At 38.9% G+C, this 144,179-nt stretch overlaps 1 protein-coding gene across 2 annotated transcripts; it reads left to right on the forward strand.

Moving 5' to 3' along the window:
• The first annotated feature begins 40,310 nt into the window (after positions 1–40,310).
• KLHL26 (kelch like family member 26) lies at positions 40,311–118,049 on the forward strand. 2 transcript variants are annotated; one of them, XM_053702971.1, is made up of 3 exons: positions 40,311–40,357; positions 78,519–78,701; positions 109,746–118,049. In XM_053702971.1, exons 1-3 carry the CDS (start codon positions 40,311–40,313, stop codon positions 111,319–111,321), a joined length of 1,806 nt encoding a protein of 601 aa, XP_053558946.1. In that variant the 3' UTR covers positions 111,322–118,049. The 2 variants fall into 2 exon arrangements, with proteins under 2 accessions (XP_053558946.1, XP_053558947.1); XM_053702972.1 differs by lacking the exon at positions 40,311–40,357 and adding an exon at positions 40,466–40,576.
• Positions 118,050–144,179: the final 26,130 nt, after the last annotated feature.

Here is a 144,179-nt window from a genome sequence, read left to right on the forward strand (position 1 = left end):
CTTATTTTGGTTTATTTTTGTATATGAAATAGCTGTTCTGCTAATTGAAACCACAGCCCAATCAAAAGGACTAAGCTTCGAGGGAGCGCAGACCTCATTATCTTATATCTATATACACAAACCTTTATCTCTCACTGGGAGTGCAATTTCTTCTAAACCTTTTGGTTTATTTAGCTTTTCTATAACCGGTACTTAAGTACAGTACTGACATTTTCAGTTTAGATAGGGATACAACAGCCAAAAGAAGCTATTTCAAATGATAAAATAAAGGCAAACAAGCTACAAGTATTTGTATACAATATAACACACTCCAGCAGGTGAAATAGATCACTGGGAACACATTATGGGGGAGAAAAAAATCACAGCACAATGTCCCTTGGGACTCCCAAGTAATAAAATTAACGCATAAGCATTTAAGGAATATTAGCCGATTTAGTATGGTGAATGATGCACAAGAAAGATTATTGAGAAAATGAAATCACCTTCAAACCTCATAGATAGATTTTATGTCCCACAGTATTGTTCAGAAATTTCTTATCCATCTCCAATGTGCGCTAACCCAGAAGTGTCCAGCCTCAGTTCTTTATTAAAGTTACTGACGTTCATTGAATGTGTACACAGTGCAGCCCTTCATACCGAGTGCATCTCCAGATTCCAACAACTTAATCTGATGTGCTCTCCAACTGCGCTCTATTTAACCCTTGTGTTCAGTAGTCGCCAGCATGCCACATATTTTACTGATACATTTTAGTACTAAACTACACTGTGTTTGATACACAATAAAAAGAAAAAAATACTTGCAATTAACTCCATATGAATATGATATTGTGGTTTTCTATCATGTCACCATATGTCACCCTTATCCTATTTAGATTATAACACAAATTAGTATATTAGAGCTACATTTTAGCCTATCACTTATTAAACCACCAGTCTATGATGGGAAACAATGAAATCAGATAAAAAAAAAGATACTCATAGCTTAATTGTTTAACCTGAATAATTTTGTTACACGGCAACCACTCTGCAAATTATTTTTACCTGTGACTCATGAAAACACTTTAATATCAATAACGTGGGGTTTTTTTTGTTTTGGGTTTGTTTTTTTAAATGCTGTTACGTATGAAATGCATTTATCTACAAAGATATGCAAACATAATAAATATTACTAATGTGATGTAAATACAGGTACAAATCCCCAAATACGAATATCTAAAATTTAAACTATGGAGTTGACTTCTTAAATGTTGAGAGGACATGATTCACTATAGCAAATCATGTCCGCTCGACAACGCTAAATGCTGTCCGCATTTATCATTGCACAAGCATTTCTAGTGAAATGCTTGTGCAATGCCGCCCCCTGCTCACTGGCGGCCAATCGGCTGCTAGCAGGGGCTGTCAATCATCCTGATCGTATCGGGGTGATTTAAATCCACCACCTAAAAGGTGACGGACAGGTTAAGGAGCAACAGTCTTATGGGCATCCGAAGCAGCATCCGCTGTTTAATAAATGGAGCCCTTTGTCATTCATTTTTTTTTTTATTAAAAAATAAATTAAATAATAATATAATATAAAAAATTTCCATGTTATTATTATTATCATTTATTTGTATAGCGCCACAAAATTGTCTTCTAGCAATTCTTAAAGCCAGTTATAAAAATAAATATATGGGATCATAAAGAAATAATCCTCTGCATTCAGTTAACTGACGTTCATCTTTTCTGCAAATCAGCTTAAAGGGACATGAAACCCAATTTTTTTCTTTCATGATTTAGAAAGAGCGTGCAATTTTAATCAACTTTCTATTTTACTACCATTATCTAATTTGATTCACTCTCTTTATATCTTTTGCTGAAAAGCATATCTAGATAGGCTCAGCAGCTGCTAATTTGATTTCTGCACATAGATGCCTCATGTGATTGGCTCACCCATGTGCATTGCTATTTCTTCAACAAAGGATATCCAAAGAATGAGGCAAATTAGATAATAGGAGTAAATTGGAATGTTGTTTAAGATTGTATTCTCTACCTGAATCATGAAAGAAAAAGGTTGCGTTTAGTATCCCTTTAATCAGGCAGTTCTAATGGAACCAATCACATTTAATTTAACAGTACTGACTTTTCAATCACCCCTTAGTGACCAACCCGGTCCCCCAAGCACAGTTAACATTAATCGTAGCCTCCTTCACAATGTAAATAAGCCTGAATGCTGACCTAACTCTCCTACAGCTATACTACTTACCGAGATCCCATCATAAACATCCTCCCATGCTACAAGATCTGTATACCTCTCACTACAAAGAAAAACATTACACAAGCTCCACGCACAAACAACCTTACTTACTAGTGACTACACACATATGCCCTTTATCATTCGCTTATCAGATTTGTTCAGCGGGTTCCAATAGTGCATTGTTATTTTGAAGCTGACTTAAAAACATAGTTATATGCAAGCAAACATGCAGCAAGAAAATGCTCTAAAGCATTTGAACGTTTTATTTTAACACTTATGTCCCTTTAAGCTCTTGTCTATCTCGAAAGCAGTCTAACACATCAACCAGGTCCAGTGAGTAATCTCTGTTCAATATCCATAATCTCTTTTACATTACCACGTGTGTACATACTTGCATTCTAATTATGGCTCTTTCTTGTATCTCTGGTGAAAATGGCTGGGTTATTGGCTGCCACCGATAACCCTATTCTGTCTTAAGTCCCATAAGAATCAGAAAAATGTAGAGCACCTGGCAGCCAGAGAAATTATAGCTTTTTTTCTTATGCCTTAAACAATGTGTTTTAATCCTTTATAGGGATGATGAAACTATTTAATAACCCACTGGGATCATGCTAGAAGTGTTTACGGCTATGTAGTATGCAGAACAATAAGACTTGAAAGAACACAAAGGCTAGAGACATCACAGTGCAAGAAAATAAAGTGTGCCAGAGAATAAAATGAAATACAAAACACACTTTCTAATAAAAGGTTATTAAATTGTGTTCCTTTCTCACAATCCAGTCTTGTTGGAATCCACTTGGACATCAGAATACATAAGGTGGAGGTAGAACAAAGATTATTTCACCAGTTTTACATAACAGTGCAAAAGCAACTATCCACTTGTCAAAGAGCCTAATGCATTGTTATTACTTTGTTTACTAGAACAATGAACAGTGTTTTCCACAGAAAATGTTGCCATCTGGGTGGAATAATGAAGTTAGTTGGGTGGGGGGAGTGTAATACTTTGTAATATCACAACATTTTCTGATTATAAATGTTACTTAAAGGGGCACTAAACCCACATTTTTTCTTTCATGATTCAGATAGAGAATACAATTTTAAACAACTTTCCAATTTACTTCTATTATCTAATTTGCTTAATTTGTTAGATATCCTTTGCTGAAGAAAGAGCAATGCACATGGGAGAGCCAATCACATGAGGCATCTATGTGCAGCAACCAATCAGCAGCTATTGAGCATATCTAGATATGCTTTTCAGCAAAGAATATCAAGGGAATAAAACAAATTAGATAATAGAAGTAAATTAGAAAGATGTTTAAAATTGCATTCTCTTTCTAAATCATGAAAGAAATTTTTTGGGTGTAATGTCCCTTTAAGGTATCCAAAGCACACATTAATGGCATAATTTAACATAAGTGTAATGATAATTTGTGCAACAAACATTGAAAATAAAATTATATGAGCTAATTTTAATATTGGTTTAAAAATTGTAGCTGGGTGGTGAGTAAAATCAACAGGTTGGTGTGCCCATTAAGGGCCAGATTACGAGTGGCGTGCTAACAGTTACGCGTGAGCAAAAATGGTATTATTGCGTGTGTTTGTGTGCGTTGGGTTTATCGCTTGTATTACAAATTGAAAGTAAACGCAATCGCTTGAGCGCAATTGAAGTTAATGCGTGTGGGGATATTGCAACCTCAGAGCTCTGGTCAACTGTTTCGTGAAACAAAAAAGTGTTACAAAAATACATTATAAAGTAAATATTATTAAAATAAAATATTACACAAACAAAAAGGGCTCAAAAATATGAGGTCTCAGGTGTTAGGAAAAATAAGGCAGGCAAAGGTCTTTAACATAGAGATACGTACATATACATGTCTAAAGATGGATATGTTTGTGTGTGTATATATATATATATATATATATATATATAACATCAGAACATGAAGCACTCCAAAGGTCTTTTATCCAGATCACCTTTATTAGTGAACGTTTTCGGGCATAAAATAGCCCGTCCTCAAACTTACAAGGTAACCTTGTAAGTTTGAATAAAGGTGATCTGGATAAAAGACCTTTGGAGTGCTTCATGTTCTGATGTTATTGCAATTTTGATATAGCACCCAAGGCTGTTATGGAATAAAATCTGGAGTGCACTTTGCTACATATTACTAAATATCTAGATAGTATTTATATGTGTATATATGTATTTACAGACATACACATATGTATACATATATAGTAATAAATATAATTGAATTAAAGCCCTTTGCAGTCAAGTAGATGAAAACATGAAAAATATTCATATTTAATGTGTTATACTGTGTATTTACTGTATATATCTATAACTATATATAATCATGAATATATATAGGTATAGATATCTATTATAGCAAAAACACATCAGATATATGTAAAAATATATATTTATGAATACATAGAATATATTCTGCTATGTGAATAACATTGGAATATGAAATATTCCTATTTTTATGTCTGGTTAGCGCACTTGAGAATATGCAATCGGGTTTGGGCTCAAGTAGGGTTTTTTCCCACTTTTTTTGCTCCCTTGTCTTCTATTTGAATATGTTAATGCGCGCACAATATCCTAAATTCGTCTTTTTTGCGCGCATCAGGTTAGCGGTCATGTGAAAACATTTTACTTTCAACCTGTAACACGAGCACTACCTGACGAGCACAAAAACCTTACTTCTAGCGGAGTTAGCGCACGAGTGGGAGCATTAAATACCACTCCACTTGTAATCTGGCACTAAATAGGTCGTGGGCAGAACAGTAAATAATCATTATTATACCAACTGCTACACTATATACAGTGCTATAATAAAGACTAAAGTTCCATGATTGCTGAGGCCCTTTTAGAAAGCGATATTAAAATGATAGATTCCTTGATCCAATTTTGAGAAAGAACAATTTTAATGATATATACCTGGCTGTTTCTTTATTTAAAAGTATCAATTCACTAGATCAAGTTCTCTGCAAACTGTTACCATTCAGGTAAAACAAAAGCCAATATGGATAATCAGTGCTGAGTCAATATTTGCTTTGATCTTGTGTGATTCACCCTAATTTGCAGGGTTTGTCTTTCATCTTGCAAGATCTTAGAGCTAATTTCCTTGAACTAAGGAGGATAATACAGTGGACTGCTTGCTTGCTAGTCCACATCCAGATTTGATGCTTAGAATTCTTTTACACAGGATGTGGCTCCTGAGGAAATTTTGAGGTAAGATACCTTTCTTTTTACATAAAAATGTTTCATGTGATATTTTTTATTGAAATATTCTTTACTGTAGTTTTAAAGAAGGAAATATAGCACAATATAACTTCTGACAAGCAAAACACTTCAATATATCCTAGATAGGAGATGGTAGAGAAATAGAAAGTACACAGGGCAGATACCACAGGCGTATTGCCAGAATGTCACACTTGAACACTATGGCTACAGTGTATAAGTGAAAGCAGGAAAATAAAAGATCAACTTCCCACATTGGCAAATTCAGTTTACATTGTCTAGATACATCACAGATATTAAAATGCAAATCTTAAAGTGATGGTAAATCCTAGCAACGTTATTCCTAAACTAAACGCCTGCAGCTGCCCACAGCAAAACTTTTTTTTTTTTTTTTTTAATGAGGTGTTTCGACCTCTTAGCCAATAGCTGTGCTTCAGTGCCGTATGGTTAGCACGGCTATTGGCTAAGAGGTGGAAACATTACCTCACTGAAAAAATGAGTTTTGACATGGGAGGCCGGAGATGCTTAGTTTAGGAATACATCACAACAAAATAAAGCTACTTGTTTCATACATTTATTTCAACTTTATGACTTAACGTCACTTTTATTCATAGCACTGATAAATCTTAAAGTTTTTTTGAAACACTAGGATTTAACATCACTTGATCAATAAGAAGAGCAGATAAAAGAAAATACAAACTAATAAATATATTACATTATTTTTTGCTCCCGAAAAAAAAAAAAACCACACACACACATTCATTCATGTGATATTTTATTGTCAGGGTTTTTTTTTTACATATATTCTGCATAACTTTCAAGTGACAAATGAGTAACATGTTTTTTTAATTATTAAGCTTCTGGGACCAACAGTAGCATGTAGTAAATTGCAGATGTGGCTGCATCTATGTTTACCCTCTTCCTCAGCTTAGCGGGGGTAGAAAATAGAAGATTTTGAGTACAAAGGAATGATAGATACACATCTGCCTTTAAGCATTAGCAGGAGGTACCCATCAGGAAGAACACTGCTGCAGTTTCATAGAGATTGTAACTTTTTTGTGTGTGTACCATGTCCCACTAAGGTATATGAAGAGCATAAAGTGCAACTACTAGACAGCACTGGTTTGAATTAATTAAAGGCACACAAAACACATGATTCAGATAGAGCAGCAATTTTAAACACGTTTCTAATTTACAAAAGATAAAAATTAATGAGCGCAGGATGAAAACACCAAACTCCTGAAACACCTAGGAGTCCCTATCATAGGTATACAAAATGTCAATAGGAATATCAGTAGACAGGAGCGCTATAGCTAAAGGTGCTTGGAACTGTGAACTTATAGTGCTATTACTGAAGTGAACAACCTTATAGGTGGATGTAAATTATAAATGATATAGAAAAGTGTAAACACATAAAAAAATGGTGTGAAGGGGAATATACAATAATGATAATAATGTGGCGTGACAATGAAATATTCATACTTGCGAATAGTGTGTGCAAAATCAAAATTACAAAATGAACATCAAAAACTAAGTGATAAATGATAAAAAAAAAAAAAATTAAGTGCTAATCAAGGCTCTGCCTAAAATTTAATGGACAAACAACAAGACAAATTAGCAATGAAAATACACTATGGAACTAAAAACGGACATCTCCGTGACTAAAAAAGGTTGCCACCACATATATATAAATGAAAACAGTCAAAAAGTGTCTCTCCTTTTGACCAATGTACCTTGAGCAATCCAGATAAGGAGTTATTTTGTGGTAGGAGATACAGGCTTACCCCCCAAAAGTGCGGCTCTCAATTCTGTTAGGAGAAATTACCGCTGTGGCGGATTGACGTCACCTATATGGGCGCCGGCTTGGGTAAGCGATCTGATTGGTCCTTGTGCAATCGCCTTCAAACTATAGCTGCCTCGTTCCACAAGCCAGAGTACCCGCTCTTTAAGTGCCGAAAAACACGCAGGATACTCTTTGAAAGTGCCGAGTAGTAGGTGTAGATGGTAAAGTTGATTCGAACTTCAGTCTCCTCACTTTAGATCAGGCTGGTGTTATTAGTGCATAAGCACAAAAAAAGATGAAGTATTCCATGTTCACAGATAGCAAACAGCATCAGTCTGTAGCAGCAACTGTAAGCTGTGGAACAATATTTAGCAACCAACATCAACGCGTTTCTCCCTTTACAGGGCTTTTTCAAGATCTTGAAAAAGCCCTGTAAAGGGAGAAACGCGTTGATGTTGGTTGCTATCTCTGAACATTAAAATATTATTCCACAGCTTACAGTTGCTGCTACAGACTGATGCTGTTTGCTATCTGTGAACATTGAATACTTCATCTTTTTTGTGCTTACTTATGCACTAATAACACCAGCCTGATCTAAAGTGAGGACACTGAATTTCGAATCAACTTTATCATCTACACCTACCACTCAGCACTTTCAAAGAGTATCCTGCGTGTTTTTCGGCACTTAAAGAGCGGATACTCTGGCTTGTGGAACCATATAGGTGACATCACTCCGCTACGGCGGTAATTTCTCCTAACAGAATTGAGAGCCGCACTGTTTGGGGGTAAGCCTGTATCTCCTACCACAAAATAACTCCTTATCTGGATTGCTCAAGGTACATTGGTCAAAAGGAGAGACACTTTTTGATGGTTTTCATTTATATATATGTGGTGGCAACCTTTTTTAGTAACGGAGACGTCCGTTTTTAGTTCCATAGTGTATTTTCATTGCTAATTTGTCTTGTTGTTTGTCCATTAAATTTTAGGCAGAGCCTTGATTAGCACTTAAAATTTTTTTTCATCATTTATCACTTAGTTTTTGATGTTCATTTTGTAATTTTGATTTTGCACACACTATTCGCAAGTATGAATATTTCATTGTCACGCCACATTATTATCATTATTGTATATTCCCCTTCACACCATTTTTTATATGTTTACACTTTTCTATATCATTTATAATTTACACCCACCTATAAGGTTTTTCACTTCAGTAATAGCACTATAAGTTCACAGTTCCAAGCACCTTTAACTATAGCACTCCTGTCTACTGATATTCCTATTGACGTTTCTAATTTACTCCTATTATTAATTTGTCTTCTTTCTTGTGCTATATTTATTTTAAAAATAAGGAATGGAAACTTAGGAGCCGGCCCATTTTTGGTTCAGCATAAAGATAGCAAGAGAACGAAGAAAACTTGATAATAGGAGTAAATTAGAAACTTGCTTAAAATTGCATGCTCTATCTGAATCATGAAAGAAAAAATGTGGGGTTTGAGTATAAAGGGACAGTATACACCAATTTTCATATAACTGCATGTAATATACACTACTATATAGAAGAATATGCACAGATACTGATCTAAAAATCCAGTATAAAACCTTTTAAAAACTTACTTAGAAGCTCTCAGTTTAGCACTGTTGAGGAGGTAGTCTGAGACACCCACTGAAAGGGAATGGGTAATCAAAAAGAGCAGACACCCCCACCTCCCCCATTTACTGAATATGAAAAGACCAATAACAAACAGGAGCCTGCAGGAGTCTGTAAACGTGGGTATACATCGGACATTGTGGGGCTTGGTTAGGAGTCTGAAAATCAGCACAATGTTCTTAAAATAAGCAAAACACACCCAGATGGGCTATATAAATGTATAATCCAGAAAACATTTATGCAAAGAAAAATCTAGTGTACAATGTCCCTTTAAGCTTATCATAGCCTATACTTATTAGAAAGTATAACTAAACCAAGGTGACTACAAGATCGTGTTATTAAAGAAAAGCTAAATATAGGGCTCTTTTCCTTCGAATCAGTAAAAATGCAGCCGTAAGCTACCAAAGTGGCCGACAACTAAAAGTAGTTTACAGCTCCATTTTAGTAGCAGATTTCCGTTGAAAAAATATTATGCAATGCATGAGGTAGCACTTTCATGTAGGTGTAAGTTAACGTTGTGTTAACGCTTCCATCCAACGTCGGATTTCTTGAAAATTGCATCATAACAAGTTAGTTGCTATGGTAATCCGATCTTACAATTTACGTTTAACGTCTAACTTCTTTTCTGCGATCACCTCTAGAGAGACACAAAAACAAATACACATTAAATTTATTAAAATATAAAATGAAATGAAAAATGTTTTAATTAAAAAACATGTTTTATTAGATTTTAGTTATTGATATATGTAATATTTAGTGCTGCCCTAGGCATAGGCCTAGTTGGAATTATGGAGATATGGCTTGATTATATTTTTATATGTAAATACATATTGATATTTAAAGGGACAGGAAACCCCAAAACATTTCTTTCATGATTTGGATAGAACATACAACTTTCCAATTTACTTCTATTCTCAAATTTGCTTCATTGTCTTGTTATCCTTTGCTAAAAGAACAGCATTGCACCACTGACAGCTAGCTGAACACATCTAGTTAGCCAATCACAAGAGACAAATCTGGGAAGGCACCAATCAGAAGCTAGCTCCCACTAGTGTAGGATATGTGCGTATTCTTTGTCAACAAGGGATACCAAAAGAACAAAGCACATTTGAAAATAGAAGTAAATTTAAAAGTATCTTTACATTCTCTATATGAATCCTGCAAGTTTAATTTTGATTTTCCTATCCCTTTAAATAGGAACATAACTCCATAACTAATCCTATACAAGGGTGAGCAATAAATATTACAAATAAAAAATGTATAAAGTGAAACACTGGTATTGAAAAACTTTAATATCTCTATGGAAAAAGAGGCCTGAATAAGTTTATTTTTTCTCTTTTACACTTAGCTGAGCGTACCGTAAAGTTTGAGACCTTATCAACCGCTTTGACAATGTTTTCGGCTTCTAATATTTTCTATGAGCCGCATAATGATGGAAAACACGCCACCGTAAACTGTCAATAAGTGTAATGGCTTCTGACAGCAATTTTTCCGCTTTACGACCTCGCAAAAATCCAGTTGCGGCTCTATGAAAACGAGCCCATACTAAGGTGCAGTTATAACGGGAAATCCACCTCTACCACAAAACTAAACAAAATAAAGATTGTGTTAATAATTTTAGTAAATTGTTAGAAAAACTTAAAAGGGACAGAAAACTAAATGTGCAGCCATCTATCGTCAAATAGCCCCCAGGTGCTGAGCCTATCTAGCTATGCTTTTCAACAAAGGATACCTTAACAATAAAGCTAAATAGATAATAGAATAAAATTGGAAAGTTGTTTAAAATTGTTTACTCCATCTGAATCATGAAAGAAAAGAATTAGCTATAGTTTGCTCTACAACATTTTCAGCCACATGTTGCAAACGTCATAGATGTACTAAGAATAATCCCATTCATAGGTTAATTGGGATTTATGCTTGGTTGTGGGTCTTTGAGGGATTAAACATCCTAATACTGATTTAGGGGTACCTGACATACTTTAGTGGTAAACTAAGCTACATTCAACATTCTACACTATTCAACCAGATGTCCTTAAAGAAGAAACACAAACTTCAGATACTGGGTATGTATGAGCAGGCCTTAAAGGGCCATGATACCCAAATGTTTAAACACTTGAAAGTGATGCAGCATAGCTGTAAAAAGCTGACTAGAAAATATCTCCTGAACATCTCTATGTAAAAAAGAAAGATATTTTACCTCAAAAGTTCCTCAGTAGCCACCTCCCATTGTAAAGGATTTCTAAGCAGCATTTTAGTGTGTATGTCCTAGGACAGCTTAGGGGATGAGCCTTGTGAACTCTCATATTATTTCACCAATCAGGTAAAGGAAGCTTACTATGAAATCTCATGAGAGTTAAGTCAAATCTCATGAGATCACAGTAAGAGTTCATGACCTCAGCACTGCTGATGCTGATTGGCTGCTGTTCTATTTTTCATTTTTTTTTTACCTGCAGCTGGGAGCAGCTGAAGTATAACTTTTTACGCAGAACTTACTCTACTGAGCTGAGGAGATTGTGAGGTAAAATATCTTCCTTTTTTACATAGAGAGGCGCAGGTGATATTTTCCTGTCAGCTTTTTACAGTTATATGTCCCTTTAATTATCCTCCCATTCCTATATTTGCTATTGCTCTGCACCCATGTTTGCTATCTAAATGCTTTTGTATGACCTTGTCTGATAACTGACTGTGCTTATGTTGTATTTCTACAAATAAAACATCTTGCTGTGTGAATACAAGAGTATTACCTTATGTATCCTGATAATAGTGTAAACTCTTGCTGGCTGAATAAATTGCATATGGCCCTACCTATTTACAGGACTGTACTTACTTGCTGCCTGATTTCCTGTATCTGAACCTGCCTGTTTAATGAATTATGCTCTTAAAATAAATGGAACTAGCTTTGGTTCTGGACTGTGTCCAAGTACATTACTTTGCATGACCTCATGGTGCCAGAACCCATTTAAGGGGCTGAACTTCTAATTTGTTTCTTCTACATAATTATTTAGCCTGCTAGTATCCAGTCTCTAACTAAAGTGCCTTCCTTAGCTTGCTGCATCTATTCTTACAGGTAATGTACACTTTATATTTGGTTCTAGCCTCTTTCACCAGTGTGTCCAATAACAAGATTTTATTGCAAGACCAGAGACTCATATTCTGCATTACTTTTAAATTTACTGCTCTGACAGCTTTTAAAAGTATACAGTGTTAACATTAGAAAACATAAAACATGTGAAACAGAGGAAACAAAAAGCACCAATAAGGACAAAGTCTTGTATGTAGAGGATGATATCAGCCAATCGGCATACTCAGGAGTTTTCATAAACAGTCCAAAGAGCACCAATACCTCCCCTTTCTTTTTGCTGCTCTGAAAGATAAGTACCTTGTGCATTCTCCCAGATTAAAGTGTCATATTTATGTTGTTTTTATTTAATAAATTTATTTTTTCTTTGTTTTCTTTGTTAAATTTTCCCAATAGTCTCTTATTTTAATTATTTATATACAGGTAGATTACAAGTTATGCGTTATTTCACCCTCCATAGCACTGCCATTACAAGTTTTCAAACAGCCGGCTTGTGCATGCTATTTGGTTGCGTTGAGCTCCATACCACACAAAATACAAGCACTGTTTTGACGTGCTCGTGCATGCTTTCCCCATAGACATCAATGGGGAGAGAGTGTTAGAATAAAACCTAACACCTGCGATTTGAATAGCCAATAGAATTTCACTAGCTCTCATTCTATTGGCTGATTTGATTTTCCAAAATCAAATCAGCCAATAGGAATGCAAGGGACGCCATTTTGAAAAGGCTCCATTGCATTGAGGAATCAGTATACGGTGGCGACCGTATGAAGAGGATGCTCCGCGCCGGATGTCTTCAGGATGGTTAATAACTTTAATATAGTATTTGCGATGCGGGAGGGCCTCGGTTTAGGGGGTTAATAGGTAGTTTATGGGTGTTTAGTGTACTTTGTAACACTTTAGCTATGAGTTTTATTGCGTAAAACTCATAACTACTGCTCTCAGATGGCGGTACGGAACTTGTCGTTATAGGGTGTAACGCAAGCTTTTTAATATATGGCTATAGCCATTTATTGATTCTTATTTGAGATCTGGTTGAGAGAACTTGCAACTAGGAGCTTGTGTGGCAGCATTTTTGGCGCTGGTGATATCCTTCTCCATGTGTAACGCAAGCTTTTTAGCCTCACCGCAAAACTCTTAATGGTAGCGCTATGGAAGTCCTATGAAAAAACGTATTTTTACAAGTGCAGGACTGACGTTGCGTTACAGGCTAAAAGGCTTGCGGTACAGCTTCTTTTTTGTTTATTTCTACAGGTGGCCCTCGTTTTACAACGGTTCAATTTACACCATTTTAGAATAACAACCTTTCATGTGACTGCTATTGAAAAGCATTGAGAAGCAGTGCATTTATTAAAATAGCCAGTAGGTGGAGCTGTCCGCTTGTGTTGCAGCAAAGCCAAGCAAGCTGAAATTAATCAGTTTAACCAGACCTGCGCTATCGAGCAGATTTCAAAGTTACAAGATCTTCCTGTCTATAAATCAGTCCAGAGTGGAATGCATAGAAAGAACTGTTTGCAGAAAAATGCAAGTGAAGTCTGTGTTGTGTGATTATTTTATTAGGTTTATAATGCTGTTTAGCAAATGTTTTTGTTCATTTAACTTAGTTTAATTATATATTCTGTGTTGTGTGATTATTTTATTAGGTTTATAATGCTGTTTAGTATTTAAAGTCTTCATTTCAAAGCTTTAAAAATAATGTATTAGGTGTCATTTATGACAATTTTGAGAGGGGCCTGGAATATATCTCCCTCACTTCCCATTGACTTACATTATAAACTGGGTTTTAATTTACAACGGTTTCGATTTACAACCGTTCCTTCTGGAACCTAACCCCGGCGTAAACTGATGGCTACCTGTATTTTCTTACTGCTTCTATTTCTTACCTGCCCTTTATCATTAAAGTGAAGGTAAACTTACCTTCATGTCAATCTAGTATTACCTTCTTTGTGCCAAATCAATAGGAGTTTAATTCATCAATTTTTATCAGTCTTATTGTAAACAAAGTTATCGGCTTTATAAATTGATTTCTGACGCTTTAATAATTCAACCTGTTTTTTTTTTTGCATTGATCACGTTTTTATCTTGTCCAATTGAAAATCTCACCGTTAGGCGGCAGTCACCAAACGTCATCCGCCTCCTTGATGATATGCGCATGCGCTATCCTTTTTTTTTTTTGTATTTCTTTTTAACAGCCAAATTTTCAATTGGACAAGGAAAAACGTCATCGAGCCTGTCAAATTTGTAAAGCATTAGCAATCAATTTATGAAGCCGATAACTTTGTTTACAATAAGAGTGATAAAAATTGATGAATTAAACTCCTATTGATTTGAAACAAAGAAGGGAATACTAGATCGACATGACGGTAAATTTACCTTCACTAACCGCTTCTATTGTCTTTGGCTATTCTGTGTCTAAAGCCGTTTTCCCTTCTCTTCTCCTCAGTTGTGCAGTGCATCATTCAACGCCATTTGGGTCCGCCCCTTTCTTCCCACCTCCTCCCTTTCTGCCTTATGTAGTTCTGCTGTGAGGCTGACTTTATTTCGACAGGCGGAGTCATTTCTTAGTCAAAAGTATTGCAACATATCTTAGGGCTTAAAAACACGCCCTTTGTCCTCTTTATATTTCGGATTTGGCAACATTGTAAGTTATTTTGCCATATTCTTCTGAATATCGTTTATGGTAATTCTTGAAGTAATTCTGAAGTCATTTCTAATTTCTACCTCTGTGCGTCACTGTTCTTCTATCTTTACAGATTAGAACAATTTTTTCTGCTGTACTGCTTTTGTTATTTTAAAGTACTTTAAGTACTTTAAAGTACTGCATTTTTGTTAGAGATCTAAGATGTCTCATGAGGAAAATAACCCTGTTAATTCTGTCCCCTCTCTTCAGAACATTATGGCCTCTATGCATTACTTTATGAGGAAAATGGACAATAAAATTAATAACTTTATTGCTAATTTTCAGTCAGAATCTCACCAAGTTTATAAAAAAAACATACTTCTAAAACTAAGCATCTTTCCCCATCTCATATTGAAAAAGATGCAGATAGTCTGATTCAAACAGACAACCCTCATAGCGTATTGCCACTAAGCACCTGTACTGTTAGCCTGGCAGTCATCCGGCCCCTGAACTTCTGGGTGTGTTGAGAGACACATCTCAGAGGCTACTTTTACTGATGTAAATTCTAAAAGAACTTTTCTAAAAAGTCAAGCATCAACATTTTTGCAAACTCTCTCTGAGAATGCTAACCCCTCTTCATGGCGAGAAGGATTTTTCAGATGAATATAAATATGAGAAATTTCAATCCTCTGATGATGATTCAGATTATTCTGATTTAAATAATTTATTAAATTCAAAAGACGTAAAAAAAAAAAATCTTTGTCTACTAATGATTCTTAAATTGTTTTTCTCGATCCCCTTGGTAAACCCAGATTTAAACCTGTGGAGGTGAAGCATCCCAGATCCTCGGAGTGGTTTCCTACCTCAGGTGTTGCAGAATATATTGATTTTTATTTAATGCACCCTTTTTTGCAAGAAGTTCGTAGTAAACTTCGTGCCAAATGTCCTCGTCCTTCTCTACCAACTAACTCCACCATCACTCCTGATATTTACCCCCAAATTTTAAAATTCCTGGGTACTCTGAGATCCAGTATTAAATGAGGATCTGAAAAGTTGGTTAAGTCTTGTCAAGACAAGTTTTTAGATATCTCTGGCCCCTTGTCGAAGATTTTTGAATTGGCTGAGGATTCTCTTACAAACAATTCTTCCATTGATCCTCAAATTATTATTGAGTATACAAAGAGCCTTCATCTTATTAGGCAATGCCAACTCTGCTATAGCTTTCAAACTCAGAAGGTCCATTCTTCGTAGGCTTGACCCAAAATTGTCAGATTTCGCCAACAATGAAACATCTACAGACCCTAATGGTCTTCTCTTTGGAGAAGTTTACCTTAAAAAAAACTCAGTGACTATACCAAGACTTTTTCCAGTTTGTCCAAAACCAAAGCCACTGTAAAAAAGACACTTTACCAAAATCCTCATCCTCTTTTTGATAGGGCTGGAAAAAGAAGGGGTCATTTTCCCGTCCGCCAACCCTTCATATCTAGACCCCAATTTTACCAGCAACAACAATTTCTTTTCCCCTTCTTCCCTACAAGTGCCTGCTTCTGGCCCAGTGGTGCAAGATCAAGAGGTTGCTTTAGAACCCCTTCAGGTAATTTCTCTTCTTCCTCCCTTTTCTCCTTTTTCCCTAAAAAATATGTGTTTGACTGGCTCATTTTCTTCCAAATTGACGTCTAATAACATCACACCCCTGGATTCTTCAGACTGTCTCTGGAGTCCTTATAAATTTCTTTTCTATTCCCATCCAAATTGTTCATCCTCGTCCAATTTTATTTTCAAATTCGGATCTTCAAGCAATAGATTCAGATATTTCCTCTCTAATTTCAAAACAAGCTGTAGAACCCATTCTTGTAGAAGAGGACAGTTACATAAGCAATATTTTCTTGGTAAAAAAGAAAAATGGCCAATTTCGAGCAGTCATCAATCTAAAAACTCTAAATCATTATGTAATGTATCAAAATTTCAAGATGGAAGGTATTCATCTTCTGAGGGACTCTCTTCTGGACAAGGATTGGCTTGTCCGATTAGACCTCAAGGATGCATACCTTACAGTTCCTATTTATTCTTCACACAGGAAATTTATTTGTTTCTTTTGGAAGCAATCTCTTTGGAAATTCACTTGCCGCCCATTCAGCCTTTCATCCGCCCTGTGGATCTTCACGAAAATTCTGAAAATGGTCATAGCCTGGTTAAGTTTCAGAGGAATTTGTTTATCTGGATGACATTCTCATCATGAATCAGGTTCCCTCCACTCTTCTTCTCCACTTGAACATCACTTGTTCCCTTCTGGAGAACTTGGGGTTCATAATCAACAAAGAAAAATCTTCTCTTTTCCCGTCCCAGTCCATTGTCTTCTTTGGATTTCAGATCAACACACTAGATTCCAGTTTAAGTCTTCCATTAGAGAAATTAAAGAACATCAAGAAGGAGATTTCCTCTCTTTTGAAGAAGACCTGCTTTTCTCTCCACTTGTTAGCTCGGATCATCAGCCTCCTCTCCTCTTCCATTCAAGCCATCTTTCCTGCCCCTCTTCATTACCGGGCCCTTTAACACCTGGAAATATCTCACCTTCAAAAAAGTTTTTCTTACCATCATCAGATTTCCTTATCCCCAGAAGCCAAAGAAGAACTCATCTGGTGGATTCAAAACATAGAGGCATGGAAGGGCAAAGCAATCTTCAGTTCTATTCCAGATTTCGTCATAGAATCGGACGCCAGCAATTCTGGTTGGGGAGCTTGTTGCGGTTCCACAATCACAGGTGGCAAATGGACCCTTTTAGAATCCAACCTTCATATCAACTGCAAGGAACATCTGGCGGGATCCTTCGCAATTCAAAGTTTTCTCAAGTCCAATCTTCCTACTTCAGTACTCCTTCGCATAGACAACCTTTCAGCTGTTCGTTATCTAAATAGTTTAGGAGGCACAAAATCAAAGCTTCTCTCAGACCTTACAAAGAATTTCATTTACTTTTTCGTTAACAAGAATATTTCCATTTTAGCGGAATTTATTCCAGGTTTATCCAATCAAACTGCAGATTGGGGTTCTCTCCATTTGAAGGACTCCAGCGGCTGGAAGTTGGACAGGAATATTTGCCTAAAGATTTCCTCTCTCAGGGGTTGTTTCGTTTTAGACCTTTTTGCCTCTCGATTTGAGTTGGAGATCGGACCCAGTCACCTCTTTCGTGGATGCTTTCCTTCAAGTGTGGCCCCCCTCAGGAGCTTATGCCCCCCCTCCTTTTCAATGATTGTTTGGACTTTGGCTTATCTCCGCAGGAACCCGATATCTCTTCTCCTGATCACTCCCCTATGGCCGTCTCAACCTTGGTACCCCCTTCTCTTCTGGAACTCTCTTTCCTTCCTCTCCTGCTTCTTCCTTCCCTACCTCATCTCCTCCTGGATCCCCTCATCCTCTGCTGCTTTTGGGCTCTCTAAATCTTGTAGCCTGGATGCTTTCAGGGGATCTTGGTCTCTTGATGGACTTTCGGAACAAGCTCGATCTTTATTACAAGACTTTTGGGCTCCTGGAACCAAAAGGTGTTATCTCTCAGCTTGGTCCAAGAGGTCTAGCTGGTGTGCCCAGAGGGACTTGCATCCCTTTTCAGCTCCTTTGAATTCTATTTTAGATTATTTCTCTTTGACTCAGGTCTTGCCTATAGATCTATTAATGTAGCTCGGTCTGCCATCTCTGCTAGTCATGTCCTTATTAATAATACCTCTGTTGGGAAAATTCATCAGGTCTGCAGACTTCTCAAAGCAATTCATATCTAAAAACCTCCTTCTAAATACTCTTTCTTTTGGGATGTAGATTTGGGTTCGTCTTTCCTTAGAAATTGGCCTTCTAATGATCTTCTGTCTCTCAAACAGCTGTCAGCTAAACTTGCCACTCTTCTCTGACTTCTCTCTTTTTCCAGAGTTTCTGATGTACGTGCCATTGATATTAATTCTCAAATGTTTTCTCCTTTTGGTGTCACCTTTATCCTTTTTAAAAATAACTAAATGTCTTTCTCAATCTATATATATATTTTTTTTTTATAATTTTTTATTGAGGCTGTGCGAACAGTACAACATAAATGGGTTACCCAAGAAAAACAAAATAAGAACAACATGAGTTTCCTGTTAACAACAGTCAAAGAGATACATTGAGATGATATATAGAAATAAATAGGTATACATCTGAAACCTCTGTTTTATAATTTTTTTCTTCAAGAATTTCCTCATTTGGCTCATATGGTCACTCTTGGACATATAAAGAAATATAATCTGGAAGAAAATTAGCTTTTAAGACAGTCACTTTTGGACTTGTATAATTGATACAAATAAGCAAATGATATTCTAATGATATTTCTAACGGGTGGATATAAAATCGAATGATATACTCAAATACTGTGTTCGCATGGAGAATGGTCACTCTTAGGCCTTCAATATTGTCAGTGTGCCAGGAATCAGACTGAGACGAGAAGTGCAAAAATAATCACACCTTTATTAATAACAAAAAAATAATAAAAAAGTCCACAAGTCAAATAACAAGCCAGGAGTCAAAACCAGAGCTGGTAGTCAGACGAGCTGACAAAAAAACAAATAGTATCCAGCACTTTAACCCAGGAACCAGGGGACCAAAGCAAGTAGCTGCCAACTTGCAAAAGACAGTATAAAATACAGACAAGGTGGTCTCCTTATGGTATTCCTTCTTTATTGGTGAACATGAGGAACAGGAACAAAAAGTCACGACGTTTCGGGGCTATGCCCCATAATCATGTGATAACATCACTCATTACACACCTGTGATTTATAGGCAGTACCTGGGAATTTTAACCCTTACATTCTTAAAGTATCAAAAAAATTTTTGTATATAGCGCCATCTTGTGTCACAATCAGTGTGAAATGAAAAAATTAAAAACAACAGATAAGAGGCCTCAATGGACTATTGTATACATGTTATCAAGATTGATGGTAAATTTTGCAACAATTTAACAATTCACAGCTACAGTGGATCAACTTAGCTAAAAAAATAAAATAAAAAAATGAATAATAAACAAAATGTAACAATGTATTTGTATTGCTACAGGGTCAGCAACAGCAACTCGAGGGGATCAGGACTGGCAATGGTCATAAAGATCTAAGATGCAAAAAAATTACAAATTATATTATGTAAATAATAAATGGACATAAATCCCAATAGCAAAAAACTTTTTTTAAATAAATGTAGTAACTTATCAGTAGTAATTTTAAAAAAATGAAAATTAATAGAAATTAATAAAAAGGAGTCCAATCTATTTCTCGGTTCATACCTTTAGGTTCCAGGGTATCGAGCTTAAATATCCAAAATGTTTCACGCTGTTTGAGCAATTGCTCCCTATTACCACCACGTCTGGGGGTACGGATATGCTCGATAACCTGGAACCTAAGTTGATTAACCTGATGGCCTGCAGACAACAAATGGTGGGCTACGGGTGCAGATAGTACCTTGCATCTAATATTACTTTTATGTTCCGTGATGCGGTCCCCTATCCGTCTTGTCGACTCCCCCACATAGACACGCCCACATGGGCATTTGATCAAATAAACCACAAATTTTGTATTACAGGTGAAAAAATCTTTATAAATAAATTTATAACCAGTGTGTGGATGCAAAAAATGGGGACTTTTAATGATAGACCCACAATTGCTACAGCCTAGACACGGGAAACAACCTAGGTTTTTCTTTGTAATGTAAGTCTGCCTACAAGTTTTACTGGGACCCAAATCGGCCTTAACAAGAATGTCACGCAATTTTTTTGACCTTTTAAAGGCAGGCATAGGCAATTGTTGGAATTCTTTTATCTCTGCATTGCAGCTCTTCAAAATGCCCCAATGTCGGCGAATGATATTTGTTATTTGTTTGCTCTGTCTGCAATATTCAGAGACAAAAGTCATTCTACTTTGATCAGTTCTAGAGGGTTTAGGTTTCAAAAGTTCTTTTCTCTGCAAGGGTAAAACATCCTGAATGGTTTTATTGATCAAATCTAGAGGGTACCCGCGTTTCAAAAACTTATCACCCATTTCTGTCAATCTTATTTTTGAAATGTCATCATTGGCAACTATTCTCTTTACGCGTAGCATTTGGCTGCGTGGTAAAGATTTGACAAGAGATGGGTGGTGAGCACTGTTGAAACATAAAAGGCTATTGCGGTCAGTTTTCTAAGTATATATGTCAGTAAGAAAACCATAACCATTCTTAATCACAGATACATCCAGGAAATCAATCTTAATTTCACTGCTGACCAAAGTGAGCTTAATGTTAGAAGTGGATAAATTAAGATCAGCGACAAAAGACTCCAGGGCCCCGACATTGGGGCATTTTGAAGAGCTGCAATGCAGAGATAAAAGAATTCCAACAATTGCCTATGCCTGCCTTTAAAAGGTCAAAAAATTTGCGTGACATTCTTGTTAAGGCCGATTTGGGTCCCAGTAAAACTTGTAGGCAGACTTACATTACAAAGAAAAACCTAGGTTGTTTCCCGTGTCTAGGCTGTAGCAATTGTGGGTCTATCATTAAAAGTCCCCATTTTTTGCATCCACACACTGGTTATAAATTTATTTATAAAGATTTTTTCACCTGTAATACAAAATTTGTGGTTTATTTGATCAAATGCCCATGTGGGCGTGTCTATGTGGGGGAGTCGACAAGACGGATAGGGGACCGCATCACGGAACATAAAAGTAATATTAGATGCAAGGTACTATCTGCACCCGTAGCCCACCATTTTTTGTCTGCAGGCCATCAGGTTAATCAACTTAGGTTCCAGGTTATCGAGCATATCCGTACCCCCAGACGTGGTGGTAATAGGGAGCAATTGCTCAAACAGCGTGAAACATTTTGGATATTTAAGCTCGATACCCTGGAACCTAAAGGTATGAACCGAGAAATAGATTGGACTCCTTTTTATTAATTTCTATTAATTTTCATTTTTTTAAAATTACTACTGATAAGTTACTACATTTATTTAAAAAAAGTTTTTTGCTATTGGGATTTATGTCCATTTATTATTTACATAATATAATTTGTAATTTTTTTGCATCTTAGATCTTTATGACCATTGCCAGTCCTGATCCCCTCGAGTTGCTGTTGCTGACCCTGTAGCAATACAAATACATTGTTACATTTTGTTTATTATTCATTTTTTTATTTTATTTTTTTAGCTAAGTTGATCCACTGTAGCTGTGAATTGTTAAATTGTTGCAAAATTTACCATCAATATTGATAACATGTATACAATAGTCCATTGAGGCCTCTTATCTGTTGTTTTTAATTTTTTCATTTCACACTGATTGTGACACAAGATGGCGCTATATACAAAAATTTTTTTGATACTTTAAGAATGTAAGGGTTAAAATTCCCAGGTACTGCCTATAAATCACAGGTGTGTAATGAGTGATGTTATCACATGATTAAGGGGCATAGCCCCGAAACGTCGTGACTTTTTGTTCCTGTTCCTCATGTTCACCAATAAAGAAGGAATACCATAAGGAGACCACCTTGTCTGTATTTTATACAGTCAGACGAGCTGAGTCAGGAGCCAAAGCGAATAGTCAGACGAGCCGGAATCAGGAACAAGGAAAACAGCAGAGTCAGGAACAAGCCAGGGATCAGGAAGGACGTCAGACAGCCAGGTAATACACAGGAATACATGATTAAGAGCCTGTTTAGGCTTGAAACGTTGTAATTTCTACTCAGGACCCTATATGAAATAAAGGTCTTTTAAAGAAATTGGAGGATGGAATATTCTTTATACTTGAATACACAGGAACTCTCACAAACAGGTCTGAGACAACGCAAAGGCAAAGCATACTGAACAGAGGCCCTTTAAATATTAAGTGATGACATCACAATTCTGAGACTGCATCCTGTCTCACACAGATGATGCACATCAGTCTGGCCATAAAAGGAAGTGCAGGAAATGAGCAGCATCCCCCACAATGCACCATAGTCAGCAAGAGAGGTGAGTAAAATGGCTGCCAGCAGCACATGGCAAACAAAACAGGCAAAAGCCCTGACAAATATATGAAAGGTATAACACTTAGTGACCCATGCTAATATATATAAAAAGTATATGCAAACGTATGTTAGTAAATTTCAAAAGAGGAAGAGCTATTTTTATGCGGTGCGTAGAGAACAGAGCTTCAAGCTACAATAAAAGGATGAAATATGAGATAGTTTGGGTTATATAGATAGCTAGGAAACCTATATAAGCAAGAAGCATTTAGTATGCCAAAATATGTCTGAATGATAATAAAATATGTGCAATTAAGAGGAATGATGCATTCATCCAAACTAACCCAAGGAGAACCATTACATCTATTGAAAGGAGCTACTAGTTCTCATAACTAAAAGGGAACAGACTATAGTATTTAGTAACTTCCTAATGTATGTAGCTGGGAGGAAACAGAGTTCTGATAGCACTATAAGTTTATGCTCCAGGGGGAAGTGATAAGTATTAGTTAGGGTTCCACATATCCCTGGAGTACAGGACATCCTGTTTGGCTAAAGCAGCAGTAATAGGAGGATCATTAACTATTTTACCCTCTCTACAGTACAGAATTTTGCAATGACTTTAGGCTAAACATAAATGTTTCTCTTCCCCTCATTATGAGGGCACCAGCAGTCCAGGTATCTGGGATAAATATTAGCTGGGGGTATTTGGAGATATAAACCATTGATACAACCATAAAAAATTCAGGGCAATCTTTCCAACAGCCTATCACAAGTATAGAAATAAAACAAAGGATAGAAATACACATAGAAATGTGAGGCAATATGTGATATAGAATAAACTGTGTAACTATTTTAACACAATGCTATAAAATTTGTCTCATAACCAAAAAAAAAAAAAAAAAACAGACCAGACATCCTATGGACTGGGGTTAATGTAAACAGAAAAGTCATATTGGCAAATCAAAATCTATTATAACAACGGTTGTTAAACAAAAGCAATAAAGTAATGTCCGAATTGAGAATATGGACCCAGGTATTGGGTGTCTCCATTTACCCTACTCCTGCTCTCAAGCGTGACTTTTGGAAACCATAAGAGCCATCAGCAATAGAGAAAGTACTCATAAGTTGGTCTAGTGAGATTACTTGAGTGGCTTTACGGTCCATGTAAGAAGGTGTAAGTTGAAAGAGACTTTGCACTAATGATCCTAGAAGTCCCCTGAGTGCGTCTCCCACCCCCCCCCCCCCGGATATGTTGTGCAGTGTCGGAGCCCTAGAATTATGCTTAAAGTGAAGGTAAAGTTACATGCTTCGCTATCCTTAGTTAAATAGTTCATGTAAAATCAATAGTAGTTTCATTCATGATTTTTTACAAAGTTCGTTCTAAATACATTTTTATCCGCAATGAAATATAATTATTGACAACTTACAATTCAACCCGTTTTTTATTTTTTATTTTATGTCCTGATCACGTTGTGTGATCTTCCAATTGACTTTCTGGCCGTTAGGCGGCCGGGCAGCTACGTCATTAGCCTATTGATCGATTTGCGCATGCGTGACATTTTTTATGCCTTAATTTTTGTTTGGTTGCGCGTTCCCGATTCGCGCATGCGCATACCTGGTTTCCCCCACAGAGCCGAGAACGTCATCTGTTTAGACGGCGTCTCTGCAACATTGAAGGCAGATTGCATTACCGATAACTTCAAATTAGCATCTAATTACTTTAGCAAGAAATGCTAAATTATATTTTTGAAGTAATCGCAATGCCTTACACTTAGAATGATATTCATTACAGTTTCATCATATTGAAAATTCTCAATCAGACAAAGTTATTTTTGTTCATGGATAAAACAATTGATAACACAATAATGTTATCAATCGTTTTATCCATGAACAAAAATAACTTTGTATGATTGAGAATTTTCAGTATGATGAAACTGTAATGAATAGCTGAATTGCCATTGGAGGGGCAATGCGCTCGATGCTTGTGAACGCGCATTGCAGCTACGTATAGAGTGGTTGGGACCGCTCTATACATAAACTCACTGAAAGATAGGAAGTGGAAGGTAGGCGGAGCGTGCTAGATAACGGTAGGAAATATAAGACAAAGGGGCCCATTTATCAAAAGGGCTTGCGGACCTGATCCGACACTGCGGATCAGGTCCGCAAGACCTCGCTAAATGCGGAGAGCAATACGCTCTCCGCATTTAACATTGCACCAGCAGCTCACAAGAGCTGCTGGTGCAACGCCGCCCCCTGCTGACTCGCGGCCAATCGGCCACCAGCAGGGGGGTGTCAATCAACCCGATCGTATTCGAGCGGGTTGATTTCCGGCGATTCCTGTCCGCCTGCTCAGAGCAGGCGGACAGGGTTATGGAGCAGCGGTCTTTAGACTGAAGACTCACCAGAAACACGGCCCTTCAAGCTCCATACGGAGCTTGATAAATGGGCCTGTAAGAATAAAACTGATAATATTTTTTTTAATAAAATAGTATAGCAATATAGATATGTTAATGACATACAATGCCTGGATGTGTTGTAAAGCCTGAGAATTTACTTTCACTTTAAGACTCAGTTCAAGAGTAATACTAGTGTTGAGTGCCGCTCCTTCAGATTCAAACAGCGCAAATGACCACTTCTGGTAGCTGGGGTCTGTTGCAGCTGTGGCTTCCAATATCACGCAATCATTTAAATGGCAGGATTCATGCAGCATCAATCCCTGAAACAGCCCGGTATCTTCGTCATGGAAAGCAGTGGCCGCTATGCGAGCCATATATATTAAGCTTGTGTTCACACGGGTCTCATCTGATGCATTAGTTGAAACGATCCAGGAGCTATCCACACATACCTGGTTTGCAGCTAAGCAGGTCTCCTCATGGGATTTTTTTAATTTTTTCTGAAGTGCGAGTTCCAGGCTTGATACAGGAGATGTCGGACTTCCCAGGTTGCAGAGCAGTTCTCTGTTCCTGCATTGTCCAATCGGTCTCTAAACTGCGATCAGCATTGTGACGAAGGTAGTTCTCGCTGGCTATTTGCAGTTGTGTAGTAATCTTTGTAGTTTCAGCCGTTTTGAGGTCATCATTATTTCCCCCAGTCCAAAAATCATGCACTGTGTAAATAAAGTCTCCAAAATTATAGTGCATCCGTTGCTCAAGGTCTTTAAGAAGAGCTTGTATCCTTATATGTTGGTCCTCCCTTATGTGTAGATAAGTATGTCAGCGATGACAGCAGACAAGAAACTGCTTTACCCGGCTAATTAATTAACCGGGGGGGGGGGGGTATTGAGATAGTAAAGTAAGGCCGCCGCCTTCCTACTCAAACGGTCTAGTTTGGGATTCCCCCATATAATTATGGAAAGAATTATATCATCTTACTCCTGATTTTGCCTTAGTTAGTATTCAAATTTCCAGTGAGAGATGACAAGCTAGGAAGGAGATAATCGGCAGATTAATCGTATTGAGCATAGAGGTTCCCAATTTTGCAGCTTATCATGGCCGTGGCCCAGACACGCCCCCTCAATCTATAGTTTATCCTTATTTTTCTGATCATCCCGAATTGTGTGTTGTCCTTTGTCTAAAAGAGTATTTGTCTCGTAGTGAACCCTTTCGTCACTCTTCTTCTTCTTCTTCTCCTCAGCTTCTCATCTCCTTTGTTTCTCCTTTCAAACCTGTCTCCTCTACTTCTATTGCCAGGTAGATAAAGTGAATTATTGAGGTATCTTAATTTATATTATGAATGATACATTTTGTTTAATTTTAAAGTGTTTTTGTTGCTCTTGGTTAATACAATCCATGTAACAAATATACTATGATATACAGAGAGTTAACAGGGAGTCAGTTGCTTATAATGGTGAAAACACATAGTGCAAAATATATATAATTTATATCCAACAAATGTGTTTAAATAAAGATAAGCCAATTTGTTATTATGTTCCTGTAGAATCACAGATAATTATATTCCTTTAGTTGTGATTATGGAAGGATATCCAATGTTATGAAATCTTCACACACTCACACATACACGCTAAAAGATATATGTACAAAGTTCAGACATTCAACATTTGCCTCCCTGTAAATATATGACATTCAGGTATATTAGCAAAATGGTGCAGAGTACACAAACAGGAATTAAGAAACAATTCCCTTAGAAGAGATCGTAAATCCTAACGATCCGGATAAGAGCCCTTAGTTGTATAATAAAGAGATTAAGTGGCTTGCAATAGAAAACACAGTGGTTTGGTACTTTACGTGTTCCAGGAGTCCTTGAAGCGTCCGTTTATATCTGCTGGTTTAGTCCGGTATGAGTGTGGCTGACATCCGGGAACAGGATGGAAGTAGATCCGGTGAGAGTAGCGATAAGATAATCCTCCAATTTGAAGAAAAGAGCAGGTAACCACTCTAAGTTTAAACAACTTGTAAAAAGGTGAGAAATAAACAATGAACTAAATCTCCAGATATACAAGTAGCGACCAGAAGGCTAAGAGTAATGACACTTAGCAAATCGAAGTTTAGACTAAACTTCAATTTTCAGGCAAAGCTTAGGTACCTAAATGCCTGTTATATAGGGTAAGCGTAGAATGGGTGGGGATATACCTTAAAGGTATATCACAATTATGCTTCTTGCTGGTGTGGAAGGGTCCTTCTCGGCTCACTCCGTTGGTGGAGCTTCTGCCTCTAAAGCTTTTTTTAAAATCCTCTTCCCTCCAAGATATTTTAAATGCAACAGACTGGTCTTCGGAGTATACTTTTAGACAATTTTATTTTAAACCAATTAATAATGCTGCTTTTTCCTTAATTTCATGATCTATTTTGCTTTAAACTAGCAAAATATGAGTCTCTGGTCTTGTAATAAAATTCTGATTACCCTAGCTTTAGTGTAGCTATAATCTAGATTTTATTAAAGACACAGAGACAAATATTTTCCCACCCTGGCAATCATTTTGTTCCCACCCAGTATTTTATATTTAATCTGATTTGTTTATTAGTATATTTTTTATTTCTAGCACTCACCTCTCAAAACGTCTCCTTCAACTGAATTGGATTTAGCAGAGTTTTAATAACCATCCACATTTAATTTTTCAGTCTCTTTATTGCAATACAAACAGAAAATACAGGAAATATGTACACAAAATATTTAAAAAAATATATATATATTTTCAGAACAAAATGGCTTCTTCAGGCAAAAGTCGGTATTTAGTGAGACCTCCTCTGGCACTAAGCACATCTTAAACTCTTTTAGGGAGATTATCCTTAAGTAATCTTCTGGTAATTTATACCAGGCTTCTTTCAGCACTTCCCAGAGTTCTTCTTAGATTTAAGTTGTTTTTTATTTCTTTCTGTGTCCAGGTGATCCTATACTGCTTCTATTATATTACATTCTGGACTCTGTGGAGGCCAGTCCATTACTGTCAGTGTTTTATCATCCATTTTCCTCTGCAAATAGGATGTGCTTGGGATCGCTATAATGCTAAAAAAATAAAACCATTCCCAATCAGGAGCTTTGCAGAAGGATTGGCATGATAAATTAAAACCCGTCTTTACTTTTCAGCATTCATGATCGTATCAATTCAGAAAAATATTGCCAACACCACTGGCAGAAATACAGCCCCAAACCAAGACAGACCCTCCACCATGTTTCACTAAAGGCCACAAGCACTCATACTTCCATCTCTCTCCAACACTTCTTCTCACATATTGTCGACGATTGGACCCAAAAATGTCAAATTTGGAGTTGTGATGATTTGAGTGAAAGTTGGTCTCGTTAGCAAGCTTCCAATGAATTAAACTCATACCACGTGTATGTAATGCTCAAGTCTTGCACAAACCTGGTGTAACAGACTTTTTTCACAGCAGACATGAAATAGTAGGACAAATACAGGTGTTAGCAATGACATTAATTAGGGAACCATTCCATTTAGGTTTACAAGAGCCAGGTTCCTGCAAGTGTAAGGGGAGGTCACACTAAATATTTGCCACTTTAGCCTAGATAAGCTTTTTTTCTGATTTGTTTCTGTTTTTTAATACTGCATTAAAAATGTCCTGTATTTTCTAGTTGTATTCTAATAAAGACTGAGAAATAAATTATATATGGTCATTATACCATTACTAAAACAACAAATCTAATGGTGGCCTAAGACTTTTGCACACTAATATGTATATATATATATATATATATATATATATATATATATATATATATATATATATATATATACACACACACACACACATATACATACACACATATACATACACACACACACATAGTACTCTGAAAAATTATTAGGCCACTACTAGCTTTGTTATTTTAGCAAAGTTTTAATGACCATGCATATTTATTTTTTGGTCTGTTTATTAAGATACAAACAGAAAATACAGGAAATATGTACACAAATTTAAAAAAAAACCAAAAAAAACCAACACAATTTTCAGAACAAAATGGCTTCTTCAGGCAAAAGTCAGCATTTAGTGTGGCCTCCCTTCACACTAAGCACATCTTGAACTCTTTTGGGGAGACTGTCCTGAAGTAATCTTAGGGTATATTTTACCAGGCTTCTTTCAGCACTTACCAGAGTTCTTCTTTAGATTTAGGTTGTTTTTTTATTTCTTTCTCTGTCGAGGTGATCCCATACTGCCTCTATAATATTCCGATCTGGACTCTGTGAAGGCCAGTCCATGACTTATCAGCTGTTTTTCTCTCAAATATAATTTCAAAGCATTAGCAGTGTGCTTGGCATCGTTATCATGATGAAAAATAAAACCATTCCCAATCAGGCGCTTTGCAGGAATAGCATGATAAATTAAAACCTGTCTTTACTTTTCAGCATTCATGATCCAATCAATTCGGACAATATTGCCAACACCACTGGCAGAAATGCAGCCCCAAACCAGGACAGACCCTCCACCATGTTTTACTGAAGGCCACAAGCACTCATACTGTCATCTCTCTCCAACACTTCTTCTCACATATTGTCGACCATTGGACCCAAAAATGTCAAACTTGGATTTGTGATGATGTGAGTGAAAGTTGGTCTCGTTAGCAAGCTTCCGATTAATTAAACTCATACCACGTGTATATAATGCTCAAGCATGTCTTGCACAAACCTGGGGTAACAGACTTTTTTCATAGCAGACATGAAATAGTAGAACAAATACAGGTGTTAGCAATGACATTTAGATTGGCATGATGAATTAAAACCTGTCTTTACTTTTCAGCATTCATGATCCCATCAATTCGGACAATATTGCCAACACCACTGGCAGAAATGCAGGCCCAAACCAGGACAGACCCTCCACCATGTTTCACTGAAAGCACAAATTCTTCAATTTACAACTCTCCTTCTCACATATTGTCTACGATTGGACACAAAAAATTCAAACTTGGATTTGTCACTCCATATTATTCTTTTCCTTTGATCTTCATTACAATCTTTTTAAACTTTAACATATATTAACCTTTTCACCTTGTTCCCCCTTTGAACGTTTTCTTGGCTTTCCTGTCCTTTTTTTGTCCTTGACCTTTCCTGATTCTTCAAATTTCTTTATAACAGCTTGAATACCACATCTTGAGTATCCAGTTTGCTTGCTGATTTGCCTTTGAGAAAGGCCTTGCTGATGCAAAAGTATGATTTTATGTCTGTCAAATTCTATGATCTTTGGCATTTTGAATGGATTGATGTGATTGAAAGTTGGTCTTATTAGCAAGCTTCCAATGAATTAAAATCATATCACATGTGTATGTAATGCTCTTGCATGTCTTGCACAAACCAGGTGTAATAGACCTTTTTCACAGCAGTTATTTTGACATGAAATAGTAGGACAAATACAGGTGTTAGCAATGACATTAATAAGGGTTCCATTCCATTTAGGTTTAGGAGAGCCAGGTTCCTACTATTGCTCAAGTGTAATGGGAGGTCACACTAAATACTTTAGTAAAGAGAGGAGGGCAAATAGTTACATATATACCTACAATATAGGCTGCACAAATTGTGGAGGGGTGTAGTTATACTTGAAATGATATTGTCAGGGTTTCTCACTGTCTCTTTACGAATTAATCATCTCCCTGCTGCTGATTGGTTACACCTCCTTTAAAACAGGTGCTCTCCCAACACACCTTGCTCAGTATTCTGGAAACCTAGCCTAAGTTAGGTGTGATACAAGCCTGATAAATATAAAGTTATAATTTATTCACTGACTCGTATTTTCCTCTTTCAGCATTTCTACAATCTCCCAAAACGGATTACAGTGGTGTCTCTCCCTTCCTGTATTTCAAGCTGCCGTGAAGCACTAACTACTAACCTGCTGATTTTGCTGTATGCCACAGTTAACTATTGCGACAATCAGATTGCAGGTAAATTCTGGATTTTCACTAACAGCTTGCCTTCTTATTTTACTTACCCGGTAAGTCTCAAGAACTGTTGCACCGGACTTTCATGACATCACTTCCTGTTCTTCCGGACACATTGCTGTGATCACCGAGCAGGGAAGCTCACAGAGGAACGGATCAGAATTCAAATCATTTGACATTCAGGTACAATTTTGATCTGTTACTTACATTCAGCCTCTTGATAAGAATCATTTGCCGGAAGCCTGCTTTACACTTTTGTCGCTGTATGAGTGTTTGTTTATTACACGGAACTGACTGCTTGTGTTGTAATTACACTGGATTAATTTATCTCTCCAATACCCCTCCAATATACTACTAGTAACTTTGGATCAACAGCACAGGAACTGTGTTATATGTTATACGAGACTTACCTTTGGTTCTTGCTGGAAAATTACCCTGTGTGTAATACCTATAACGTATTTGTCATATGATCTCTCATTGCAATACAGTACTATGAGAGCTAGAAAAATCTCTTACTCTCAACCAATTACTGTGTAACAACTATACAGTATTAACAAAATATTAATATCACTGATAAATAAAGGATCTCCTCTTCCCATAGGGGATCCACTACATTAGTGAAAACAATCTATACTTTTAACCTGCAGTTGTGTTCCACATCTATAGTTGTATCGTTATATAATACTGAGCCCAAAAAAGGAAATGGAACCAGCAGAGTTACCCCAGATTGTTTTCAACTTATCCCAAAAAGTAGATCAGCTAGCCCATGGCTTACATGACCTACGTATAGAAAATGCTGCTTTAAAAGGAGTCATAAGAGATTCAATTGCTGTTAAATCTAATCAGTTGGAAATATTAGCGGAACCCCAAGTTTCATTGCCAGAAACATTTTCTGGGAACAGAAAAAATTATAGACAATTTAAGAATGCATGTCACCTATTATTTCTGATGAAACCACGTACTTACCCCTCTGAGAGAGTGAAGGTTTTAACAACCATTTCCTTTCTCAGAGGGGAACCCAGGAATTGGGCAGACCGGTTCTTTGAAACCGATGACTCCATACTGGGGTCCCTGAATGAATTCTTCTCAGCTATGGATGAATTGTTTCAGGACATTGATATACAATTGACTGCAGAAACCTCCATGAGGAGCCTCAAACAAGGCAAAAGGCCTGTGGAGGAGTATATTACGGATTTTAAACAATTCGCTGCTGATGCGCTCTGGAGTCCCGTTGCCTTGCGGAATCAGTTCCGTTTAGGCCTATCAGAGGCGCTAAAAGATGAATTCGCAAGGATTGAGCTGCCAAAAACTTTGGATGACTTTATGCGAGTAGCCACCCAGATCGATAGACGCATACGTGAAAGAAAAGCAGAACGTTATACTGTTGAAACAAAGCCTAAAAGTTATTCAACTTCAACAGGTATTAGCTCCTACAGTCATTCCAAACCTCAGACCGAGGCTATGGAGATTGGATTCCTAAGGGGTCCCCTCACTCCAGAGGAAAAACTACGACGTAAGGTAAAAAACCTATGTATGTACTGCGCAAGTCCCTCCCATTCTGTCCAGGATTGCGCAGTTCTGACAAAGACCAATAAAGGTATGTCACACATAGCATACACCTCTATACTATCTTTGCCTAAAGCTCCAAATTCTTACTGTACTTTATCTCTCTTCCTGCAGCTGGATCAAAAACGTCTGACAATTAACGACGCCATAATAGATTTTGGTGCTACAGGGAACTACATTGATGAAGAGTTCTGCCTAACCAACAACATTCCACTGATTACAAAGAAAGTCCCTATTCCAATCAAGGTCATAGACGGTTCCCCTATGACCTCCGGACCTATTACTCAAGAGACTGTACCATTATATGCTAACATTTCAGGACATGTTGAAATGATTTCTTTTGATGTTTTACCTTCTCCTCATTTTACTTTGGTTATAGGCTTGGAGTGGCTTAAACTCCATAACCCTTCAATTGTATGGTCTCCATTCACAATAAATTTTGTTTCAGATTATTGCAAAGAAACCTGTTTTCATGATCAATTCTTATTTCACACTAACCCCCAATCTGAAGATTTACCCTCAGAATACAAAGACTTTCTAGATGTCTTTAGCAAAACTGAGGCTGAGAATTTACCACCCCATAGGGCATACGATTGCCCCATAGACCTCCAACCTGGTGCAAGGATACCATGCGGACACCTTTATCCTTAAAGTCCTCCAGAACTAGAACACCTGAAAACGTATTTGGAGGAGAATTTACGGAAAGGCTTCATCAGGAGTTCCACCTCCCCTGCTGGTGCAGGTATATTTTTTGTCCGCAATAAAGATTCCAGTCTTAGACCCATAATAGATTATCGTGAACTTAATAAGTGCACAATAAAAAAATCGATATCCTTTACCCCTAATTCCGGAGATGATCGAAAGACTCTCTGAAGCTACCATCTTTTCTAAATTAGACCTAAGAGGGGCCTACAACCTCATCCGCATAAAGGAAGGTCATGAGTGGCTGACGGCATTTAGGACCAGGTACGGGCTTTTTGAGTACCTGGTAATGCCGTTCGGCCTATGCAATGCCCCCGCCACGTTCCAACACTTCATCAACGATGTGTTTCGTGATTTGTTGGACGTGTGCGTAGTCATCTATCTCGACGACATCCTCATTTATTCCAGAACTATAGAAGAACACAAAAAACACGTGCGTTGGGTCCTCTCCAGACTTAGAGTCCATAAGTTATATGCCAAACCCGAAAAATTTAAATTCCATACTAATCATGTCTCCTTCCTCGGGTATAACATCTCACCGAAGGGAATACAAATGCAGACTGAAAAGGTTACCGCCGTACTAGAATGGCCAGAACCTAAAACAAAAAAAAGATCTACAGAGATTCTTAGGGTTTTCTAACTATTATAGAAAATTCATAAAGAATTTTTCCACACTGGTAAAACCTTTGACAAGATTAACTGGCTCTAACACGGTTTTCAGATGGGATTCTGATGCCAAAAACACATTCAATCTGTTAAAAGCCAGGTTTACATCTGCTCCTATTCTTCAATTCCCAAACCCACAATATCAATACACATTGGAAGTTGATTCCTCTGATTATGCAATTGGAGCTGTCTTGTCCCAACAGAAAACCTTACAAGAACCGTTACATCCCATATCTTTCTATTCAAAAACAATGACTCCAGCTGAAAGAAATTATGCTATCGGGGATAAGGAGCTGTTGGCAATCCGCCGATCTCTAGAGCATTGGAGGCATCTCCTGGAAGGAACTAAACTACAAAGCAATATCTTCACAGATCATAAGAACCTCCAGTACCTCCAAAGGAATAAAACACTCTCGGCTCGTCAGGTACGATGGAGCCTTTACTTTGATCGATTCAATTTTAACATCATCTATAGGCCTGCAGAAAAAAAAATGGCAAGGCAGATGCCTTATCTCGCATCCCTAATAAACCTACACCCTTGCACACTAGGACTTCTATTGTTCCTCCAGAGTGTTTTATCGGGTTGTCCATCCCATTACTTGATGAACTCAAGGATTACTGTAGGAACGTACCTCTTTCCCCAGAACCCAACCTCTTAAAAACCTCTGGAATATACTATCACGGGGATAAAATTTATTTGCCCTCTCATATGAGATTACAACTATTACAGTCAGCACATGATTCACCCCTTGCTGGACACCCTGGTGTCCGACGGACCATGGAGCGAATAAAACGCAGTTTCTGGTGGCCTGAGATGAAAACAACTGTTCAAAACTACATCAAGACTTGCAAGGTTTGTGCCACTTCCAAACCTGAGAGGAAACCACCGTATGGACTCTTGATGTCCATTCCTGTTCCACAGAAACCTTGGGAACATGTGTCAATGGACTTTATCGTTGACTTGCCCCCATCCATCCAACAAACAAACAACTATTTTTGTAGTCTTAGATCTATTCACTAAAATTGCTCATTTTGTTCCCTACCACAAGGTCCCTTCCTCCTCTGAAACAGCTTATCTTTTTCTTGACCACATAGTTAAGTTACATGGCATACCCCCCATCTTGACAACTGATAGGGGATGTCAATTCACTTCGAAATTCTGGACCAAGCTATGTGAGTTGACTAAAATGTACCACCGTTATACCACAGCATTTCACCCGCAGACAAACGGTCAAGCTGAGAGACTCAATCAATGGCTCGACCATTACCTCAGATGTTACTGTTCATACCATCAAACAGACTGGATAAAATTCCTCTCTATGGCTGAGTTCGCATATAATAACTCAATTAACTCCTCTACAAAGATGACACCGTTTTATGCAAACTACTACGCTTACCATCCGGATTTCCCACTGTCAAAACATGGGTCACCTGATTCGCCATTAGTTGACGATTTATGCAACACCCTACAAGAAAATTTCAAGCATATAAAAGAAAATATCTTAAGCGCTCAACATACTCAGAAACATTACTACGATCTTCGTCGAAGGAAACCACCAGCTTATTCTATTGGAGACTTAGTGTGGCTTTCCACAAAAAATCTGAAGCTTCAGATCCCTTCAAAAAAGTTAGCCACTCTTTTTATTGGACCTTTTCCCGTTCAGAAAATTGTAAACGAAAATGCTATTCGATTGCAGTTGCCTGCAACAATGAAGATACATCCTACTGTCCACGTATCTTTGGTAAAACCTTACATAAGGACAAGAGATGAGCAGGTATTACTCCCACCAACTGATCCCGGACTAGCTTTGGATGAATATGAGGTTGAGTCAGTTTTAGATTCCAGATATAACAAAGGAGTCTTGCAGTATTTGGTGAGATGGAAAAACTACTCTGTGGATGAGGACTCTTGGGAACCTGTTTCCAATTTAAATGCTCCTCGTTTGATCTCTGTTTTTCATCGCAGACACCCTGAACGTCCTTGTCCTCTCGCTGTGGAACAGCGACCCTGAGAGGGGGGTCATGTCAGGGTTTCTCACTGTCTCTTTACGAATTAATCATCTCCCTGCTGCTGATTGGTTACACCTCCTTTAAAACAGGTGCTCTCCCAACACACCTTGCTCAGTATTCTGGAAACCTAGCCTAAGTTAGGTGTGATACAAGCCTGATAAATATAAAGTTATAATTTATTCACTGACTCGTATTTTCCTCTTTCAGCATTTCTACAATCTCCCAAAACGGATTACAGTGGTGTCTCTCCCTTCCTGTATTTCAAGCTGCCGTGAAGCACTAACTACTAACCTGCTGATTTTGCTGTATGCCACAGTTAACTATTGCGACAATCAGATTGCAGGTAAATTCTGGATTTTCACTAACAGCTTGCCTTCTTATTTTACTTACCCGGTAAGTCTCAAGAACTGTTGCACCGGACATTCATGACATCACTTCCTGTTCTTCCGGACACATTGCTGTGATCACCGAGCAGGGAAGCTCACAGAGGAACGGATCAGAATTCAAATCATTTGACATTCAGGTACAATTTTGATCTGTTACTTACATTCAGCCTCTTGATAAGAATCATTTGCCGGAAGCCTGCTTTACACTTTTGTCGCTGTATGAGTGTTTGTTTATTACACGGAACTGACTGCTTGTGTTGTAATTACACTGGATTAATTTATCTCTCCAATACCCCTCCAATATACTACTAGTAACTTTGGATCAACAGCACAGGAACTGTGTTATATGTTATACGAGACTTACCTTTGGTTCTTGCTGGAAAATTACCCTGTGTGTAATACCTATAACGTATTTGTCATATGATCTCTCATTGCAATACAGTACTATGAGAGCTAGAAAAATCTCTTACTCTCAACCAATTACTGTGTAACAACTATACAGTATTAACAAAATATTAATATCACTGATAAATAAAGGATCTCCTCTTCCCATAGGGGATCCACTACATTAGTGAAAACAATCTATCCTTTTAACCTGCAGTTGTGTTCCACATCTATAGTTGTATCGTTATAGATATTTAGTTAAAGGGACACTGAACCTAATTTTTTTCTATCGTGATTCAGATAGAGCATGCAATTTTAAGCAACTTTCTAATTTACTCCTATTATCAAAATCTTTTCATTCTCTTGGTATCTTTATTTGAAATGCAAGAATGTAAGTTTAGATGCCGGCACATTTTTGGCGAACACAATGTGTTGTTCTTGCTGATTGGTGGGTTAAATTCACCTACAAATAAACAAGTGCTCTCCATGGTACTGAACCAAAAAAAAATAGCTTAGATGCCTTCTTTTTCAAATAAAGAAAGCAAGAGAACAAAGAAAAATTGATAATAGGAGTAAATTAGAAAGATGTTTAAAATTGCATGCTCTATCTGAATCACAAAAGAAAAAAAATTGGGTTTATTGTCCCTTTAAACTAAGTCAAAAAAAGAGTTTTGATAAAGAAAGTATTTACACCTTTAAATCTTAAGTGAAATGTAGCTATGTGAGCGTAAGATAAAATATAACTTTTATTGGTTACAATAAAACGGGTATATAACTAATAACCTTGCAACACACTCATTCAATATAACATTCAAACCTTAATTTAACATTTAAAGGGCCAGTCAACACAGTAGATTTGCATAATCAATAAATGCAAGATAACAAGACAATGCAATAGCACATTGAGGCCCATCTATCAAGCTCCGAATTTCTGGCGAGTCTTCAGACTCGCCAGAAACAGCAGTTATAAAGCAGTGGTCTAAAGACCGCTGCTCCATAATCCTGCCCGCCTGCTCTGAGCAGGCAGACAGGAATCGCCACAATTCAACCCGATCGAGTACGATCGTGTTGATTGACACCTCCCTGCTGGCCGCGAGTCTGCAGGGGGCGGCGTTGCACCAGCAGCTCTTGTGATCTGCTGGTGCAATGCTGAATACTGAGAGCGTATTGTTCTCCGCATTCAGCGAGGTCTTGGAGACCTGATCCTCACTGTCGGATCAGGTCCGCAAGACCTTTTGATACATAGGCCTCTTAGTCTGAACTTCAAATGAGTAGCAGATTTTTTTCTATCAATTTTATGTCTATTTCCACTCCCCCTGTACAATATGACAGCCACATTTTCTTTTTGTATGTCCTTTTCATTTTCCATTCTATCAAACTATTTGTTCCAGGATTCCCCTAAACCATATTCATTTAAAATATCTCAGTCATACCTATTGTACCTTATTTTACAGAGCAAGGTGAGATTGCTATACTTACATGATAACACAGGCATGTGTTTTCTACAAATATCCTTACATAACAAATAATACAGCAGAAGTGTTGCTGAGCTCATCCATATTAGCTGAACTTTTTTACAACTTAACTGTTTTATAACTTGGCTGATGGGGACATTGTTAAAACTTACATGAGCTGCATTCCTCATCTTATACTTTTTATTCCACATAGAATAAAACTACATATTTAATTCATGAAGGTCTACTGCAGTTTATTGGAAACCTTTTTCTTCCCATACTAGCGATCAACCTTATCACAGTCAATTTAACGACAAGCAAAATAACATGTCTTGGGGGATTACTGTTATTTTTGCTTTTTTGTTACTTATTTTGTATTCATGGAGAAATATCTATTTGTTCCATGCTGTATCAATATTCCATCATAAGATCGCATTTCAATCCATTAGAGACTGTGGCCTAAATTATAAAACAGAGCACAAAAATATTATGGTCTGACTAATCCTGGCCTTGCCTATTATTATTATTTTTTATTTATAAAGAACCAGCAAGTTCTGCAGCCCTGACCATGGGTACAAAGATAAAAGTACAACAATGATACAATATGTTTAAGACACAGACAAATACAAAGGGAATTGAGGGCCCTATTCCAGTGGGAACTTACAATCTATCTCCCCAGTGGGTCATCAGCTATCAGTCCACACGTTTTAAAAGAGGAAAGATTGTAACTATATGCCCAGGTAAAAGTTCAAGGGACAGTCTACACCAGAATTGTTATTGTTTTAAAAGATAGATAATCCCTTGTTTACCCATTCCCTAGTTTTGTATAACCAACACAGTTATATTTATATATTTTTTACCTCTGTGATTATCTTGTATCTAACCCTCTGCAGACTGCCCCTTTATTTGTTCTTTTGACAGACTTGAAGTTTAGCCAATCAGTGATGGCTCCCAGGTAACTTCACGTGCACGAGCACAGTGTTATCTATATGAAAAACATGAACACCCTCTAGTGGTGAAAAACCTGTTAAAATGCATTCTTAAGAGGCGGCCTTTAATGGTCTAAGAAATTAGCATATGAACCTCCTAAGTTAAGCTTTCAACTAAGAATACCAAGAGAACAAAGAAAAATTGGTGATAAAAGTAAATTGGAAAATTGTTTAAAATTACATGCCCTATCTGAATCATGAACGTTTTTTTTGGACTAGACTGTCCCTTTCAGCTAATTTTAAAAAGTTCCCAGGTATGCCTGTAATGTTTTGTACACTAATGCAAAACAGAATGAAATAAATACTGTTTAGTCTAAAATTAATAATAATTATGAACTTCAGTAATCTGTATTACGGTATTTATCTGCATAGCAACGCAATTTTTTTTTCTTTCTTTTATATACAAATTTTAAAGTGAAGGTAAACTTTCACAAATGAGTGCCCGGTATTTAAAAAATAATATTAAAAACAGGTACACTTTCTTCTTATGTCAGCAATGACGAATCCGAGCACTCATTCGTGAAATTTTACATTCACTTTAAAAGGGATACTAAACTAAACCCAATTTTTTTTTCCTTTCATGATTTAGATAAAGCATGCAATTTTAACCAACTTTCTTATTTAAACCTATTATCAATTGTTCTTCGTTCTCTTGCTATTTTTATTTGAAAAAGCAGGAATGTAAGTTTAGGAGCCAGATCATCCCCCCCCCCCAGCATCCTGGGTAGTGCTTGCTGATTGGTGGATACATTTAGCCACCAATTAGCAAGCGCTACCCGGGTTCTGAACCAAAAATGGGCCGGCTCCTAAGCTTACATTCCTGTTTTCAAATAAAGAAAGCAAGAGAAGGAAATTGATAATAGGTTTAATTAGAAAATTGCATGCTTTATTTGAATCGTTAAAGAACACATTTGGGTTTACTATCCCTTTAACTTCTAGGGCTTACGGATAGTGTTTGAGCTTTATATGATAATGCTACTCTAAAGTTTAAAAATATTTTATTAGCATCAATGTTAGAGGTCTTTGTCACTTTATTTACAGATATTCAACTATAAAAAAAAACATAACCCTTAAATATAAAGGGCATTGCTCCGTGCCAATAAACCTGGATTTTATTATGGCTAATAAATTAATTGTGTTAGCTATGGGAATGAAAAAAAAAATATTATCAATCATATACTGCTGCTGTCTCTTTAAAGCTAGTTACCTGAGGCTGCTCCCGGAATATGGCGGAGTCCGGCGGAGGGGAGTTTGTTTCGAGCCGGCAGATGAGGTGAGAAATTACCTAGCGATACTGTGGTATCTTCGCTCTATAGATGAAGCTTTATGTTCCATATAAATCGCCGGTCCTTTTCTTTACTAATCTCGTTAGTTTCCGCGTCTCAGCTGCCTACAGACCTGTCTGGTAGCTGCGGATATTGGAATAGGAAACACCGGGGATCTAACTGGATAGGAGGCCCAGAAAGGGGTGTGTTACTTTCTAGAGCTTATGGTAAATATCACGTTATATGCAAACCTTGTGTTTTTGTTTTAAGTGTTTTAAATGAACATTTAAGTACTATCTAAAGTAGAATAAAAAAAAGTTGCCTGGTCTCATAAAGCAAATGGGCATGGCTGCTATGCCTCAATTCTGCATTTCTGGTACATCTGCAACTATATTATACAATTCGTGATGTTTATTCTTAAAGAAATATAGTATTTATATAAACTGCTGGCTTGTGTTACAAGTCACATTACATATAAATCTAGCTAGTATTACTGTGGCATTTATTATTTTGTAGACTGTTGTGGCAGCTGGAACTGGAATCTGAATACTATTACTATTACTAAACTACCATGATGACAGAACGAATTTCCAACAATATGAACTCTATGATTGGTTAATTGCCAGGAAAGGGTCTGCCCATCACAGTGCAGGTTTTAGGATATATACTAGTAATAAATATGGTATTGGTGCTTGTCGTCTGGGCAGCAGTACTGGAACTGGTAGGTTTGCATATTAGCCAACAAATTCTGAGGACACTGCAAGGACCATTAAATACAGTAGAATTGCACATTAAACATGCATAATAAAAATACAATGCAAAAGTACTTAGTCTGCATTTCAAATGAGTTGTAGATATTTTTTGACAAATGTCAATGTTAGTTTCATTTCCCCCTGCATCATGTGACAGCCATCAGCCAATCCCAAAATGCATATACTTATATTCTGTGAATCTTGCACATTCTCAATAGAAGTTGGTGCCTCAGAAAGTGTGCATATAAAAATATTGTGCACATTTTGATAATGGAATTGAATTGGAAAGTTGTTTACAATTGTGCGCTCTATCTGAATCATTAAAGTGATTGTAAACTTTAGTGAATTAAAAGGCCAGTACTAAATAATACTCTTAAAAACAGGGGCACTTTAATTCATTAAAGTTTACAATGATGCTTATTTTTTAAAATACCTTTGCGTTATGGTAAACATAATGCAGATCCTCCACCCGTATCTGCTGATTTCTTTAGCAGATTCATGATGAATCTGGCTTCCTCCAATTGTTGTGTGCCCCCTTTGGTGTCCAGCTCGTGGGGCAACGCAGCAATTGGAGGAAGCCGGTTTCATCATCAATACGCTAATGAAGCAGCAGATGTGGACGCCGGACGGAGGATCGGCATTAAAGGGACATGAAACCCCAATTTTTTTCTTTCATTTTTCAGATTTAGAATACAATTTTAAACTACTTTCTAATTTACTTCTATTATCTAATTGTTTCATTCTCTTGGTATAATTTTTTGAAGGATCAGCAAAGCACTACTGGTTTCTAACTAAACACATGGGCAAATGACAATCAGCATATATATATGCAGCCACCAATCGGAAACGAGAACCTAGGTTCTCTGCTGCTCCTGAACTTGCCTAGATAAACCTTTCAGCAAAGGAAGAGAATTAAGCAAATTAAATAATAGAAGTAAATTGGAAAGTTGTTTAAAATTGTATTCTCTATCTGAATCATGAAAGAAACATTTTGGGTTTCTTGGCCCTTTAAGTTTACCATAACGCAAAGGTAAGTATTTTGAAAAATAAGCATCATTGTAAACTTTAATGAATTAAAGTGTCCCTGTTTTTATGAGTAGTATTTAATACTGGCCTTTAATTCACTAAAGTTTACAATCACTTTAAAGTCTAATCTTGACTTTAGCAAGTAACAAGTTATTAACCACATGGTTCCATAGCCCTACATCTCTGCCCAAAACACTCAATGTAAATTGTACACAATATACACTCAATATAATATATTGTATTATTCAGTCTATTCTATAAACTCCAGGGGATTCATAAGTGCCAGCTCACTAAATTGCTGTTTTAATGTAACGTGCAGAAGACGCAAAAGCTACAATATGCAAACACATATATTGCTGTCTGATTCCCACAAGAACTAGACATTCATGCCAAGCCCACAACAAATGGCCGATCTCTACAGTGTTGGACAGACAATTATATAACAGGACAGGAGCCCAAAAAACATCACTGTCTTGGGAAAGTCAGGACAGTTTATAAGTATGGGTTTATTCTGGGCCATTCTCCCATTGGGCCTGATGATGATCTAAAGTTCTCCCCTCTGGTGAGATGGTCTAAGAAGTGTCGTCAGTACAGTGAGGTTCCTCAGATAATCTTGGAAAGGAACATTTTAGCTTGAGAGCTGTTGCACTTGCTATGCAGCGTTTTGGATGTGGAGAGACACTTACATTACAATATATTGCCCAAAAAAGTCCTCAAAGATTTTGCCAGATTTCTTTCCATGCCAATGTTTTGGTCATCAGTCCCATTGTCCTGTGAGAGAAGGGGAAAAAGGGACAGACATAGTTGATTTGGGTGTCTGCAATGCCGGAGAGGGAGATCATCAAGTGCATGTTCAGAGAGTCTACAATAATGGGATGAAAGAGAAACAAATCAATTATATGAGTGAACAATTAAAAAGATAGAAAGGGCAAAATATGTATAGTTTACCTGATGATCAGTCACAGCCTCTGTATCAAATGTGTTGAAAAAGAGCGAGCTACAGGTGCAGCCACACAAAATGTGTGTAATAAAGGGCATTGGGGAGAGGGAGCATAAGGAACAGCTACAGTGATTGCAGTACTGGGGGGAATAGAGAGCGGAAAGGATGTAGTTATTCAGGAAATATCCACAACCATACCACATCCCCTAAATTGTATCCTGGAAATGGGTGGGGAAAAAGTGGCTTCCCTAGTCTTAGACCCTATTTTATGAATATTGAACCTGCTGTTTCACATTTTTTTTGCATCCTTCGAGGGACTTCGGCCAATTGTTTTATTACTTGAACTAATTTTGCCTTCTAAAGGTATGGATCATACCCAAATACTATGCCTTTATTAAGGACAACAAAATGTTTCCTTTAAAGGGACAGTTCATCCAAAAAATGTCTCCCCTTTAAATTATTCCCATTGATCCTTTTTACCTGCTAGAGTGTATTAAATTGGTTACAAGTAGCTCCTTTACTCCTTTTTCAGCATTTGAAATATATGATTTAGCCTGTGTTATAGCCACCTATACTGAAAGTTTTGATACTGGAGTCTCAGCTATTGACAAGCCTAAGTAAACACAGCCAGCAGAAGAAGATACACTCTCAGTGGGGTGCATGATAGTTAAGTAATAAAATGATAATTTTCCATTGTTCTCTCTATGTATTGAGTTTTGATGTTCCAGACAATTATAAGATAAGGAAGCAAGTCTGTGTACACAAAGTGACAACATAATGAGATCTGATATTACCTTAAGTTCAAACCCATTGTAATAGGCTGTAGTTTCAAAGCACAAAACCAGCTACTTCATCTAAACAAATAAACCTGAAAATGCAATTTCTCAAATATTTTATACTCTGCAGCTGGTATAATAAGTCATTGAAAATACATTAATGGAAAAACAATTTTACAGTGCACTGTCCCTTTTAAGTTTGAAAACATCCCATAAGTTCTTTTAACAATCATCACCACACTGGGGCGGGCCACATTTCCTAAATACTTCATGCTACTTTTAAGGGTGGACCCAGTAACACAGAGATACCACAATACATAATTTATGTAGAAATATTTTTTGCTATATCTTAACGAGCCTTTTTCCAAGGGATTGTATAACTGGCTATATACATATAATTAGTATAAGCAATTTTAAAACAAAAACCCTACATACTTAGTGCTGATTGACCACATAATGTAATCACGATGACAGGATTTGTCATGTAACTTGTCACTGTCAGGTTAAAGGGGTGCTCATTCAAAATGAAGGGGGCATTAAACACTTTGAGATGGTAATATAAAATGATAAAGTGTGTGTATATATATATATATATATATATATATATATATATATATATATATATATATATATATATATATATATATATATATATATATATATACAGAACACAGTTATATTCCACACAGCCGTTGGCTGCACACACTAGTGACCTATTTATAACTGTCCCTAATTGGCCACAGCTGAGAAGGTAACCTAAGTTACAACATGGCAGTTCCCATTGTTTTATAGATACTAAAAATGTATACTTATTTTGTCAATATTTAAACAGTTAAAGAATGTTAAAAAAAATACATCTCTCAGACTGATCATTTCTTTAAAGGACCACTTAATGCCGTAGAATTGCATAATTAACAAGTGCATAATAAAAAGGCAAGGCAATAACACCTACTCTGAATTTCAAATAAACAGTTGACAAATTTATTTTTTTCTCCCATTTTGCCGTCCCCTGCATCATGTGACAGACATCAGTCAATCACAGATTAGTATACGTATACCCTGTGAGCATGTAACCATGCTCAGTAGGATCTTGTTCCACAGAAAGTGTATATAAAAAGATTGTGCATAATTTGATAATGGAAGTAAATTGGAAAGTGTCTTAAAACTGCTTGCTCTCTCTGAAGTGTTTTTTGACTTATGTCCCTTTTAAATGCTTCATTCCATCTAGCATTTATTTAGTGTTTAATGTCCCGTTAAGCGTTAATGATTCAGATAGAGCATGTTGTTTTATAAAACTCTGACATTTTACTTCCATGATCAAATTGTGCACAATCTTTTAATACGCACACTTTCAGCAGAACCAGCTACTAAACTGAGCATGTGCAAGAGTTTACAGTGTATATGATTCTGTGATTGGCTGATGGCTGTAACAAGATACAGGGGACTGACAAATATTAATATATTTTTTTTTAATTTGTCAGAAAAAAATCTATTGCTCATTTAAAATTCAGAGTAAGTACTGTTGCATTGTCTTTTTCTACACTTGATGCTTATGCAATTGTACTGTATTTTAATGGTCATTGACCAAGTAAGTTAAAGGGATTGGTGATTGGTGGCATTTAGCCACCAATCAGCAAGCGCTACCCAGGTGCTGAATCAAAGATGAGCTGGCTCGTAAGCTTAGATTCCTGATTTTTCAAATAAAGATTCAAAGACAATGAAGAAAAAATGATAATAGGAGTAAATTTGAAAGTTGCTTAAAATTGCATGCTCTATCTGAATCTTAAAAGAAAAAAATTTGGGTTCAGTATCCCTTTAAGAACCCAAGTACCAGATAAATTACGTGGTTACTAGAAAGTGCTACATTGCTTTGTCTTGCCTTGTAGTGCACAAAAGCTTAGAGATGATGTTGTCATGTTAGGGAGCTGTCAGCTCAGTAAAGGGGAAATTCACTAAAAGGGCAAGAAACCCAATATTTTTCTTTCATGGTTCAGATAAAGCATACAGTTTTATTCAACTTTCCAGTTTACTCCTGTTATCTAATTTACTTCCTTCTCTTGGTATCCTTTGTTTAAAATCATGCCTAGGTAGTGTCAGAAGCAGCAATGCACTACTGGGAGCTCATTACTGATAGATGGCTGCATATATATGACTGTTGTAATAGGTTTACACAATGTGTTCAGCTAGCTTCCAGTAGGTCCATTGCTGCTCTTTCAACAAAGGATACCAAGGTTATGAAGCAAATTTGATTATAGAAGTAAATTGGAAAGCTGTTTAAAAGTGTATGTTCTGTCTGAATCATAAAATGAAAATATAGGGTTTCATGTCCCTTTAAGGTTACTAATGAGAACAGTAGTTGAGGTTACATAAGATGCATAATAATTTGTGAAAGAATGACGTGACATTTAGGGCAATATTTATCATGAGGCGAATACCTCGATCGGTTGCAGACTCGTTCATTTGAGCCTGCAACTGATATTTATGAAGCAGCGGTTTAAACCAATGCTTCATAAACCCTCTTGCCAACTTGTATTTGGCGGATGAAAATCACTCCCATATTACCCTGACCAGGGTGATTGATAAGCTCTACTCTCATGCAATTGCTTTACGAGGGTAGGGGGGCAGCATTGCATAAGCGTTTGCTCGTGCAATGGTACATATGGGGAACATTTGCACTCCACAATCTGTGATGGAGTGTAGACAGGTTCACAACATTGCAGAATGACACATGTTGACCTTAGTGTAACCGGGTAGTAAATAGGTGTGGCAGCTAGCCAATGGTACAAGACAATGAGATCTGATAGAGTGGGGGTAAGTTGTGAGTTGCTAGAATTATCATTGCTATTATGGTCGCCTTGATGATTGTGTTCGTTTGACTCCTGCAGTTCTATTTTGTGTCAAAAGTGTTGTCAAAAAGTATATTGCGGTATATCCCGACCCTATCATTTTAGAAAAACACAACATTTCGGGCTCACCCCTTAATCATGATTAAGGGGTGAGCCCTGAAACGTCGTGTTTTTCTTTTATCTTGTCCTAAATAAAGACTTTATTACTGGTGCTGGGGCCTTCTTGCACTTTTTGGAATCTTGGAAACCGTCTCAATCCCTGCAGCAGGCACAGTGTGTTGTGCTGGACTCCTGCCCTTTTCTATACCTATCCTTTTAGAAATGCATGTCATATTATTTATCTATAATAATTTGCATAGGCTTTAAACAATTTGTGGAAAAGAAAAGTTATTGGATGGGATTGTTTTAACATATTAAAATCTATTATAATGTTCTAAAAGGTCTCTGTCATAGTCCATGGCTAAAAAGCAGTATTTATTAGTGACTCATCAATCATAGCTTGTCTTAGGTTGCAATTTGACCGACGGGCTGTATAGCCATATGACTGATCTGATGTTTGATCTAAGAAAATTGATTAGGAACTGCAGAGCCATGGGCCTGATGTGGGCATGTAACTAACTGGGGATTTATGGCAGTGCCTTCTAATATGAACTACAATGTTGGCATGCATCTTACAGGGGTTTAATGGGCAAAGGGTTTTTGTATTTTTGGCAGGGTCTGATCACAGTCCCACCAAGTGTTTACTGGAAACCCCACTTTTAGAGAAGGAAATACATTTTTACGTAATTCTCTCACTCTCTCTCACTCTCTCACTCTCTCTCTCTCACTCTCTCTCTCTCACTCTCTCTCTCACTCTCTCTCTCACTCTCTCTCTCACTCTCTCTCTCACTCTCTCTCTCACTCTCTCTCTCACTCTCTCTCTCACTCTCTCTCTCACTCTCTCTCTCACACTCTCTCTCACACTCTCTCTCACTCTCTCTCGATATACAGTGTGTGTATAGATAGATATATGCTACATTGAAGCAGATGGTCTGGGGGTAGGCAGCTAGTGGATGCTGTGTACTCTAATTAATATGGAGTGTGGAGAAATCTTGTTTGATAAATAGTAAAAAAATAAATAAAAGCTGTAGTCTGAAACTTGCTGAAATAAATATGTATTTGCGAATGTGCTATTAACTAGAAACATAGGTATGAGCCATGTAAAGCATAAAAGCTTCTATTATCAAATTTGCTTTGTTCCCATGATATTCTTTTTTGAAGAGATACCTAGGTAGGCATCTAGAGTACGAAATAGTGCTGCTATCTAGTGCTCTTGCAGATGTATATAGTGCTCCAGACATATGCACGCTCCTGAGATTACAGCTCTGGTTTTCAACAAAAGATATCAAGAAAACAAAGAAAATGTGATAATAGCAGTACATCAGAAAGTTGTTTTTTTAATTACATGTTCTAACTCATGAAAGAAACAAATGAGGTTTTAATGTCCCTTTATTAGCAAGCCTGCCTTGTCTCGGGAGTAAGGCAGTGCAGAAATAGCCTAATGGAGGACACCCCAGGCTACACGTTGTCCCAGTGAGCCCATGTCTGTCAGAGGGGAGCCTCCGTTTATGGGATGCACACTATGATCAGCGTGTATGTCATGCTGCTGGGAGCCTGCATGTGAGATTAGCCAAATGACAGTTAATGTTATTGTATACATAAATGTATACAAATGTAAATGTAACAAAATGCGCGCAGGCTTTTTAAGTTTACACTTTTTTAGTCACCAGCTTCTACTGAGCATGTGCAAGAATTCATAGAATATACTTTTATGCATTTGTGATTGGCTGATGTCTGTCACATGATACAGGAGGAGTGGAAATAGACATAACTTTGAAATTTTAGAAAAAGAAAATCTACTCATTTGAAATTCAGACTAGGTGCTATTGCATTGTCTTGTTATCATGCATTTTTTGTTTATGCAAATATATTGTATTTTCTGGTCCTTTTAATAACAATTACATTATTTAAAAACTTACAGTGGAGAGCTGGAATTTCTGAGTTCCAGGCATCTGCCTGCATATGGAACCGGAGCACAATTAATGCTCCAGTTCAATATGAAGGCAGATGCCTAATCGTTACAGACGGTGACACTGTGGGTATCCCTGTCTGTAACAATCATCTGCTGGTGCCGGTGGGAGCTGTGGGAGGGAAAGCAGGAGGCTGGTGGGCGGTCCAGCAGCTGAGGGAGACAGAAGGGCCCTACACTGCAAAAAAAAAATGGTGGGAGGGATGGGGAGATACATTACAGAAAAAAGCTAAAGTTCGCTAGACGGGGGGAAGTGGGGGGGAGCACTACAATATAGATTTTTTTTAAAACAAATTATTTATATATATATATATATATATATATATATATATATATATATATATACACATATACATACAGGGAGTGCAGAATTATTAGGCAAATGAGTATTTTGACCACATCATCCTCTTTATGCATGTTGTCTTACTCCAAGCTGTATAGGCTCGAAAGCCTACTACCAATTAAGCATATTAGGTGATGTGCATCTCTGTAATGAGAAGGGGTGTGGTCTAATGACATCAACACCCTATATCAGGTGTGCATAATTATTAGGCAACTTCCTTTCCTTTGGCAAAATGGGTCAAAAGAAGGACTTGACAGGCTCAGAAAAGTCAAAAATAGTGAGATATCTTGCAGAGGGATGCAGCACTCTTAAAATTGCAAAGCTTCTGAAGCGTGAGCATCGAACAATCAAGCGTTTCATTCAAAATAGTCAACAGGGTCGCAAGAAGCGTGTGGAAAAACCAAGGCGCAAAATAACTGCCCATGAACTGAGAAAAGTCAAGCGTGCAGCTGCCAAGATGCCACTTGCCACCAGTTTGGCCATATTTCAGAGCTGCAACATCACTGGAGTGCCCAAAAGCACAAGGTGTGCAATACTCAGAGACATGGCCAAGGTAAGAAAGGCTGAAAGACGACCACCACTGAACAAGACACACAAGCTGAAATGTCAAGACTGGGCCAAGAAATATCTCAAGACTGATTTTTCTAAGGTTTTATGGACTGATGAAATGAGAGTGAGTCTTGATGGGCCAGATGGATGGGCCCGTGGCTGGATTGGTAAAGGGCAGAGAGCTCCAGTCCGACTCAGACGCCAGCAAGGTGGAGGTGGAGTACTGGTTTGGGCTGGTATCATCAAAGATGAGCTTGTGGGGCCTTTTCGGGTTGAGGATGGAGTCAAGCTCAACTCCCAGTCCTACTGCCAGTTTCTGGAAGACACCTTCTTCAAGCAGTGTGTCAGGGTTACTGCTTGCTAATGATCTGTCCCTTTAAGAGCCTCCTATATCAAGCACTTCCCCCCAGCATTCATTGCTGGTTAATTGAGAAAGGATTCACAGCACAAGCGTTACACTGAGAGTTTTCCTCACTCTCCAACAGCCTCATAAATTCTTATTTGAAGAGTTACTGATAACATCTTTTATTTTTCATTCCTACATCTAGCAGCTCTTCTACTCAATTCAACACTGGAAGATATTTCATTCTATAAGGAAATCAAACTAACTCGACATCAAACCCTGAAGCATTTACAAGGTAACAGGATTCAAGCAGCTTCATACACAGCACAGCAAGTAGCGGTGACGTCATCATCTGCAGCCGCAACCGCTCTCCCTCTGAGTACCACGCTGCTGTTCATAACAAACGGACAAGTAACAATTCCTGTGTTCTCAGGTCAGACCTAATTATTTTATTATTAATCGTTATCCTTACTTATTTTGATGAACTTTACCTGCCTAATTAAGGAATACTATATTTTACGTTACTGCTTAATTTGAACTGTTTGCATTATCAAATGCCCTGAAAGTAATACAGTTTATGAAGTTAATAAACTGTCACTTATTGGGCAAATAGTAATACATTATATGAAGCACTGACAACGAATTCATCAAGCTTCTTTTATGTTACAAACCTACTTTTGAGGAAATTGTTGGTTCTTATTTATAAAACAAAATTAAATGCTTGTTCAAATTGCAACAAATACAGACTATTACAAAATTAACCAGCCATAAGGAAGAAAGGATTTAGTGTTTGTGTACACAGAATTATCCTATACTAAACATATACTTTCAACAGCAATTATGGAACAAGATCTTTTAAGTGATAAAGTTCAAGTCTTGTCAGACAGATTAGAAGCTTTATCAGGTTCTTTCCATGAATTACAAGTGGAAAATCAGGCTTTGAAGGCCTGCTTAAGAGAGACTCTGGCACCTAAACCTGCAAGTGCAGATTCTATCCCTGAACCTATGGTCTCCCCCCCAGAAAAATTCTCTGGTGACCGTTCAAGATTCAGAGAGTTTAAAAACTCCTGTTTGTTGCTTTTTCAATTAAAGCCACGTACTTATCCCACAGAAAGATCAAGAGTGCTCACTGTGATATCATATTTGAGGGGGGAACCTAGGGCTTGGGCTGACTCTTTTTTTGAAAATGATGATGCAATACTGGGATCTCTAGATGAATTCTTTGATCAAATGTCAGCATTATATGATGACCCTTTCAAACAGGTCACAGCTGAAAACTTACTTAGATCTTTAAAACAAAGAAAGAACCCAGTGGAGTCTTACATCACACAATTTAAAATTTCTGCCCGTGATTCGGGATGGAATGAGGTCTCCCTTAAAACTCAATATCGTTTAGGATTATCTGAGGATATAAAGGATGAGCTTTCACGCACAGGTATTCCAGATTCATTGGAAGATTTCTTTTCTCTCACTATTAACATAGATAGACGGCTTAGGGAACGCCGCTCTGAAAAGGCTAGCGGTACAAAAAGCTTTCTCTCCACACCTGTTTATCAAACTAAGGAATCACCACAACCTATGGACATAGGCTTCATAAAGGGTCCCCTCTCCTCTCAGGAAAAGACTAGGAGGAAGTTGCATAGTTTGTGCATGTATTGTGCCTGCCCTACACATGAAGTAAAGGACTGCCCAGTTCTGGCTAGGAATAAGAAGGGTAGGTTGCCTAACATCTCTGAATCCCTGTTAATGAAAACCATTAAACCATCATATTTAACTATCCCTATTATTTTACAGTGGGATCAAATCAGGATAACAACTGAAGCTATCCTGGACACCGGCTCATGTAGAAATTTTGTTGATTTTTCTTTTGTGAAACAGAATAAAATACCTCTGGTCTCTAAGAAAACTCCAGTCTCTGTGAAGGTCATTGATGGCTCTTTTTTAAAATCAGGTCCTGTCACACACCAAACTACACCATTACAGGTAAAATCTTGCACACACATCACAGAAACACTCACTTTTGATGTCATATCTTCACCAATGTTTAATGTAATTCTTGGTATAAATTGGTTTTGTAAACACAAACCAACTATAAACTGGAATGACCTCAGTTTATCTTTTCCTCATCTCACTCAAAATAGTGAGACATCATCAGATTTAATTATGCTACAGGTTGAGGATAATATTTTACCCAAACAATATGCAGACTTCTCAGATGTTTTTAATAAAAAAGAAGCTGAATGTCTGCCCCCTCATAGGGATTACGATTGTCCTATTGATTTACTCCCAGGAGTTTCAATTCCCTATGGACATATCTACCCCCTTTCCAAACCAGAACTAGAACACCTTAAAAATTATATCGATGAGAACCTCCGAAAAGGTTTTATAAGACCTAGTACCTCTCCTGCAGGTGCAGGCATATTTTTTGTTACCAATAAAGATGGCACGTTAAGACCAATCATTGATTACAGGGAATTGAACAGGCGTACCAGAAAAAACAGGTACCCCCTACCTTTAATCCCTGAATTAATTGAAAGATTAAGGGGGGCCTCAATTTTCACTAAATTGGATCTTCGAGGTGCCTATAATCTTATACGAATGAGAGCTGGCGACGAATGGCTCACTGCTTTTCGGACTAGATATGGGCTATTCGAATATACAGTGATGCCATTCGGTCTGTGCAATGCCCCAGCAACATTCCAATGCTTAATCAATGATCTTTTCAGAGATATTTTGGATGTATATGTTGTTGTCTATTTGGACGATATTCTAGTTTACTCACAAAATTTAGATCAACATAGAATGCATGTTAGAGAGGTTCTCACTAGGTTACGAAAAAATAACCTATACGCTAAACTAGAAAAATGTATATTTGAATCAAATAATATCTCTTTTCTGGGGTATAACATCTCTCCTGAAGGAATCAAGATGCAAGATGACAAGGTTCAGGCCATTCATAATTGGCCGACTCCTCAATGTAAGAAAGATGTTCAACGTTTCCTTGGCTTCTCAAATTATTATAGGAAATTCATTCCTGGATTTGCTGCTATTACCAAACCTCTTACTGAACTCACCAAATTGAATCATCCTTTCAGGTGGACAAGCCATACTCAACAGGTATTTGACCTTTTAAAAAATAAATTCACTACAGCACCCATTCTCCAATACCCGGATTTAGAAAAGCAATTTATCCTGGAAGTTGACGCTTCTGAGTTCGCAATAGGGGCAATCCTCTCTCAAAGGAAATCATTCAAAGAACCCTTACATCCGGTCGCATTCTTCTCTAGATTGATGCAACCAGCAGAGTTAAATTATCCAGTTGGCGAGAAAGAATTACTTGCAATAAAGTGTTCCTTCGATCACTGGAGGCATTTGCTTGAGGGTGCAACACAACCAACTGTCATATATACTGACCACAAAAATCTACAATATCTTCAGTCTAATCGAACTCTATCCTCCAGACAATTACGCTGGAGTCTTTACTTCTCTCGTTTCCATTACATCATTACCTACAGGCCTGGTACAAAAAATGGCAAGGCTGACGCCCTCTCTAGACAAGGTCCTAAACCTATAATACCATGCATTCCTACTACTATTGTTCCTAAGGACTCTATCATTGGAGTTATAACAAGTCTAACTACAGTGATAAAAGATGCTACTGCTATTGATCCATCAGTACCTCATACAGATCTTACTTACAATTCTGATGGCTTACTCTATAAGGACGGGAAGCTATACATACCTCCAAATCTTAGATCTTCAATCTTGAAAACAGTTCATGAGTCTCCCCTTGCTGGACACATGGGAAGGGATAAAACTTTGGATTTACTTAAGAGATCTTTTTGGTGGCCTACTCTTAACCTCGATCTCAAAGAATATATTTCTAAATGTGTTATATGCGCAACCTCCAAACCTTCTAAACAACTCCCTGTGGGTCTTTTACAGCCTTTACCTGTACCTCAAGTACCCTGGGAGGCGGTATCCCTAGACTTTATCGTGGACTTACCTCTCTCTAACAAATATACCACTATAATGGTTGTCACCGATCTATTCTCAAAGATGGCACATTTCATACCGGTTACCTCCCTACCCACTTCCAAGTTCACCAGTGAATTGTTCATTCAAAACATTGTAAGACTGCATGGAATACCTAAAACCATCCTTAGTGACCGTGGAACCCAATTCACATCTAAGTTCTGGAGAAATTTGTGTGCTGCTCTGCATATAGAACAAAAACTCACCACTGCTTACCATCCTCAGACGAATGGGCAGACGGAGAGGGTGAACCAGTGGCTAGAGCAATACCTACGTTGTTTCTGCTCTCACCAACAAGATTCTTGGGCCACCTACTTGCCCCTAGCAGAATTTGCCTATAATAATAATAAGAGTTCTACAACTGGCACATCACCATTTTTTATAAATTATGGTTTACATCCAAATTTCACACTACTTCCGAAGATTGACACCCCATGTCCTCAGGTGAATGATCTGGTTAATGACATTTCTGCTAACTTTTCTTCAATTCGTGAACATATTCTTCAGGCACAGGCATCACAACGCAGGTACTACGATCTTCGCCACAGACCTAGTCCTCAATATTCCGTAGGACAACAAGTATGGCTCTCCACTAAGAACCTCAAGATACCTTATCCTTGTAGGAAACTAGGTAAACTCTTTTTGGGTCCTTACCCTATCGTCAGGGTAAATGGTCCAACAACAGTTACACTCCAACTACCATCAACTTTTAAGATACATCCAACTTTCCATGTGTCTCTTATCAAACCTTGCAACCTACCCATAACAAATATTACATCAGAAGACCCAATACCTTCTGCTAATCTTGATTGCCAGTATGAGGTTCATAGCATTCTGGATTCTAGACTACGTCGTGGGAATCTTTTCTATTTGGTTCATTGGAAGGGTTTTGGCCATGAGGATGATTCCTGGGAGCCTGCCTCGAACATATCTGCTCCACGTCTGATTTCCCTCTTCCATAGACGTAACCCTGATCGTCCTAGGCCTTGAACCTCGCTGTGGTTCTTTTTGTGGGGGGCTCTGTCAGGGTTACTGCTTGCTAATGATCTGTCCCTTTAAGAGCCTCCTATATCAAGCACTTCCCCCCAGCATTCATTGCTGGTTAATTGAGAAAGGATTCACAGCACAAGCGTTACACTGAGAGTTTTCCTCACTCTCCAACAGCCTCATAAATTCTTATTTGAAGAGTTACTGATAACATCTTTTATTTTTCATTCCTACATCTAGCAGCTCTTCTACTCAATTCAACACTGGAAGATATTTCATTCTATAAGGAAATCAAACTAACTCGACATCAAACCCTGAAGCATTTACAAGGTAACAGGATTCAAGCAGCTTCATACACAGCACAGCAAGTAGCGGTGACGTCATCATCTGCAGCCGCAACCGCTCTCCCTCTGAGTACCACGCTGCTGTTCATAACAAACGGACAAGTAACAATTCCTGTGTTCTCAGGTCAGACCTAATTATTTTATTATTAATCGTTATCCTTACTTATTTTGATGAACTTTACCTGCCTAATTAAGGAATACTATATTTTACGTTACTGCTTAATTTGAACTGTTTGCATTATCAAATGCCCTGAAAGTAATACAGTTTATGAAGTTAATAAACTGTCACTTATTGGGCAAATAGTAATACATTATATGAAGCACTGACAACGAATTCATCAAGCTTCTTTTATGTTACAAACCTACTTTTGAGGAAATTGTTGGTTCTTATTTATAAAACAAAATTAAATGCTTGTTCAAATTGCAACAAATACAGACTATTACACAGTGGTACAGGAAGAAGTCTGCATCCTTCAAGAAAAACATGATTTTCATGCAGGACAATGCTCCATCACACGCGTCCAAGTACACCACAGCGTGGCTGGCAAGAAAGGGTATAAAAGAAGAAAATCTAATGACATGGCCTCCTTGTTCACCTGATCTGAACCCCATTGAGAACCTGTGGTCCATCATCAAATGTGAGATTTACAAGGAGGGAAAACAGTACACCTCTCTGAACAGTGTCTGGGAGGCTGTGGTTGCTGCTGCACGCAATGTTGATGGTGAACAGATCAAAACACTGACAGAATCCATGGATGGCAGGCTTTGAGTGTCCTTGCAAAGAAAGGTGGCTATATTGGTCACTGATTTGTTTTTGTTTTGTTTTTGAATGTCAGAAATGTATATTTGTGAATGTTGAGATGTTATATTGGTTTCACTGGTAAAAATAAATAATTGAAATGGGTATATATTTGTTTTTTGTTAAGTTGCCTAATAATTATGCACAGTAATAGTCACCTGCACACACAGATATCCCCCTAAAATAGCTATAACTAAAAACAAACTAAAAACTACTTTCAAAACTATTCAGCTTTGATATTAATGAGTTTTTTGGGTTCATTGAGAACATGGTTTTTGTTCAATAATAAAATTAATCCTCAAAAATACAACTTGCCTAATAATTCTGCACTCCCTGTGTATGTATATATATATATATATATATATATATATATATATATATATATATATATATATATATATATATATATATATATATATATATATATATATATATATACATATATATACATATATATACATACACTTGCAAACAGCTGCCAGTACTAAAGATGGCCCCAATTAGGGGGAGGGTTAGAGAGCTATTTGAGGGGGATTATGGAGGTGGAAGGATTGAGGAGGAAAAAGGGTTGAGAAGTTGGCAAAAAAAATATATAGAAAAAAATAACAATAATAATAATTAAAAAAACAACAAAAAAAAACTGATTACTGGTAGAAGACTGTCTGCCAGTACCTAAGATAGTGGGGGTGTGGGGGAAAAGAACTGTTTGGGAGGGTTCAGGAGTTGGGAGGGTAATCTCTCTAAAGCTAAAATTAACCTTACAAGCTACCCGATTAACCACTTCATTGCCGGGAATAATAGATTTGTGGCATTCTAATTACCAAAGCCATGTATATTTGCTATTTCTGAACAAGTGGGATCACAGAGAAGGTTTTACAATCACACTAGTGACTTATGTTATCTAAGTATTAATTTGTACTCTATGCTTAAGCACTGCTCCTATAGGTCACCCATTTATTTCTATAATAACAAGACAAGGTACCTCAGGAGAAAATAAGTCCCCAAATAAAGAAATAACAATAATTGATTTGTGGTTTGCTCCTAATCCTTTGATTGAAGCTTTTACAATCATTTGTGTCATGATTACGCAAGCGGTATGGAAATAATTTTATTTTCTGCCTTTCAAGATAAGTGTTTTAATATAATGTGTCAAAATACCTCTAGATAAATATCCTTGGATGTCTAATTCTACAAATCTATACTTTGGTGTAGTAGTTATGAATTGGGTGACCGCTATTTATCTTACAGTCCAAGCATAGCAAAGTTTAGTGTTAAACCAGTAATTACATCTTTGTTGTATTTTGCCTATATTTGTTAGAAATTACTTGGAAACATAGCCATATGTGGTATTCTTAAAATCAGGACAACATAATTAATCTATTTGGATGTATTTTTCTTTAGCTACACTAATTTTGTAGAAATGGTTATAACTAAGGAAAACTGCAAAAAATGCTTGTTTTCTCCATTTTTAGTATTAAATTCCTAGTTATTGTTATTTTATAGACCCATATAGGGTATCACTAGTGGGTAGGGTTGCCACCCGCCCCGGTTTCACCGGGACAGTCCCGGTCTGAGGCTTTGTGTCCCGTGTCCCGGAACTAGCCTCAAATGCCCCGGGCTAAGCGCTCCCCTGGCGCAGCAGTGACTCAAGCACAGACTTTACAAAAAATATGCTGGCCAGTGGAGCGCTTAGCCCGGGGTTATTAACCGGGTAGGTGGAGTCTGGAGGAGAGACGGTCTTGTGACAGGGCAGGGCATGCTCCCCCCTCAAACAAACACATGCATAGTCCACTGTCCAGCCCAGGCATTCCATTTCCAGCTGCTGCCTGCGAACAGATAACTGGGATTCTCGTTCCTCTGCTTTCCGTGACCCTCCTCGTTTTAAGTAAAAAGATTGCCTTTTGGTGAAAAGACATCACGGGTTAATGGTTTCTTCTAAAAATCTAAGATTAAAAAAGGGGGCAACGTTTGAGCAGCACTTATTTTTCAATAGTGGTGTCGTCAAATGTTTACCCGTGGTATTAAGCGGGTTATTTTTATACCTTAGTTTTTTTATACCTTCAAAAGAGGGTTATTATTATATTCCTTTGATTTTATTTTGGGAACGTTTTAAGCCACATAACTCGGAACAATGAGATCTATCTGATAACGGCAGGATTAAATGTTTGTATTTTGTAAGTGGGATATTTCTTTTGTTTCATTCATTTTGACAAAGAACCGCAGACTATGCTGCTAAAATTAGGGCAATGCTAATTTTTATATTTTGATTTGTTTGACAGTGATTCATTCACGTGTGAAGCTCACATTTACCTGTTCAGAACATGTGATTAGATATCCATTACAATATATTTATATTGATACACACACACACTACTACATTAGTACCTCAGACAAGCACAAAAAAACAACTCTGCCCATTGTCATCATAATTTCCCCCGCCAGAAAGTTTATATTTATGTTTGTTTTTGGTGTTTTGTATGATAAGGGGTATTTATATGATCTGTGTAATGCACCACAATTTGCCTGCCATCACACACAAAAACATAGCAGGTCTACTACAATGGAGGGTTACATAAGCTTCCCTGCTGTGTCGTATATTTAAGCCATGCCCTCTCCACGCCCACTTAAAAAGTGTCCAGGATTTTTTTGGGCAAAAGGTGGCAACCCTACTAGTGGGCCTGTTTGTCTGTTAAAAAACAATGTATAATATGTATGGATGCACTTTAAAAAAGAGTGGATAATTAAGGTAAAACCGATAGTGAGCAAAATTGCTTGTGTCATTTAAAGTGATTGTAAGTTTAAGTATTTGCTGGCTACTATATAAAACTACTATAAAAAAAACGGGCACTTTATAAAAAAAAAAGAAGACGCTGCATTTTGAAAATATTTACCATTTAGAGATGGTAAACATCGCACCATTTCTCTGCCCGCGTCTCTTACTTTGTTTCCAGCTTCATCCAATCGTTTACTTGCCCTACGAGCTGGACGTTAAGTGGGGCACGCAATGATTGGATGAAGCCGGATTCGTCATCGCTCAGCTAAAGAAAGTATTAGATGCAGGAGGAGGAATGGTGTGATGTTTACCATCCCTAAATAGTAAATATTTTAGAAATGCAGCATCTTAAAAAAAAAAAAAAATGAATCAATTAAAATGCCCTGTTTTTTTATACTAATTTTATATAGTAGCCAGCAAATACTTAAACTTGACAATCACAGAAATTGAGAAAAACCTTGGTCCTTAAGGGGTTAACTTTGAATAGTATAGTGGAATTGTCTACAGGTTTGGACACAGTACATTGTCACAAGATTCTTTGTTCTGGGTCACAACCTCCTCTCTTTTACAGTATGCACAGCCCCTTCTGGATAAATGCTTCTGTTTGTGTAAAACAATGAATGTTGGCATCATCTGTCTATTGTAAACAAATGTTGAATGTAAACGTGACATTTGATTGCAAGAACATTTCAATATGACTTTAAAATGCAATCGTTTAAAATTGCATCTTATAGTTTAAATGGGCATTATAGAGCTAAAATGGCATGCTCTAATTCTCGAGTATGTAATTTTATCACTAGTGAAGTGGCAAAGAGATTAAACACATAGCTAAAGGGACATAAAAGCCAGTTATTATTTTTCATGATTCACATAGTGTACCATTTAACCATTTTTCCAATTTACTTCTTTTATGAAATGAGCTTCATTCCTTTGGTATCCTATATTGAAGGAGCAGCAAAGCATTACTGGGAGCTAGTGTAACAGTGATGGTGAGCTAATGACAAGAGGCATATATCCGCAGCCTCCAAACAGCAGCCAGCTGCCAATAGTGCATTGCTGCTCCGCAACCTACTTAAGTATCTTTTCAACAAAGGACACCAAGAGAACAAAGAAAATTAGATAATATAGTTACATTGGAAAATTGTTTAAAATTGCATGCTCTATCTGAATCATGAAAGAAAAGTTACAGTTGTGTCCTTTTTTAAAGTACCACTCGGAACCCGAGCATGTACATTTTTTTTGCTATATTGACCCTTTAATAGTTGAAATATTACATGCTCTAATTTGTTAGTGTGTAACTTTACAACAATAAAAACAGGTTAAACTCACTTGAAACTGTCGCTGATCAAATCAGCAGTGCTAGTCGCACGACTCAGGTGTGTAACTAGTGCTGCTGATAGAATCAGTGGCGGTTTCCGCTCGGAACCAGCAGTGCTCTGAAGGTCCAGAGCGGTACATTTACTGTGTGCCGGGGTCAACACACAGTAGTGCAGGGTCAATAGTCATAACATATTAGAGCATGCCATTTTTCAGTTATCGCACTTTAATTCTGAGATCTTAGCATTTGAATGTTTGTTTTGCTGTCTTGTATTATTTTTTTGCTCTCTAAATCAAATGCTACATTCAAGGTAGTGAAATGTGACATTTAAAATTTTCAATAGTAGAAATAGGTGAAACAAGTATCAAAATGAACATTTCTTCTGCAATTTGCATGTAAAAAAATGTTTTGGCCATGTAGCTTCTAGTATGGTATTGACTGATTAATCAAAAACATACTTGTTACATAAAAGCTCCATACTAGGTGAAACATTACATACTCTAATTCATTAGCGCATGTCATTTTAAGACTATTGAGTCTGTACTTCTGTAAAAAAAATAAATCTCCCTTTATGTCTTCCCAATTATCTATTTTACTTGCTGGGGTATATTGCATTTAATTTGTCACCTGAAATAGCTGGTTTCAGCTGTTTTAGCTCCACCTATACTGAAAATGTCTTAAGTAGGGATTACAGAAAAGCTCTGCAAACAAGAATGTTGAGAAGAAATTATTTTCCCAGTAGGGGTGTGACAGAAGTACTAAAATGTTTGTTTTTCATTGTTCTCTTTAACCCCTTAACAACCAACAACGGAATTATTCCGTCATGTAATTCCATGATGCGCCAAAAATTGTGCTGTTCTGCTGCAGCGATGACGATTGTGGGGTTAATGTTGTTGTGTGTCTCTGAGTCCCAGGCAAAACAGAATGTGTGCCAGTCACAATGATCACAGTGCTGGGTGGATATATGATCCGCATCCCTCCTCCTCAGTTGTTGAGAGAGACAGATCAGTGTGATACAAAGTGTTCCAAACTATTACTGTGAAGATTACAATACCAGAACCTCCTTTTTACCAGCCTTTCCCAAAAACTAACCCTTTCCCTGCTTTTTGATTACTGCTTCCAGTGATCACAGTTCAGACCATAGTAGTTGTTGTTTTTGTTACCCTTAAGGGTTACATTTGACTTTTTAACTCTTAGGGGTTAAAGGTGCTAAGATAGTTAGGGTTTTTTAAAAAAAAAAAAAAGAAAAAAACTTTAAAAAGTTTATTGTGGTGTCTGCTTCCGCCCATTTTAGGGTCCGGTAATACACCTTAATGTCCCTTTCGCTCTGTTCTGTATTTTTTATTTTGGTGGTTTAATTAGTTGGAGTGGGTGTTAGTTAGTGGGGAATTGTGTTGTTTAGTGTTGTTACTTATGGGTTAAAAGAAAAAATAATTAAAAAAAAAGAAAAAACATTTAAAAAATAAAAAAGTTCATTGTGTTGTCCCCTTCTGGCCATTTTAGAGACCAGTAATACACCTTACTGTACCTTTTGCTCTGTTCTGTGGCTTCTGATCTACTGTATACCTAGTTTATAACATAATACAGATGACTGGGTACCCGATGCTAATTTTACCCCAGATATTCCTCTCTTCACAGCAACTCCTGACATACAGGCTGACGTGTCCAGCTATAGCCCACTGGAGGTTACGCAGCTGTTCCTGGGGGATGATATTTTAGGGGAGATTGTCACCCATACAAATATTTATGCCGATTAATATCTTATCCAGAGTCTTTTATAGCCATAAAAAAGAGATGGCACCCCACCAGTGTACCTGAAATAAATCAATTCTGGGCACTCACTGTGCTAAGGGAGATTATAAAGAATTCAACTATTTGATCCTATTTGCAGTACCCTTATTTTTTGCCAAACAATGAAAAGACACATATGAAATTATACTGTGTATTATGCACTTCAGTGACAACACTATGCACCTGCAGAAAGGTCATCCGCAGTGTAACTTATTTAAGATTCGCCCCCTAATTTACCACTTCAATGCAAAATGTGCAAGCTTTTATACCCCCAGAAAAAATATCTGCATTGATGAGTCCCTAATAAAATATAAGGGATGACTGAGATTCAGTTTATACCGTTAAAACAATCCAGATACTGTATTAAACTAAATAAACTTTGTAAAAGTGGCACTGGACATGTATACTCCTTCCACGTGTATAAGGGAAAGGACAGCCACTGTGATCCCCCAGGTTGCTCAGAGATTATAGGGACAAGTGGGAAAATTGTATGGGACCTTATCAATCCCTTGTACCACTTGTACATAGATAATACATTGACTAGAGAAAGGTGCACTCAGAAAATATATGTATATCTCAAGTGTTATATACGTGCTAAGTCTCAAATAAATATTTAACACTTAAAAAGATAGGGTTCTATATAAGGTAATATGAACCAAAGAAAGACAAGGTTGCACAGAGTAACACGTTAAACCAAGCGTTTATAGAAGAGGTGGTAAAGACACCCGGTCTGCCTTCACTAAATTCACAATATTATATACCAGATAAAATGTAAAGCAGATGATAGTACGTCACTATTACATAGATATCAACCATATCCCCTACATGCTAGCATGTATAAAAGCTGGCCAGCAAACAGTCCCTATGGTAATCCGGGCCCTTAGTGTAATAAACACTCTCCGGTAAACTGAAAAAGGTACCGTCCCTTTACTCTGCTACTATCCGGGTACTTGAGTGTAAATACACGCTCCGGTAGCAAGATGCAAGTCCGGTCTCCTTTGATTGAAGCAGGACTGACCAGTGATTTCCAACTGGACAGCGTAATCAAAACACAATGCTGATGGGGTAATACTGGTTGCAAGACTTAAACCACACGGCTTACCTTTACCTTCCTGGATTCATGAGGTGGATGCCATTCTGCTGCAATTTACCTCCATTATCCTATACTTGTGATGCCGATGCGGTTCTTTACTAGCTAAACACAGGTAAAGGTAGATGTTGTGAACAGGTACAATCAGAGCTGCTTCACCGGATGGTGTTCTCCACGCTGCAAAGTTACCATCCAAACATTACGCATTTCGCCCCTCCCCTTTCTGGGTTGGACTTGAGGCTTCGTCAGATATATGATGTCACCACAACTAGTGGTATTTGAATACCAAATCTGATACATTGTTACACATCCCTTATTGTTACATCTTAAAGGGACCTAACACCATTCTAACCTTTATCTGGTAACCTATTTTCTAACTTAACATACATTATAAAGCAATTAAGAGGTGACACCAATACGTGGCCTAACTATTTACATTGATGATAACAGCATATTCATATTATACATATGGACACGGGGCAATTACGCACCTAATGCCGCATATCACATGATACACAGGACTTGTATGTGTACATTACATTATTTTTCATATTTGAACCAAGGATTCACAAAAAGCAGGCATATTCTATTTTTTCGTTGAGGCCAATGGGGGACAATGTATCAAGTCTGCACATCCAGCGTGACTCATGCTGGAGTAATATTTGATCAATATTGCCCCCTCTCCTCTTAGGCCTAATATGTTCAATTCCTATTATTGGGTAATGTCAGAGTTATGGAGCATTTGGAAGTGTCTGGCCACCGGGCTGTCTTGGTCATTGTCCTTAATACTATCCCTATGCTCCCTAACTCTGTCTTTCAGTTCACGTGTCGTTTTCCCAACGTAAAATTTGGGACACGAGCAATGTAGAAGGTAAATCACATTCTTAGTATTACATACAATTCGTTCATTTATATAGTAGGTCTTATCTGAAAATTCAGTGTAGAAATTGGATGATTTTTCAATAAATTTACAATACACACATTGGCCACAAGGTTACAGCCTTTCACTACTTGTGACTTAGTTAACCAATTTGTGGGAATATCCTTTTGAAAGTCACTGTGCACCAACCTGTCTTTTAAACTTGGAGCCCTTTTGGCAGTCATTAATGGATATTCAGATATGTGTCTTGCCACAGAACTGTCACTAGACAATATATGCCAGTGTCTATTAAGTATATCCCGTAGTTTATTCCAGTGGGAATTATATCTTGTGATTAATCAGATTTTGATTCTTTTGAGTTTGTGATTCACTATTTCTATACAAAAGCTGACTTCTCGTGTATGTCTGGCCCTTGTCCAGCCTTTGTGTATCTGCCTTCTTGAATATCCCCTTTGTAAAAAACTTTTGGCCATTTCGGCTGCCTGTTCCTCAAAATCTGCCTCAGTGGAACAACACCTTTTTAATCTTAAAAACTGTCCCACTGGTATCTAATTTTTAAGGGCTTCTGCATGATGACTAGAAGCGTGCAGTAGGCTATTGGTTGCTGTCTCTTTACAATAAACTTTGGTTTGTAACATACCTTGTTTATGATAATCTTTAAATCAAGAAATGTGGCCCACGTTGGTTTTAAATATGTATAATATGAATATGCTGTTATCATCAATGTAAATAGTTAGGCCACGTATTGGTGTCACCTCTTAATTGCTTTATAATGTATGTTAAGTTAGAAAATAGGTTACCAGATAAAGGTTAGAATGGTGTTAGGTCCCTTTAAGATGTAACAATAAGGGATGTGTAACAATGTATCAGATTTGGTATTTAAACACCACTAGTTGAAGTGACATCATACATCTGACGAAGCCTCAAGTCCAACCCAGAAAGGGGAGGGGTGAAACCTTTTTTCAGTTTACCGGAGCGTGTTTATTACACTAAGGGCCTGGATTACCATAGGGACTGTTTGCTAGCCAGCTTTTATACATGCTAGCATGTATGGGATATGGTTGATATCTATGTAATTGTGACGTACTATCATCTGCTTTACATTTTATCTGGTATATAATATTGTGAATTTAGTGAAGGCAGACCGGGTGTCTTTACCACCTCTTCTATAAACGCTTGGTTTAACGTGTTACTCTGTGCAACCTTGTCTTTCTTTGGTTCATATTACCTTATATAGAACCCTATCTTTTTAAGTGTTAAATATTTATTAGCACGTATATAACACTTGAGATATACATATATTTTCTGAGTGCCCCTTTCTCTAGTCAATGTATTATAATAATTATCTATGTACAAGTGGTACAAGGGGTTGATAAGGTCCCATACAATTTTCCCACTTGTCCCTATAATGTCTGAGCAACCTGGGGGATCACAGTGGCTGTCCTTTCCCTTATACACGTGGAAGGAGTATACATGTCCAGTGCCACTTTTACAAAGTTTATTCAGTTTAATACGGTATCTGGATTGTTTTGACGGTATAAACTGAATCCCAGTCATCCCTTATATTTTATTAGGGACTCATCAATGCAGATATTTTTTCTGGGGGTATAAAAGCTTGCAAATTTTGCATTGAAGTGGTAAATTAGGGGGCGAATCTTAAGTTACACTGCACATGACCTTTCTGCAGGTGCATAGTGTTGTCATTGAAGTGCATAATACGCAGTATAATTTCATAGGTGTCTTTTCATTGTTTGACCAAGTGCCACAGTGAGGGTTCATCTGTTGATCTAGAGAGTGCAAGAATTGGGGCAGCTCATTTCTGTTTCCACATTCCTCCAACCCCCCCCCCCCCCCAAAAAAAAAGCCCCACATAAAAGATATAGGGCCTGTTATCAGAAGGGCATAAGAACAAAAACCAGTTTAGCCTGGCCTTTGCGTAGGTAATTGTTTAAAGGTCTATCATACACAGAACAAGTAAGAGACAGGGGCGTAATTTTAGCTGTCAAGTGGGATATCCATTTAAAGGGACATAATACTCATATGCTAAATCACTTGAAACCGATGCCGTATAACTGTAAAAAGCTGACAGGAAAATATCACCTGAGAATCTCTATGTAAAAAAGGAAGATATTTTACCTCACAATCTCCTCAGCTCAGCAGAGTAAGTTCTGTGTAAAAAGCTATACTCAGCTGCTCCCAGCTGCAGGTAAAAAATAAATAAATGAAGACATGAACAGCAGCCAATCAACAGTGCTGAGGTCATGAACTCTTTTACTGTGATCTCATGAGATTTGACTTAACTCTCATGAGATTTCATAGTAAGCTTCCTTTAGCCTGAATAGGGAAATAATATGAGAGTGCACGAGGCTCATCTCCTTAGTTGTCCCAGGACAGACATACTAATAATGCTGCTTAGAAATCCTTCACAATGGGAGGTGGCTACTGAGGAACTTTTGAGGTAAAATATCTTTCTTTTTTACATAGAGATGTTCAGGTGATATTTTCTAATCCGCTTTTTACAGCTATACTGCATCACTTTCAAGTGTTTAAACATTTGGGTATTATGGCCCTTTAATCTGTTGATACAGCTGAATGCAGTTTATAAATTATTTTAGTTGTTTAGTTAAAGTCCTTTATTTCTATTTTGGTGAACTATTTGGGGTGGGTGTTAGTTGGAAATAGGGTATGTAAAAAAAAAAAAATACTACAAAATTCGACGCAAACTGGTGAAGAAATGGCTTCACAATAAGGTTCAAAATATGCAGTTTAAGATACCGGGGGGTGTCTACTTTAAGAAATGGTAGGCCTTTGTGGGATAGTTTGAACTAGCAAACTGCAAAAATGCTCCAAAATGAGAAATATACCCAGCAAATCCATCTATGAAAATTCACACTTTAAAAGTTGAAATGGTGAGGTCTCTTATATGGCTCTGTAAATTCACAAAATAGTGGCTAATTCATACATTGTGGTATTATTATTTTTTTTTTTTTTGTAAATAGTTTTTATTGAGGTAAACAAATAGACATTGCTACAATAACAAGGTAGAGTACACTTCAAAATAAACTCGCACATTTTCAGGAATTATACATTTTCAAACTTTGCTAAAAATAAGAGCAGTGCATTAACATACTAGTATAAACTCCCTGAGCAGCTCAGGCACAGTATACAGAATTCAGTGCAGGGTCAGGCAACCCCCAACATTTGGAGAATGCTATAATACACAGAGTTGAAGTACAACCCTCTAGAAGCAGTGCAGGGCTAGAGCCCTTAAAATTTAAGTAGCAAAGCCTGTCATAAACAAAAGAGAACAGAAAAAATAATACCTCGTTTTTCCTTGTTTCAATAACTATAAATTGAGGTGCATCCTCCGCATACTACGAAGCCGCTTATGGACTTCCAATCACTTTAATGGACCTCGGTAGGAGGAAGACTGAGCAGGCCACTATCAGACTTCTAATGAGATAAAGTCACAAGCATATATACTCCGCAGCTGGGTGGCACAGAGAAGAGTAAAAAATGTAGGCTTCTGGGAGAAGCACCTTCAACAGGCTGGAAGCTCTATAGAAACTATTGTGCTCACCCATTACGGAGCAATTACAGGTCTATGGTAAGAAGGTATATAGTAGGGCCATTATATATATATATATATATATATATATATATATATATATATATATATAGTAAAGATGGGCAGAGACTTCCTAACTCTGCCTAAGATTATGGAGGGTGACAAGACACCCCTATCCACAATGAGTAAAATTTGAGGGGGGGGGAGAGTATTGATATAACGTGTGATCTGCCACCATCTATGTAGGGATATTCCCTATGCGTAGTGTGAGAGATATGTAATTTTGTGCCTACAAGGAAACATAGAGAGTAGAGATAAATGGTCAGGTGCAAAATGCTTGACGTTCAGAGTTAAATACAAGTTAAACATATGAAGGAGAGTATATTCACACCCCCCCATAGGTACTATAGATCTTACTCTTAATAGTATATAAGGTATGCTAGTACTCAAGTATTGCTCATGATTAATATCTACCATAACCCTGGACTTCTGGAGACCCCTATCCCCTAGCCAAAACAAATATAGGAAGCATAGCCTAAATATTAGTAAGCAGCCAGACTAAAAAACTAACATGGTCTATCAATACTCGCTGCATCTCTCTAACTCCAGGCCCAGGGCCATAACAGTAAAATATCATTAACTCTAAAATAGTTGGTTTTGCAAATCTCCTTGTTAAGCTAGAAGGCAGGCAGCAAGATACAGGCCCCTCATACAGAACATTACAATTGGGGACCGACTAAAGAGATATAGAGAAACTTATATGAGTTGTTAAATGAAGTATGTGACATGTATGTGTACATCAGTATTCAAGATGCTGTACAAAGTATAACATTCCAATGCAACAAGCGTTCACCTAGATAAGCAGGCTAAATATCTATGACAATTTATAATGACCTCTCATCTAAGCTGAGATGGTGTACCCTGCCCCATATACTGTTTATTAACATTTCAAAAACTCCTAGATTAACAGGGCGGGAGGCACAGAACTATCATGTATTTTAAGCAGAGGAGAGAGACAGACAAATATCGTGAATTTAAAAGACGAGTCCGCCATTCTGTCCCAAGTTCTAGAAACACAAAAGAGATGAGCTACACACTGCTCATGCTAAAACTGTGTCCAGTGTTTACCCTTCGCCTCTACGCCAGAAAACCATGGCCTCACATGCAAGAACAGGTAGGGTGGACCACTGGTTGGAAGTTATTAGCAGGACACTCAGGACACCAGCATCACGTTCATGGGAGCCAGCCGCACTCCCAGGTGCAATCGCTCTGTCACCACTCCACTGCTCCAAATAGAGTTGGGTCGCGCTCCCACCAGACTGGGGGAAACCAGTCTCACCATCCACATTGTTGAGGGAATTAATGGAGTCCGGATCCCCTTGGCGGGTGGCTGAGGTGGGGGAATTTGGCTCAGGTCTCTGCAGCTCTCGCTCTGTATTCACCCCATCCTCCAGTCCGGCCCCAGAAGGAAACTGCAGGGACAGCAAGGTAGGTATTGACAGCGCTTGCTGATCCATGGCATCACTCACATCTGGCGTTCTTTCGGCTACCGCCATGCTATGCGGTGCACTGCAGACCCGGCTGCCTCTAGATTGCGATGCATCAATGATCCTGTCAATCCTTTTCAAGGAATCTCCTCTCGTAATCTGCCATCAGGACCCGGAAACTAGCTTCTAGGTTCTCCATGGCTGAGCTAGATGATCACGCAGTCAGGGTATGGTTCGTGGCCTCAATGTTGGGCTGGTCAGGTAGCGCAGCCTTCCTCTATCAGCAACAGATCTTCTCAGACGCGTAGCTGGCAATAATTGGCCTCAGCAGACAAGTTGCAATGAGCAGATCAAATAATGTAGAGAGTGGGGTGCTTTTAAGTTCCAAAGCTATGGGAAAATGCATATTTATTTGGTATTTTTGACGGAGCTCTGCTAAAACATGTCCGCTCTCTCCAACTGTCAGCTCCGCCCCCCTTGTGGTATTATTTTACTCAGAAGATAAATCTGAGCATAATTTTTTGTTTTTGTTTATCACAGTGGCACACATCGGATTTACAAAACACCCAGCAGAAATGCAGTGTATGCAAAAAAAACTTTTTACCACAAACTTTGACATAAATGGGTGAAAAAATGGCCCCACAATAAGGTTCAAGAAATGCAGTATGAGATACCCGGGGGTGTCTACTTTAGGGAATGGTAGCTTTTGAGGGGTAATTTGAACAGTTAAACTGCTAAAATGCACTTTTGTATTTGTTCTATGTAAAATAAAGTGGACGGTTTCAGTTTCCCAGAGAGCACCGATTTGTTAAAGTTACACAGAAAGCATAAGAAAATTTAGTAAAATCAATGTTATATACAGAATCTAAAATCCTTAAATTACAGAGTAGCTTACATGTAATAAAACTTAATGTACCCAATCTGGTCTAAAGTAATATAAAATACAAAGCATAAAGTGTAAATGTAACAAAACTTGCACGCCATGCAGTGCTATATTGCACTGGGCTTGTCTCTCCTTCACATACAGAAATGCAGGGTATGCCCCTTAGAGCAGTAAAGCAAAATTTGCCATTCTAGAAAACTATTGGTGTTTGTGTTTGATTAAATATTTAGACAGATAAGATAATCAGGTATACTTTCCATGCAAGCTCAGACCATTTGGTCAGATTATGGTTTCAATTAGCAGAAACAGTCATTTAATATACAAAAATAAACCTAAAGGAACAGTCTCCCATACACTTCAAATTCTGCAGCTGGTATGGTTGGCAAGACATTTAGGGGGAAAACAGATTTACAGTAAACTGGGCTGGTTGGTGGCTGCAGAAATGGGGTAAGTTTAATTTAAAGAATGCATAAATGAAACCTGCATATTTTAAACAAGTACCAGTAATGCAGTTATCCTAAGAAAATTATTGTGATGTAGACTCATCCTCATGTATATTGCAGGAACTCTTGAGTTGCCAGTGGAAACAACTAACTCTACTTATACATTTTATAAATCTATTTTTTTTTAAATAAAATTTCTCCAACATAGGTGTGTCCGGTCCACGGCGTCATCCTTACTTGTGGGATATTCTCCTCCCCAACAGGAAATGGCAAAGAGCCCAGCAAAGCTGGTCACATGATCCCTCCTAGGCTCCGCCTTCCCCAGTCATTCTCTTTGCCGTTGTACAGGCAACATCTCCACGGAGATGGCTTAGAGTTTTTTGGGGCTTTAAGACACTGTGGTGAAATTTTGGTGAATTTTGAACAATTCCTTCATACTTTTTCACATTTGCAGTAATAAAGTGTGTTCAGTTTAAAATTTAAAGTGACAGTAACGGTTTTATTTTAAAACGTTTTTTGTACTTTGTTATCAAGTTTATGCCTGTTTAACATGTCTGAACTACCAGATAGACTGTGTTCTGTATGTGGGGAAGCCAAGGTTCCTTCTCATTTAAATAGATGTGATTTATGTGACACAAAATTTAGAGAAAATGATGCCCAAGATGATTCCTCAAGTGAGGGGAGTAAGCATGGTACTGCATCATCCCCTCCTTCGTCTACACCAGTCTTGCCCACACAGGAGGCCCCTAGTACATCTAGTGCGCCAATACTCCTTACTATGCAACAATTAACGGCTGTAATGGATAATTCTATCAAAAACATTTTAGCCAAAATGCCCACTTATCAGCGAAAGCGCGACTGCTCTGTTTTAGAAAATACTGAAGAGCATGAGGACGCTGATGATATTGGTTCTGAAGTGCCCCTACACCAGTCTGAGGGGGCCAGGGAGGTTTTGTCTGAGGGAGAAATTTCAGATTCAGGGAAAATTTCTCAACAAGCTGAACCTGATGTGATTACATTTAAATTTAAATTGGAACATCTCCGCGCCCTGCTTAAGGAGGTGTTATCTACTCTGGATGATTGTGAGAATTTGGTCATTCCAGAGAAATTATGTAAAATGGACAAGTTCCTAGAGGTCCCGGGGCCCCCCGAAGCTTTTCCTATACCCAAGCGGGTGGCGGACATTGTAAATAAAGAATGGGATAGGCCCGGCATACCTTTCGTCCCTCCCCCTATATTTAAGAAATTGTTTCCTATGGTCGACCCCAGAAAGGACTTATGGCAGACAGTCCCCAAGGTCGAGGGGGCGGTTTCTACTCTAAACAAACGCACCACTATACCCATAGAAGATAGTTGTGCTTTCAAAGATCCTATGGATAAAAAATTAGAGGGTTTGCTTAAAAAGATGTTTGTTCAGCAAGGTTACCTTCTACAACCAATTTCATGCATTGTTCCTGTCACTACAGCAGCGTGTTTCTGGTTCGATGAACTAGAAAAGGCGCTCAATAAAGATTCTTCTTATGAGGAGATTTTGGACAGAATTCATGCTCTCAAATTGGCTAACTCTTTCACCCTAGACGCCACTTTGCAATTGGCTAGATTAGCGGCGAAAAATTCTGGGTTTGCTATTGTGGCGCGCAGAGCGCTTTGGCTAAAATCTTGGTCAGCGGATGCGTCTTCCAAGAACAAATTGCTTAACATTCCTTTCAAGGGGAAAACGCTGTTTGGCCCTGACTTGAAAGAGATTATTTCTGATATCACTGGGGCAAGGGCCACGCCCTTCCTCAGGATAGGTCTTTCAAGGCCAAAAATAAACCTAATTTTCGTCCCTTTCGCAGAAACGGACCAGCCCCAAGTGCTACGTCCTCTAAGCAAGAGGGTAATACTTCTCAAGCCAAGCCAGCCTGGAGGCCAATGCAAGGCTGGAACAAAGGAAAGCAGGCCAAGAAACCTGCCACTGCTACCAAGACAGCATGAGATGTTGGCCCCCGATCCGGGACCGGATCTGGTGGGGGGCAGACTCTCTCTCTTCGCTCAGGCTTGGGCAAGAGATGTTCTGGATCCTTGGGCGCTAGAAATAGTCTCCCAAGATTATCTTCTGGAATTCAAGGGACTTCCCCCAAGGGGGAGGTTCCACAGGTCTCAATTGTCTTCAGACCACATAAAAAAACAGGCATTCTTACATTGTGTAGAAGACCTGTTAAAAATGGGAGTGATTCATCCTGTTCCATTAGGAGAACAAGGGATGGGGTTCTACTCCAATCTGTTCGTAGTTCCCAAAAAAGAGGGAACATTCAGACCAATCTTAGATCTCAAGATCCTTAACAAGTTTCTCAAGGTTCCATCGTTCAAAATGGAAACCATTCGAACAATTCTTCCTTCCATCCAGGAAGGTCAATTCATGGCCACGGTGGATTTAAAGGATTCGTATCTACATATTCCTATCCACAAGGAACATCATCGGTTCCTAAGGTTCGCATTTCTGGACAAGCATTACCAGTTTGTGGCACTTCCGTTCGGATTAGCCACTGCTCCAAGAATTTTCACAAAGGTACTAGGGTCCCTTCTAGCGGTGCTAAGACCAAGGGGCATTGCAGTAGTACCTTACTTGGACGACATTCTGATTCAAGCGTCGTCCCTTCCACAAGCAAAGGCTCACACGGACATTGTCCTGGCCTTTCTCAGATCTCACGGGTGGAAAGTGAACGTAGAAAAAAGTTCTCTATCTCCGTCAACAAGGGTTCCCTTCTTGGGAACAATAATAGACTCCTTAGAAATGAGGATTTTTCTGACAGAGGCCAGAAAATCAAAACTTCTAAACTCTTGTCAAGTACTTCATTCTGTTCCTCTTCCTTCCATAGCGCAGTGCATGGAAGTAATAGGTTTGATGGTAGCGGCAATGGACATAGTTCCTTTTGCGCGAATTCATCTAAGACCATTACAACTGTGCATGCTCAGTCAGTGGAATGGGGATTATACAGACTTGTCTCCGACGATACAAGTAGATCAGAGGACCAGAGTTTCACTCCGTTGGTGGCTGTCCCTGGACAACCTGTCACAGGGGATGAGCTTCCGCAGACCAGAGTGGGTCATTGTCACGACCGACGCCAGTCTGGAATTCAATGCTCTCAAGGCTTGGCCTCAGCTAGCAAAGGCCAAATTCATACGGTTTCAATCAGACAACATGACGACTGTTGCGTACATCAACCATCAGGGGGGAACAAGGAGTTCCCTGGCGATGGAAGAAGTGACCAAAATCATTCAATGGGCGGAGACTCACTCCTGCCACTTGTCTGCAATCCACATCCCAGGAGTGGAAAATTGGGAAGCGGATTTTCTGAGTCGTCAGACATTTCATCCGGGGGAGTGGGAACTCCATCCGGAAATCTTTGCCCAAATTACTCAGTTGTGGGGCATTCCAGACATGGATCTGATGGCCTCTCGTCAGAACTTCAAGGTTCCTTGCTACGGGTCCAGATCCAGGGATCCCAAGGCGACTCTAGTAGATGCACTAGTAGCACCTTGGACCTTCAAACTAGCTTATGTATTCCCGCCGTTTCCTCTCATTCCCAGGCTGGTAGCCAGGATCAATCAGGAGAGGGCATCGGTGATCTTGATAGCTCCTGCGTGGCCACGCAGGACTTGGTATGCAGACCTGGTGAATATGTCATCGGCACCACCATGGAAGCTACCTTTGAGACGGGACCTTCTTGTTCAAGGTCCGTTCGAACATCCGAATCTGGTCTCACTCCAACTGACTGCCTGGAGATTGAACGCTTGATCTTATCAAAGCGAGGGTTCTCAGATTCTGTCATTGATACTCTTGTTCAGGCCAGAAAGCCTGTAACTAGAAAAATCTACCACAAAATATGGAAAAAATATATCTGTTGGTGTGAATCTAAAGGATTCCCTTGGGACAAGATAAAAATTCCTAAGATTCTATCCTTTCTTCAAGAAGGTTTGGAGAAAGGATTATCTGCAAGTTCTTTGAAGGGACAGATTTCTGCTTTATCTGTGTTACTTCACAAAAAGCTGGCAGCTGTGCCAGATGTTCAAGCCTTTGTTCAGGCTCTGGTTAGAATCAAGCCTGTTTACAAACCTTTGACTCCTCCTTGGAGTCTCAATTTAGTTCTTTCAGTTCTTCAGGGGGTTCCGTTTGAACCCTTACATTCCGTTGATATTAAGTTATTATCTTGGAAAGTTTTGTTTTTGGTTGCAATTTCTTCTGCTAGAAGAGTTTCAGAATTATCTGCTCTGCAGTGTTCTCCTCCTTATCTGGTGTTCCATGCAGATAAGGTGGTTTTGCGTACTAAACCTGGTTTTCTTCCGAAAGTTGTTTCTAACAAAAACATTAACCAGGAGATAGTCGTGCCTTCTTTGTGTCCGAATCCAGTTTCAAAGAAGGAACGTTTGTTGCACAATTTGGATGTAGTTCGTGCTTTAAAATTCTATTTAGATGCTACAAAGGATTTTAGACAAACATCTTCCTTGTTTGTTGTTTATTCTGGTAAAAGGAGAGGTCAAAAAGCAACTTCTACCTCTCTCTCCTTTTGGCTTAAAAGCATCATCAGATTGGCTTACGAGACTGCCGGACGGCAGCCTCCTGAAAGAATCACAGCTCATTCCACTAGGGCCGTGGCTTCCACATGGGCCTTCAAGAACGAGGCTTCTGTTGATCAGATATGTAAGGCAGCGACTTGGTCTTCACTGCACACTTTTACTAAATTTTACAAATTTGATACTTTTGCTTCTTCTGAGGCTATTTTTGGGAGAAAGGTTTTGCAAGCCGTGGTGCCTTCCATCTAGGTGACCTGATTTGCTCCCTCCCTTTATCCGTGTCCTAAAGCTTTGGTATTGGTTCCCACAAGTAAGGATGACGCCGTGGACCGGACACACCTATGTTGGAGAAAACAGAATTTATGTTTACCTGATAAATTACTTTCTCCAACGGTGTGTCCGGTCCACGGCCCGCCCTGGTTTTTTAATCAGGTCTGATAATTTATTTTCTTTAACTACAGTCACCACGGTATCATATGATTTCTCCTATGCAAATATTCCTCCTTTACGTCGGTCGAATGACTGGGGAAGGCGGAGCCTAGGAGGGATCATGTGACCAGCTTTGCTGGGCTCTTTGCCATTTCCTGTTGGGGAGGAGAATATCCCACAAGTAAGGATGACGCCGTGGACCGGACACACCGTTGGAGAAAGTAATTTATCAGGTAAACATAAATTCTGTTTTAAATTCGAAGTGTCAACATATTATATATATATATATATATAATCTGAATTATGCTCCCGTGCTGCTAAACGTGCCTGGAGGAAATCCTGCTCTGAACCTGATTTCATCCACTATAAGTTCATTCTTTATTCTTAAACCTCTGCCCTTCACTTAGCCAAGCAAACCTACTTCTCTTCTCTTATATCTACTCACCCTAAATGACTCTTCTCCATTTTCAACTCTCTCCTCTACCCACCTGCACCACCCCATTCATCTGTCTTTAGTGCTCAAGACTTGGCAGACTACTTTTTCTACAAAACACTTACCATCTGAAGAGCATGCCAACACAAAACTGCAATCTTCCATCTCTGCACCCTCCCCCCAACCAATGAGAATGAAGTGGGTTCCCTATTGTCGTTCTCACACCTCACTACCTGCCCACTTGACCCTATCCCTTCACATCTAATTCCTTCTCTGTCTTCTACCCTCACTCCAGCTCTTACTCACATATTCAACCTATCTCTCTCTATTGGTTCATTCCCATCTTCCTTTAAACATGCAAAGGTCACCCCATCCTTAAAAAAAACCCTCAGTTGACCATAATTCTCCTGAATACTACAGCCCCATATCTCTGCTTCCGCTAGCTTCAAAAGTCCTGGAAAAACTAGTTTTCGATTGCCTAACCCACTTCCTGTCCTACAACTCATTGCTTGACCCCCTGCAATCTGGCTTTCGTCCCCAACACTCAACTTAGACTGCTCTAACGATCTTTTTTCTGCTAAAAACAATGGCCACTACTCTATACTTATCTTACTTGACCTCTATGCTGCCTTTGACATCATTGACCATCCCCTCTTCCTACTGACTCTCAGCTCTCTTGGGCTCTGTGACACTGCCCTCTCCTGGATCCACTCTTATCTCTCTAACAGGTCCCTTTTTATCTCATTTGCTGGTGACTCCTTCTCTCCATTGCCTCTGTCTGTTGGAGTACCTCAAGGCTCTGTTCTAGATCCTCTACTCTTCTCTATTTATACTTCTTCAGTGGATAAACCTATCAATAGCTATGGATTCAACTATCACCTCTATGCTGATGACACTTAGATCTACCTATCCACCCCTGCACCCTCTCTCCTTCTTTCCTTTTTTACATCAGCAACTGCTTATCTGGCATTTCTTCCTAGATGGTCTCTCACCACCTAAAAATCAACAAGTCCAAGACTGAGCTCCTTCTAATACCCCCTCTCATTCTGCTCCGGTTTCTAACTTTTCTATCAGTGTTGGCGACACCACAATCACCCCATCACCCCAAGTCCGCTGCCTCTGAGTTACACTTGACTCCAATCTGTCCTTCATACCCCACATCTAATTGCTCTCCTCATTCTGCTGCAACCACCTACGCAATATCTCCAAAATTCATCAGTTTCTGAGCTCTGAAAATATTAAACAGCTAATCCACTCCCTGGTAATTTCCTGACTTGACTACTGTAACAACTTACTAACTGAACTTCCTCTTGCCCACCCCGCCCTTCAATCCATCCTAAATGCCTCTGCTAGGCTAATCCACCTCTCCCTACGCTCTTTATCTGCTGCACCTCTCTGTGAGTCCCTTCACTGGCTCCCCATTTACAGTAGAATTAAATAATGAATTCCCACCCTGACCTACAAAGCCCTCACCAACGATGCCCCCCCACCTGTCCTCACTCATCAACAAATACTCCAGCCCCCCCTAAAATCAAACAATGGCCTGCTCCTTGCATCTTCTACCATCACCTCCTCCCATGCTAGACTGCAGGACTTCTCTCGTGCAGGCACCAACCCTCTGGAACGCTCTTCCTAAAGCTGTCAGACTTTCCAAAGCCTATCACCTAAATCAGTAACAAATAAATTGCACTTTCCTAATAATTGTCCTCATCTAACGATGTACTAACATCATTCTCACCTTTGCAGTCCCCACCTCCTGTTTCCCATTCTCCTACCCATCTAGATTGTAAGTTCCCACGGGAATAGGGCCCTCAATTCCCCCTGTATTTTTGTAAAATTTATTACATTGTATTACTGTTGAACTTTTATCTTTGTACCCTTGGACAGCGCTGCGGAATCTTTGGGCACTTTATAAATAAAGAATAATAATAATAATTTCTTAAATAACACATCCACTTACTGTAGTATAAAATTAAAGGGGCTTGAAGCTTACATACAATTTTAAAATAGTTTCCAAATTACTTCTATTATCAAATTTCTTCTCAATGTGTTATTTGTTAAAGAACATATCTAGGTAAACACTGCTGCCATCTAGTGTTCTTGAAGTGTATAACACTGTTAAAATTATTTTTGAATAACTGCTGCCTAATAGTTCCCCGGGGTCCAGACACGAGTACACTCCTGTGCCTACTTACCTGCTTTTCAACAGATACCAAGAAAACAAATACAACTGTTATTAGAAGTAATCTGGGATTTTTAAAAAAAAATATTCTATGCTTTTTCGCACTTATTTTCAAACCTGTCCTCGGGCCTCCCTTACAGGCCAGATTTTGAGGAAATTTGAACTAGAGAACAGGTGAAATAATCAGCTGATTATATGCATAAACCTATATCGTATATACAGTACATATGTTATGATATACAGTAGTTTAATGTTAAACTGAGCAGCTGAGGTTTATTCAGATTGGAAGAATAGAAGTGCGTGAGACTGCTTTCATTTGGACTCCTGTTCTATTTGGAGTGAGACTTGCCCAAAAACTGTAAACCAGTTTAAACAATTTAATTTAAAACTTAGATCTAGACACCCTATATGAATGTGCAAATTATAACATGTGAGACTGGAACATTATAGCATATTTATAATGAAAGATGTTATTTACTGTTCACAACCCGAATAATGACAATGAACGCATTCTGTTTTCTTTTTAGCATGGCTGATAAGAACAGTAGTGTTAAATGCACATTCTCTGCTCCTGGCCATAGCACAACCCTGCTGCAGGGACTAACTACTCTGCGTGCTCAGGGGCAACTGCTTGACGTGATTCTTACTGTCAACAACGAAGTGTTTCAAGTACACAAAGTGGTGCTAGCTGCGTGCAGTGACTACTTCAGGTGAGATCTAGGTGTTGCATTTCTCAAAAAAGAAAGAATAAGCAAACGTTCATTGCTGTTTAAAAAAAAGAAGAATAAAGTTTCTATCTGTAGTCATTTTTAGATGCATTAAAGGGACATTAAACACTAAATAAATGCTAGATAAAATGATGTATTCAAAGAAAAGATTAGAATGAGAATAACATGTAGATGTATTTTTTAAAGTTTAATTAGCTGTTTAAATATTTACAAAATGAATATGTAAAGTTTTAGTGTATATTAAACAATGGGAGCTGCTATGTTGTAACTTAGGTTACCTACTCTGCTGTGGCCAATTAGGGTCAGTTATAAATAGGTCACTAGCGTGTGCAGCCAATGGCTGTGTGGAATAAGACAGAGTTCTGCACTTCTATTTCTAACAGGAACAGAAAAGCTCACAAAGAATGGAATTACAGAACAAAGGGACAACATAAATAATGATAGTAAATTGCAAAGTTTTGTTTTATACAGTTTATCATTTTATATTACCATCTAAAAGTGTTTAATGTCCCTTTAATGTTTGCTGACTATCTCTGCGTTGATTTGAGGTACAGATGTCTTGCTTTGTATGTGTGACGAAACCTGTCTTCATGATAAGATACATCTTTTGGACCCACATAAATGCAAGCATATACATATGTTTCAAGGTTGTAATTTTTTTTTTTTATTGCTCTTTTAAAGGGCCATAATAGTTGAAAAATGTCATGATCTAGATTGTTAGAGCATTTCATTTTAAGACTATCAACTCTATATTACTGTGTGTTTAACCCCTGCAGAGGTTGCGATCAGAGGTAGCTACATTTATCCACTAATTGGCAAGCGCTACCCAAGGTGCTGAACCAAAAATGGGCCGGCTCCTAAGCTTACATTACTGCTTTTCACATAAAGATACCATGAGAATGAAGAAAAGTTGATAATAGGAGTAAATTTTAAAATTGCATGCTCTATCTGAATCATGAAAGAAAAAAAAAAATGAAAGCCCTTTAAGTAATACTGTTGCTTTGTTACCTTTCCATGGTCATTATGGGCTTTCAGTTTGCTTTGCTTAAGCTGTGTGTCACATACAATACTACAATTTTCAAATCTTGTGAGTACTTTCAAGATATGAGCTGTTTTTTTGTGGAGGCGTTGTTTTTTTTCCAAAGCTTCTAAGGTCTGACTATTTGTTTTTACCTCAGATTCTGAGGATTTATGAGACTCTGAATAGGTGCTACAATTTTTAGACTCAGGTCTCATTTTACACACTCGCTGCTTTGAAATGACCCGTTTAATTAATTAGGAAACATGTTTGAGATACACCCTACCTAAACTGATTGTTGTTGTTTTTTTTTCTAACTAAGAAGGGTTTGAGTCTGAAGCCTTTTAGCATTTGAAGTTTAGAAACATTTCTGGATTCTTAAACATTTTTAAGTAAAAATTTTTTTTTTATTGGTTTAGACTTCTAACTTTTTTGTTTTGTGCTTCTATAGTTAGAATCTGACTACTTTAAAGATTTCTGCTTCCAAAGATCTGGGTCTGTGGTGGGGCAGGGCTAGTCTGGTCTATAGATATTTCTATGGCCGGTCTGATTTCCCAGTCAAGCACTGATGGCTTACCTCAGACCTGGTAAAAAGTAGATGTGCATTCAGTGTATTCTGTAGTAAACGAATGCTGAAGATGGCGACCACAAGCTTCATTCGGCAATTTTCTGAGCAAATCCAGATATTAGTGTGTTGCAGTTTCACAAGAATAAATCCGGCTTTGAAAATTGCCAAATGCGACTTGCAGCCGCCATTTTCAGCATTCGTTTACTGCAAAATACACGTCTAGTAAGAAGGACCTTGTGGATTAGACTGATTATGTTTCCAAAGTTGACTTATTTTTTAAATTTATATGGTTAAACATAAGGGATGTTTCACAATAAATACCACTGTTAAATACCACTCCCCTTCCCACAATCCCCAGTCATTCTCTTTGCCTTCGGTGCAAGAAGGAGGTGAAGTTTTGGTGTCTGAAGAAAATTGGATTTCTCCAACATTGGTGTGTCCGGTCCACGGCTTCATCCTTACTTGTGGGATATTCTCTTCCCCTACAGGAAATGGCAAAGAGAGCACCCAGCAAGAGCTGTCCATATAGCCCCCCCTCTGGCTCCGCCCGCCAGTCATTCTCTTTGCCGCTCTGAACAAGTAGCATCTCCACGGGGATGGTAAAGAGTATGTGGTGTTAGTTGTAGTTTTTTATTTCTTCTATCAAGAGTTTTTATTTTAAAATAGTGCCGGTTTGTACTATTTACTCTACAACATAAAATGAAGATTTCTGTTAAAGAGGAATATGATTTTAGCAGTAGTAACTAAAATCTATTGCTGTTCCCACGCAGGGCTGTTGAAACCAGAGAACTTCAGTTGGGGGGAACAGTTTGCAGGCTTATCTGCTGCAGGTATGATCAGTCATATTTCTAACAAGACATGTTAATGCTAGAAGACTGTCAGTTTTCCCTTAGGGGGTAAGTAAGCCATTTTCTTAGACTCATAACAGATTAAGGCTTATTAATTGGCTCTATACTGGTTGACACTATTGTGGGCTAAATCGATTGATTTATTTCATATTTAGATGGCTTTTAGAGTGTTTTGTGTACTTAATAGCACTTTTGGGAACGTTTTTATTCGCCTGGCATTTAGTTAGACTACTATTTCAGTCAGAAAGGCCCCTTCACTCTGGTATGCAGAGGAAGGAGGCCCCGTTTTCGCGCCTCAATTGCGCAGTTTACTTCCATGGCAGTGCATGCAGCTTCATGTGAGGGGTCCTGTGGCTACAAAAACGGACTCAGGAAGGTTTGTTTCAGTGCTGAATAACTCTCAGGGAAGGTAAAGAGCCGCAGCAAGGCTGTGACAGTGATTGTAGTGTACTAAAATTGTTGAATTGAACAAATAGCTCCGGTTTGCTCATTGTAAGGGTTAAAGTCTTGAAACTTGGTGTGCAATACTTTCAAGGCATTAGGACACTGGGGTAAAAATTTTGTAAAACTCGGACATTGCCTTAATTGTTTTTCAAAATATCAGAAATAAAGTGTGCCTGTTTATTATTTAAAGGGACAGTAACGCTTTTCTTTAAAAACGCTTTTATTGCATTATTAGCCTGCCAAATTCTGTCTAACATGTCTATACCTTCAGATGGCTTATGTTCTGTGTGTATGAAAGCCAAGGTGGTTCCCCCTATTAATGTATGCGCAAAGTGTGTCATAGCGTCCAAACAAAGTATGGACAGTACTGTCACATTGAATAAGATTGCCCAAGATGATTCTTCTAATGAAGGTAGTGGGGATAGTTCTTCATCCTCTCCTTCTGTGTCAACACCAGTTTTGCCCGCGCAGGCGATACCTAGTACATCTAGCGCACCAATGCTGGTTACTATGCAGCAATTAACAGCAGTAATGGATAATTCTATAGCAAATCTGTTATCCAAACTGCCATCCTACCCTAGAAAGCGTGATAGCTCAGTTTTAAATACAGAAGATGAGCAGGTTGGCACTGAGGACAATTTATCAGTTATACCCTCACATCAATCTGAATTGGCAGTGAGGGAGGGTCTGTCTGAGGGGGAAATTTCTGATTCAGGAAAAGTTTCTCAGCAGGCAGACACTGATGTCGTAACATTTAAATTTAAGTTAGAAAATCTCCGCGCCCTGCTTAAGGAGGTCCTAACTACTCTTGATGACTGTGATTCTTTGGTAATTCCAGAGAAATTGTGCAAGATGGACAAATTCTTAGAGGTCCCAGTGCACGCTGATGCTTTTCCGATACCCAAGCGGGTGGCGGACATAGTGACTAAGGAGTGGGAAAAGCCAGGTATACCTTTTTGTTCCACCTCCTATATTCAAGAAAATGTTCCCCATTGTTGACCCCAGAAGGGACGCATGGCAAACGGTTTCTAAGGTTGAGGGGGCAGTGTCAACGTTAGCTAAGCGCACAACTATTCCTATTGAGGACAGTTGCGCTTTTAAAGATCCTATGGATAAAAAATTGGAAGGATTGCTAAAAAAGATATTTGTTCAACAAGGTTTCCTTCTTCAACCAATCTCGTGCATTATTCCTGTCACCACGGCAGCGTATTTTTTGTTCGAGGAACTAGAAAATTCGCTCCAAAAAGAGACTCCATATGATGAAGACATGAACAGAATTCACGCACTAAAGTTGGCTAATTCCTTTATTTTGGATGCCGCTTTCCAATTGGCTAAGTTAGCGGCGAAAAATTCAGGTTTTGCAATAGTGGCGCGCAGAGCGCTTTGGCTAAAATCCTGGTCGGCGGATGTGTCGTCCAAGAATAAATTGCTTAATATTCCTTTCAAGGGTAAGACCCTTTTCGGGCCGGAATTGAAAGAGATTATTTCAGACATTACTGGTGGAAAGGGACATGCCCTCCCACAGGATAGGCCTTTCAAGGCTAAGAACAAATCTAATTTTCGTTCCTTTCGCAATTTCAGGAACGGACCGAATCCTAACTCTGCGGCCTCCAGACAAGAAGGCAACTCTTCCCAGCCTAAACCAGCATGGAAACCATTGCAAGGCTGGAACAAGGGTAAACAGGCCAAGAAGCCTGCTGCTGCTACCAGGACAGCATGAAGGGGTAGCCCCCGATCCGGGACCGGATCTAGTAGGGGGCAGACTTTCTTTCTTTGCTCAGGCTTGGGCAAGAGACGTTCCGGATCCCTGGGCACTAGAAATAGTCTCTCAGGGGTATCTTCTAGAGTTCAAGGAACTTCCTCCAAGGGGAAGGTTCCACATGTCTCGCTTATCTTCAGACCAGATAAAGAGACAGGCATTCTTACATTGCGTAGGAGACCTATTAAAAATGGGAGTGATAAACCCAGTTCCAACAGTGGAACAAGGTCAGGGGTTTTACTCAAACCTGTTTGTAGTTCCCAAAAAAGAGGGAACTTTCAGGCCAATTCTGGATCTAAAAATTCTAAACAAATTCCTCAGAGTTCCATCATTCAAAATGGAAACCATTCGGACAATTTTACCAACAATCCAGGAGGGTCAATATATGACTACCGTGGACTTAAAGGATGCGTACCTGCAAATTCCTATCCACAAAGATCATCATCATCAGTTCCTGAGGTTCGCCTTTATGGAGAAACATTACCAGTTCGTGGCTCTTCCGTTCGGTTTAGCCACTGCTCCCAGAATCTTCACAAAGGTGCTAGGGTCCCTTCTAGCGGTTTTAAGACCGAGGGGCATTGCTGTAGCACCTTATCTAGACGACATTCTAATCCAAGCATCGTCTCTTTCCAAAGCAAAGGCTCATACAGACATTGTTCTAGCCTTTCTCAGATCTCACGGGTGGAAGGTGAACGTAGAAAAGAGTTCCCTGTCCCCGTCAACAAGAGTTCCCTTTTTGGGAACAATAATAGATTCTGTAGAAATGAAGATCTTCCTGACAGAGGTCAGAAAGTTAAAGCTTCTAAACGCTTGTCAAGTTCTTCACTCTATTCTTCAGCCTTCCATAGCTCAGTGCATGGAAGTAGTAGGATTAATGGTTGCAGCAATGGACATAGTTCCTTTTGCTCGAATTCATCTAAGACCATTACAACTGTGCATGCTCAATCAGTGGAATGGGGACTATGCAGACTTGTCTCCCCAGATTCAAGTAGACCAGGTAACCAGGGATTCTCTCCGCTGGTGGTTGTCTCACGATCACCTGTCTCAGGGAATGAGTTTCCGCAGACCAGAGTGGGTCATTGTCACGACCGACGCCAGTCTCTTAGGCTGGGGTGCGGTCTGGGACTCTCTGAAAGCTCAAGGTCTATGGTCTCGAGAAGAGTCTCTTCTTCCGATAAACATTTTAGAACTGAGAGCGATATTCAATGCGCTCCTGGCGTGGCCTCACCTAGCAAAGGCCAAATTTATAAGGTTCCAGTCGGACAACATGACGACTGTAGCGTACATCAATCATCAGGGGGGAACAAAGAGTTCCTTAGCGATGAGAGAGGTATCCAAGTTCATCAAATGGGCGGAGGATCACTCCTGCCACCTATCTGCAATTCACATCCCAGGAGTGGACAACTGGGAGGCGGATTATTTGAGTCGTCAGACTTTTCATCCGGGGGAGTGGGAACTCCACCCGGAGGTTTTTGCCCAGTTAACTCAACTATGGGGCATTCCAGATATGGATCTGATGGCGTCTAGCCAGAACGCCAAGGTTCCTCGATACGGGTCCAGATCCAGGGATCCCAAGGCGACACTGGTGGATGCATTAGTGGCGCCTTGGTCGTTCAACCTAGCTTATGTGTTTCCACCGTTCCCTCTCCTTCCCAGGCTTGTAACCAGGATCAAACAGGAGCAGGCCTCTGTGATTCTAATAGCCCCTGCATGGCCACGCAGGACTTGGTATGCAGACTTGGTGAATATGTCATCGGCTCCACCATGGAAGCTACCTTTGAGGCAGGATCTTCTAGTACAAGGTCCATTCGAACATCCAAATCTAGTCTCTCTCCAACTAACTGCTTGGAAATTGAACGCTTGATTCTATCTAAGCGTGGGTTTTCAGATTCAGTCATAGATACTCTGGTTCAAGCCAGAAAACCTGTAACTAGGAAGATTTACCATAAGATATGGCAAAAATATATCCGTTGGTGTGAATCCAAGGGATTCCCTTGGAGTAAAATTTAAATTCCTAGGATACTTTCCTTTCTCCAAGAAGGTCTGGATAAAGGTTTGTCAGCTAGTTCCTTAAAAGGACAGATATCTGCTCTGTCTGTTTTGTTACACAAACATCTGGCAGCAGTGCCAGATGTACAGGCGTTTGTACAGGCGTTAGTTAGAATCAAGCCTGTCTACAGACCCATGACTCTTCCTTGGAGTCTAAATTTAGTTCTTTCAGTTCTTCAGGGGGTTCCGTTTGAACCCATGCATTCCATAGATATTAAGTTACTATCTTGGAAAGTTCTGTTTTTGGTTGCTATTTCTTCTGCTAGAAGAGTTTCTGAATTATCTGCTTTGCAGTGTACTTCTCCCTATCTGGTATTCCATACAGATAAGGTAGTTTTACGTACCAAGCCTGGTTTTCTTCCAAAGGTCGTTTCCAACAGGAATATTAACCAGGAAATTGTTGTTCCTTCTCTGTGTCCGAATCCAGTTTCAAAGAAGGAACGTTTGTTACACAATCTAGATGTGGTCCGTGCTTTAAAGCTCTATTTAGAAGCAACAAAGGATTTCAGGCAGACATCATCCTTGTTGTGTATTCTGGTAAGAGGAGAGGGCAGAAAGCTACTGCTACCTCTCTTTCTTTTTGGCTGAAAAGCATCATCCGATTGGCTTATGAGACTGCCGGACGGCAGCCTCCTGAACGAATTACAGCTCATTCTACTAGAGCTGTGGCTTCCACATGGGCCTTCAAGAACGAGGCTTCTGTTGATCAGATCTGTAAAGCAGCGACTTGGTCTTCTCTGCATACTTTTGCCAAATTTTACAAATTCAATACTTATGCTTCTTCGGAGGCTATTTTTGGGAGAAAGGTTTTGCAAGCCGTGGTGCCTTCCGTTTAGGTAACCTGGCTTGCTCCCTCCCTTCATCCGTGTCCTAAAGCTTTGGTATTGGTTCCCACAAGTAAGGATGAAGCCGTGGACCGGACACGGCCCGCCCTGGTTTTTAATCAGGTTTGAAAAATTTCTTTCTTTATACACTACAGTCACCACGGCACCCTATAGTTTCTCCTTTTTCTCCTAACCGTCGGTCGAATGACTGGGGGGCGGAGCCAGAGGGGGGGCTATATGGACAGCTCTTGCTGGGTGCTCTCTTTGCCATTTCCTGTAGGGGAAGAGAATATCCCACAAGTAAGGATGAAGCCGTGGACCGGACACACCGTTGGAGAAAGAAATTTATCAGGTAAACATAAATTCTGTTTTATCTAATTTCAATCAAGATTTTATTTTTTTAATTTAGAAAGCCAGAGTAGGTTTGCTCTGATCTTTCCTTTTCAAGATTGGGTCTAGCTGTACTCCACATTTAGTCTCTTCAGCAGAGCAGTGGTGGCTTTATAGCAGTTAGGAACTTGTGAGGTGGGCTTCACTGTGTTTTCCTAGGATGCTGCCCGGATATAGAAAGCCAGAGTAGGTTTACTCTGTTCTTTCTTTTTCCACAGGTCCCTGTGAGCAGTGGCGTCCTCCCATACCGTGAGAACTGTCTTCCTGCCGGGTAGCTAGAGATGCAGGTAAGTGCCTTTTGAGGGTCTGAAGGTAGCTGGCACTTAAAGGGTTAGCCTTGTTCAGGATGCATCACTTTGTGGAATAGTATCCTGGGTTCAGGATCGTGTTAAGGCAGTGGCAGGCACAAGGTTGCATGTGAGCTAGAGACATGGGGTTAAACTTCCTTTACTGATAGGAAGAGTTAACCCCATTTTTTTGGCCAGTATTTAAATTATTATTTTACAGTCTGTGTATGTCAGAGGGACAAAACGAGGCATTTATTTGCAAGCGGAAAAGCTATTATACTTTTCTTATGTATTGCTACTCTGCAATCTTTTTACCGCTACGCAATTAATAACAGGAAGCGGCTCCATAACTCTGTCCTTCTTTTCCGGTCTGAAGCGAGCGGTTCATAGAACCAGTCGCAGCCTTTTCAGACCAGTCACGTGAGCGCATTAGTCCGTTCTGTGTGAGGTTACAGATCAGTTGCGAGAAGTTAACTCTAAGACATGGAGGGATAGTTAGTAACGTTCCTCCTATTGTTTCTGTGTTGGGCAGGTAGGCACCTCAGTCTGTAGGCTGAGGTGTAGGGGTGCAATAGGTATTGTTCTATAAAATAATATGGACAAAACTCTTGCATTTTTTATTGCCGCCTGTTTTTGCTGCATCAAGTGTGAGAAGCAAACAGTGGATAATGATATTTATAAATGAGTAGAAAACCTGATTCCAGGTATTTCTTTCTAAACCTAGTGTTTTTCTCACTTGGGGGACACTAGTGCGCATGAACTAGTGAGCATGAAGAGTTTCTTTAAAGGGACATTTTTTTTGTTTTTTTTTAATTAAATTTTCCTGCATCATGGAGCAGATGTCCTATTGGTCTTAATATCCACATAGTTCGCCTTTGACATTTTTTGTTCACCTTGCATAGTGAGAACTTTTAAAATTAAGACACACTGCTTATTATTGAGCCAACAGTTTCTCAGGATGATGCTGTTTAGTCAATGCCACAGTCTTCTCCTCAGACATACCAAGCCTTAATGGTGTCACATGCAGTGCCCTGTGGTTCCTCTCAATCTCCTAGAGGAGTTTATTTGCAAGCAGAAGTTGCTGCCCAGATATCCTCTGCGGCTTTAGCTGCCATCCCCTTTCTACAGGGTAAACGCAAAGGAAAATTAGAGATTCAGATAGTAAGGTTTCTGTTCCAGTTTCGGCTACCCAAGTTGCTCTTTCTCATTAGTCTGATGAGAAAGATACGTCAGTAGCCTCTGAGGGTGAAATCTCAGATTCGGACAGTATAATTCCTTCATCTGATGCTGAAGTGGTATCCTTCAGTTTAAGCTTGAACACCTCCATGTTCTTTTAAAGGAGGTTTTAGCTACCTTGGACAACTCCGATAACTCTGTTGTGTCAACCCTAAGAAGTCTAGTAAACTTCATAAATAATTTAAGGTTCCTTCCTCTAGAGGTTTTTTCTGTGCCTGATCGGGCCACGGAGATTATAACACAGGAATAGAAGAAGCCTGGGGTTTCTTTTCTCCTGTCTTTAAAAAGATGTTTCCTGTTGTTGACTCTATTAAGGAGTCGTGGCAAGCGGTGCCTAAAGTAGAGGGGGCCGTTTCTACTCTGGTTAAGAGAACTACTATTCCTATTGAGGATAGCTGCTCCTTTAAAGATTTAATTGGAGAAAACATTTGTTCATCAAGGTCTCTTATGGCAACCTGCCGTGTGTATTTTCACTGTGACACTGGTTCAACGCCTTGTCTGAGTGTCTAAAGGTGGAGACTCCTTTAGAGGAGATTTAAGTCAGGATTAAGGCTCTTAAGCTAGCCAATTCCTGTATTACTGACGATTTCATGCAGGCTTTCTTCTGAACATCAGTGAACATGCTTTCGGAGAACTTCCTGGGTGATTGTGACCACAGACCTCAGTTTGCTGGGCTGGGGAGCAGTCTGGGACTCGTTCAAGGTGCAGGGACTCTGGACTCGGGAGGAGTCTGCTCTCCTCATTAACATCTTGGAGTTGAGAGCGATTTTCAATGCTCTGATGGCTTGGCCTCAGCTGTCTTTAGCCTGATTTATCAGGTTCCAGTCAGACAACATTGAAGATTCAGTGTATGGCGGTGACCGTATGAAGAGGATGCTCCACGCCGGATGTCTTCAGGATGAACCCGCTCCACGCCACCTGGATGAAAACTTCTCGCCGCCTGGATGAAAATAGAAGAGGCTGCCTGGATGAAGACTTCTCAATGCCCGGATGAAGATTGTTCAAGCGGGACTTCAAAAACTGTAAGTGGATCGTCGGGGGTTAGTGTTAGGTTTTTTAGATGTTTTTTTTTTTTTTTAGATTAGGGTTTGGGCAGCAAAAGACCTAAATGCCCATACTTTTCAGGGCAATGGGTAGATTAGGTTTTTTTAGAATTAGGTTTTTTATTTTGGGAGGTTGGTTTGGTGGTGGGTTTTACTGTTGGGGGGGTCTTTGAATTTTTTTTTTACAGGTAAAAGAGATGTTTAACTTAGGGCAATGCCCAACAAAAGGCTCTTTTAAGGGTAGTTAATGTAGGCTAGTGTTTTGTTTTGTTTTGTTTTTGGGGTGAGCTTTTTTATTTTTATAGGGCTATTAGATTCGGTGTAATTCTTTTTTATTTTAGATAATTTCGTTTGTTATTTTTTTTGTAATTTAGTCTTTTTATTTTTTGTAATTAGATACTTTGTAATTTTTAGAGTAGTGTTAGGATTTTTTTAATGTGTAGTTTAGTTTTATTTAATTTGTAGTTAGTTTAATTTTAGTTTAATAATTATATTAGTTTAATTGTTAGTTTAAACTTAGTTCTTTTAATTTGACAGTTACATTTTAATTTAATTTAAGATAGGGAAATTGTAATTTTAGTATAAAGTTAGGGGGGCGTTAGGTTTAGGGGTTACTATTTTTCTTCCGTATATTTTGTTGTGGGGGCTTGCGGTTTAGGGGTTAATAGGTTTATTATAGTGGCGACGGTGTAGGACTTAATAACTTTAGTACAGTAGGGGCGATGTGGGCGGACGGCTGATTAGCGGTTTATAATATTTAAATAGTGTTTGTGATGCGGGAGGGCGGCGGGTTAGGGGTTAATAACTTTATTATAGTGGTGACGATGTCGGGAGCGGCGGAATAGGGGAATAATACATTTTTTTTTAGTGGCAGCGATGTCAGGAGCGGCAGATTAGGGGTTAATACATTTTTAATATAGTATTTGCAATGCGGGAGGGCCTTGGTTTAGGGGTTAATAGGTAGTTTATGGGTGTTTAGTATACTTTGTAACACTTTAGTTATGAGTTTTATGTAACAGTTCTAACTACTGGTTTTCGTTAGCGGAACGGATCATGTCGGTATAGGCTGCAACGCAAGCTTTTTAGCCTGACCGCAAAACTCGTAATGGCAGCGCTATGGAAGTCCCATGAAAAAACATTCAGCTAGATTACGAGTTTTTGTTGGTAATGGTGTGCGGTGCTAACACTTTTTTTTTTCTCACCGCTCACTTAAGACAGCGCTGGTATTAGGAGTTTTCTGCAAGCCGGCGTTAGCCTCAGAAAAGTGAGCGGAGAGCAAAATTTAGCTCCACATCTCAGCTCAATACCAGCGCTGCTTACGGTAGTGGTGAGCTGGCTAAACGTGCTCGCGAACGATTTCCCCATAGGAAACAATGGGGTTGAGCCGGTTGAAAAAAAAACCTAACGCCTGCAAAAAAGCAGCATTCAGCTCCTAACGCAGCCCCATTGATTCCTATGGGGAAAGAAAAAATATGTCTACACCTAACACCCTAACATGAACCCAGAGTCTAAACACCCCTAATCTAACACTTATTAACCCCTAATCTGCCGCCCCTGACATCGCCGCCACCTGCATTATATTATTAACCCCTAATCTGCCGCTCCAGACACCGCCGCCACCTACATTATACCTATGAACCCCTAATCTGCTGCCCCCAACATCACTGACACCTACATTTTATTTATTAACCCCTAATCTGCCGACCCCAATGTCGCCGCCACCTACCTACAATTATTAACCCCTAATCTGCCGCCCCCAACATCGCCGCCACTATAATAAAGTTATTAACCCCTAAACCTAAGTCTAACCCTAACACCCCCTAATTTAAATATAATTTAAAATAATCTAAATAAAATTACTATTATTAACTAAATTATTCCTATTTAAAACTAAATACTTACCTGTTAAATAAACCCTAAGCTAGCTACAATATAACTAATAGTCACATTGTATCTAGCTTAGGTTTTATTTTTATTTTACAGGCAAGTTTGTATTTATTTTAACTAGGTAGAATAGTTATTAAATAGTTATTAACTATTTAATAACTACCTAGCTAAAATAAATACAAAAGTACCTGTAAAATAAAACCTAACCTAAGTTACAATTACACCTAACACTACACTATAAATAAATAAATTAATTAAATTAAACTAATTACAATTAAATAAAATAAAGTACAAAAAAAAAACACACTAAATTGCAAAAAAAAAAATAATTACAATTTTTTAAACTAATTACACCTAATCTAATCCACCCCTAATAAAATAAAAAAGCCCCCCAAAATAATAAAAAGCCCTACCCTATACTAAATTAAAAATAGCCCTTAAAAGGGCTTTTTGCGGGGCATTGCCCCAAAGTAATCCGCTCTTTTACCTGTAAAAAAAAAAAAGTACAATACTACCCCCAACATTACAACCCACCACCCACACACCCAACCCTACTCTAAAACCCACTCAATCCCCCCTTAATAAAACCTAACGCTAACCCCTTGAAGATCACCCTACCTTAAGATGTCTTCACCCAGCCAGGCCGAAGTCCTCCAAGAAGCCGGGCAGAAGTGGTCCTCCAGAGGGGCAGAAGTCTTCATCCAGGCGGCATCTTCTATCTTCATCCATCCGGAGCGGAGCGGGTCCATCTTCAATCCAGCCGACGCGGAGCATCCTCTTCCAACGAAGTCCAACCGAAGAATGAAGGTTCCTTTAAATGACGTCATCCAAGATGGCGTCTCTTTAATTCTGATTGGCTGATAGAATTCTATCAGCCAATCGGAATTAAAGGGCCATTATACACCTAAAAAAATATAGGCTATTTAAATAAAGCACCAACAGAATATCAAATTTGTAATTGACATGTATTAGCAATTTTGCTGTTAAATCTCCTAAAAATTATTATAAAGTTTCTAATCCTCTCAGTGCATGAGAATACAAACGTAAGCTCCACTAGCTTCAGAGCCAGGCTTTTTCTACACTTCCTATCTAGTGTTCTTTGCCAGCCCCCATGCTGGGGATGTCTGTGTAATAGATAAGGCTGTCACAAATCCCCTCACCTCTCTCAGTGATTCTCCCTGACTGTTTACACTGGGCACAATCTCACTCCCCCCTCTGGGACTCCCCCCTCTGTCCTCCCGGTAAGCTTTCTGTAGAAACAAGAGGAATATTTCACTCACAGCTCTGTGAAACATGATCCTGAGATGTTTTATAGAGCTGTGTGTGAAATATCAGAGTGAAAAGTAGATTGTGTTTTTATTCCATTCAAACAGCCAATATCTGCATTTGCAAGTCACTAGTTTTGAGAATCATTCGTATCTCACAATTTATGGGATGAGACTGAGACTGTAACGCTCACTTTTTCCAGCAATCGTAATACCGGCGTTAGGAAAATCCCATTGAAAAGATAGGATACGCAATAGACGTAAGGGGATTTGCGGTATGCTAAAATCGTAGAACAAAAAGTGAGCGGTACACCTGTACCTGTCAGACTCGTAATACCAGCGGGCGTTAAAAAGCAGCGTTGGGACCCCTCAACGCTGCTTTTTAAGGCTAGCACAACTATTTTTACATATGCGGGACTGACGTTGCGTTACAGGCTAAGAGACTTGCGGTACAGCTATACTGACAAGACTTGTAATGGCTGCAGTGCTGTTTTAACTCTGAAATGGCCATTTTTTCAGTGTTAAAACACGAACGCACAATTCGTAATCTAGGTGTTTGTTTTCTCTGGGAAACATAAAGGTCAGAAAGCTACTGCTACTTCTCTTTCTCTCAGGTTGAGAAGTACATTTTGTTTGGATTATGTGACTGCTGGATAGCAGCCTTCTGAGAGAATTACAGCTCAGTCCATGAGGGCTGTCTCCTCTTCTTGGGCTTTCAAAAATGAAACTTCTGTGGATCAAATTTGCAAGGCTGCAATTTGGTTTTCCTTAAATACTTTTTCCAAATTTGATAAATTTGATTCTTTTGCCTCGGCTGAGGTTTCTTTTGGGAGAAAGTTTCTTCAAGCGGTGGTGCCTTCCGTTTAGGTCTACCTGTCTTGTCCCTCCCTAGTCATCTGTGTCCTCTAGCTTGGGTATTGGTTCCCACTCGTAATTGAAGATGTCGTCGACTCACCATATCTTAGGAAAGAAAAGAAAATGTATGCTTACCTGATAAACTTCTTTTTCTCCGGATATGGTGAGTCCACAACCCCACCCTTTTATTTAAGACCGTTATTTTTTACTAAACCTCAGGCACCTCTACACCTTTGTATTATTCCTTTTTCCATTTCCCTTCAGTCAAATGACTGGGGATTGTGGGAAGGGGAGTGGTATTTTACAGCTTTGGTGTGGTGCTCTTTGCCTCCTCCTGCTGGCCAGGAGTGATATTTCCACTAGTAATTGATGCCGTTGTGGACTCGCCATATCCGGAAATACATTTATCAGGTAAGCATAAATTTAGTTTTTCTTTTAAAGAAACATGGTTTTCAGTGAATTTAGCTTTCTAAATATAGCAAATTTTTCTTTTTTTCACTTCAGAATTTGGATATTAAATACAGATTTATTTAGAGAAAATAAAGCTTTGGAAGTAACATTCTGGTTTGTGAAAAAAACCTTTTTCCTATAGTCCTATTGTAATTAAAGGTACAGGGCATTATTACACTGATGTGATTAACAGGTTTGTATCAGACAAGCTAAGTGTGTGTTCTAGTTGCCACTCTAAATCCTACCTATATACACAGGCAAGAGTTACTTTCAAGTTCTTCACGCTAAATACACAATTCTATATACCTGATCAGGTGTCTCTCCTTGGAGGCAAAATTTTAAAGTTCGGGGACATATAAATAAGATTTTCCTATTGATTTGGTATGTCGCCACTCCCTAAAGACCCTCTGAAATTGGGGGGTTATATTTCAGTTCATAAAAAGTTTTTGGGCAAGCTGGAGAATGTGTTTCTTTGGTTTCACACAACTCTTCCACAGTAGTTATTTTTTTATTATATATATATAGAGGTTTTTTAGATGTTTTTTTTTTTTTTAGATTAGGGTTTGGGCAGCAAAAGACCTAAATGCCCATACTTTTCAGGGCAATGGGTAGATTAGGTTTTTTATTTTGGGAGGTTGGTTTGGTGGTGGGTTTTACTGTTGGGGGGGTCTTTGAATTTTTTTTTTACAGGTAAAAGAGATGTTTAACTTAGGGCAATGCCCAACAAAAGGCTCTTTTAAGGGTAGTTAATGTAGGCTAGTGTTTTGTTTTGTTTTGTTTTTGGGGTGAGCTTTTTTATTTTTATAGGGCTATTAGATTCGGTGTAATTCTTTTTTATTTTAGATAATTTCGTTTGTTATTTTTTTTGTAATTTAGTCTTTTTATTTTTTGTAATTAGATACTGTGTAATTTTTAGAGTAGTGTTAGGATTTTTTTAATGTGTAGTTTAGTTTTATTTAATTGGTAGTTAGTTTAATTTTAGTTTAATAATTATATTAGTTTAATTGTTAGTTTAAACTTAGTTCTTTTAATTTGACAGTTACATTTTAATTTAATTTAAGATAGGGAAATTGTAATTTTAGTATAAAGTTAGGGGGGCGTTAGGTTTAGGGGTTACTATTTTTCTTCCGTATATTTTGTTGTGGGGGCTTGCGGTTTAGGGGTTAATAGGTTTATTATAGTGGCAACGGTGTAGGACTTAATAACACTTGTGTCTCTACACAATAGTTATTTACTGGGGGGTTTGCTAAGAATGCTCAATATCCAGGTATATGCAGCAGTTTCAACTACAGTGGGGCAAAAAAAGTATTTAGTCAGCCACCAATTGTGCAAGTTCTCCCACTTAAGAAGATGAGAGAGGCCTGTAATTTTCATCATAGGTATACCTCAACTATGAGAGACAAAATGTGGAAACAAATCCAGACAATCACATTGTCTGATTTGGAAATAATTTATTTGCATATTATGGTGGAAAATAAGTATTTGGTCACCTACAAACAAGCAAGATTTCTGACTCACAGACCTGTATCTTCTTCTTTAAAAGGCTCCTCTGTCCTCCACTCATTACCTGTATTAATGGCACCTGTTTGAACTTGTTATCAGTATAAAAGACACCTGTCCACAATCTCAAACAGTCACACTCCAAACTCCACTATGGTGAAGATCAAAGAGCTGTCGAAGGACACCAGAAACAAAATTGTAGACCTGCACCAGGCTGGGAAGACTGAATCTGCAATAGGCAAGCAGCTTGGTGTGAAGAACTCAACTGTGGGAGCAATAATTGGAAAATGGAAGACATACAAGACCACTGATAATCTCCCTCAATCTGGGACTCCACGCAAGATCTCACCCGTGGGGTCAAAATGATCACAAGAACGGTAAGCAAACATCCCAGAACCACAGGGGGGACATAGTGAATGACCTGCAAAGAGCTGGGACCAACGTAACAAAGGCTACCATCAGTAACACACTACGCAGCCAGGGACTCAGATCCTGCAATGCCAGACGTGTCCTCCTGCTTAAGCCAGTACATGTTCGGGCGCGTCTGAAGTATGCTAGAGAGCATTTGGATGATCCAGAAGCGGATTGGGAGAATGTCATATGGTCAGATGAAACCAAAGTAGAACTGTTTTGGTAGAAACACAACTCGTCGTGTTTGGAGGACAGAGAATGCTGAGTTGCAACCAAAGAACACCATACCTACTGTGAAGCATGGGGGTGGCAACATCATGCTTTGGGGCTGTTTCTCTGCAAAGGGAACAGGACGACTGATCCGTGTACATGAAAGAATGAATGGGGCCATGTATCGTGAGATTTTGAGTGCAAACCTCCTTCCATCAGCAAGGTCATTGAAGATGAAACATGGCTGGGTCTTTCAGCATGACAATGATCCCAAACACACCGCCCGGGCAACGAAGGAGTAGCTTCGTAAGAAGCATTTCAAGGTCCTGGAGTGGCCTAGCCAGTCTCCAGATCTCAACCCTATAGAAAACCTTTGGAGGGAGTTGAAAGTCCATGTTGCCCAGTGACAGCCCCAAAACATCACTGTTCTAGAGGAGATCTGCATGCAGGAATGGGCCAACATACCAGCAACAGTGTGTGACAACCTTGTGAAGACTTACAGAAAACGTTTGACCTCTGTCATTGCCAACAAAGGATATATAACAAAGTATTGAGATGAACTTTTGATATTGACCAAATACTTATTTTCCACCATAATTTGCAAAAAAATTCTTTCCAAATCAGACAATGTGATTGTCTGGATTTGTTTCCACATTTTGTCTCTCATAGTTGAGGTATACCTATGATGAAAATTACAGGCCTCTCTCATCTTCTTAAGTGGGAGAACTTGCACAATTGGTGGCTGACTAAATTCTTTTTTGCCCCACTGTATTTCTGGTATGGGGTTGTTATTTTTTTTCAGGTCTTGGCTCATATCCTACTTTCCAACAACAGCTGTCATCTTGGGACCTTCCTTTGGGTTTAGTAACATTTAAGAAAACATTGTTTGAACCAATATGGAGGTCTCTTACTCTTTTCTGGCAACCATCAAGTCAGCCAAACATATTTTGAATTTCAAGCATTGTTATTTATCCTTTTTCCATCAGGACAAAGCTATTTTGAGTATTGTTCTTGACTTCTTTTCTAGAACTGTTCCATTCTTCGCAGAATCGGATACCATTTCTTTCATCCTTTTGTCAGATAAACGTCAGACACAGGATATCTTCTTATTGGTCTGTTCCGTTCATGTTTTTATATGCTAGATCATCATCTTGTCCTCATTGTTTAGATCCTTTAGCAAAATGCTCCTGTGAAGTTTCTTATAGCCGGCTGGTTTACAAGGCTATTTTTATAGGGGAGCAAAGTTTTGTGATACCTCCCATGAGAGCAGTTGCAATATCTTGAGACAGATGTGTGGGTCAAAAACAAACAGTAGATCAGGGTCTATATTTGAAAAATTACATTCTGTAAAGGATTTTTTTTTTTTTACCTTTATGGCCCTTTAAAGAAAATATTTTAAAGGAGTTAAATATTCAAATATTTATTGTTCTTTTGCAATGCAAACATACAGATGAAACCATTAATCTACCCTTCTCCAGTTTCGCTCTGTTGAAAGCAATGTGCAGTATCCAGTTATTTTATTTCCTGTTTAGCCGAAACAAATTGGCTGATGGATTTGTAGACTGCCTGTGCTATTAATCAGGTATAATAATGCATGAAGAGTAACCACCAGCACTTTCTGGTCTTTGATTAGGACCTGAAAGTGCTGAGATTTTTTTATGTACGGAAAGGTATATACAGCTTTACACAGATAACTTGTGTAATGTGAGGGCCTGAGAGGTGAATAGCTGTGTATGTGTGAGTAGGAAAGTACTGAAAGGATGAGGTATAAAAGGGTTAGAGGGTGAAGTCGGGAGGCTGTTTGTTGAAGAGGGGTTTGTGTGAAAAGGGAGGGGGCTGAGATGGTGATGAAGGACTGGTTTGTAAGCTAGAGGGTGAGCAGAGGCTTGAGTGGGAGAAATAAAACACCCTGTCAGTTTCCATTTGAAACTATATATACACTTTAGAAAAAATATCTAAAAAATAAATTAAATATTTATTTTTCATTATATTATTAAAAATGTAAATATTAAAGGGACATGAAACCCAAAATTTTTCTTTCATGTATTAGATAGATAATACAATTTTAATCAAGTTTACACTTTACTTCTATTATCAAAATTGCATCATTCTCTTGTTATTCTTTGTTGAAGAGATATCTAGATAGGTAACGAAACAGGCTGTCTAGCAGTGGTTTCTGTATTGCTGAAATCACCCTAATAAGGGATCGCTGTGTTAAAGCAGTATTTGAAGCAAAAAATCTGAGATTTTGCATATGTTTCCCAGAATCCTCTTCTGCATTGGTAACAATGTACATGGAGTTTTACTGGGGAAAAGCAAGCGGGGAACTTGCCTGGATGTGCTAATTTCTAGACTTATGTGGGGCGGAAAAATTAGTTTTGGACCGATTTGGATTCAAATTCGGATACATTCGAATGCATTTGTTTCGGATTCAGATGTATTCAGTTCGGATTTGATTCAGAAGTTCAGTATGTGTTAGGTGGGATGTGCTGTGTATTATACCAGTGTTATGTACTGTAATATTAGGTGTAATCCATAGCAAAGTGATATAACCTAATATACTGTACAATACTAGTTTAATTGTGATTAGTCCATGGCCATCCGAATGTAACGAATAAATCCGAACTAATTGGGATTTATTCGTTAATTTCGTTGCTACTGTAATTCGGAAATTCAAATCGATCAGAAGCTCCAAATTTGACAAATTCATCCGAAATGTTTTTACATGTTTTCAACTACTTAACGGCAAAGGACTACAATGCACTTATATATGTCTATATATGTGTATGTATGTATATGTATGTATGTATGTGTGTGTGTATATCTGTAAATATATATAAATACATATGTACACATATATATATATATATATATATATATATATATATATATATATATATATATATATATATTTATATATATATATATATTTATATATATATATATATATACATACACACACACACACACACACACACACACACAAATTCGATTATAAATACATAGAACATAATCTCCTATGTGCAGAACATTGAAATGTGAAATATTTACAGTAAATACTGTTAAGCACTTTATTAAATATGAATATTGCATAAATGTTTTTACATGTTTTCATCTACTTAACGGCAAAGGACTCCAATGCACTTATATATGTCTATATATGTGTGTATGTATATTTATGCGTGTGCGTATGTCTGTAAAAATATAAAAATACATATGTACACATATATATATATATATATACATACATACATACACAATGGAGGAAGGCACTCCCTGGTCTTTTCAGCAAAAAACTTTATTTAGCGTTATACGCTAAATAAAGTTTTTTGATGAACAGACCAGTGAGTGCCTTCCTCCATTGTGTATATTTACCTGCTGGCACCCTGGCATTAGGATTTTGAAAGTGAGAGTGCTCTATATATATATATATATATATATATATATATATATATATATATATATATATATATATATATATATATATATATATATATACATATACATACATACATACATAGATATACATCTTTAGACATACATGTATGTATATCAATGTTAAGTCTCTTTGCCTGCCTTTTTTTCTTACACCTGAGATCTCATATCTTTGAGCCCTTATAACTTTTTTATGCAATATGTTTTTTTTTTTTATCATTTTTTTTTTATATGGTGTTATTACAAGTGTAACTATACTTTGTAATATGTGTTTGATGTGTTTAACTTCAATTGCACTCAAGCAATCGCATTTACTTTCAACTTGAAGTTGTGGTAATCATTCTAGCATAAATCGCGATCGCATTTACTTTCAATTTGTAATACCAGTGGTAAGTCCGACGACCGCAACCCCCCCCCCCCCCTGCAATAAACCCCTTATCACTCGGGCACAAACATTTGCGCTCCAATTGTAATTTGGCCTTTAGATGGGTCATTCACTCTCTCTGCGAGGGGAGGACACTTGGTCAAAGTGTTTCCACTCACATTTATATCAGTGGATTGAGAGGTTTTCTTCTATTCTCGAACATATAGTTCCTTATATATATATATATATATATATATATATATATATATATATATATATATATATGTATATATATATATATGTGACTTCCTGGGTCAGGACCTAATGTTTATGGAGGATACTCCTGCGGAGTAAATGGATATAATCTTCAATTCAGGACTAAGTGGCCTACTATTGGTCTCAGTATCATCACTACATAGGACAAACCTGGTGTACCCCTTCCTAAATCTTCCGGTTGATTCCTGTTCCTATTTTTTATTTGGGTAACCATTCCTAAAGTGAATAATAAGAGTTAGCATTTTTTGGAGGACATCACCTTTTTTGTCAAAGAACCTATGGCTAATAGGCTGGAGGTTTTCCACATTTGGCCTTCCTGCAGGGGGTGTGTTGTTAAATCTAAGGGTGGAACAGCTTTTTAAGGGCCCAGAAATTAAAGCCATAGGTTTTTGCTTCAATCCTGGGCATAGGCGTAACACTTGCCAGGATTCTCAAAGCCTCTCTTGTGTTGTAGGAACAGCCACTCCTATGTGTGATTTTTTTGTCATAATCATTTTCTTGAGGATTATCCTGAGAAAGGATCTAGTATCCATTTTCTGTTTTGGGGGATGCAATCCTTTATAGGTGAGGCGTTCTTTCAGACTATTCTCATTATTAATAGGTATCCTTGGTAACCTGTTCCAGTCTGTAATAGGTCAAGGTGCCCATATGCCCTTTTCCCAGTGGAAATACTGCATGTTAGTTAACAAGTCTGCATATAGGTTGACCTGGACCTAAACTAATTTTTTTAATGAGACAGATTAAGCCTTGAGATGACATACTCTGTCTATTCACACAGGATCTAGATGATTTGGAGATAGTTGTTCCTATTTCGGTACCAAAATGCAGGAGAGTATTTTATATCACTCTGTTTACAGTTCCAAGAAGCAGGGTACATTTAGATCCATTCTAATGTGTACTCCTTATACAAGTCCTGGAAGTTTCCTTTCTTTTTAATCCTCCTGGTTCGGTTCCAGGTGTTTGGACTTGACAAATGTTTACCTGCACATTCCTATCCATGAGTTGTAGCTCTTTCCTTTAGTTTTGCTACAATTCACAAGATTCATTCCAGGCTCTGAATGTTCTTTTGTTTTGGTCACAGTCAAGCTATAGCTGTTGCTTGCTACTTGGATGATAATGGTTCAACCTCCCTATTTACATTTAGCTCATACAGATAAACCTATGCTGGGTTTTTCACAGTCATGGCTGGAGAGTCACTGTTGAAAAGAGCTTGCTGACCCTACTTACAAGGGCTTCTTTTCTGGGAGGATCATGAATGCGGTCTTGATGCAACTATTTTTGGCTGATCAGTACAAACTCATATCTGCTTGTGGAACTTTTTAGTCCCTATTCCAGGTGTTTATAGCTTATTGCTTGAAAACTGTGGTTCTACTAGCATCAGTATTTTGTTTGCAGGTTTTTTTTGTGTCCACTTTATCTATGCTTTCTAAAGCAGCTTCATAGAACTCACTCCAGCCTGTATCTGTTATGCCATCTGGCTTTTAGCTCCAGCTTTGATTAGACTCGGACTAAGTCTCAGGCCAATTTCACCTCTGGGAATTTTAACTTGGTTTTCAGGGTCGGGTAATCTTCTTCCTTTGACCCTAGAATTGCATTGGACCTACCATTTAATTTCTAATAGCCATTTCAGCAACAACTGTTTTCCTGGGATACTCTGTATAGGGTGGTTTCATCAGGACAGGGTATCTTCTAGAACTTTGTACATCTCTTAGTTAACCTCGTTTCTTCAGAGAAAGATCCTTCCTTATGTCCGAATCCGAAATCTTTTGAGGAGAGATGGCTAAATGTCTGGATGTATATCGCCACTTTTGTGGTTGTTAATCTCTATTGAGCATATTCATATACATACATGTATTTATCCCTGATAGTCATTTTGGGAAATCTGTCATCATCCAGTTGATATATTTTTTAATCGGTTGTTTGTGATTGCATTGCTTATGGGTGTGTTTTGACACACCTACGATTTGACTCCTATAGGGTTGAAGCCGGTTGTTTCTGTGGCTCTCATTGGTCCGGGCAACGGCATGCGCATGCGCACTATTTGGTGCTAGACGCCGATTAAATCGTGAGTCTGTATTTGTTTAACACACCTGAAGAAGCGGTCAATGGACTGGGAAACGCGCTGTTTTCTTCTGTTTTTAATAAAATTACAGTCTACCTTTTATACCGTGGACCACGACTATTTGTATTCAGTGAAGAGTATACCTCTTTGACATCGCTGGGAACGCACTAACTTTGGCGCCTCTCTGACCCAGATTTTGGGCTTCCTTATGCTGCTTTGGAATTGGTCACATCGTTCCTGATTTGGCAACCTCTGTATCCCATATTACAGCGAGAGGATAGCTATCTGGACAGCTACTAATAGTCCAGAGTGCTCCTGTGGCACTTCCACTTATTGTTGCTTTTTGCCAGTATCCATTTTGTTGGTTCAGCTTCAGATAAGCATAAGGGTTAGAAGGTATCTTATGCTAATCATGGTTGGGGAGTTCACGTTCTCAGAGCTTACTAGGTGGCGGGATAGTCCCATCTTTATTTCTTATAGCTCATTATACTACTTTTGTTCTACATCTTGGGTTTAGAAATATGTGCTTTCAGTAGAGCAAATTTGTGAGGCTCAGCATGGTTGTATTTCACACTTCCACCATGATTTTGTCAATTTGCTGTTTTTGCCTTTGCTGAGATCGTCTTAGGTAAGATGTTTTTACCAGGGTTTTGTTTCTGTTAAATAGGTGCCTTCCTTTACTTAGTCCCATTCATTTTTCGTGGACTTCACAGCTTGGGTATTGTTTCCTAACTGTAATGAATCATCGTGCACTCTCACCATCATTAGAAAGAAAACATAATTTTTGTAAGTGAGTTTTTGCAGTTTTAGTTTGCACCTCTTTACCCTACTATCCTTCATACTTCTTCCTCCTATTCTTGGCAAAATACTGGGAAGGTCAGGGAAATAGGAGGGATTTTAAAGGTAGGGTGCCTTTGCTGCCTCCTCCTGGTGGTCAGGTGATGAATTCCCAAGAGTAATCAATTGTCGAGGACTCTCACCAACAAGAAAGAAATTAATTTGTCATGTAAGCATAAATTGTTTTGGTTTTTTTTGTTGTTTTTTTTTTATATGTTTTATTAGATAGTGTTATGAGTGTAACTGTACTTTGTAATATATTTTTGATGTGTTTTGTGAGACTTTTTTCTTCTGTTAAGTGTGATCAGTCCACGGGTCATCATTACTTCTGGGATATTACTCCTCCCCAACAGGAAGTGCAAGAGGATTCACCCAGCAGAGCTGCATATAGCTCCTCCCCTCTACGTCACTCCCAGTCATTCTCTTGCACCCAACGACTAGATAGGATGTGTGAGAGGACTATGGTGATTTTATTTAGTTTTATTCCTTCAATCAAAAGTTTGTTATTTTTTAATAGCACCGGAGTGTGTTATTCCTTCTCTGGTAGAATTTGAAGAAGAATCTACCAGAGTTTTTACTATGATTTTAGCCGGAGTAGTTAAGATCATATTGCTGTTTCTCTGCCATCTGAGGAGAGGTAAACTTCAGATCAGGGGACAGCGGGCAGATTAATCTGCAAAGAGGTATGTAGCAGCTTTTATTTTCTGACAATGGAATTGATGAGAAAATCCTGCCATACCGATATAATATCATGTATGTATATTTTACATTTGAGTATTCTGGGGAATGGTACTTCACTGGAATTACACTGTGTATATAAGACTTTAGCCTATTTGCAAGCAACAGGCTTTTTAATAACTCTTAATTTATGTTAAACGTTTTTGCTGGAATGTAAAATCGTTTTCATTTTCTGAGGTACTGGGTGAATAAAATGTTTGGGCACTATTTTTCCACTTGGCAGTTGCTTGATCTAATTCTGACAGTTTACTGATCTCTCTCACTGTTGTGTGTGAGGGGGAGGGGCCTTTTTTTGCGCTTTTGCTACGCATCAAAAATTTCAGTCAGAAGCTCATTGTTTTTCCTGCATGTTCCGGTTCATCTCTACAGAACTCAGGGGTCTTCAAAACTTGTTTTGAGGGAAGTAATCTTCACAACAGAGCTGTGAGATTGTAGTTGACTGTGATAAAAAACGTTTATTCTTTAACTTTTTTTTCTGCCATCAGGGTTAGTTATTCTTTGCTAATGGGAACAAGCCTTTGCTAAAATTGTGTTTTTGTTTTACAAAAATTGATGCTGTAACCTTTTCAGTTTATTGATTTCAACTGTCATATATCTTTCTGTGCTTCTTAGGCACAGTACGTTTTTCATTGTATTTTACTTGAATAATATTTCCAAGTTGCAAGTTTAGTTGCTAGTGTGTTAAACATGTCTGATTCAGAGGAAGAGACCTGTACTATTTGTGCTAATGCCAAAGTGGAGCCCAATAGAAATTTATGTACTAACTGTATTGATGCTACTTTAAATAAAAGTCAATCTGTACAAATTGAACAAATTTCACCAAACAACGAGGGGAGAGTTATGCCGACTAACTCGCCTCACGTGACAGTACCTGCATCTCCCGCTCGGGAGGTGCGCGATATTGTGGCGCCCAGTACATCTGGGCGGCCATTACAAATAACATTACAAGATATGGCTACTGTTATGACTGAGGTTTTGGCTAAATTACCAGAGCTAAGAGGCAAGCGTGATCACTCTGGGGTGAGAACAGAGTGCGCTGATAATGCTAGGGCCATGTCAGATACTGCGTCACAACTTGCAGAACATGAGGACGGAGAGCTTCATTCTGCGGCTGACGGTTCTGATCCAAACAGATTGGATTCAGATATTTCAAATTTTAAATTTAAGCTGGAAAACCTCCGTGTATTACTAGGGGAGGTGTTAGCGGCTCTGAATGATTGTAACACAGTTGCAATACCAGAGAAAATGTGTAGGTTGGATAAATATTTTGCTGTACCAACGAGTACTGACATTTTTCCTATACCTAAGAGACTAACTGAAATTATTACTAAGGAGTGGGATAGACCCGGTGTGCCGTTCTCACCCCCTCCGATATTTAGAAAGATGTTTCCAATAGACACCACCACACGGGACTTATGGCAAACGGTCCCTAAGGTGGAGGGAGCAGTTTCTACTTTAGCTAAGCGTACCACTATCCCGGTGGAGGATAGCTGTGCCTTTTCAGATCCAATGGATAAAAAGTTAGAGGGTTACCTTAAGAAAATGTTTGTTCAACAAGGTTTTATATTGCAACCCCTTGCATGCATTGCGCCGGTCACGGCTGCAGCGGCATTCTGGATTGAGTCTCTGGAAGAGAACATTAGTTCAGCTACTCTGGACGACATTACGGACAGGCTTAGAATCCTTAAGCTAGCTAATTCATTCATTTCGGAAGCCGTAGTACATTTAACTAAACTTACGGCTAAGAATTCCGGATTCGCCATTCAGGCGCGCAGAGCACTGTGGCTAAAATCCTGGTCAGCTGATGTTACTTCTAAGTCCAAATTACTTAATATACCTTTCAAAGGGCAGACCTTATTTGGGCCCGGTTTGAAAGAAATTATCGCTGACATTACAGGAGGTAAGGGCCACGCCCTGCCTCAAGACAGAGCCAAACCTAAGGCTAGACAGTCTAATTTTCGTTCCTTTCGGAATTTCAAAGCAGGAGCAGCATCAACTTCCTCTGCTCCAAAACAAGAGGGATCTGTTGCTCGCTTCAGACAAGGCTGGAGACCTAACCAGTCTTGGAACAAGGGCAAGCAGGCCAGGAAACCTGCGGCTGCCCCTAAAACAGCATGAATTGAGGGCCCCCGATCCGGGATCGGATCTAGTGGGGGGCAGACTTTCTCTCTTCGCCCAGGCTTGGGCAAGAGATGTCCAGGATCCCTGGGCGCTAGAGATAATATCTCAGGGATACCTTCTGGACTTCAAATACTCTCCTCCAAAAGAGAGATTTCATCTATCAAGGTTGTCAACAAACCAAACAAAGAAAGAGGCGTTTCTACGCTGCGTTCAAGAGCTCTTGTTAATGGGAGTAATCCATCCAGTTCCACGGTCGGAACAGGGACAAGGGTTTTACTCAAATCTGTTTGTGGTTCCCAAAAAGGAGGGAACTTTCAGACCAATCCTGGATTTAAAGATCCTAAACAAATTCTTAAGAGTTCCATCGTTCAAAATGGAGACTATTCGGACAATTTTACCTATGATCCAAAAGGGTCAGTACATGACCACAGTGGATTTAAAGGATGCTTACCTTCACATACCGATTCACAAAGATCATTACCGGTACCTAAGGTTTGCCTTCCTAGACAGGCATTACCAGTTTGTAGCTCTTCCATTCGGATTGGCTACAGCTCCAAGAATCTTCACAAAGGTTCTGGGTGCTCTTCTGGCGGTACTAAGACCGCGGGGAATCTCGGTAGCCCCGTACCTAGACGACATTCTGATACAAGCTTCAAGCTTTCAAACTGCCAAGTCTCATACAGAGTTAGTTCTGGCTTTTCTAAGGTCACATGGATGGAAGGTGAACGAAAAGAAAAGTTCACTCGTTCCACTCTCAAGAGTTCCCTTCCTGGGGACTCTTATAGATTCTGTAGAAATGAAGATTTACCTGACAGAGGACAGGTTAACAAGACTTCAAAGTGCTTGCCGCACCCTTCATTCCATTCAACACCCGTCAGTGGCTCATTGCATGGAGGTAATCGGCTTAATGGTAGCGGCAATGGACATAGTACCCTTTGCACGCTTACACCTCAGACCACTGCAACTGTGCATGCTAAGTCAGTGGAATGGGGATTACTCAGACTTGTCCCCTTCTCTGAATCTGGATCAAGAGACCAGAAATTCTCTTCTATGGTGGCTTTCTCGGCCACATCTGTCCAGGGGGATGCCATTCAGCAGACCAGACTGGACAATTGTAACAACAGACGCCAGCCTTCTAGGTTGGGGTGCCGTCTGGAATTCTCTGAAGGCTCAGGGACAATGGAGTCAGGAGGAGAGTCTCCTGCCAATAAACATTCTGGAATTGAGAGCAGTTCTCAATGCCCTCCTGGCTTGGCCCCAGTTGACAACTCGGGGGTTCATCAGGTTTCAGTCGGACAACATCACGACTGTAGCTTACATCAACCATCAGGGAGGGACAAGAAGCTCCCTAGCAATGATGGAAGTATCAAAGATAATTCGCTGGGCAGAGTCTCACTCTTGCCACCTGTCAGCAATCCACATCCCGGGAGTGGAGAACTGGGAGGCGGATTTCTTAAGTCGTCAGACTTTTCATCCGGGGGAGTGGGAACTTCATCCGGAGGTCTTTGCCCAAATACTTCGACGTTGGGGCAAACCAGAGATAGATCTCATGGCGTCTCGACAGAACGCCAAGCTTCCTCGTTACGGGTCCAGATCCAGGGATCCAGGAGCAGTCCTGATAGATGCTCTGACAGCACCTTGGGACTTCAGGATGGCTTACGTGTTTCCACCCTTCCCGATGCTTCCTCGATTGATTGCCAGAATCAAACAGGAGAGAGCATCAGTGATTCTAATAGCACCTGCATGGCCACGCAGGACTTGGTATGCAGACCTGGTGGACATGTCATCCTGTCCACCTTGGTCTCTACCTCTGAAACAGGACCTTCTGATACAGGGTCCTTTCAAACATCAAAATCTAACTTCTCTGAAGCTGACTGCTTGGAAATTGAACGCTTGATTTTATCAAGACGTGGGTTTTCTGAGTCAGTTATTGATACCTTAATACAGGCTAGGAAGCCTGTTACCAGAAGGATTTACCATAAGATATGGCGTAAATACCTATATTGGTGTGAATCCAAAGGTTACTCTTGGAGTAAGGTTAGGATTCCTAGGATATTGTCTTTTCTACAAGAAGGTTTAGAAAAGGGTTTATCTGCTAGTTCATTAAAGGGACAGATCTCAGCTCTGTCCATTCTGTTACACAAACGTCTGTCAGAAGTTCCAGACGTTCAGGCTTTTTGTCAGGCTTTGGCCAGGATTAAGCCTGTGTTTAAAACTGTTGCTCCACCATGGAGTTTAAACCTTGTTCTTAATGTTTTACAGGGCGTTCCGTTTGAACCCCTTCATTCCATTGATATAAAGTTGTTATCTTGGAAAGTTCTATTTTTAATGGCTATTTCCTCGGCTCGAAGAGTCTCTGAGTTATCAGCCTTACATTGTGATTCTCCTTATTTGATTTTTCATTCGGATAAGGTAGTTCTGCGTACTAAACCTGGGTTCTTACCTAAGGTAGTCACTAACAGGAATATCAATCAAGAGATTGTTGTTCCTTCTTTGTGCCCAAATCGTCTACTGCACAATCTGGACGTAGTTCGTGCCCTAAAATTTTACTTACAGGCAACTAAGGAATTTCGACAAACGTCTTCTCTGTTTGTCGTTTACTCTGGTCAGAGGAGAGGTCAAAAGGCTTCTGCTACCTCTCTTTCTTTTTGGCTTCGTAGCATAATTCGTTTAGCTTATGAGACTGTTGGACAGCAGCCTCCTGAAAGAATTACAGCTCATTCTACTAGAGCTGTGGCTTCCACTTGGGCCTTCAAGAATGAGGCCTCTGTTGAACAGATTTGCAAGGCTGCAACTTGGTCTTCGCTTCATACTTTTTCCAAATTTTACAAATTTGACCCTTTTGCTTCCTCGGAGGCTATTTTTGGGAGAAAGGTTCTTCAGGCAGTGGTTCCTTCTGTATAAAGAGCCTGCCTATCCCTCCCGTCATCCGTGTACTTTTGCTTTGGTATTGGTATCCCAGAAGTAATGATGACCCGTGGACTGATCACACTTAACAGAAGAAAACATAATTTATGCTTACCTGATAAATTCCTTTCTTCTGTAGTGTGATCAGTCCACGGCCCGCCCTGTTTTTTAAGGCAGGTAAATATTTTTTAAGTTATACTCCAGTCACCACTACACCCTTGGCTTCTCCTTTCTCGTTGGTCCTTGGTCGAATGACTGGGAGTGACGTAGAGGGGAGGAGCTATATGCAGCTCTGCTGGGTGAATCCTCTTGCACTTCCTGTTGGGGAGGAGTAATATCCCAGAAGTAATGATGACCCGTGGACTGATCACACTACAGAAGAAAGGAATTTATCAGGCAAGCATAAATTATGTTTTTTTTGTGAAACCGCTAACCAGAGCTCTGAGATCGTGCTAACCTGATGCGCGTTTACTTAGATTGCGCTCAAGTGATCGCATTTACTTTCAACTTGTAATACAAACGAAAAACCCAACACTCATAAACAACCGCAATAAACCCCTTATCGCTCGTGCATAACTGTTAGCGCTCCACTCATAATCTAGCCTATTATGGGGGTTCAGTTTTGCATTTTATGTTCCAGATGAAATTCATAGCCTTGGTTCCTTGCCCAAGGAATCCCAAAAAGGAGAAAACAGGCTGTCTGCAATTAGTTTTCTGTAACTCGGCCATTCTGCTATGTGCTATGTGTAAGAATGTGTGAAAGTTAGATTTTCAAGCATTAAATGTTAACAAATTATTCCTATAATCAAGAACTTGAATTTGAAATGCACAACAGATCATTTAAATTTTTATTAGAAACATTTTTGGCAATACTGCATGCTACAAGCATTTAGTACTAGGTGGTACATCTTGACATTACACTAGACAAACATTAATGAAGTATGAAAGCAGTGATAAATGTTTAAAGAAACATCTTTCAAAAAAGTTATTTCCCTTGAGCATCTTGTGCGTACTCAATATGCGCCAATTTACAGGACTGCTCAGTGCTTATGATCTGCAATATTAATGCTGTATTTTTAAATTGGAGTGTTCACCAATCAGGTTTAAGCATGCAGCCAGAAATATATGTCTTTGTGTGATCTATTTGTCTTTAAATATGCTAAAGTGAATGCATGTTATGAATTATAGAATTACAGTAAAGTGTACTCTGTTGTGATAATGTTTTTGATCTCTATTCTTTAGGGCTATGTTTACCGGAGGAATGAGGGAATCTAATCAAGATGTCATTGAATTAAAAGGGGTATCTTCTAAAGGATTAAGACACATAATTGACTTTGCATACAGTGCAGAAGTAACTCTTGACTTAGACTGTATTCATGATGTCTTGGGAGCTGCCGTGTTTCTCCAGATGGTACCTGTGGTGGAACTATGTGAAGAATTCCTAAAGTCTGCCATGAGCGTTGAAACATGTTTAAATATTGGACAAATGGCTACAACTTTCAGCTTGGCATCTTTGAAGGAATCAGTGGATGCTTTCACCTTCAAGCATTTCCTTAAAATTTCTGAAGAAGAAGATTTCCTTCATTTGCCTTTGGAAAGACTTGTTTTCTTCCTCCAAAGTAACAAGCTAAAAAACTGTAATGAAATAGATCTATTTTGTGCTGCTATCCGTTGGTTGCAGTTTGATTACTCCCGCCGTGCTAATGCTAGTCATGTTCTTTGCCACATTCGCTTTCCATTAATGAAATCCTCTGAGCTTGTGGACAACGTTCAGACTGTAGATATAATGGTAGAGGATGTATTATGCAGACAGTATCTACTTGAAGCTTTCAACTACCAAATTTTACCATTTCGGCAGCATGAGATGCAGTCGCCGAGAACTATAATTAGGTCTGATGTTTCATCCCTTATAACATTTGGTGGAACACCTTATACAGATAATGACCGAACAGTAAGCAGCAAAGTCTATTATTTACCGGATATAACTGCTCGTCAGTTTAAAGATCTCAATGAAATGGAAGTTGGTTGTAGTCATGCTTGTGTTGCTGTGCTCGATAATTTTGTCTATGTAGTAGGAGGGCAGCATTTGCAGTACAGAAGTGGTGAAGGAGCCGTGGATTCCTGTTTTCGATATGATCCTCATCTAAATCAGTGGCTGAGAATACAAGCCATGCAAGACTGTAGGATACAGTTCCAACTTCACGTTTTGTTCGGAATGTTGTATGCTACTGGAGGACGAAATAGATCAGGAAGCTTAGCATCTGTAGAATGTTATTGTCCTAAGAAAAATGAATGGACCTATGTGTGCTCTCTTAAACGCAGGACATGGGGTCATGCTGGAGCAACTCTTGGAGGCAAGCTTTATATATCAGGTGGTTATGGAGTGTCAGTGGAAGACAAGAAAGCACTACATTGTTATGATCCTTCTGTAGATCAGTGGGAGTTTAAAGCACCAATGAATGAACCAAGAGTTCTTCATGCAATGGTTGGAGTAAAGAACAGAATTTATGCTCTTGGTGGTAGGATGGACCATGTTGACCGTTGTTTTGATGTGTTGGCTGTTGAATACTATGTGCCTGAGACTGATGTTTGGACAACAGTGAGTCCAATGAGAGCTGGGCAGTCTGAAGCAGGTTGCTGTTTACTAGATAAAAAGATTTATATTGTAGGGGGATATAATTGGCACTTAAACAATGTGACAAGTATTGTCCAGGTATATAATGCAGAAGGTGATGAATGGGAAAGAGACTTGCACTTTCCTGAATCATTTGCTGGAATAGCATGTGCGCCTGTTATCCTACCACAAATTTCATCTTAAAAACAAATATACCAAAACCGTAAAATTGCAGTATAACGAACTACACTTCAATTTTATTTTTTTATGTTTAAATAATAAAAAAAAAAAAGTTGCACAAGTATTAGAAAAAGATAATTGTGACAGACTATAAGATTTGTCTATTTTTTTTTCTTTCAATATGATTTTGCATTAAATGCACATTTGTTTTGTATACAAAGTGTTTGCTAAATGTATTTGTGTACATTGTTAAATACTTCATGTTTTCAATTTTATACTGTGATCAGAGGAGCAATAAGGGACAAGGGATGTATAATGATATAAATTCATTAGAGCACATTAGCTTTCTTAACAGGTCAACCTTGCACAGAACTTACCTACCTCTTGCCACATATGGTATTGTGTCTTCCTTGCATGAGTTTTCTTACATTTCCAGGGGCAGTAGTATAACACTGTTAATTAATTGTTGCTGCATATTCTGACCATTGCAAGAAGAATACAAGTAGAGATATCCGATGTTGATGAGGCTCTCTGAAGCAATGGGCTTTCCTTTTTGGTGGCTGTATTATGATATTTATCAAATGCATTTTATATTTCCATGGCCTCAGGAATATGGATTTAGAGGTATTCAAGAAACTATGTAAATATTAGCAAATCTATTTATTTAGTATATCCCTTATGCAAAAATGTGTTATTGGGCTGATATTTAAATTGATGATAAACTTTAAATGTTTTAAAATCAGGTCCGGAATCTAAGTGATATTTTAGATGAACTTTAGTTGATTAATTCTAATAAAGATGCGCTGTAACTTTTTAATCTAGCCGTACCATTTGAATACCCTGTGCTTCAGCCGCCCACTTTAAAACTCATATTTCCTTCCATAAGGCAGGGAGAGTCCACAACTTCATTCCTTACTGTTGGGAAATAACACCTGGCCACCAGGATGAGCCAAACACACCCCAGCCAAAAGCTTAAATATCCCTCTCACTTCCCCTATCCCCCAGTCAGTGCAGTTTTTCTGCAAACCCATCCAGACTGTTGCTAACAGCTCCTGAGCAATCAGGGTGGACGAGTTTCACTGCTTGCTGCTACACACTCAAGTCCATGTCAGAAGCGCTGCTGCAAGACTGTCACACTTGAGAGGCTGTGCCTGTTCCACAGCATGGATACTGGAGGGTAAGACCGTTTTTTATATACATTTTTTCTATACAGGGTCACAGTGTAGCTCCTTTATGCCTCGATAGGATCAAGAGTTAATATCTCCTGCAGGGAGATTATTTGAACAGCTTGGGGTTATTTATAACTGCTTTAATGTGAGAGTTTTTTTGGGCTCATAGACTGTATGCTTTTGGCTTGGAACAAACAGGTTTCACTTTCGTTTTTGAGTGTTGCGCAGCTTATAATACCTTAGCGCCTTTTTCATAGCAGGGGAAGTCCTGTCCTACGCACCACATGATCGGGTGCGGCCTTTTTCTTTTCAATCCTTCTGTGGACAACACTCCTAAGGAGAACGTTTTCATTGTTAGCTGTCTGGGTCTAGGAGGTGGTGAGTGCCCAAGCCATTGGGATTATAAAGGTGCCGTTTTTTTAATAAAAGTGTTTACTTTTTGTCTGTCCTGTGAATATTCTAAAGTCTAAGAAGGGTGACAAGCCTGCTAATACTCATAGCGCTATTAGCCCCTCTGAGCCATCTACCTCTCAGGAATCTGTGTCCCGAGAGATTACTACCCTTTCTACACTACCCGCTCCACATGCAGTTCCCCCGAGGCTCAACTAATCCTCCATCTGGAGGAGGCCTTTTTCCGGCTGACTTTACAGCGCAGTTGCAATCGGCGGTGTCTGCGACCCTGAGTGCCTTAGCAAACCCAAGAGAAAGGTTAGACATAGTTCTCCTGATCTAGAGTCATCTAAATATTTGTCGGATCTAGCTTCTATGTCCCAACTATCCAAGGATGAGTTAACCTCTGTAGCTTCAGAGGGTGAACTTTCTGAGTTGGAGACTTCAGTTTCCAAAACTCCTTCAGCGGAGGAACCCTCCTTTAGATTTAAAATTGAGCATCTGTGTTTTTTATTAAAGGAGGTTCTGTCTACGCTAGAGGTTCCAGAGGCTACACTACCTGAGGAACCTAAGATCCCTAAATTAGACAGGGTTTATGAAGACAGGAAGGTACCTCTGACTTTTCCTGTGCCAGTTAAGATGGCAAACATTATTAGTACGAATGTGAAAGAATAGGAACATCTTTTTCCTCCTCTTCTACTTTTAAAAAATGATTCCCGGTCCCTGACTCTCAATTAGATTTGTGGGGTTCCATCCCTAAGGTGGATGGCACTATTTCTAGCTAAGCGTACTACTATCCCTCTGGAGGATAGTTATTCTATGGATAAGAAAATGGAAACTTTTCTGAGGAAGAATTTTCAACATACAGGGTTTTTATTTCAATTGGTGACAGCTGTAGTCACGGTTTCTGGAGCAGCTACCTCTTGGTGCGACACTGTTGGAGCTCATTGAGGTGGAGACTCCCCTCGAGGATATTCAGGAGAGAATTAAGGCTCTAAGAATTGCTAACTCCTTCATCTGTGACGCAAATATGCAGATTACTCACCTAAAGGCAAAGGCTTCTGGCTTTGCGGTCCTAGCGAGCCAGGATCTCTGGTTGAAGTCTTGGTCTGCGAATATGACTTCTAAGTCTAGACTCCTTTCTCTTCCATTCATGGGGAAGATTTTATTCGGTCCAGGGCTAGACTCCATTATTTCTACGGTTATCGGAGAGAGAGGTGCATTCCTACCGCAGGATAAGAAAAATAGGCCTAAGGGACAGCAATTGTCTAATTTTCGTTCTGACAAATCACAACAGCAGCAATCCTCATCCAAGTCCGAGCAGACATAAGATGTAGCGTATTATGTCCGCCGCACATTGATAAATGCCGACACAAGCAGTTCTTGTGAACTGCATGTGCAATGCCACCCCCTGCAGATTCGCGGCCAATCGGCCGCTAGCAAGGGGTGTCAATCAACCCGATCGTATAGGATCGGGTTGATTTCTGTCCGCTGCCTCAGAGCAGGCGTACAAGTTTTGGAGTAGCGGTCTAACTACTGCTCCAAGCATATTTTTGAAGTTTCTAGCCGTTGCAAGAACACAAGGTATTGCAGTAGCGCCTTACCTGGATGATATCTTGGTGCAGGCACCATCTTTTCATCTAGCGGAAGAACATTCGGAGTCCCTTCTCAGTCTTCTTCGATCACATGGATGGAAGATAAACTTGGAAAAGTGTTCTCTTACTCCAAGTACAAGGGTGAATTTCCTAGGGACTATAATAGATTTCATATCCATGAAAATATTCCTCACAGATCAGACGTGGCAAGCTAATTACTGCATGTCTTGCCCTCCAGGCCTCCTTGAGACCCTCAGTGACTCAGTGTATGGAGGTGATCAGACTCATGGTGTCCTGTATGGATATATATTCCTTTTGCCGGATTCCATCTCAGACCCTTACAACTTTGCTTGCTGAAACAATGGAACAGCGACCATTCAGATCTGTCTCAACAGGTTTTGCTGGACAACCTGTCGAGAGAATCGCTCTCTTGGTGGCTCTGTCCAGATCATCTGTTCCAAGGCACGTGCTTCTTGAGACCGTCCTGGGAGATTGTGACTACTGACGCAAGCCTTTCCGGCTGAGGAGCCATTTGGAGTGCCAAGAAGTCACAAGGACTGTGGACTCAGGAGGAGTCCTCCCTTCCAATCAATATATTGGAACTCCTGGCAATCTTCAATGCCTTGAAGGCTTGGCCCCTTCTGGGTTCGTCCCAGTTTATCAGATTCCAATCAGACAATGTAACCATGGTTGCCTACCTCAACCATATGGGGGGGGGGGGAAGTTCCTTGGCGATGAGAGAAGTATCTCAGATACTAGAGTGGGCAGAGACTCACAGATGTACGCTGTCAGCGATCCACATTCCGGGTGTGGACAACTGGGAAGCAGACTTCCTCAGCAGGCAATCTTTTCACCCAGGGGAATGGTCTTTCCACCCCGAGGTGTTTGCAGAGATATGCAGCGAGTGGGGGCCGCCGAAGATGGATCTCATGGCATCCCGCCTCAATACCAAGCTACCCAGGTACAGGTTGAGGGATCCTCAGTCGGATATTATAGATGCCCTATCAGTACCATGGAGGTTCAGACTCATATCTTTTTCCTCCATTACCGCTTCTCCATTATGTGGTGACTTGCATCAACCAAGAGCGAGCTTCAGTGATCTCCTCAGTGGAGGTTACCTTGTCGCAGAGATTTGCTGATATAGGGTCCCATCGTTCATGAAAATCTAGATTCTCTGAGGCTGACTGCGTGGAGATTGAACGCTTAGTCTTAGCCAAGAGAGGGTTCTCTGAGAGTGTTATCGACACTCTGGTTCAAGTTTGTAAACCAGTTAGTCGTATCTACCATAAAATGTGGAGGACTTACTTGTAATGGTGTGAAGAGCGTGGTGTTTCCTGGCATAAGGTTAAAGGACCAGTAAACACAGTATATTTGCATATTTAACAAATGCAAGATAACAAGACAATACAATAGCATTTACTCTGAATTTCAAATGAGTAGTAGATTTTTTTTCTAACAAATTTCAAATGTATGTATATTTCCACTCCCCCTGTACTATGTGATAGCAATCAGCCAATCACAAATGCATATATGTATAGTTTGTGAATTCTTGCACATGCTTAGTAGGAGCTGGTGACTCAAAAAGTGTAAATATAAAAGACTGTGCACATTTTTTTTTTAATGGAAGTAAATTGGAAAGTTGTTTAAAATTACATGCTGTATCTGAATCATAAAAATGTAATTTGACCTGAGTGTCCCTTTAAGGTTGCCAGAATTTTATCTTTTCTCCAGGATGGACTGGAGAAGGGTCTGCTAGTTTCCTGAAGAGACAGATATCGCCCCTGTCGGTGTTACTGCACAAGAGATTGGCTGAGCTTCCGGATGTGCTTTCCTTTGTTAAGGCTCTGACTAGGATCAGACCTGTGTTTAGATCTGGGGCTCTGCCTTGGAGGCTAAATATTGTTCTTAGTGTTTTGCAGCAGGCTCCGTTTGAGCCTATGTGCATACTGTTGACAAATTATCTTGGAAGGTTCTTTTTTTGAGACTCCATGACCACGTCCGTAGTTTATTTTTGATGGATGGCTCCCTTTTTATATTATTTCTTCTGTCACCTTTATACCCTGATGTTTTTCCTACTTTTCATTGTTCCTCGCCAGATTGATTGGGGGCTAGAGGAAGTGGGAGGGATATTTAAGCCTTTGGCTGGGGTGTCTTTGCCTCCTCCTGGTGGCCAGGTGTTGTATTTCCCAACAGTAAGGAATTAAGTTGTGGACTCTCCCTGCCAGGAAGGAAAGGAATTTATCTGGTAAGCATAAATTATGGGTTTTTTTATGAGCTAACAGTTTGAACTGTTCTCCAATCAGCGCTCTAGCTACAAACAAAATGCTGTACGGCTAGAGCACCAATTGGAGAACAGTTCAAACCGGTAGCTCACAAAATAAAGAGTTTTGAAGTGGGTGGCTTGAGCACAGGGTATTAGAATAGCACAACAAGATTAAAAAGTAAGTTACAACGCATTTTTATTAGAAGCGATCAGCTAAAGTCTCTGTAAAATATTGTTTAGATTCCGGACCTAATTTTATAACATGTCAAGTTTACAATCACTTAAAGGTGATAGACTATTGCCTCTTTAACTCACTAACTTTATTTTGTTCACATACAACAACAATTGTGTGTTTGCTTTTTTAAAGGATATACATTTTGAGTTCCTTGGAGCCGAAATGAACTCTAATTCACATCATAGCCACCTTCTTTTACTTAATATTTAGGGCATGGATATGTATGTTGAAGTTACCTCCTCAAAGGGACACTCAAAGGGACAATTAAACTTTCATGATTCAGATAGAGCAGCAATTTTAAACAACTTTCCAATTTGCTTTGATTAACAAAATGTGCACAGTATTTTTATATTTATACTTTTTGAGTCATCAGCTACAACTGAGCATGTGCAAGAATTCACAGAATATACGTATATGCATTTATGATTGGCTGATGGCTGTCACATGATACAGGAGGAGTGGAAATAGACATAACTGAAATTTATCAGAAAAAAAAAATCTACTCATTTGAATTTCAGACTAAGTGCTATTGCATTGTCTTTTTATCGTGCATTTGTTGATTATGCAAATCTACTGTATAAACCCAAAATTTTCCTCCATGATTTAGATAGAGCATGCAGTTTTTTTAAAAACTTTATTTATATTGTCTAATTAGCTTCTTTCTCTTGGTATTCTTTGTTGTAAAGCATACCTAGATAGACTCAGGAGCAGCAATTTACTACTGGGAGCTAGCTGCTGATTGGTGGCTGTCCTTTTTTGTCTGTTGTCATTGGTTTGCCCAATGTGTTCAGCTACCTCCCCGTACTGAATTGCTGCACCCTCAACAAAGGATACCAAGAGAATGATGCAAATTTGATAATAGAACTAAGTTGGAAATTTGTTTAAAATTGTATGTTATGTCTGACACATAAATAAAAAAATGTTAAGGTTTTTATTCTTATGTTGAAATCTTCCATTTATTTTGTACATAATGTTGTTTACACAGCTAATCGTAAAATCACAACATTAGGAAAGCAGTAATTACTAGTTCTGCAAAAATGGAAAAGATGGAAATGGCAAAACCTTCAGTTGTTAATAATAAAATTTAATTTAAATTAGGATTTTCTGTTTTTTTATTCTGTTTTTTTGTTTCCATATTTTGTATTATAGTGTGTTAAAGAATTAGGGAACATTCAACATAGCAGTGCTTACAATTCGGTTTGGCCACTTTTATTTACCATTTTTAGAATTCAAGCAACTTTTGGATAAAATTTTCTTCTGTGGCTGAAGTTACTATTAACACCTAAATGTCTACATTCTGTGTGTGTATATGTATGTGTGTGTATGTATGTATATATATATATATATATATATATATATATATATATATATATATATATGTACGTACGAGTGTCTATTGGTAAGTATCATTTTATAACATTTAGACACTATAGCCTTGTTATGAGCATTTATAGTTTATATATATATATATATATGGAGCCGGCTGTGACGTCACGAGTTGTGGAGCTTTCCCCCTAGATGCAGTGCACGCTGTTACTTGGCACCTTTTTCTCTTATTTCAGAGATTAACGGCTTCGATGGCCCTTTCCCTCACTCAGAAATGAACAGGTAGGCACTTCAGCTTAGCACTGAGGTGTAGAGGGTGCCAGAGAGGTTCTTATGAATCTTAAAGTTTTTTTCTGTGGGTGTTAAAAAATTTGTCCATAAGACTAGCATACAGATTTCGGACAAGGGAAAGACCTTGTTTCCTGTTATACCGTTTTTTTCCACTAATAATTTGAGCAATTCAGTTAAAGGGACCGTAACAAAAGTTGTGATATTTATTTGCAAGATGGACATAGAGTCTATGCCTGCTATAGAGTGCAAACTTTGTTTGAATTCCCAAGTTGAACCCCCTTTGCCTTTTTGTAGTTCTTGTATTGAAAGAACTCTGTTGTACAAAGACAGACTGTTTGTTTCTGAGCCACCATTCTCTCAGGTTGATACTGTTCAGGCAATGCCACGGTCTCTTCCTCAAGTGCCCCAACCTGTATTAACATTGCATGCAGTGCCCTGCCGTTCCTCGCAAACTCCTGATGGAGTGTATTTGAAGGCCGAAATTGCTGCTCAAGTATCCTCAGCGGTATCTGTGGCGCTAGCTGCCATCCCCATGCTGCAGGGGAAACGTGAGAGGAAAATTAGAGATTTTCAAAGAAAAAGCGGAGCACAGGCTAAGATAAAATTAGCAATCTGTTTATTAGAAAAATATCAATAAAAGTGGAATATCCAGCAAAGAACACAAAGTGGAAAAGATTGGATTGTCCAACTTAGGAGTCAACTAGTCCAGCTGACATGTTTCGTCTTACAGCTTTGATAACGGCGTAAGCCGAAACATGTCAGCTGGACTAGTTGACTCCTAAGTTAGCCTATCAGTTGGCCTTATTGCCTGCACTTTTACCCAATACGGACGCTGCTTTGTGGACAACACCCCCAAACAAGTGAGGTCTGAGGAGGGAGCCTATTGGATGATCGTCTGTGTTAATATCCGGGAAACTCCGGTGTAGAGAGACGCACGCATGCTGCATCAGCAGCGTTCTTTGCAAGTGTGACCGGACTTCGTTTTTCTCCCTATGACCGGACAGCTAACTGGATTGGGGGTAAGAAGTGTATTATCGTTATACCGTTTGGAACTATTGATTTTGAGACTTTGTTTCACACATGAGTATTGGGTTCCGGTTTATTTACAGCAGTATTTTCTACATACATTTGGCTGGGCACACTGCGCACAGGAGGGAGACATCTACCTTGTTTGTTATTAGGAAAATTAGAGAATCAGATAGTAAGGTTTCAGATCCTGTACAGGCTATCCAAGTTGCTCTTTCCCCATAAGTCGGAAGACGAGGATACTTCGGTAGCCTCTGAGGGTGAAATCTCGGGTAGTGTAATTCCTTCTTCTGATGCTGAAGTGGTTTCCTTCAGATTTAAGCTTGAACACCTTCAAATTTTATTAAAGGTTGTTTTGGCTACTTAAGACGACTCTGATTCTCCTTCTGTTGTCAACCCTAAGAAATCTAACAAATTAAATAAATGCTTTGATGTTCCCTCCCCAGGGGATGTGTTTCCAGTGCCAGACTGTGCTATGGAGATTATTGCCCAGGAATGGGAGAGACCAGGAATTCCCTTTTCTCGTGGCAGACGGTCCCAAAGGTGGAAGGAGCGATTTCTACTCTGGCCAAGAGGACTACTATTCCTATTGAGGATAGTTGCTCTTTCAGGGACCCTATGGATAAGAAGCTGAAAGCTTTCTTAAAGAAGATGTATATTCACCAGAGTTTACAATGGCATCCGGCGGTGTGTATTGCTACAGTAACAAGTGCGGCAGCTTACTAGTTTGACGCTTTGTCAGAGTCCCTCCAGGTTGAGACTCCTTTGGAGGAGATACAGGACAGGATAAAGGCCCTTCAAGTAAGCGTAAAAGGTCAGTTCAGATTTTTACCTTTCTTCTAGTACTATGTCTCCTGAAGTCAGGTATACATTCAGAAGGTGAAGTTTCCTCTGGTGATGAGGAGTCTTTTTCTGATGTTGACCCTGATACTTCCTGTTTTTTGTTTAAAATTGAACATATTCCTTCTATTTTGAAAGAGGTTTCACTTACTTTAGGGTTAAAGGATTCTAAGGTTTCTGATGTTAAGTCCTGTAATCATTTAAATTCAGTTTTACTACTGTTCTTAAACTCCCTGAAGTATTTTCTATCCCTTATGCTATTTCTGACATGAATTCTAGGAAATGGTCTAAGCCACGTAATTCATTTAATCATTCTGCAAGGTTTAAGAAGTGATATCCTTTACCTGCTGCTAATGTGAATTGTGGGAAACTGTTCCTAAAGTTGATTGGACTATTTCCACTCTGGCTAAGCGTACTACTATCCCTTTTGGAAGACAGTACTTTTTTTAAAGGCCTTTTGGATAGAAAATTAGAGTCTTTTCATAGGGCCTTTTTTACAAGCAGGGTATTTGCTTAGGCCAGCTATTTCTATTGCTGATGTGGCTGCTGCTTCAACTTACTGGTTATCTAGTCATTCAGAACAGTGTTCGGATGACCCTGCTAGTAAAAATCTTTTGGGTTTACTCAAAAGTGGCAATTCTTTTATTTGTGATTATGTGCTTGATATTATGAAGATCAATATCAAAAGCATGTCTTTGGCAGCTCTTAGTCCTGGTCTGCTGACATAGTGTCAAAATCACGACTATTGTCTCTTTCTTTTCAGGGAAAGAAACTGTTTTGGTTCTGATTTAGATTCTATAATATATACTGTTACTGGAGGTAAAGAGGCTTTTCTTCCTGAAGGCAAGTCGTCTAGAGGGAAATCTAAAGCTTCTAATCATTTTTGTTCCTTTCATCAGAATAAGGAACAAAAGGTTGACTCCTCTGCTCAGAAGCAACGCACCTCGGGCCCAGTCTGGAGACCTAGTTCTAACTGGAACAAGTCAAAGCAGGCTAAGAAATCTATCCCTACTACCAGATCAGCATGAAGGCACGGCCCCCGATCCAGATGTTTTGGTTGGGGGCAAGTTATGCTTTTTTCAGGAAGCATGGTTTCAGCCTGTTCCAGATCCCTGGGTTCTGAATTTAGCCTCCCAGGATTATCACGTTGGTTTCAGAACAAGGCCTCCCAAAGGAAGGCTTTTTTCTGTCCAATGTTCAAAAGAATCCCTTTAAAGGCTCAAGCCTTTTTTCCAGTCAGTTTCAGATCTGGAAACTATGGGAGTGATTATACCAGTTTGTTTGCAGGAACAGGGGATGGGATTTTATTCAAATCTCTTCATTGTTCCAAAAAAAAGAAGATCTGAAAGCTCTGAACAAGTTTGTAAGAATTCCTACTTTCAAAATGAAAACTATTCATACTATTCTGCCTTTTGTTCAGCAAGATCAGTTTATGTCCACAATAGATATAAAGGAATCTTATCTTCATGTTCCAATACACAGGGAACATTACCAGTTTCTGAGTTTTGCCTTTCTAGACAAGCATTTTTAGTATTTTGCTCTATCATTTGGTCTCACTACAGCTCTAAGAATATTAACAAAAGTTCTGGGTGTCCTATTGTCTGTGATCAGATCTTAAGGTATTAGTGTTTTCTTACCTGGATGATATCTTGGTTTAAGCTCTATCTTTACCTTTAGCAGAATCTCATACCAACAGCCTGTTATTTCTTCACGGTTGGAGGATCAATTTTCCAAATTGTTCTTTGGTTCCTCAAACAAAGGCAACTTTTTGGGGGGATTTCAAATAGATTCAGTCTCGATGAGTCATAGAGAAGGCTAAAATTGGTGTCAGCTTGTCTGAACCTTCAGTTTCTCTCTCTCTTCCCTCTATTGCTCTTTGTATGGAAGTTCTGGGTCTCATGATTGCAGCTTCAGATGCAATTCCATTTGCTTGTTTTCACATGAGGCCTCTTCAGCTTTGTATGCTTAATAAGTGGTGCAGGGATCAAACTCAGCTATCTCAGAATATTTTTCTGGATTCCCTGTAAAAGTCAGTCTGTGACTTGGTGGCTGGATCATCAGTTAATTATTCAGGGGGCTTCTTTTACTTGTCCTAGCTGGACTGTGATCACTATAGATGCAAGTCATTCAGGTTGGGGAGCTGTTTGGGGTCTCTGAGAGAACAGGTAGTTTGTAATCCTTGGGAGGTGAGGTTGCAAATAAATGTTCTAGATCTCTGTGCTATTTTCAGGGCTCTCCAGGCTTGGCCTCTGTTGAAAAGGGAGTCTCATCTCTGATTCCAAACAGATAATGTCACACAGGAGTGGCTTATGTCAACCATCAGGGGGAACTCACAGTTCCCTAGCCATGAGGGAAATGTCTCAAATTCTTTCATGGGCAGAAATAAATTCCTGTCTAGCCTCTGTGATTCATATTCCAGGAGTGAACAATTGGGACTCCCTCAGTCATCAATCTCTTCACCAGGTTTTGTCCAATCTGATTGTGAATTTTTGGGGTCTCCCAGAGATAGATCTGATGGCTTTTCATTTGAACAACAAACTTCCCAGGTACTTTGCAAAGCCCAGGGACCCTCAAGCATAGTTTGTGGATGCTCTAGTTCAGACATCCTCAAACTTGGCCCTCCAGGGGTTTTGGAACTATATTTCCCATGATGCTCAGCCAGCTGATCTGCTTGTTGAGCATCATGGCAAATGTAGTTCCAAAACCCCTGGAGGGCCAAGTTTGAGGATGTCTGCTCTAGTAGCTCCTTGGTCATTTCAGCTTCCTTATTTGTTTCCTTCTCTGGTACTTCTTCCCAGAGTGATTTCCAAGATAAGCCTAGATAAATCTTCAATAAACCTGATTGCCCCAACTTGACCTCAAAGGATTTGGTATGAGATCTAGTTCAGATGTTCAGCTGTCCTCCTTGGCCTCTTCCTCTGCGGTCAGACTTTCTGTATGTAGGTCAGTATTTTCCAGCTGGAGCTCAGGTCTCTGAACTTAGTGGCATGGAAATTGAATGGTTAGTTCTTAGACATAGAGGTTTCTCTAATTCAGATTAATTGAAACCTTACTAGGCTTGTAAGACTGTAACTAGGAAGATTTATCATAAGGTTATGTAAGGCCTTTATTTCTTGGTGTATAGATCATGGTTTTTCCTGGCATTCTTTTAGAATTGCTAGGATTTTGCAGTTCTTACAGGATGGTCTGGATAAGGGCCTATCTGCCAGTTCTGTAAACGGGTAGATTTCTGCTATTTCATTTTTATTTCATAGGAAAATTGCTCATTTTCCTGATATTCCTAGTTTTGTTCAGGCTTTGGCCCATTTTAAACCTGTGATCAAGCCAATTTCTTGTCCATTGAATCTTAACCTGGTGTTTTACATGCTTCTCCTTTTGAACCTATGCCTAAGGTGGATATTAAGCTGCTTTCTGTCAGCTGTATAGAGTCAGTCCAGGATTAGGCCCAACTGCTAGAGTGATAATTGACACACACGATAGCACACTGAGAGAAAGCAAGGATGTGACCCACTCAGGAAAGAAAAAAAAGTATGCAGGAAAAAAAACTGTGTACTCATAGATGATGCAGGGCCACGGGAACATGTACTTGATGAGAAGTAGGAGTACAATGTTCTGAAACTAAAAAGCAGGCTGCGGATATTCTGTTAGAGTGGTCAGGCAAAGCAGAGATCAGTATCACTTTAAAGCAGGCAGAGGATGATCCGTTAGAGTGGTCAGGCAAAGCAATGGTCAATGTCCTTTTAAGCAGGTTTAAGGATTCGGCAACAGAGTGGTCAGGCAAAGCAATGGTTGATGTCCTTTTAAGCAGGTTTAAGGATTCGGCAACAAAGTGGTCAGGCAAATCAATGGTCGATGTCCCTTTAAGCAGGTTTAAGGATTCGGCAACAGAGTGGTCAATGTCTCTTTAAGCAAGTTTAAGGATTCGGCAGCAGGGTGGTCAGGCAAAGCAATGGTCAATGTCCTTTTAAGCAGGTTTTACAGATATGGCACTCACGGTCAGAATTCAAGCCAGGAAGCAATATCCAACAAATGGGCACCAGAGAGAAGTCCTGCTGGAGATTTAAAGGGCAGTGACGACTTAAGGGACATGACACAGGAAGGCCACGTCATATTACTAGGCAACGTGATGCGGCGAAAATGAAGAGAGAGAGATCCAGGAGCCACGGTGACACAGCAATGATCGGATCATGACACTTTTTTGGATGGTTTTATTCCTTTTGGCAGTTTTATGGACTACTTTTTAATTTTTGCCTTAGGTTGTTTCTTCTTCCAACATTAGCAGAGAAATTGTTGTTCCTTCTTTCTGTCCTGATCCTACGAATGCTTCAAAAAGATCTTTACATAATTTGTATGTTGTTAGAGCATTAAGAACCCCACACCTTCCACTTCACGCACTGACCATCAATCAGTTTCTGTTTTTTTAGCGGTGGGCCTCCACTATCAATCCAGCGATTGGCATGGCAGGCATGGGGTCATCGACCAACAATGAAGAGCATATACAAGCGTGGCAGCCAAGGGAAGTCATTAACAATGAAAAAGAAACTGTTATTGTGGGAAAAAAGTATCTTTAATTTCTCTATTAACTAATGATGATATTAGTTTTAGGTAGGGATCTGTCTTTCAGTCCTTCAAATACACCCAAAGTTTTTGATCTGTTTGTAGATCTAAATAATTTTTACTAGAAGACTATGAAAAACATCAAGAACACCAACAATAAGCCCATCCTGACCAAAGAGATGGATAGCAGAGTAAGGGATGGTCTATTTATTTATAACCCAGATACTTTGGCTGATTAACTTTTTGATGACTATTTACATGCATTATTTAAACCCAAATCCAATTTAAAAATTATCTATATAAGAATTTTTGGATTTAGAGGACTTCAAACACTGATTCTGAAGAACTTTGAATCCCTCCCCAAAAAACTCAAGTACAGAAATAACTTAAACATTAATGAGCATCAAGCACTGCACTCACTGACAAAGGGGAAGGATTGTCTTTCAAGACATTCAAGATTATATTTTAAAAGCAGACCGTATCCTTAACGACAAAGGCTATTGCCAAATAATATCAGGTGATCTTACGATTTAATTTTCCAAACAATTGGAAGTCCTTTTGCAGAAAGGTTTGAATGAAGTAAAAATAATTCCTATTTCCTAGAACCCCATGTGTGACTTTCTATTACCATTTGCATCAAAGATGTTTCATGAGCACCTGGGCATCCCATTATAGCAGGTATAGGAATCCTTACGGATTCTTTGTCTGCTTATATAGATTTTTTTGTGAAATTTGTGGTGTCATCTTACATTTAGGATTCCATCGACCTTTTAACCAAATTGGTCAATTCTCGAGTATCTGAAGATTATTGCTGGATTAGCTGTGATGTGGGATCCTTCTATTCCAACATCCCCCCATTATTTAGGAATACTAGCTGTTCAAACTGTTGTCCAACAGGATCAATTTATGCCTTCCAAACAACCAAACTATATTATGAAACTGATCACCTTTATATTGACCCACAATTCTTTCCAGTTTCAAAATCTATTTTATTTACAAACCAGAGGGACGGCCATGGTCACCAGATTTGCCCCAAATTTTGTGAACCTACACATGAGATATTTTGAAGTAACCCATGTGTATGGATCTATGCATGGGGTGGATTTGGGGTTGAATGGCCGCTATATAGACTACCTACTGTTCATATATAAAGGTACAGAAGAATCGGCTACTGGTTTTGCCAATTATTTATACCTCAATGATTCTGGTCTGACTTTTACTAGTAACATCCAAAAGACCAACATAGAATTTTTAGATCTTGGAACTGAATATGTCTAATGAAGGGCATATTACATCTAAAACTCATGTCAAAAAACGTGGCTGTAATAGTTTCTTTACACTGATCGTAATCATTACCTTGGTTTAAAGGTACCCTATGGAAAGTTTAGATGTATACAGAGAAATTGTACCACTATGGAAGATTTTGACACACAAGCTTTGACTCTCAAAGAAATATTCCTTGAGAAAGGTAACCCAATAGAATTAGTCCAATGTAGTTATGAGAAAGCAAGCAAAGAAAACCGTAATGACAATTTTTTTTTAAACCAAATTCTATGATAAGAAATAAGAATAAAAACTAATTTCATTTTTAATGGTTCCATATTTATCACAGGATACAATAGTCATTTTTGAGAAATTTAAAAAAATGATTTCCAAACATTGGCCAATTTAAAAGAAAGTATAGGCTCTAGACCAGAGCTTTCCAAACTTTTCATGTTGGTGACACACTTTGTAGACCTACCTCATTTTGCGACACAGTAATTCAGTTGTTCTAGCAAACAGGAGGTTAAACTAAGAGATACGGACACATACATAAATTATATAATAACAAAATGTATTTACAAGTAACAGAATGTATGTGTAAGAATTAAAAAACATGTTTAATAACACCAATAGCTACTTACTATTTTAATGGGATGTATGAGGTTGATGAGATGAACACAGTTTCGGAATATTTGGTGTAATATTAGATAAAGACACTCACATTTCATCATCAAGCATTTTAAAGCTTCCACTTCCTATCCATATATCAAGGGCAGGAGCAGCAATGCACTACTGAGAGCTAGTTGCAAAGAAATCGCACTGACTTCTGACTTCAGCTCAGCGTTTAAGCTGCCACCCTCAGAGCTCTGTGAGTCCGACTGACTACTGCCCGCGCTGCAAACACACTGCTGTCACACTCACTAGCTACACTTGCAGTCACGAGCCAATTAAGGAGACTACACGTGCAGTCAGGAGTCAATCTGCCGCCAAATCTGCCAATGGTAATAGTTTCAGTTCCCACTGAGCTGTGCCAATTGGTTAAGATGATCTGTGACCCACTAGGTATCACTCACGTGTCAACCATGTGATATGCGTAGCAGGTAGGTGGAAAGTCAGAAACCAAAAAACAATTTAAAAAAAATAATTTAAATTTAAAAAAAATTGTGCTGAAGCAGGGACACACCTACACACTGCTGCCGACACACTAGTGTGTCCCGACACACAGTTTGGAAAGCACTGCTCTAGACCAAAGATTGTTTTTTGTTTTGTTTGTTTTTAAGAGCACCTACACTAAAAATAAGCACCCAGTAAAATTGTAAGAGACAAATTTGTCAATAGTTCAAAATTGGTTACAAAAAATTCAAATTTTTTGACCAATAATATAATCAGAATTGGGGGTTTTAGATGCAACAACCCATGGTGCAATATGTGTAAATCTTTTAAGAATGGAATCAACTCCTTCAAATTCACCATTACATTTACATTATAAAATTACAAGTCATATGACATGTAACTCTACTTTTGTGATGTATTTGATCCAATGTTTATGGGGGATGCAATACGTTGGGCGCAGGTGCCACATGATGAAGAGACGATGGGGAGAACATCAACATATAATATCAAAAATAAATTAATGAAACACAGTGTACCCCCACATTCCATCCATAAACATGATGGTGATTCAAAAACTCTTACTGTGATACCTCTTGAGCAGATCTCCTGATCTGCACATAAACTATATATTTTACTCAGACACAGAGAAACATATTGGATATACAAGATGCGCTCTCTGCTTCCTGAGGGTTTAAATTAATGTGTAGTTTTGGCTTATTTTCACTGATTTATTTCATTTTCTCATTTCTTATTTCTTTCATGTAATTAGCAAGAGTCCATGAGCTAGTGACGTATGGGATATACATTCCTACCAGGAGGGGCAAAGTTTCCCAAACCTCAAAATGCCTATAAATACACCCCTCACCACACCCACAATTCAGTTTTACAAACTTTGCCTCCTATGGAGGTGGTGAAGTAAGTTTGTGCTAGATTCTACGTTGATATGCGCTCCGCAGAAAGTTGGAGCCCGGTTTTCCTCTCAGCGTGCAGTGAATGTCAGAGGGATGTGAGGAGAGTATTGCCTATTTGAATACAGTGATCTCCTTCTACGGGGTCTATTTCATAGGTTCTCTGTTATCGAACGTAGAGATTCATCTCTTACCTCCCTTTTCAGATCGACGATATACTCTTATTTATATACCATTACCTCTGCTGATTTTCGTTTCAGTACTGGTTTGGCTTTCTACAAACATGTAGATGAGTGTCCTGGGGTAAGTAAATCTTATTTTCTGTGACACTCTAAGCTATGGTTGGGCACTTTATTTATAAAGTTCTAAATATATGTATTCAAACATTTATTTGCCTTGACTCAGAATGTTCAACATTCCTTATTTTCAGACAGTCAGTTTCATATTTGGGATAATGCATTTGAATCAATCATTTTTTCTTACCTTAAAAATTTGACTTTTTTTCCCTGTGGGCTGTTAGGCTCGCGGGGGCTGAAAATGCTTCATTTTATTGCGTCATTCTTGGCGCTGACTTTTTTGGCGCAAAAAATCTTTTCTGTTTCCGGCGTCATACGTGTCGCCGGAAGTTGCGTCATTTTTTGACGTCCTTTTGCGCCAAAGATGTCTGCGTTCCGGATGTGGCGTCATTTTTGGCGCCAAAAAGCATTTAGGCGCCAAATAATGTGGGCGTATTATTTGGCGCCAAAAAATATGGGCGTCGCTTTTGTCTCCACATTATTTCAGTCTCATTTTTTCTTTGCTTCTGGTTACTAGAAGCTTGTTTATTGGCATTTTTTCCCATTCCTGAAACTGTCATTTAAGGAATTTGATCAATTTTGCTTTATATGTTGTTTTTTCTCTTACATATTGCAAGATGTCTCACGTTGCATCTGAGTCAGAAGATACTTCAGGAAAATCGCTGTCTAGTGCTGGAACTACCAAAGCTAAGTGTATCTGCTGTAAACTTTTGGTAGCTATTCCTCCGGCTGTTGTTTGTATTAATTGTCATGACAAACTTGTTAAAGCAGATATTTCCTTTAGTAATGTACCATTGCCTGTTGCAGTTCCCTCAACATCTAAGGTGCAGAATGTTCCTGATAACATAAGAGATTTTGTTTCTGAATCCATCAAGAAGGCTATGTCTGTTATTTCTCCTTCTAGTAAACATAAAAAATCTTTTAAAACTTCTCTCTCTACAGATGAATTTTTAAATGAACATCATCATTCTGATTCTGATGACTCTTCTGGTTCAGAGGATTCTGTCTCAGAGATTGATGCTGATAAATCTTCATATTTATTTAAAATGGAATTTATTCGTTCTTTACTTAAAGAAGTACTAATTGCTTTAGAAATAGAGGATTCTGGTCCTCTTGATACTAATTCTAAACGTTTAGATAAGGTATTTAAATCTCCTGTGGTTATTCCAGAAGTTTTTCCTGTTCCTAATGCTATTTCTGAAGTAATTTCCAGAGAATGGGATAAATTGGGTAATTCATTTACTCCTTCTAAACGTTTTAAGCAATTATATCCTGTGTCGTCTGACAGATTAGAATTTTGGGACAAAATCCTTAAAGTCGATGGGGCTATTTCTATCCTTGCTAAACGTACTACTATTCCTACGTCAGATGGTACTTCGTTTAAAGATCCTTTAGATAGGAAAATTGAATCCTTTCTAAGAAAAGCTTATCTGTGTTCAGGTAATCTTCTTAGACCTGCTATATCTTTGGCTGATGTTACTGCAGCTTCAACTTTTTGGTTGGAGACTTTAGCGCAACAAGTAACAGATCATGATTCTCATAATATTATTATTCTTCTTCAGCATGCTAATAATTTTATCTGTGATGCCATTTTTGATATTATCAGAGTTGATGTCAGGTTTATGTCTCTAGCTATTTTAGCTAGAAGAGCTTTATGGCTTAAAACTTGGAATGCTGATATGGCTTCTAAATCAACTCTACTTTCCATTTCTTTCCAGGGTAACAAATTATTTGGTTCTCAGTTGGATTCCATTATCTCAACTGTTACTGGTGGGAAAGGAACTTTTTTACCACAGGATAAAAAATCTAAGGGTAAAAACAGGGCTAATAATCGTTTTCGTTCCTTTCGTTTCAACAAAGAACAAAAGCCTGATCCTTCATCCTCAGGAGCAGTTTCAGTTTGGAAACCATCTCCAGTCTGGAATAAATCCAAGCCTTCTAGAAAGGCAAAGCCTGCTTCTAAGTCCACATGAAGGTGCGGCCCTCATTCCAGCTCAGCTGGTAGGGGGCAGGTTACGTTTTTTCAAAGAAATTTGGATCAATTCTGTTCACAATCTTTGGATTCAGAACATTGTTTCAGAAGGGTACAGAATTGGTTTCAAGATGAGACCTCCTGCAAAGAGATTTTTTCTTTCCCGTGTCCCAGTAAATCCAGTGAAAGCTCAAGCATTTCTGAATTGTGTTTCAGATCTAGAGTTGGCTGGAGTAATTATGCCAGTTCCAGTTCTGGAACAGGGGATGGGGTTTTATTCAAATCTCTTCATTGTACCAAAGAAGGAGAATTCCTTCAGACCAGTTCTGGATCTAAAAATATTGAATCGTTATGTAAGGATACCAACGTTCAAAATGGTAACTGTAAGGACTATCTTGCCTTTTGTTCAGCAAGGGCATTTTATGTCCACAATAGATTTACAGGATGCATATCTGCATATTCCAATTCATCCAGATCATTATCAGTTCCTGAGATTCTCTTTTCTGGACAAGCATTACCAGTTTGTGGCTCTGCCGTTTGGCCTAGCTACAGCTCCAAGAATTTTTACAAAGGTTCTCGGTGCCCTTCTGTCTGTAATCAGAGAACAGGGTATTGTGGTATTTCCTTATTTGGACGATATCTTGGTACTTGCTCAGTCTTTACATTTAGCAGAATCTCATACGAATCGACTTGTGTTGTTTCTTCAAGATCATGGTTGGAGGATCAATTCACCAAAAAGTTAATTGATTCCTCAGACAAGGGTAACCTTTCTGGGTTTCCAGATAGATTCAGTGTCCATGACTCTGTCTTTAACAGACAAGAGACGTTTAAAATTGATTTCAGCTTGTCGAAACCTTCAGTCACAATCATTCCCTTCGGTAGCCTTATGCATGGAAATTCTAGGTCTTATGACTGCTGCATCGGACGCGATCCCCTTTGCTCGTTTTCACATGCGACCTCTTCAGCTCTGTATGCTGAATCAATGGTGCAAGGATTACACAAAGATATCTCAATTAATATCTTTAAAACCGATTGTACGACACTCTCTAACGTGGTGGACAGATCACCATCGTTTAATTCAGGGGGCTTCTTTTGTGCTTCCGACCTGGACTGTAATTTCAACAGATGCAAGTCTCACAGGTTGGGGAGCTGTGTGGGGATCTCTGACGGCACAAGGAGTTTGGGAATCTCAGGAGGTGAGATTACCGATCAATATTTTGGAACTCCGTGCAATTTTCAGAGCTCTTCAGTCTTGGCCTCTTCTGAAGAGAGAATCGTTCATTTGTTTTCAGACAGACAATGTCACTACTGTGGCATACATCAATCATCAAGGAGGGACTCACAGTCCTCTGGCTATGAAATAAGTATCTCGAATTCTGGTTTGGGCGGAATCCAGCTCCTGTCTAATCTCTGCGGTTCATATCCCAGGTATAGACAATCGGGAAGCGGATTATCTCAGTCGCCAAACGTTGCATCCGAGCGAATGGTCTCTTCACCCAGAGGTATTTCTTCAGATTGTTCAAATGTGGGAGCTTCCAGAAATAGATCTGATGGCGTCTCATCTAAACAAGAAACTTCCCAGGTATCTGTCCAGATCCCGGGATCCTCAGGCGGAAGCAGTGGATGCATTATCACTTCCTTGGAAGTATCATCCTGCTTATATCTTTCCGCCTCTAGTTCTTCTTCCAAGAGTAATCTCCAAGATTCTGAAGGAATGCTCGTTTGTTCTGCTGGTAGCTCCGGCATGGCCTCACAGGTTTTGGTATGCGAACTTGTCCGGATGGCCTCTTGCCATCCGTGGACTCTTCCGCTACGACCAGACCTTCTGTCGCAAGGTCCTTTTTTCCATCAGGATCTCAAATCCTTAAATTTAAAGGTATGGAGATTGAACGCTTGATTCTTGGTCAAAGAGGTTTCTCTGACTCTGTGATTAATACTATGTTACAGGCTCATAAATCTGTATCCAGAGAGATATATTATAGAGTCTGGAAGACTTATATTTCTTGGTGTCTTTCTCATCATTTTTCTTGGCATTCTTTTAGAATTCCGAGAATTTTACAGTTTCTTCAGGATGGTTTAGATAAAGGTTTATCCGCAAGTTCTTTGAAAGGACAAATCTCTGCTCTTTCTGTTCTTTTTCACAGAAAGATTGCTAATCTTCCTGATATTCATTGTTTTGTACAAGCTTTGGTTCGTATAAAACCTGTCATTAAGTCAATTTCTCCTCCTTGGAGTTTGAATTTGGTTCTGGGGGCTCTTCAAGCTCCTCCGTTTGAACCTATGCATTCATTGGACATTAAATTACTTTCTTGGAAAGTTTTGTTCCTTTTGGCAATCTCTTCTGCCAGAAGAGTTTCTGAATTATCTGCTCTTTCTTGTGAGTCTCCTTTTCTGATTTTTCATCAGGATAAGGCAGTGTTGCGAACTTCTTTTGAATTTTTACCTAAAGTTGTGAATTCTAACAACATTAGTAGAGAAATTGTGGTTCCTTCATTATGTCCTAATTCTAAGAATTCTAAGGAGAAATCATTGCATTCTTTGGATGTTGTTAGAGCTTTGAAATATTATGTTGAAGCTACTAAGTCTTTCCGAAAGACTTCTAGTTTATTTGTTATCTTTTCTGGTTCTAGAAAAGGCCAGAAAGCTTCTGCCATTTCTTTGGCATCTTGGTTGAAATCTTTAATTCATCTTGCCTATGTTGAGTCGGGTAAAACTCCGCCTCAAAGGATTACAGCTCATTCTACTAGGTCAGTTTCTACTTCCTGGGCGTTTAGGAATGAAGCTTCGATTGATCAGATTTGCAAAGCAGCAACTTGGTCCTCTTTGCATACTTTTACTAAATTCTACCATTTTGATGTATTTTCTTCTTCTGAAGCAGTTTTTGGTAGAAAAGTACTTCAGGCAGCGGTTTCAGTTTGAATCTTCTGCTTATGTTTTTCATTAAACTTTATTTTGGGTGTGGATTATTTTCAGCAGGAATTGGCTGTCTTTATTTTATCCCTCCCTCTCTAGTGACTCTTGCGTGGAAAGATCCACATCTTGGGTAATCATTATCCCATACGTCACTAGCTCATGGACTCTTGCTAATTACATGAAAGAAAACATAATTTATGTAAGAACTTACCTGATAAATTCATTTCTTTCATATTAGCAAGAGTCCATGAGGCCCGCCCTTTTTTTGGGGTGGTTATGATTTTTGTATAAAGCACAATTATTCCAATTCCTTATTTTATATGCTTTCGCACTTTTTTATCACCCCACTTCTTGGCTATTCGTTAAACTGAATTGTGGGTGTGGTGAGGGGTGTATTTATAGGCATTTTGAGGTTTGGGAAACTTTGCCCCTCCTGGTAGGAATGTATATCCCATACGTCACTAGCTCATGGACTCTTGCTAATATGAAAGAAATGAATTTATCAGGTAAGTTCTTACATAAATTATGTTTTTTTGCATGTTATTTTTTTTAGATTGTTAGTGTGGTATTTTTATATATCCCACCTATATGTCTATTCACATATATCATTTTAATTTTTTTGGTGGTCATTTCTATCACCTTACATTCACACACAATACATAATTCTTACCTATAAAAGCTAATTATCACATTATGATTCTTACCACATACCTCTTTGGCCCCTTCTTTTTCTCGTTTGCGTAATAGATCATTTTGTTACACCTCAAATTTTCCACCTTCACCCCAAACATTCCCCTACACATCCTTTTTTGCTTTTCAATAATTTATTATTGTAATATAAACATTTCGTATCCACTAATATTTTGCACTTACATACGTTGCATTACATAATAGTGTTCGTAACCAGCATTCACTTTCAATTTCACATAACACATTGCCCATAATTACACATTTAACTTCAGATTTATTACTATTTTTCATTTCACCATACTTATAACCGAGGGAGCGGATAACTTCAGAACTGCATGTTGATCACCATATGTTTTGTTAAGTCTATGGGGTCAGATGCACACATGCTGAATTTATGATCCTACTTTTGAGAATTCTAAGAGAAGCCTGTATGAATAAAAGTTGCCGCCATGTGCTCTGGTGATGTCACTTTTGTTTATATTATTTTGATTGACTCACTCTCTTTTGGGAATGCCCGTTATAAATTAGGATTGGCTAATACAAAAGTGAAGGGAATTTCTATTTTGTTCTGTCCACTCACATACTTCTATATTATATCTACAGTTTAAGATCGCATTTTATTGATAAATATATTCAATTAATATTTTCACCTACTACTCCAAAACACCAACCATTTCACTTTTTTTTATGATTTTATAGTTAGAGAGAACACAATATATTATTGATCTTACTTAACTTACACCCGCAGGTAGGAAAACCGGCACTCCACACAGGTTTTAGCAATTAACTATTAGTGTTCATGTGTATAAGAAGCACAGCTTTGTGTTTGCATATGCCTTAGGAACCAGCTTGTATTGGCTGAGAAATGCGTCGCATTGCAACAGATTTGCTTTTATTAAACACTTTTTTTAACTTTTATATCGACTTGCTACTTTAACCTTAACCGCTGGTGTCTTCTAATCCCCGATTAGTCTGTGTTCTTTAGTTATAGCATTAGAGAGCTATACTACTTAGTGTGCCCTTAGAGATGTTGGGGCCACTTCTGCATAATTTACCCCATCATTTTCCCAGCACAGTGTAATATTTCATAACGCTGTAGTCTGTCTCTTTAAATACATCTAACCTCCTCCTTCAACTGTTTCCTATTTAAGGGACCCTCCCCTTCTCCTAATTGCTACAAGGCTCTTCCTTTATCTACACATCTGTGAAGTTCCGATCTGGACAATTCATCAATCATTCTTAGGATCTAAGGACCGCAGCTTCTTAACTTCCGCTTCAGGCGGAACTGAAGCGGAGTGGGGCCGGAAGAAGCATCCGCTGCTTCATAAATCGACCCCAAGAAGTTGTTCGCCATTAAGTCTGCACTTGAAACCTGGCGTCATCTCTTGGAAGGAACAAAGTTTCCATTTGTAATATACACTGACCACAAGAACTTGGAGTACCTAAGGACTAATAAAACATCTTCCCGCCAGGTCAGATGGTCTCTTTTTCTAGACAGGTTCGATTTCATAATTACCTACAGGCCTGGATCAAAAAATGCAAAGGCAGATATACTCTTCAGACTCAATGAAAAATGTTCTTTCAATTCCAACATTGCAACCATAGTACTTCCTTCCAAAATTGTGAAATTAACCACTAACCTAGAACAAGACATCCTGAAAGCCTTTGATTCAGATCCACAGATACCATCGGAATCTCTCACAAAAACTTCCACCGGCTTATACCTATACCAGGATCGCTTATATATACCTTTATCTTTAAGACAACAACTACTGCAACATTTCCATGATGGCCCTTTTTCAAGTTACCCCGGTATGTCCATGACCCTTTCCCTTCTTAAGAGAGGTATTTCTGGTGGCCTAAGATTGCTCAAACTGTTCATGATTATGAAATTGCTTGCCAGAATTGTGCCCGTAACAATATCGACCGCAAAAAACCTTTTGGATACCTTTTCACCTCTACCTATTCCTAACAACCCATGGGAATTTGTTTCCTTGGTTTTCATTGTGGATCTTCCTATGTCCCATTCACACATCACTATTCTGGTGGTGGTTGATCACTTAACCAACCTAGCTCACTTCATTCCACTCAGGAACCTACCCTCTGCCCTCAAAACTGCGGAAGTTTTTGTTGTCCATATTGTCAAATTACATGGCTTACCCACCACAATCCTAAGTGACAGGGGGACACAATTCACCTCCAGATTTTAGAGACAATTATTTTGAATACTCTAGATCGATTCAAGATTATCTTCTGTATATCATCCTCAAACAAATGGCCTGACTGAGAAAATTAATCAGATACTGGAACAATATCTCTGATCTTACACCTCACACCTTCAGGATGATTGGTTCAAACTACTTCCGTTGGCTGAATTCACCTATAATAACTCCACCAGTTCCTCCACTAAAACCTCTCCATTTTATGCAACATATGGATTTCACCCAAATGCCCTACCTATTCCTACCTGTATCCAATTCATCTCCTGCAGCTTCCAATTTTGTTAAGAACATAAAGGATATGTTATCTCTCCTAAAGAATCACTTGACTGAAGCTAAGTTCACTCAAAAACTCTACTATGACAAGAGACACACGCCTGCTCCTCAGTATAAAATTGGAGATCTAGTTTGGCTCGCAACAAAGAATTTACGGCTGAAGGTTCCCTGTAAGAAGTTGGCTTCTCAATGCCTAGGACCTTTTCCCATTCAGCAGGTGTTGAATCAGAACCCAATGAAACGTACTGAAGTTCCTACAAAATACATTCAACTTTCCATTTATCTCTCTTGAAACCCTACCGCAGGGACAATTCTCCCGGCCTTCATCCGAAACCTCCTTCTCCAGTCCTACATGATGATCACATTGAGTATGAGGTGCACTCTAGCCTCAATTCCAGATTAGTACGTAGGAAGTTGGAGTATCTTATACGTTGGAAGGGCTATGGTTTCGACGAGAACTCCTTGGTTCCCTCTACATTCATGCTCCTAGGCTTATTATAGCTTTTCATACAAGACATCCTTCAAAGCTAAAGGAAACACCTGCTCGAGGTGGCCCTTGAAAGGGAGATACTGTAATATTTTATAACGCTGCATTCTGTCTCTTTAAATACATCTAACCTCCTCCTTCAACTATTTCCTATTTAAGGGACCTTCCTCTTCTCCTAAGTGCTTCTGTTATTCACATTTCTATGTGGAACAAGCTACAAGTCTCTTCCTTTATCTACAGATCTGTGAAGTTCCTATCTGGAAGATTTATCAATCCTTTCTGTATGCTATTTGCTTGCCCTGCCTGCCTTCATACCTCTCCTCTCCTATCACTTAGGAAACGGCAAGGTAGACTGCTGATAACCTTAATAAGGACTACTGATTCTGTTATAAGGTAATCTCTCCCTTCTCCATACCGCAGAGTCTTCCTAAAAGATTGTTAGCTTTGATTGGGAGTTCCAGCTGTCACTCAAACTATGGACTCCTCACCGCAAGTATCTACTGAACCAGATGTACTCCGAAACCTCGCTGCATCTGAAGACTGCAGGCTGAATCTTGCTCTTACTAGAGAACGCCTTGTCAGTTTTAAAAACTGTGATTCCTTCCAAGGAACAATTTGTCACTCCTAACAGAGATATCCTCATTCTCTCTGCTCCATGACACAACAGTCTAACAGACATCAGGTACTTCTAAGTTACCATTCTGTTTGTGAACTTTTAAGGACCTAGCATCTCCTTGATCAGCATACCTACCACACAAAAGTGTTCATAGATATTATTTGTATTTTCCGGGCTACTAGGAATTTACTTCCTCCCCTTTACTGATTAAAGCTATTTAAGTATATTTCTTCAGTGCTTATTTGCATATTAAGATATTGATTATACTTATAGCCACATTCCATATATATAGCTTATACAGCATCAGCATCAGATAAAAGAGGTATTATCGCACACAGCCTATTTGTTTTGCGATGTTGGATAGATTCTATCTACATATTGTTTATTTAAAATATATTCCAGAAAACCCCAGAATCTGGGACTATGTCTTAAGTCTTGGACCTTCTTACTACCTTAATTACAAAATTGATTCCAGCCACCAAATACTTTAAAAGTGCTTTATTCTCTCTTATATGGATCCAAAGAATATAGGAGGAGGAGGATCAAGATTAAAGGGATTACTAGGTGGGGGGCTGATCTCTTTTCTCAAAGTGTAGCCAAGAGTCCCATATGTTCCAGTAACGCTCCATATTGTCTGTCGCATTAAAGAAACCTTTTTCCATGTTCGCCAGATAGTCTATCATTTGGGAGATGTGGGAAAAGGTTGGTGCCTCAGGCTGTTTCCAGCAATGTGCAATACATATTTTGGCTGCTGATAAAATAACCAGCAGCAAAGGTTTTTGGAAGTTTGGAATGGTTTCAGCTCCAATATGTATAAGCGTCAAAGTTGGTGATGGGACTATAGAGATCCCTAGATCTGCACACAGTTGGAAAATCTGTTCCCACATGGGGGAGATTTTTGGGCATGATCACCAGATGTGGGTATCAGATCTCTCACTTCCACATTGTCTCCAGCATTAAGTAGTGTGATCAGGGTAGTTTTTGGCCAGCTTTGTAGGGGTCAAGTACCATTTCAGTAGTACTTTGAAGTATGTCTCTAGGTAAGAGATACAGTGTATAGCCTTCTTTGTCGATATGATGGCCTTCCCTAACTCCTTAGCTGAGATCCTTGTGTTCAATTTTCTTTCCCAAGCCTTTATCTGCCATGGTATTGTGTCACAGTAATCTTGGAGTAGGATTACGTGATGAGAGGTTACTGGTTTAATCAGTCTCTCCCCTGCTCTCCATCTCCTCTCCCAATTATTGCTGTCTCGTATGTGTGTTTTTGGAAATTCCCATGTTTTTCACATACTAATTACCCTGCAGCTCTCAAAGAGCAGCCACCTGGGGGCTTCCGTCTACCTGGTCGACTATTTGTTGGGGAGTGAAGAGTCTGTCTTGACTTTATAGGTCACCTACTACTGTGTAGTTCCATTTAAACCAGTTTGAGTCATGTATGTTTGGAGGATCTTCAAAGAGACCTTTCAATCAATGTATTGGGGACTGGTGTGGTGCGACCTCTGTATGGTGTCTGACAGAGTGCCATACCAGACAACTATCTAGAATAATATTGTTAGACAAATGTAGGTCAGCCATTCTATGTTTGAGGATCCATACCAGCTCACTCAACGCTAGACCCCGGGGAAGCAACACTGTCACTAGTTGATACTAACTTAGGGTCTCAGAGTTATTTCTCCATGATGCTATATGAGTTAGTCTCGTAGCATAGTGGTATAGAAATATGTTTGGAAATGCTATTACTCCCATATAAAATGGGGGCTGTAGAATTTGTTTGGCAATTCTCGGCCTCTTACATCTCCTGACATATATTTCAAAAAGGTTGAATGAATTTGTGACAGGTATACTTTGGAATAGGAAAGGAATAGGGGATACATCTAAATAGGTATAATATTTTCGGCAAAATGGCCATCTTGAGTGTTGCAATACGGCCCGTCCACGAATTTTTTTTGTAATCCCACTTATTTAGTCATTTTCTAATCTCTACTAAGAGTGGTTCAAAGTTACTCTGAATTATCTTGAGTAAATCTGGCCCCAGTAGTATACCCAAGTGTCTAATCATGTCTGTTTTCCATTCAAAGTTATAGGTCTTTCTGAGGTTGGTCAATGTATCATCATATATATTGATTGCCAGTGCCTCTGTCTTGAGAATATTAACCTTGTATAGGCTAAATTCACCAAACTCCTTCAAAATATGAAACACTGCACTAATTGAGGAAATGGGATTTGTTACTAGGATTGTCACATCATCCGCAAAGAGTACAATTTTCTCAGTATGGTCAATTGTACAACCTTAAATAGAGGGGGATAATCTAACCACCTGTGCCAGGGATTCCATGGCTAAGGCAAAGATCAGCGGAGATAGAGGGCAGCCTTGCCTAGTCCCGTTGGTGATACTGAATTCTCTAGACTGGAACCCTAAACCCTTAACTCTAGCAAACAGACAGGAATAAAGAGCTTGGATAGATTTAATAAATGGTGGAGGAAAATCAAAAGCTCATAGGACCTTCCACAGGTATCCCCATCTCACCCTGTCAAAAGTTTTTTCAGAGTCTAGTGACAGGGCTGCCATGGGGATCCCCCGTTTTGCTTATTCTGAATTTACGTGTATTATGAGGTCCCTAACAGCCAAACGTGAAGCCCCGTGAATACTATTAGGTAGTAAATGGACAATTCTATTGGCAAGGAGTTTAGAATATATTTTGACATCTATATTGACATCTATATTGATTAAAGAGATGGGTCTGTTATCACCACACTGCCATGTATTTTTGTTGGGTTTTGGAATTGTTAGTATGGAGGCCTCAAGAAATTCTTTGTGGAATTTGCTCGTAACAGCGGGACTATATGGGGTCTGAGTGTTTTTAAAGAACACTCCAGTGAACCCATCGGGTCCAGGGGCCTTATTAGATTTCAGTTGTTTGATGGCACGAATAATCTCAGGGTAGGAGAATGGCTCTAGCAGAGAGACTTTGGGAGTTGGCTTGCAATTTGGGAAGCTGCACAGATAGTAGAAACTCTTCTACCCTCTTGGGATAGAGTTTGTGTCTTCAATTCTTGTGTTTGTGTCTTTTCATAGTAGTCTGCAAAAGCATTCCATATAGCTTCCGGAGCTAGAATTTGCTGTCCGTTTATTTCTATACCCTGGATTCTAGTATGAGCGGTTGTTACCGGAGGCTTTAATGCAACCCCTCTCACTTCACATTAAAAGAATTTGCTGTCCGTTTATTTCTATACCCTGGATTCTAGTATGAGCGGTTGTTACCGTAGACTTTAATGCAACCCCTCTCACTTCACATTAAAAAAAAATCACCAGGAAAGGGCAGGTTCCACTCTTCAGTAGCTGGGGTTAAACAGTTCTGTTGTGTGCCTTTATTCCACATATCTATATATTGTGGAGATAATCAACATCACTGTCCTTACTTGCTGTAAAATCTTCATGTTACCCTTAAGCTACTATAATGGAGCAAAGAGGTGCAGCTCATGTCTCTGAACCATCATCTTGAGGGTGTTCTTGTTATTCTATACAGGTTGTGACAGGACTTGTTCTTGCACTTCATTTGACCCACTTTCTCCTTTCCTGCTTTTCTAGTTTTCCTCCTTTAGTTGGCCATATGTATGACTGAGGAATTCTGGGAGAGTGGGAGGGATTAAAGCTCTAGTATGTAAGTTTTTTTTCCTCATCCTAGTAGACTGCAGTGTAATACTATGTGGGATGATCTTTGGACACCCACAATCATAATTTTTTTGTGCTTTTTATTAATGTTTTATGTAAGTTTCTTAAAATTGTCTACTTTGCATTCATATTCACTGTACACTAAATACATTTCATGTACCTCCCTATAATCATGTGTGCCGCCATTTTGGAACTTAGGTTACACTGCAGGTATCTGAAGGAGAATTGCTGCATATCAGTACTGGAATGCAGTGAAAGTTAGATGTCAACATGGTGTTTACCTTAAATGCCTAAATAGTATGCTTTTAAAATGTATTTATTGTTTAATATCCCTTAAATGGACAGTCTACACCCAACCATAAGTTTTACTTACATATGTACACACATAAAATAAGCCTCCTGCACCAGGTCCATCATACAGTAGCTGGAATATAGTAGCTGAAAACGTAAAAAAAAGTCTTCGTTTAAAAACAGCCAAAAATGACCACCAGGCTCTGCCCACCTAATGTGTGCAGTTGGTTATGTTAGGCTTTTTCCAATCATGATCGACTCGTAAATAAGTTGTCATGCTCGCACACGCTGATTTACGCATGCGTGGTTGAAATACTGGTGTGTTGCTTCTTAACCATTCTCGAATATTATAGTTGGTGATTTTCGAGTTTTATAGCACTGTATTTGAATAGCGGTAGGTTATCTCCCTCTTTCTAGTCTCTTTGTGCTGGTGGTTACTAGTTTATCCCACACCTCTTACCTCTTCTTTTTTTTTTTTTTTTTTTGCTGAGCATTTTGATTCTTTGAGCCTTGGAGATATACTGCTGCCCAAGTTGAAGCACATATTTGGAATATTAAAAAAATAATATTAACACCACACTTATTTACACACAGCAGGAGTAATAAAAACCTGCTCACATTAAAAAAAAAAAAACAGTCTCTGAGACAACGTAGTTGCGCTGCCTTGGAGAAAATGCTGTGCTGTCTTGAACTAGAAGGCAGCATGTTAGGTTGATGCTAGGATCTTCCTCTGGATGTCAGCACTTGGGCAAAAGGGCAATACAGCATATATGAACTTGGACAGTACTGAAAGGGAATCAGGGTGCTGTGGTTAACATGGCTATTAAAGAGCCTGTATTTTTTTATATAAATATATTTTATAGCAACAGTTTTTGGATATGGATTATATGTATGACATATTCAATTCTAAATAGGTATATTAGAAAAATAGTCAACATCGTTACTATGTTCCCCATCCAATTTCTATTTGGTTTTCTGCTGAATAACTGCTGCAATAAGTATTCTGTAGTTTATCATCTAAGGAATGATCATCACGTCTACACAGCAAGCTTTTACCCTGTTTTTTTAAAGTGAATGTCAAGTTTGATGAATCAGTGCCCAGTTTTTTAAAATCCTATTAAAAACAGGGGCACTTTCATTCATCAAACTTTACATTTCACTCGTGTTGTTAAAATACTTACCTTTTAATCTTGAAAGCCGCTCCAGCGATTCCCCCTCCTGCCGCTCGTCACTTCATACGTTAGCAATGACGAATATGGCATCTTCCAATCATGGCTACCCCCAGGGGAATCATTGCCTAAGGCAACACCGTGATTGGAGGAAGCCGAATTCGTCATTTTTGACATATGAAGAGGCTTGCGACGGGCGGGGGAAGCGCTGGGGCGGCTTTCAAGATTAAAAGGTAAGTATTTTAACAAAACGAGTGAAATGTAAAGTTTGATGAATGAAAGTGCCCCTGTTTTTAATAGGGTTTTTCAAGTAAAAAAATGTGCCTGTCGCTCCTGTATTTACAGATTTGTCTGCAGTGTCTTCTAAGTTTGTGTCTAAAAAACTTTGAAACAGTTGGTGTCTAGGGAACATATGACTTTCCACACATCACTGCACAAGGGGTCGTCTGCACATCTATTTACCTCATTTGATTAATTTCAAATACAAACTCAAGCCCTCACACTCCCTTATCACATGTGTCTGTAAATGTACAGACGATCCCTTGTGAAGTCATGTGTGAAGGATAGAGTGTTCCCTGCACAACGGCTGCTTCAAAGGATTCAGGCCAGGGGCGAAACTACAAGGGATGCAGAGTTCGCAACTGCGACTGGGCCCCTGAGGGTGGGGGCTCAGCTTAAAAAAAAAAACTTGACCTGCCACTGCCTTCACTGATATCTTGTGAGTGTGACATGATGCCTTACTAGTGTCTCTGACTACAGGGGTTAGTGTTTCTGTTTTACCCATTGGTGTTTATGTGTGTGTGTGTGTGTATGTATGTGCCTGAGTGTGTATTTATTTATGCGTGTATGTGTGTGTGTGTGTGTGTATGTTTGTGGAACCAGCAAATTATAGACCTTGTTACTACAGCATGGGGGGAGGGGGTAAACAGTGTCAGTCTATATAGTACCACTATATACAGTACGGGGGGGCTGGACCATGTCACAGACTACTGTTGTCACTCTATAAAGTACTGGGGCGGGTAGGGTCAGGCCAGCCATCTCACCGGCAGATTACAGACTGTTTCACTAACTCACTATATACAGTACTGGCGGGTTAAACAGTGTCACTATATACAGTAATGGGGGGGTCAGACCATCTCACAGACTGTAGGCACAGGGTACCTCCTTTTGCAGACGTAATCTGATTTACATTTTTTTTTTCTGTTTCAAATGTAAGGAAAAAAAAATGTATCAAATTCACCTTTTTTTTGGGGGGGGGGGGCTGTGGTTTCTAGTTACGCCTCTGATTCAGGCAGAAGTAAAAA

The sequence above is a fragment of the Bombina bombina genome, chromosome 2, assembly GCF_027579735.1.
Source record: "Bombina bombina isolate aBomBom1 chromosome 2, aBomBom1.pri, whole genome shotgun sequence".
In the NCBI taxonomy this organism is placed as follows: domain Eukaryota; kingdom Metazoa; phylum Chordata; class Amphibia; order Anura; family Bombinatoridae; genus Bombina; species Bombina bombina.

Coding starts and splice junctions, on each gene's coding strand:
- KLHL26 (XM_053702971.1), top strand. CDS start 40,311: ATGGCGGAGTCCGGCGGAGGGGAGTTTGTTTCGAGCCGGCAGATGAG. Junction 40,358..78,518: donor GTTTCGAGCCGGCAGATGAG/GTGAGAAATTAC, acceptor TTTTCTTTTTAG/CATGGCTGATAAGAACAGTA. Junction 78,702..109,745: donor GCGTGCAGTGACTACTTCAG/GTGAGATCTAGG, acceptor TCTATTCTTTAG/GGCTATGTTTACCGGAGGAA.